We start from the raw sequence: 107,613 nt of genomic DNA, 5'->3' as shown, positions 1-107,613 counted from the left end.
GACGTCTGAAGGAATATTACTCTAATGGATAACAAGCAGATGCAGAGCATATGTATAATATAAACTCGACAGATGATAGACAGCCTAATGCTGGAGATATTTACACATAAATAACTAGATTTTAAATGATCAAAAGCATGAGGTTTCCTAGCTAACAAAATTGTCCCAAAAATGTTTGGCTGACATTTCCATTCAGTTCTAGAAACTGAATTTCTAAATCTTCCCCAAACGTTCAAGACGTCTTTATTTTTATTTATTTATTTCTGTTAAGGGAACATTCCATTTTATCATTCTGCAAGCATTATGGGAATATTACTTTTTAAAAAACATTCTCTGAACATTCTGTAACTGGTAACAAATATTTATATAAAAAAACATTTATTTATAAGTTTGAAAGAGTCTGAGAATGTTCCCTGTTAGCTGTGTTGTCACTTTAGCAAAATAAGCATGTAGCGTATCAAGATTACTAACAGTGATGTATGACTAATAATCTTCAATGATTCTTCATCTTCACATAATTAAAATAGAGATTTAAACAGACATGCACTGTGAAGACGGAAGACTTGTGTTCTGGCTGTGCTGTAGACAAACTTTTGCTTTGATGGATCACAATAAATTAAAAACGTGTAAGCCTGAGATGTCCTTGTGGATAAGCAGAGGATAAGACGTCTCATCCAAATGGAAGTGAGCTAGTTCTTCGCTTCTTCAGAGAAGGAAGTCTCCATAAAATCCCCTCACTTGAGACATAATAATCAGGGATTTAGAGGTGAACTTAAGCCAGAGTCATATTCACTGCATGATGAGTGTAGGATAATGAGTACTGGGCCGTTTCAATGGTGTCTGTGAACACACTAGAGATACTTCAGAAGGATTTTTATTCTGTCAGCACACATGCATTCTCACATCTCGGCTGTCCACAGGTCAAACTGGATCCGTTAAGACAGACTGCCACATTTCACAATCCATGAACCTTGTATAAACTTTGCATTTGTGTGTAATATCTATTTAGGCTAATTCAATCCTGCTTTCATCTACCAGTAAGAGTGAAGCATTCTAAAATATTTTTTTGCGGCATACCTGAAGTCGCATCATTCGGCAAGCCAAGGGATGATAGAAAAGTTGTCGTGAGATTTTGTTGGCACATTAAATCAGCCATCTTTTATCAGATCTGAAGACTTCTCATTTCATCCACGATCAGTGAACTGAAAGAAAGCAGGACCTGATTTGGAGCGATCTGCCAGACCGCCAGAAGAGCTCCATAATGAAAGCTCAATGGAAGTGCTACATGGAGTCCAAAATCTGGGAACACTAATGAAAATGCATCTGTTTTGCATTTTTATTTGAAATGTAATACAATTATGTTTTCATTACAAATTATATCTGAGAATGTTCCAAAGAGTATGTACAAAGAGCAACACGATTAATGTTACTAATTTACTTGCTATAAGTTTGGGGTTAGCAAGAGTTTTTGAAATTCCGAAATAATATTACTTAAAATAATTGTTTTCTTTTTAAATATATTTGAATGCAAAGTTGAATTTCCAGCATCATGACTCCACAGTGTCACATGATCCTTCAGAAGTCATTATAATATGCTGATTTGCTGCTGAAAAAACATTAATTATTATTATAAATGTTAAAAACGGTAGTGATGCTTAATATGTTTGTCGAAACTGTAATACATTTTTTCAAGATTCTCTGATTAACAAATGTTCAAAAGAACAGCATTTATTTGAAATATCAAAACTATTTTGTGACATTATAAACTTTCACTTTTGATCAATTTAATGAGTCCTTGCTGAATAAAATTATTCCCAAACTTTTGAATGGGATTGTATTTCTTCTTTATTTTACATTACATTTCTTTGCTTTAAACTTTCCAAGATCCTAAAACTAAATGTTGAATTGTCAAATGCAGACTTTTAAACTCAACTATATTATCTCAGGCGCTGTCAAAGTGAGAGGGGATATTCTTTTTATTATTCAGATTCATTAAAAGTGACAATGAATGGTGCAATAACTTGTGAAATGAAAAGATATTTTATTAATGAAAATCATACTTTTAACACCTTCATCAAAAAGTTAGATCTTTTTTTTTTTTGTTTCTTTCAGATTGTTTTTCCTCTTCTTTCCGCATTTCTATAGAAATAACTGATTACTGAAATGAAGTCAACAAAACCATGGCTGACTAAACAGCATAATTACCCAAGTCTAATTTACATCTCGTTTACCATAAAAGTTCCCTGCTTCTCCTCCTAGCAAGTGTTGAGAACTGCCTGTACACTGTGCTTATTCAGTATGTTTAATTAGGTATCAAATGGCAACTTTGCTAATGTTATTAATATTAATATAAAAATATTTCCTAGCATTGTTTAGCAGGTCATTGTGAAGAAACTATTAAAATACTTTTGCTTTTTAACAGCACAGTTAGAACATCCCAAAACATATAAAACACATGGTAAGCCACCATACCTTACTGCAGCTAAGCTGAAGAACGCTTTAACAAACCCCAGAGAACAGCCTCTCTGATCATTTAGTTATTTATTGCGTATTTATGTGAGAGGAATGCCAGTAATTGTTTCTGTTTGTTCACTCATTGAAACAGACATGATTGCATGGCTCCATTCTTCAAGAGATCACTCTTCAAATCCAATTTAATTCGTATGAACCCTGATATGGAGCATGTACATCCAATTTCTGACTGAAATTGGAATTGACATTTCATTTCTGAAAATCACGTGTGCATGGCGGCCTTTTTATGTTTTATGTTCGCATGTTCCCCTTGCTTGTCATGGGCTCATCAGAGATCATCCTAAAAATGAATGAATAAATAATTTTGCTAAATAAATACAGCAGCTGAGCTCTTGACATGGCCCTTCATGTGATTGAAATTTATGATGTTTGGGTCCTTTCTTCCTCGACCCAAACAAGATTCGGATGCATGTATAATAGGTATTGTTTTTATGAAACTCACCGTCTTTGATTAAAAAAGTCCACATTTCCAGGGTTTTTCTGTCACCTGATGGTTTCTTGCCACTGGTGCCTTTGCTTAGTTGGGGTTTAAAAGATATTAAATATTTAGTAATATTATCATTTTGAGAGCACTGATGCCATCAGACACAAACAATTTATGAACTGAATTGAGCTGATAATGACAAGTCTTCTGCTTTATAGCTGAATTGAATGAGTTTAGTTCATTATATTTAGCAGATTCAACTAAACTGAATCAACACTGAACTGATTCCAGTTAAATAATGATAGGTCATTATTTTTTAGAGCTGCTTAACAGCAGAATATGGATTTGTATAATTTTGGAATATCATTGATTCTGTTACTTTCATGTTTAATAATGTGAAGCTGCTTTGAAATAGTCTGTATTGTATAAAGCACCACAAAAAAACATAAATGACTTTACTTGACCTGATGGCTTGCAACCAAAGATCCTGCAGTAGAGAAAATATAAAGCAGATATGTATTTGAAAACATGACTGATTAAATGCATTTCATTACATTTCATGCAACAAGGTTTTACACATGGAACAAGTCCAAAAATAGATTCTTTTTGTGGTTATGACTGAATTTCAAGAGACAAATTAATGTATTCTAGTTTAATGACACTGGACGGTATGGGCTGTATTGATTATCAGTCACTCGCCGCTGAAAACAATTCCTCAGCATGCATCGCTTTTCTATTTGGTGCATGCCTTCAAGGCAATTCTACCATGTGAACGGGTTTACTGCAAAGCAGCCTCTCTGAAACTCAATTACCCTTCATGACTCCAGGGTCAAGCAGTTTCCAAGTCAAAACATTTACATATTCATGCAGCTTCAGGTTTTAATTCTAAGACTACAGAATTATCAAAAAACACTAGGTTGAAATGAATCATCAAGTGTCTCACATTTGGTGATGAAGATACCCATTTCTCTTCCTCATCCCTTCATTCTAGTGGATTACATTCTAGCGAGCAGCAGGTGACGTGTGAAATTGAATTTCCATTTCCCTGCTGTCAATTCTGATCGCTCACATTCGGCTGTACACTTGCAGCCACCAGGGAGGGACTGGACAGGTGCACAGAGTGGGACCAAAACAAAACAAATCAATGGATAAAACCTCGCTGCTGATCTGGTCAAGATCATTCACCCAATCAAAACACCATTTGACCATTTCAAAATATTCCTGAACGCTTCTGACAGCACAGCATGTTCCTGTTCTGCTGCCAACAACGGTCCCATCATATAACATTGGTTTTATTTCTACTGTTATTTTTTTGGGCCACTTTCTTAAAAATAAAACCATTTAGACTCTCAGAAATGGGAATACTATTTTAGTGAAATGCAGTTACAGAATGAATAAAATGTTATGTTTGAGACACAAAAAGGATAGTTTGGCAGTAGAGCATGGAATTATGGTGAATTGCTTTTATTCTGCACTCAGTAATATATATATATATATATGTATATATATATATATATATATATATATATATATATATATATATAAAATGTCCCCTTTGCTGTCAAGTTCTTCTTAACCTCAGGATAACCCTGTGTGCTTGACTGCATATTTCATTTGCAATGAACTGAAGCCTACATTTAAGTGATGGAATACAATAAAAAAGACAAAAGACATTCTGTGAGAGAATGCATCACCCTCTTGAAGAATTAAAGGACCTCTAAATTTGCATAGGTCTGTCAAAAGCTTATTTATTGGCATGTGCAGAGGTCACTTACTAATAGGCACCTTTACTAATTGAACTTCTGTCCTTGTGTCCATTCATGCTGATGAATTGAAACAAATTCATTTGCTCTTTTTAAAAAAACAACCATAATTTTTCATCAACATTTTTCTGATGATGATTTATGACCTTCCGCACAAAACAATTTCAGATGTTAAGATGTTTCTCAATAAAAAATAAAACAACCACAGCTCAAGTAAAGGTAGAGTCAGCAGCCGGTCAAGGATTGTGCATTGATCTAGTCCTCACATTTCCCACCTGTGGACGTCTTGATATATGCATGCACTGACCTTGCTGTTGGGCTAAAGATTAGTTGTTAATGGAATCTGAAAATGCTACATTCAGGGTGAAAACTAACATTTTTCTCAAATGGATGAAAATAAAAGTAATCAATTTAGCCATCAGCTGATATCATCCTGGTGCTTAAAAGACAGAAATAAGAGAAATGATGTAGGTTTTCTTTTAAAGAAATTCTATACCAGATTGCAGGTTTTAATCCTAACACTTTAACATTATTTAAAAGATAAACAGTATAAGAAGCTTTCATTATTCAAGTTTTTTTGTTATTACAGTGGTGGCTAATAACAAATTAACAGAGTTTTAGTGCAGCGATAACTCTAATTTGATCAAACTGGTTTACATGTTTTAGAGAGACAAACTAACACCGTAAAACATCACAGAATACATTGCTAATACTTGTGTAATACTGATGTACTACTGTTGTTTTCCCTCCAAAATAATCTCAATTCCTGGAGGATGATATTCTGAGGAACAGGTATTTTACAATAGACTATCCGGATGGAAAGTGACTTTTTTTTTTAGGTATACATATTTGTTGTTTTAAAAGTTTTCAAATGATTCAAACATAAAGTGCACACTCCAAACTTTTATCTGAGGGTATTCTTATCAAAATTGGAGGGTAGGTTAAGGAATTACAGCTTTTAATAGTTACCTCCCCAGAAATAATGGGACAATTGACTCAAATGCTGTTTCAAGGACAGGCATGGGCTATTCTTTCATTATTTCTACATCAATTAATCAGGTAAAAGGTCTGGAGTTTATCCTAAGTGTGAGATTTGCATCTGGAAGATGTCGCTGTGAACCCACATCATGTCCAAGTGAAGAGACGTGTCACTGTCAAATCTGCAATCAAGAGAATACTTCACGAGAGCAAATACAGAGGGTTCACCAGGTGCAAACAAGGTCAGAGATTTTCAAAAACATCTAAAAAATCCAGACCACTTCTGGAAAAGCATTCTTTGCACGGCTGAAATTAAGATCAACCTGTCCCAAAATGATGGGAAGAAAAAACTATGGAGAAGGCTTGGAGCAGCTCATGATCCAAAGAATACAACATCAAATGTGAAACATGGTGGAGGATGGATGGCATGAGCATGCATGGCTTTCAGTGGCACTGGGTTACTGTGATGACGTGACAGAAGACAGAAGCAGCTGGTTGAATTCTGAAGTTTATAATGATATACTATCGGCCCAGATTCAGCCAAATGGAGCAAAGTTGATTGGACTGTGCTTCATAATGGATGAATTCTCATAACATACAGCACAAGAAACAAGTCTTTTAAGGTAAAAAAAATTGGAATATTCTGCAATGGCCAAGTCAATCTCCTGATTTCAACCCGAATTGAGCATGCATTTCACTTGCTGAAGACAAAACTAAAGGCAGAAAGATCCACAAACAATCAACTCAAATCAGCTGCAGTAAAGGCCTGGCAAAGCATCACAACGGAGGAAACCCAGTCTCTGGTGATGTGCATGAGCCCCCATGTTTTTAAGTTTTCAAGTTACTCGAACTGAAGCCTGTAATTTTTATTCGGTGTTTTGTTCTCAAAACACGTTTGAAAGTCAAACAGTGCTAAGTGACAGTGAGGAGGATGCGCGTGTTCACTGGCGCGTGACTGGAAAGATGCAGCGCGCGGAGTCAAGCCTGGTTCGACACTGCGCGGACACGCGAGCCACAGGAGCGCGTCTGGTGAGGCGCATCGAGTACGCACTCGCGATTCAGCCTGCAGCGTGTCCTGAAGACCCTGGGACAAGAGCACTGACATTACATTTGCTCATTTGGACCTATTATTTTTTTTCCAACCCAATCTTACAACATCAAAACAAACTTTTTCGCTTCTCCGCTGAAATGCCTTTTCCTCTGATTATTTATTGATCATGGATCCTCTATACATCGCCTCACAGAACTCAAGCGGCAACGGGACCAGCGGTTCTTCGGTCAATGACACGGACGTGTTCTCGAACCAGTTTGTTCAGCCGGTGTGGCAGATAGTTCTGTGGGCTATCGCGTACTGCTGTATAGTTCTGGTGTCGGTTGTTGGAAATGTCACTGTCATCTGGATCATTTTAGCGCATAAGCGCATGAGAACTGTGACCAACTATTTTCTAGTCAATCTTGCGTTCGCAGAGGCTTCAATGTCGGCTTTCAATACCGTTATTAACTTTGTGTATGCAGTGCATAACGAGTGGTACTTCGGACTTGTTTACTGCAGATTTCACAACTTCTTTCCAATAGCAGCTGTGTTTGCTAGCATTTACTCCATGACAGCAATAGCCCTGGACAGGTGAGCTATTTATCTTTCTCGGTACATGTATTATGGTAGGCAATTATTCCTTTGAACGACCTTGGAGGTCATCTAAACAGCATCTAAAGGTCATATCGAACAGCACTGTATTACCATCACTTTACAAGCATGGTCCTACCACAGTAGGGTGTAATGTATTACCATATAATTATCTAAGTTTAGTTACTTCTGATGTAGCCAATTAGTGTAGACTATAGCAATTCTATATACTGTACAACAGTAGTGAATTTAACATTGAAATGTTACATGTAATATTAAAATGTATATTTAAATGTAACATGGACCCTTTAAATACTTTGGTCAGTTCAAGGATGATTTCTGGAATTTTATATTATTTATTTGAAAGAATTAAAGAGCAGTTTCATGTCTGTCATTGCACTGTTCAACTAGTCTAGGCAGATGTAGAATTTATAAAGTAATTAATAAGTAATGCTTGCAGTCATTTTTAGAGAGAGTAATTAGTACAGTAATCTAATTAGACTGCTGAAGATCTAATTAGTAGCTAATTAATTGCTTTCTTAGAGTAATTTACCCAACTCTGTAGGCTACCACAGTAATATTTTGTGATCCTAACTGGGTATAAAACATATGTTCCTTCATCTCTGTTCCGTGTGAATGCTACAGATGGATGCTGAAAAATCTCTATTGAGGCATTTCTGATTTATATTATGCTGGGTTGGTTTTGTACTGTGGTATTTTTATTTTAAGTAACAGGCAGTCTTAACTTCAGTTCTTTAGAGTACCAAGTAAATGCCATAGTACATGAATAATGCCACGATTCACTAGTGGCATCTGATACCATCACTGTACTATACCACCACTTTTTGGGGAGGATGGAATTGGTGCAATTCATACCCGTGTAGGAAAACTGTTAAAACTTAAAACAAAGCCACATCCTTTCTATTCCATCTGAGAGAACCCTTGGTTGAAGAAAAAAAAAGACAAACTCAACTAGTCATCTCATTCACTCCCCAAATCAAATCAGCAGGACTAGGCAAATAATTTAGGTGGATTTGCATAAATAGCAGTTCATTGCCTTTGTTAAACTCCCCCTGCAGGTACATGGCTATCATCCACCCACTCCAGCAGCGCCTGTCGTCCTCTGAGACCAAGCTGGTGGTGGGGGTGATCTGGGCCCTTGCGCTGCTCCTGGCTTTCCCCCAGTACTATTTTTCCAGCACTGCACAGCTGCCAGGACGTGTCGTGTGCTACATCAACTGGCCAGAGTACAGCGTGTGGGATTTTCAAAAGACGTGAGTCTGCTCTGTCAAATTCAGTGATGATGTTTCTGTAAAATGAAAAATCAAAAGTGTCACATGTGGCAAATAGTCTGAGATAAACTTTGTTTTGAACAATCTAAAATGCTTATTTGTTGGACAGCCTGCCTAAAGTATGACATTTGAAAATGTCGAAATACACTGGAAACTGGATATGAACTACAGTCAAACTCAAAGCTTGAGTGGCACTACAAAACTCTTGAAATGAATACTTATGCCATTTAAAAAAACTAATATAAAAAAGACAATGATAATTCAAATCCCTCATGGAGCTCTAAATTGCCTAAAAATGCATCCACCCCTCCTCCTCTTTTCCTTCCATTCTGGCACCTTTGAAGTTTGTGCAGTGTGGTATCTCCTACTGTAAGGCAGCATTGCCTATTTTAGCAAAACACCAACAACAAAACAATAAAAAAAATCTGACAATGCATTTGAAAACAACGTTAGGGACACCGTAGGGTGCACTCTCAAGAGTATTCAGTAGGTTCTGTACCAAGTGTGTGGCACGGTCTGATTTATGATATGAATATTTAAACTGTAAATAGCACTAAACATCACCTTTCATCTTACTTACATATTTATCAGCTACTGAATGAGTTTTGATAGATCTTCACACATGGCCAGAGCTCTAATTGCTACCTACTCCAATCCAATTCTCCAATATCCTGCCAGTCTCCTGCAATAGGTGACAGGTGCCAACGGCGTGTGGTTATTTCCATAAAAGCTTAGTCATTCACCCAGGCGTACAGTCAATCTTCCTGCAGGCTTCGCCCTGTCACTCCAATGCAGGGAGAATGTCTACCTCCATCAAGTGGCATAACCTGTCAGACCTCACCCATCTGACTTTGCAAGAATCATTTCTCGAGGTTTTTCTTTAGCTTTTGCCCGCCCAAACTTCCTTTAAAGGTACAGATGGTCAAAACAAAAAGACCAAATCTTGGTAACACTCACAGTCGAGTGTTATCAGTGAACACTGTTTAACCTGCTGGTAGGTCTTTGAGTGTGATGATGGATAGCCAGGGAGGGACAGAAAAGGGGAAACATAGAGAACGGGATAAGTTAATGTTTTCTTTCACACACATATTTTTGTATCTAGCAACTGAAATAAGCAGGATTTTGGCAACTGTACTGCAGGCTTTTGTTTTTGGGCAATCAGCCGCATAGTGCGAACTATGAGCGAACATAGAGCTCGGCTGCCCTTAATAAGACATGGGCTCCCCTGAAAATGAGAAACGTGAAATTTTAGGGGGTCTCAAAAAATATTGACAATGTGAATATTTTGAATTGCAATTTCGGTTGTGTAATGTGATCACGATGGATTATTAAGTGTAAAATAGCAAAAATATTATTGATTCATGCATGACGGTGATTAAAACCTAATTTATTTCAATAAAGATTACTATACATGCTATTCTTGTAATATTGAATATTCTTGTATTCATCAAGGTGTGGGGGCGCTGCGTTGCAAATTCCACATATGTTAGTACTTCATATATTCGTAGAAAAAAAATAAACGTTGGAGGCCATTTATTGCGTGCAAAGTCCTTAATTCATTCTGCAGTTACAGCATTAGCCATGGCAAAAAAGAAACAAGGCAGTTTAATTAAATTTGGTTTTATTAAGAAATTGTGTAGTGATGACGCACGACTGATTCACCTGCTGCAAGCACTGTTAGACCTCCCGCCGCGGCCACTGTGGCAATGCAAGAAGCTGAAGAAAAGTCATCTCTGGCTGAAGATGGTAAGTCATTGTAAGTCCTTATTTGAGGCACGCGCAAGCACAACACATCCCCCCCCCCCCCAAAAGTGGGCTCCCCCAAAGGACACGGTATAGTTCGAACACTGATCACCCGTCATGTTAGCATGGTTGTCTTATTTAATAATCACAAAAGGCAAGAAGCATTTTTTTAATTAATCAGCTGGACAATATTCAATTACCTCACAGCACCCGAATCCTGCGAGCATTCACAGTTCACAATTCAAAAGTTTTTCCAGCGTTATTTTTAAGTGGCAGCTAATGCGAGAAAACACTCGGGACTCTGAGGTGTTGGTGTGTGGTATCTTTTTGTGTAAAAATGTTCACTGAAAATGTGTCTTACCAACTTTGGGTCTAATTTCACCCTAGGTTTCTTGTCTTGTTCTTTGGCTGCCTCCCAATTCCATTTCTCCATCTGGCTGTTTTCTGTCTCTTCCTCTCTCACAGGTATTACGTCTGTGTGGTTGTACTTATCTACTTTCTGCCTTTGCTCATCATGGGTTGTGCTTACCTGGTGGTGGGATGTACTCTCTGGGCGAGTGAGATTCCTGGAGACTCTTCAGACCGCTATCGAGAGCAGCTAACCGCCAAACGGAAGGTCATCAACTGTAGAGCAACTCACATAAAAGCTTAAATGTCAGTTGCCTTGCTAAAAACCAGCTTGGATGGATAATAACCTAGCAACATTTACCAGTTGAAGTTTACCATGTTTGCTGGTCTTTTAAACAAGACCATGTAGGAACATGATTATTGTTTGCTTTAGGTCACTAGGTAAGCAACGAAATCCGTTATTTAACTTGCTTCAGCCCCTTCTACTTTAAAGGGTTAGTTCACCCCAAAATGAAAATCCTGTCATTAATTACTCACCCTCATGTCGTTCCAAACCTGTGAGATGGAACACAAATTAAGATATTGTGTTCTGAAAATAAACAAAGGTCTTACTGGTTTTGAACAACATTAGGGTGAGTAATTAATGAAAGAGTTTTCATTTTTGGATGAACTATCCCTTTAACTTCTGTAGGTGGTGAAGATGATGATTGTCGTTGTGTGCACCTTCGCCATCTGCTGGCTGCCCTACCATGTCTACTTCCTGCTGCATCAGTTCCTTCCCCACTTGTTTGAGGAATGGTACATCCAGCAGGTGTACTTAGGAATTATGTGGCTTGCCATGAGCTCCACCATGTACAATCCCATTATCTACTGTCTTCTCAATGACAGGTAAGAGTTGGTTTAGAGACAAACATTTCAGGTTTAGGGGCAAACTTCTCATGCAATACTCTGTGCAGGTTTCGAGCTGGATTCCAGCAGGCATTTTCCTGGTGTCCTTGTGTCCCTCAAGGCTCATATGAAGGTCTGGAGCTCAAGTCAACTCGCTATCTTCAGACGCAGGCCAGCATTTACCGTGCAAGCCGAATGGAGACCACAGTATCCACAGTGATGCCGGTTATCGAGGGGGACCTTCAGGAGAATACAAATCGATGTTCAATAGATCTCACGTCTAATGGTTCTTCACAAAGCGCCTCCAAGACCGTATCAGAGTCATCCAGCTTCTATTCTAGCAACAATTTAGCCTAGAAAGGAATTTAGGAATTACTTTCAGTGTTAAAATACCAATCTTTTGAGGATAAGGGCAAATGATACACGTTCCATGGAAGGTTGTAATTTGAGATACACAACAAACCAAAACAGGTTTTTAGGTTTTATTGGGGATGAAAGGCTAATGTGTGAAAACTTTATTGTATACTGGTCAACATGACATCTAAAAACTGTGGAGCATTAATACTGTCTTTGTGTTTAGCGAAATTTTACTATTTGACGGAGCCGGCTAGAAATCATTCCTGTAAGTGTTCACCCCAATCAACATTTGCTCCAGGACCTAGTTGGTTTGTTTAGGAAAGCTTGACCAGCTGATCCCCTTGGCAACGATATGTCTGTCGTTACTGCTGGTTATTGATGATACGATAGCCAGCATGACGACGTGGAAGGGTCTGCACCTGTCGTTGCATATTACTGGACTACGAAGGCGACATTGTAAAGGATTTGTCTGGAAGGCAGAGGGTCATGATAATTATAGCGCAGCGAGACAGAAAAATGGACTTTGTACTTACACAGCTACTTCCATTTATATCACCATAATTCTCTGTTAACTCCAGAGTTTATTATTAGCATGCAGTTGATTATTGGTTGCAGCTATACTGCCTTTACAAAGAAGACCATGTTAAATGCATTTTACTGAAGTTATATTTCTTTTTATCATTTTAAGTCTATAATATTTTTGTATCTTTCAATAACAGTGTTTTGTAAATAAAAACCAAGCTTTTGTTTTGTGGCAACTGATTGCATTATCTTGATAAAAAAGAAAGTGTATAAATAGCTAAAGATATTCATAGAGGTTGTGCACTGTGAATATAAGGGCATAATATCTGGTTTGACATGTCTAGCTTGTACAGAAATTCCTGTGACAACTTCAGATCTTTCTCAGCATTATAAAAGCTAGATACCAGTTAAGTTCTTGTTTTATGTGAGGTCCATTTTCTTGCACGGTGGTTGCTGTACATCGGTGTATAATATCATGATGTTGTTTGGTATGGCTTGTGCTCGCTTTACGTGCCTTTTCAGCCCAAATTGTAGAGGTTCTTGCTTTGTTGGGCAGGTGTGAGAGCTGCTTTGATGCTTGCAGAGGAACAAAAGAGCAGCGATGTTGCACCTTTTGAACTGCTGTGCAGCTGCATGCACTAGCATCTCCTCTTTCGTGAGATTTCAGCCCTCTTAATGGACACATGCTAAAACTGACAGAAACACAGTACTGGTTAGACTTGCTTTTACATAGTGTGACAAATCACCAGCTGCATGATCTTTTTTTTTTTTTTTTTAATCTTTATCTGTTTGGTTTGTGTTGTATTCATTGTCCCAACCAGATTTTTGAACGACATATATTTTACCATGAACACATTTTTTGGGACCATAATATAAAGGTTATGCATCATGTAAGGACATATATGAGATTGAATGGGTCCATGTCTGTTGGATTTGAGATCTAGAAGGTAGTATGCTCTAAAAGTTAAGTTGATTTCATTTTTAGCAGACACGCATTTATAATCTACAGTATTTCTTTTCTCTAGAATATGGACCAAAACTGTTAATTCAGGTTGTCAACAAGGACATAAACAATTTCTTTGTCCAACCAAATGCTCTCTCCAGTCTTTTGCAATTGTAAGCAAAAATCGTGGTTTTAAGAAAGACATAACCAAAAGGCCAAAAAGATGCTGTAATTCTCATCCCAACTTCCTGTTACAATATTACACTCTTAAAACTTTTACATCTTGTTTAGACACTGTTTGCCCCTTATCCTCCAGGCCAGCCCGTAACACCCCTTCTGCCCCTTGGTTATCTGATGTTTTACGCGAACACCGTTCTAAGCTTAGAGCTGCTGAAAGGGTGCGGCGCAAATCCAGAAATACTACTGACCTTAATATGTATCAGTCACTCCTATCTTCTTTCTCTGCTAATGTCTCCACTGCTAAAATGACATACTACCATAACAAAATTAACAATTCGTCTAACTCTTGCATGCTTTTTAAAACATTTTCCTCACTTCTTTGTCCTCCTCCTCCCCCTCCTGCTTCATCTCTAATAGCTGACGACTTTGCAACGTTTTTCATTAATAAAATTAAACACATAAGTGCACAATTTTCCACACCACAATCAGTCAAGCTCATATCACCAGCAAACTTACACTCATTTACATCCTTCTCTTCACTCTCTGAGGCAGAAGTCTCAAAACTCATCCTTTCTAATCACCCTACAACTTGCCCGCTTGATCCTATTCCATCTCATCTCCTTCAAGCCATTTCTCCTGCAGTTGTACCTGCACTCACTCACATCATCAACACATCCCTCCACACTGGTGTTTTTCCCTCATCATTTAGACAGGCACATATAACTCCACTACTTAAAAAAAACAACATCAATCCTTCTCTTTTAGAGAACTACAGACCAGTTTCCCTTCTTCCTTTCATTGCAAAAACACTTGAATGAGCTGTGTTCAACCAAGTCTCTACATTTCTCACACACAACAACCTCCTTGACAGCAACCAATCTGGCTTCAGAAGTGGACATTCAACTTAGACTGCCTTGCTCTCAGTTGTTGAAGCTCTAAGACTGGCAAGAGCGGAATCCGAATCTTCAGCACTTATCCTGCTTGATCTGTCCGCTGCTTTTGACACGGTTAACCACCAGATCCTCCTATCAACCCTACTGGCAAAAGGCATCTCAGGAACCACACTTCAATGGTTTGAGTCTTACCTATCAGATAGGTTCTTCAAAGTATCTTGGAGAGGTGAGGTGTCCAAGTCACAACATCTAACTACTGGGGTGCCTCAGGGGTCAGTTCTTGGACCACTTCTCTTCTCTGTCTACATGGCTACATTAGGTTCTGTCATTCAGAAACATGGCTTTTCATACCACTGCTATGCCGATGACACTCAACTCTACCTCTCATTCCATCCTGATGATCCGACGGTAGCTATTCGCATCTCAGCTTGTCTAACAGACATTTCTTCCTGAATGATGGACCATCACCTTCAACTTAACCTTGCCAAGACAGAACTGCTTATGATTCCAGCAAACCAATCGTTTCATCACAATTTCACCATCAAGTTAGGCACATCAACCATACTCCTTCAAAAACAGCTAGAAGCCTTGGAGTTATGATTGATGATCAGCTGACTTTCTCAGACCACATTGCTAAAACTGTCCGATCCTGCAGATTTGCTTTATTCAACATCAAGAAGACCAAGCCCTTTCTTTCGGAACATGCTGCACAACTCCTTGTTCAAGCTCTTGTTCTGTCCAGGCTGGACTATTGCAATGCCCTCTTGGCAGGTCTTCCAGCCAATTCTACCAAACCTTTACAATTAATTCAGAACGCGGCAGCAAGATTAATTTTTAATGAGCCAAAAAGAATACATGTCACACCTCTGTTTATCAATTTGCACTGGCTTCCAATAGCTGCTCGTATAAAATTCAAGGCATTGATGTTTGCCTACAAAACTACCACTGGGTCTGCACCCATTTACCTAAATGGGTTACTTCAGACTTATCTGCCCTCTAGAAGCTTGCGTTCTGCAAGTGAACGTCACTTGATTGTGCCATCCCAAAGAAGCACAAAGTCACTTTTACTGACTTTTAAATTAAATGTTCCTCCTGGTGGAATGACCTGCCCAACTCAATCCGAGCAGCTGAGTCCTTAGCCATCTGTTTTCTTTATATTATATTATTTAAAATCCCATGCTAGGTGTACTGTGTTAACCTAACTGAGACTTGTTATAGCACTTATATATCATTGCTCTTTTTGTTGTTCTTGATTGCTTCCACTGTCCTCATCTGTAAGTCGCTTCGGATAAAAGCATTTGCTAAATGAATAAATGTAAATGTAATGTAAATGTAAAAATAAAGAGGCTTTAAAAAGGTTCTTCAAAGCGATGCCATAGAAGAATCATTTTTGGTTCTACAAAGAACCGTTCAGTCAAAGGTTCTTTAAAGAAATGCCTCTTTTCCCCTTTATAATTTAAATAACCTTCTTTCACCACAAATAACCTTTTGTGAAACAGAAAGGTTCTTCAGATGTTAAAGGTTCTTTATGGAAACATTTGAACAAAGCGGTTGTTCTTTGACATCGTAAGGCACCTTTATTTTTAAGAGTATAAGTATATCATCAATGGACAGAAAATTGTATGTTAAAATCATTTCATGGAATTTATAAACCGACTACTTGTTCAGAAAAGCTGCCGACACCAGAAACATAAGTGAACACAAAATCAACTTTTGGCTGAGCCAGAAAGTGCTGTCCAAGCAGTCAAACAATAAAGTTTCTAAAGTTCCACATAGCTGCATATATTACACTCAGCATTCAAATTATTCTGATTTATTTACATATGATGTATGTAATTTTTTTATGTAAATCTATTGCTGTCTGTATAAAATACCTGAGAGAGTAAGAGCTTTAAATGTATAGCCCTACACTGTTAATATTAGACTGAAATGGAGGAAACATTACTGTGTATTTTGAAGCTTGGCATTGTTTGATTATGTTCTGCAAATGTTAAATTTAATATGGTTCTCGTTCGTCTCTCTGCGTCACTCAATAAAAATGATCAGATACAATTACCATATTCTGGTTGCATATTTTTTTAAAGGAAGAACTCATTGCAATCTTAACATATATATATATATATTTAAACTTCCAACTTAAATTAAAATCCAGTCATTACTCATGTTAGAGAAAGAAGCTGATAGCACAAAGCTGAGACAAATGGACTGATATTATGGTCATTCGTCTCACATTTGTCTCAGCCCCGAATGAACCAGTGTGAAAGGGTCTGAGGAAATGTAGAGAAGACAAATGAATTGTTCAAGGCTGTGTGGGAATATCTGAGGCAGTAACTGTTTTAGCACCAGAACTGTAATCTCCACATCCACACTCTTCTGAGAGTTGTGATGAAACCCTGTCATGCCCCTTAGAATGAGCTAAATTATCTGAGCATTGCAATGAGTAATAATTTAACTGTGTTAAAATCAAAGTTCCTTCCATTTTTCCTCTTTAAATGCTCCCTGTCCAGAGACAAACTGCAACTGTGCAGTACTTCAGACAGGCACTATTTCTAAAACCATTACTAATACATCAGGCTGTTCAGACAACAATAAGATCACTGTGCCAAGTTTTAGCAGTGCTCTCAGATGTTCTATTCACTGGGGAGAAAATGAAATCTGTTGGGTTTAATAGCATCGAGGTATATGCTGCATGCTCTGACAAGAAGTCTGGCATCGCCCTCCATCAACAGTCTCTAATTCTATATAAAGCAATGTTCTGGTAGTGGATTGCATCAAACTGTAATTTCATTTAATTAACTTTTTCATTAGCCTTAAAAGTCATGGGTTTATACTTCTATAGAGAAGCACTCAGAAACACTAGTTTTTGACAAAGATGGGCTATAGAAGGTAACAATAAACGCTCAAAGTTCAAGCCAGAGCTGCATTGTCGATACATCTTATGTATTTAACATTGGCTAGATTTGCTGAAAAAAACGAGAGACGTGAGATTGATAGTTTAGGAGGCAAAAAAAAAATACTTTATTTAAGTTACTGTATAATAATTATTATTTTTCAGCACAAATACAAATATATATTTTATTATTAATTGTAATATATACCTTAAATTATATCATGTTTTTTTTATATTTTTTAATACATTTTTAAATTATTATTTATTTTATTCTATTATTTAAAAAATATATAATTTTATAATTTTCCTCACAAAAATCATTTATTAATTTAATATTCACAGATAATTAATTATCTGCTTTTTAATTTGTATTAAAAGCTGGATATTACTATAAAAATAATAATTAAAAAACGTATTGCTGAGCCTTGCCGTGTAAACAATATACTGTCAGAAAAAACAGCCTGTACCCTTAAAAGAACAACTTTGTACCTCATTTAAGCCTAAAATATGTACCCTTTCTGCTATAAACCTTTAGGGGGAAATAAGATTAAAAAAAAAGGTCCCTATGAAAGAGTATTGTATAGATTTTGGCCCATTGTTCACCCAATGATGGCTCTGAATTCCACGTTCTCATTTTCAGACCTGCTCTCCAGCCCCCTATCAAAGGCCAGAATATGATTTACCTTGAAAGGATCTTTGAGCATCACTCACTCGACGCGAGCGGCTCCCCGGGACCTGGTGCACACAGAGTTGTGTTAATTTAAGTCTTGATATAATCAGATGCTACAGTGACATCTCCAGCTGAAGTGCGAGGCGGGGCTGTGCTTGTCTTTGATAACCTGTCATTCAATCTATTGAATGGCTAAATGGGTTTTAATGATATGCTTCATGGAGTCCAAGCAGACATATCAAAGAATGCCTCTTTAACAAATGATTAATCACAGCACCCCAAGCCATCTACATAGAATAATTATAACTATACACAGCCTTGATAATCCTTGATTGATTAGGCCTAGCAGTCTGTATTTACAATACTCAGTTATTAATAGTGAATCATGAAGCTTAGGAAGATAGATACAGGCACAACATGCAAGAGAAGTGCATTAAACTGCTTCCCTTTCATCATCCTCTCTCCACACTTGGAGCAAATCAAATGGCCTAAACACAGTAATGGACAAAAGAGCAGTTATGCTCAATGCACTAAATAATCTCATCGTCGTGTTATACTCAATTTTAGTGAGCTGTGAATGATATCTATGGCCTTGAGTATCTAAATTGCCTAGGAGACAATAAAGCAGTTAAAGTAAAAATCCCATTAATTTTCTCCATAGAGAAATTCCTTTTTACCAGTAAATTATGAACCTTTCAAGGTAGACTGAGGTTGTTAAAGAAATTAAATATGCTTCTGTCAATGGGATTTCAACTTTAATAGAAACTAAATACATTCATAAAAACAATACCCATTATTATGAAATGAAACCACTGAAAAGCCACTCAACCTCATATACCACCAGCTCATGTGAAGCATTACAAATGAGTCAGTCAAGTGATAATTACGTTTTGAATATAGATATTTTTCTTACAAAAACGCATCGATTCACCATCGAGTATTTTGGACTGATGCATGCAACACCCACTGAGTGGCATTAAACAGTTTGAAAGATCAAAGACAACTTTTTATATAACTCTGATTGGATTCGTCTGAAAGAAGAAAGTCATATACACCTATGGGGTGAGTAAAACACAGCCTCATTTTTGGGTGAACTAACCCTTTAAAGTTGCAAGGAAATGTTATATAGTCTAGTACCTTTCCACTTCAAATCAAAGTTTGCATGCAATTTTGTGACCTATCGCAGAGCTGAAAAAAACTATTAAATTATTAAAAATCAATCTGATCTCAAACCTTTGAAAAGTTTTTTAAGATAAGTTTTTTTTTTCATTTAGGATATGGCACGTGACCTGAATATGTTTTCCTGAGCTTTGCCCATTATAATATTGTGCATCAGCATTAATATTCTGTGTCTACTCCTTGCATTAATTTCACACCAGACTCCGGTCATGTCTGGGTTCCAGACATCAAAGATTTTGGAAGAGTGGCCACAATTACATCTAGGTTTGATGAAGGGATGACCTACACCCACCCTTTGGAGGTCAAAGTCACTCACTCCAGCGCAGGTGGTGAACAGGAGCCAAACTATCATCAGAAACAACAGGAATACAAACACCAAATTACTCAGGTGAACAATGATTATATTAACTCCAAGAGACATGAAAAGCATGAAAACAAATTAAACGAAGACAAACCAATTTTTTCAACAGGCAGTGCATGCATGTTAACCTCCCATTACGTTTGATGGAAACAAACAACTGGTGTCCACAAATAGAACAATCTATGGACTGGCAAGAACCCAACAGAGCTCATTAGATATTTGAAGCATGTATTTTTCTTTTCATTCAGCACTTGAAGAACTGCTGACGGGGTAAGCAAATCTAGTTCAGTGTTGTTCTGGCTGATTCCTAATTACCTCGTCAACACTGAGGTTAAATCCAAGGTTAAACCGCTATACCACCCATATATGGCAGATCACATAAATAGATTAGTGGGTTTGTTTAAAGGAACTTTAAAATAAAAAACTTGCTAAAAATGTACTCACTATCAGGACAGCCAAGATACAGAGGAGTTTGCTTATTCATCAAAACAGATTTGGAGAAATTTAGCATTACTTCACTTGCTCACCAATGGATCCTCTGCAGTGAATGGGTGCCGTCAGAATGAACAGCTGATAAAAACATCACAATAATCCACAAGTAATCCACACCACTCCAGTCCAGCAATTAATACCTGGATCTCTTGAACAAATGTTGAAAAAATTGAAAAGCGGTGAGGTTGTAAGAAACATATCCATCGTTAAGGCATTTTAACTTTAAATGGTCGCCTCCAGCCAAAATATGAGTCAATATCTATATTAACGTTTCATCCAGTGAAAAAGTCCATCCATTTTCCTCTTATATCAAAATCCAGGAAGATATTTTGCTAAAAATGTTTTGGCTGTTTTCATTTGTAGTGCTTGAATTGTGCATATTTCTCCCCTGATTCAGACAAGACAGCCTTTTCACTGAAGGAAGCAAGATTATGGATTATCCACTGAAGTGGATAATTTGTGGATTATTTTAATGTTTTTATCAGTTGTTTGAACATTCTGAGGAAACCCATCACTGCAGAGGATCCACTGGTGAGCATCTTGGATGGTCTGATTTACAGCAAATTTTCTTTTTTGGTTGAACCATTTAATTCTAAATTTGAAATATGGTTAATTTAAATGTCTCTAAAGTGCCATATTTTACATGCAAGACAGCTTTGTGGCCATAACAGGCTACCATAATCAGCAGCAACGGTAAAAGAAACAGAGACGCAAGTCCCCTCAGGATGTGATTGAAGCACAGTAAAGGTCATGTCTACACGTTTGCCAACTTCATCGATTGAATCACTGTCAAACAGACAGTTTCTCTTTCTGCATGTTTCGTTGAAGGAGTCCTGGTGATCTTCATTGATAAAGTGTTAACCCTCATGTTCTGTTTGGGATCTGGGAGACCACAAGGACCTTTACATACATCAAAATACATACTTAACATCGATGCTTTAGGTTGACACTTATCGACATTTGCTAATCTTATGAGAACTGATTCTAAACCAAATTTCAACTTGCTTTCAGTGTCATTAATAGTACAATTAGTACAAGAATTTCAGAAAGTGGCTCATATACTGAAACCAAAACTGAGCAATTTGGTGCAGTTGCTGTGATAGCATCCACAATAAAGACTCCAGTTTGACACGGCCCGGACCTCTGAACAAACACTGTAGCACACGAAAAGCTGGTCAGATTTACGAAAGCTGTAGGAACGGTCAATGTAAATCCTCAAAGGCCAAAAGGGGCACACTGAAGTCTGAGTGTTCACACCACAGTTTGTCGATGACTCAGAAGCCAGGTCAGACAGCGAAAAAGACTCTGCGGGGATAGATAGTGATTTAGGCATGTAACCCAGTCTTGAGTTACACTACAGTCACTGGGTCAGAAGCAAATACAATCACTGTTCACAGAAAATGCATATAAATCCATATACATTTGAGAAATAGCTCCTTCATAGCAATGGATGCTAAAGGCTTGAATGGTGGCTGTGAAAAAGCTGTTAACACCAACTTTAGGTTCCATTGCGGAACTAAGGGTGGATTGGGGGATGCAATCTCGTGGAGGGCACCCGTGCCTCTGACAGCATGTCGAGCACACAAGAATACAGGATGCTCAGCTCCTCTAAAATCCCTGAAGCAGCACACATGAAGGCTCTATAACTCTGGGTTGGGGTGCCACTCCGAGCCACTTGTTTGAGACAGCAGATCCTTCCTGATGGGGATCGGCCAGGGTGGTGCCACCAGCAGTTTTGTCAGGTCCGAGAACAAAGGCTGGTTCAGCCAGTTCAGGGCGATTAGTGTCACCGAAGCCTCCTCCTCCCCGATCTTGCATAACACCAGCTGCAATATCTTGATCAGAGGAACGCATACAGCCTGGCTGTTGGCCAGTGCGATGTCAGAGCGTCCCCTTCCAGCGGGGAGTGAGACAGGGCATTCTCAGGGCAACATAGTCTTTCCGACCTATCTTAACACCACTTCCTCTGTTCATAGCAGGTCAATGCACTGAAGCAGGGGTTGCATATCGCCTTGAATGAGTGAGAGAGTGGAGTCCTCTACACACGGCAGGCCGCTAATGTGGGGCTGGTATCATGTGAAAAAGAGAGCAGTGTCTTTCAAACACAGCAACCAATGATGAGGGGCTGGTACCGTGCGAATGAGCGAAGAGCCAAAGTGGCAGAACTCCACTCTAAGGCTGGGGCTGCACGCTTAGTGTGTGGTGCATCTGTGACGACATGAGAACCCTTAGTTTCAGTATCTGCACTCGGCTCTCCACCATGGAAGTGGGAAGTAAGAAGAAGGGCTGATGTCCTGCAGGTTCGATGGGTGAGAGAAATGGGGACATTTTGTCGGCATGAGCTCACCACCAGAGTCCTTAAGGTCCATCTGGCATTTGAAGAAAAATGTCATGCTCACCTGAACACTGCAGAGGAGCGGCAATCCAGGCACTGCCCTTGATGAGCAAAACTTCAACTGTGAACTGTTAGCTCAATTGGAAGGATCCTTGGAGGGCAGACTTCATTTCGCGTCCTTCCTTCAGCTGAATTTGAAGGATGCATGGTATGTATCCTCCATGACCTTCAATCACCCACAATCCTTTGTACCCATTCCATTTCATGAAAATAAATTGACATAAAAAGAGTCAGTAATGACTTCATTTATTAAGAAATGTAAGACAAAAATAATGGTATTGGACATAAAAGGATAGATGTTATCTTTTGTTTTGGTTTAAATTGCTTATCAAATGCTAAACTGCCAATAATTTAAAAAAAGCAAGCAAGCAAGCAACTTTATTTATATAGCACATTTTTTAAACAACAGACGCTGCTCCAAAGTGCTTTACAAAATTAATAACATTAAAATCATACAATAAAATAAACATATCTTATTCAAAAGCTAAAGAAAACAAATACGTTTTCAAATAGGACTTAAAAGTTGTTACTGATGGAGCTGACCTCACATGGAATGGGAGACTATTCCAGAGTTTGGGACCTACTACAGAAAGAGCACAATCTCCTTTTGATTTTATATTACAACGAGGGATGTTTAAAAGCCGTGTATCGGTAGACCTAAGGAATCTAGAAGGAGAGTAAAGAACAATAAGATCACTGATGTACTGGGGTGCAAGGCCTGACAGGGCCTTGTAGACAAACAAGAGAATTTTAAAATCAATCCTGAATTTGACCGGAAGCCAATGTAAGGATTGCAGTACAGGAGTAATATGGTCTCTCTTTCTCACCCCCGTTAACAGCCTTGCCGCTACATTCTGCACTAACTGTAAGCGGACAAGCAAAGTCTGGGGAAGACCAATATATAGAGAATTACAATAGTCAAGCTTAGATGTGATAAAGAAGTGAACCACAATTTCCAAATCCTTACTGGATATAAAATGCTTTACTTTAGCAATTGATCTCAGGTTAAAAAAAAGCTACCTTTAACGACGGCACCAATCTGTTTCTTAAAGTTAAGTGATGATTCCATAATAACCCCTAAACTCTTTACATGATTCTCAGTCTTTAGGGATAAGGATCCTAAATGATCAGGAAAGGTAAGTGAGACGGGAGAGCCAAGACGACTGTGATTCAACGTATTGCTTTAATAAAAAACTCAATAATATAAAGATTTATAATACATAGTATTTTTCCAAAACAAAGTTTTGTAAGTGTTTTTGTGCCGTGATGGTGAGGGCGGAAACATATTTGACATAGCCACTTACTAGGAAGTATGCAGCTTCAGTAGGATGCAGCTCTATTTGAGAAGCACCCTATCAGCTGTACACTTGAAATCTGAATGCATTGTGGGTAAAAAATATATAAAGTCTCTCAGAATTCGGACAACACTACAAAATTGCTGACACAAATGCCAAAATCAAATGCCCTTGCAGTCTACATAGACAAAATGTTTTAACTTTATCCCAATCATATCCGGAGGAAAAACAAAGGCTACTGCAATGCAATAAAGACTGAGAGATGAATAAATATAAACGCATTATTACTATTATTTTTAATGTAGAACTCGTTTCTGTCAACACAACCGCGGTGACCCATTTACCAGGATTTGTGTATTTTTTTTTATCACCGTTTCGTTCTGCAAGCATTACACAAACGGTGTTCAAAAGGGATCAACAAAGTAAATAAAGCCCAAAGAAAGATCGAGCTCGACATAAACCCTGCGTCTCCTCGCGTTGTACTGTTTGTTTCTCGCTGCCATCTTGCGGCGGTAAAAAGAACCGCGATCTTAAAAATGGCGGCAAAACAACCTCGTTCTCCTAACTATAATGTAATGATAACGGTTTTGTTTTGAAACAATGAATTATAAATAACAGCATTTGCTTTGCTTCCTTTATGTTAATTTTAATAAAACAAATGTGACTGCAGTTTCATTCGATATTGTACAGCTTATTTTCTAATGAGAATCATTCTTTCCAATAGGAATAATGCCTAGGCCTAAATCAGTCAGACACCACAGCAATAATTAAATTCAATTAGTAGAAGAATGTGCTTTTTTTAATCTTTAGCAGTATATACGCAAGGTATATCCTGTTTGATTTGACTTTGGTGTGATAACATTTTCATACAATGAGCAACACAACGCTATTTGAAAACTTTGTCGACAACTGTTATCTATTCTGCAAAGCTTTTTAGACGTTATCAGTATTATTAAAGGAGTAATTAAAATGTATCATGGATCATGACCATGTATTTTTTGGAGCCAGAGTTATAGACATTTGTCCAGGCCAAGTTTAACATTTGGCTGCCTGAGAATCATGCATTTTAAAACAAACCACCATGAAATTTAAAGCCATTGATAAAGGTTTAAAATAAACCCAATTTCATTTCATAAAAAAAAGAGAATACACAGTGACACATTTAGGAATGTTTTACCTCGACTACATACAAGTGCATTTAGAGACCAATTACAGGAAACATGTATTCAGCGTATGGAGAAACGTTTTCAGCTTTCAGAGGATATTTCATTCAATGGTACATTATTATCATAAAGTGTTCATAGCATGTCCTTACAGGATAAAGGTTACAACATAAAAAGGTTAAATATCTTCAAATAGTGTTTTATTTTTCCTTCTCTGAGAAATTAGGGTTTGGAGTGAAGTATTTCGTCAATTTCGTCAGTGGATTTTGTCAAGTATTTCAAGAGTCGAAAAAATAACTTTTACAAATTTTGTATTGACCCCATACAGTTCTTTAGACCCAACCAATGGGTAAAAGACACAAGTGAAAGCCCTCACTTCACATCAAATGCCTTCATCACAGAAAATGGTCTGTATTTAAACCAGTTCATTCATTCAATCCTAGCATTCAATAGAATTACTTCTGTTGTCCAGTGGATTGTGGGATTGAGAGTTCATTGTAAAAGCAAGCTGTGATGTGGCTAGTGACTTTAGCTTTCTGGGGTCCGTAGTAATGGGGTCTTTTCAGTGGCTGAGCTGGACGGGTCCACATCTGCGCTAGGGTGATCATCCAACCTACATTTTACCTGCCAATGAAAAGAACAAGTTAGTATAACAAAAGTCCCCACTAAAATTAAAAAGGTCTCCACTAAACCACTTAAAACCGTTTAAACAAATACAAAAGCTGTATCTGAATTATTTTTTTGTAAAAAAAAAAAAAACATTAAAAGAAAAACTAAAGAAAAATATTTAATATAAGCTCTTGATGCTTTTGTTTGGTGAATTTGAACATTTTATTTAACGAAGCATAAAATTCATGACCAATATACAAAAGTATAATACTAATATTATAAAAACTAACAACATTTACAGTAAGTACACACTCACACAATTTGTTTGGTGTTGGCAAAGCCATTTCATTGTATTCTGAGAAATGATTCAATGAGAAATAATTACAGAGCTATAATATAATACTATTTTTGAAAGTCTAATAAATAAAAAAAAGTATATATAAAAAAAAATCCTTACAAGACATTTTAAAATTTGCTTCATAAAAAAAATGTCTTGGTAAAGAATAGTACAGTTAACACTGAACTGAAGAAAAAAAGAATTCTCAGGTCACCTACAAGTGCTTCATTTTTAATGTAAAACAACTGAATTAACTGCTTGAAATATGATTTATCATTAAGTTACATCAAGGGCCAAATTGGTGTAACTACACATGTAACCACAAATGTGTGCGTGTATGCTGTAAAGGTCTGTGCCCGGTTTAAAGAGTTGTTTTTGCCCAAAATTTCCACCCAACAGAGAATACGTTTTTCTTTGCAAATTAGAGGAAACATTGCCCTGAAAAGTTCTGATGAGTTATGATGGACAGATCAGTGAAAGAGATTAAATGAATTTACAGTGACTATAAAGGTGAAACGAAGACATGCGTTCACTTCAATGTGCTTGTGTGACTCCAAAAACGTCCCACCTGCAGAAGAAGAGTTTGAGAAGAGGTGTGTCTGAGCCAAAAAAAAAAAAACCCACCTGTGTCGTTCATGCTATATTTTTCAGCCTGCGTCTCATTGGTCGGGTCGCGTTTTGTACCTTTTACGCTTTCCTAAAAGAATAACCAGACCTCATTGAACATCAGCGGGGCAGTGACACTGATTTGGAGCCAGCGGTCTTCAGGTTGATTATTGGACACAGTACTTAGATGATCACAGCGGACAGGAACTGAAGGGAAGTTGAGTGGCCTGTAGTGCTCGTGTGCAGCAATGCATGCATGATGTCAGTGATTGAAATGGCGCGGGAGCATGCAAGATGAACATGATCGTGCAGTGCAGTGGTTAAATCACATGCATATTTTAGAATAAAACTCATCGTTCAGGGAACATCTCTCTCTGGCTGTCCATTTTTTCCTAAGCAGCAACATTATAAGTATGAGCAGGCTTTCGCTTTTTTCAGTTCACCCAAAAATAAAAAGAAATATTTAAGAAAGTTTATTCACCCTCAGGCCATTATAGGTTTAGATGAGTCTGTTTGTTCATCAGAGCAGATTTGGAGAAATGTAGCATTACATGACTGGCTCACCAATGGATCCTCTGCAGTGAATGGGTGCCATCAGAATGAGATTCCAAATAGCTGAATAAAACATCCCAATAATCCACAAGAAATACACACCACTCCAGTCCAGCAATTAATGTCTTGTGAAGTGAAAATATGTATTTTTGTAAAACAAAATCCATCATTTATAGGTTTTAAACTTTTTCTAACAAGCAGTTGATTCCAGTCCTCTAACCATAATATGGTTTTCTCCAGTCAAAAGTTGTTTTGTCTGAATCAGGAGTGAAATACACACAGATCAAGCACTGTTTACAAGCAAAATCAGTCCAAATCAGTTCTCAACAAATATGTCGGTGGATTTTGATGTGAAAGGACAACAGGCTATGGACTTTTTCACCAGAGAAAGCATTATTATAGTTTATGGACTAAAATGCCTCAATGATGGATCTGTTCATTACAAAGGTGCAGCTTTTCTTTTCACAAGATGTTAATTGATGGACTGGAGTGGTGTGGATTATAGTGATATTTTTACCATCTGTTTGGACTCTCCTTCTGACGGCACCCATTCACTGCAGAGGATCCATTGAAGAGCAAGTGATGTAATGCTACATTTCTCCAAATCTGTTCAGATGAAGAAACAAACTCCTCTACATCTAGAATGGCTTGAGGGTGTGTAACGGTTCAACAAATTTAAATCTTTGGATGAATTTTTACTTTAAATGACACCGTTAACAATCAAGTGTTTAAGTCTAGAGATTTGAAAATGACATGCATATACACATTTTTGGTTGTAATTCTTACTGTAATCTCGGTTTTTGAATAAGCATATATAAATAGTTGGTTCTGACCCCTTGTGTGAGATAATGATGTCTTTTTCGTGGCTTTCTGTAAAACAAATCATGCAAATGTTGCACTTTAAACCATTTTAACCCATGCGGAGTCTTATTGTGGGGTGATAAAGGAATATTAAAAGTGCATGTGGGTTCTTCAGCTAAACCTTACCGTCGCAGACACAAAAAACAAACCACATTTGCTCAACATCATATAAACTCACTTCCTCTCATAGCTCACATATCACACGCACTCACGCACACACTGTCTGAAGCAAAAAATATCATGCACAAAACACTCAAACATGCAAAATAAGTGCAGTAGGCCACGTACCTTGTCATTGACGTATAACATCACGGCTCCCAAAATGCCTGCGAGTCCGAGAGCGATGAAGATGTACTGCATGTACTCCATGACCATGGGCAGCACCACCAGATTGGTGTGGAACGTGTTGAGGACGGGACCATCAATGTAGCCGCTCTGGGAATGATAGGAAAAAAAAAAACTAAATGGAGAGAAATTTCAATATTTTCTCTCTTTCGAACTGAATTAGTCACATTTAATCGTACAGTGTTTTTATACTATACACAATTCACAGTAATAAACAACAGTTTGTGTCACAAAGCTCTTTAGCTATGAAACAAATACAATTTCAGCTGTTAAGCAGCTCTTTAAAAAAAAAAGAAAAAAAAAAGGGTTTCATTAATCAGTCCTTTTAGTTCAGTGTAGTGTGAATGGTGCAGAATTCATTATAAAAATATCTATAAAGCAGCTCTATAAAACACGTCATTATCCAGCTCAGTTTAGTTTTGTACTCATTTAATAGTGTTAGCGTAGTAAAACTGACTTTATCACTAAACATTAAAAAGTCTTTTAAACCCCAAATTTAAGTGAACTTGAGATGTGAAACTAAAGTGTACCAAACTTACAAATGGAAAAAATGCTGTATTTTGGCACATTTCAGCCATTTTACCATTTGTTGGGGACTCATTTATACATCGTGAAATATTTTGCGCCGTTGTTTTCATTTTGTAATTCACCCCTACCTCTTCAAACCAGATCATGGGCATCACCACTTCAGCTATCTTTCCAGTTTCTCTGAAACGAGCAAACCAAAGCACACAGAAATGAGTCACTGTAAAGAACAGTGCTGTCGTCAAAAACAAACATTTCACAACAGACAGAGTTCTGTGGGACTGGACACCGATATCTGTGACCTTTGACCTACTGTATCTGTGCTGTACTCACGAGATGCCAGACACGCTCTTGATGAGCAGGTTGAGCTGCAGCCGAATGGAAACGTTCATTGGCACTCCGGTCTCCTGTAATAGAAAGTTTTCAATGAAAATTGACTGCTTGATACAGATCAGATTTGTTTCACTCAGGGAGAGAATTTAAGCCCTTTGCTTCAACACCATATCTTTAATCATGAAGTATTAGTTTAGTAGAGGTTTAATTAACATCCAATATAAAAACACTCAAGTGCATTCCCAAAGAAAAACTAATGAACAAATAAATAAGAGACACTATTTTAAATGAACATAACTGCTCAAAACACAAATATTAGTTGAGAAACCAAATGTGCAAAGGCATAATCTTTTGGATCGAAATGCACTCTGTTTAATGATGAGTGATGAAGGTTCAATGACCAACATGGTTTCTGTGACTTCATAGGTAAACACGTCTTTCTGCAATATGAAAATTAAACCTTTAGTGAACTACAGTTAAGATTTGGTACCACTGAGTTTGATTCCCCGGGAACACATATTACTACAGCAAGTTATGGCTTGAATACATATTAGATTAAAGCTGTGAATGGTAGCTGCCATTAAATAAGGTTGGTAGGCACGTCCTGCGGTGGCCCCTAATGTGTTTCAAGGGCTGTTTGTCTTCATGAATAAGAGATACCAGGGAATGTTTATGGAAACTCAAGGTTTATGGGATGCCGTTTTGGTAGAATGCTTCTTGTTGAATTTGTGCTGGTGAGACGAAATCTAAACATGGAAACATACGCAACTAAGATTATACAATACTAAACTATGCTACTTTTTATCATTATCACTTTGTTTCCCGTTTCTGCTCTTCACTGGCATTTCTCAGGTCAACTTCTTGGCTGACAGAAGACCGTTAAACACTTGTTAAACACTCGTTTTGGGTACTAGACAAGACTTGCTGTTAACAGGTTTTGGGGTATTAGGCAATTGTGCAAACTAGTTCTGTTAACAGACAAAACAGATATTTTCTGACAGGATCTGGCATCTGGGGCTGGTTCTTAATTATCTGGTGTGGAGTCATGATCTAACAAATGCCGCGTTTCCACCGAAATTACCCAGAACATTTCTACCAGGAACTTTTTTCCCCAGGAACTTTTTTCAAAAATTGGTTTTTTGAACTCAACCAATGCTGCGTGAACTCAACCAATCAGGATGTTTAGCACCCAAGTCCCGCCCCCGAAAGTTCCAGAACTTTGAAAAAGTACTACCTCACCAGCAGGGACTTTCTGAGGGGCATTTTTTTTACCCGGAAATTTATTTAGTTCCTGGATCCTGAGATGGAAACACACCAAGTACCAGCCCAAAGTCCCTTGTTCCTGGGTAAAGTTCCTGCGGTGGAAACGCTGCTAAATAGAACTAAACTGCATTGTTCTATTAGAACCATAATTTTGTGGGCATAGTTTCAATTAGAGAGCAGAAATGCATATGCTTCCGCAGAAAACACTGAATCCAAAGAGCTTTCGTGACAACTTTGTAATGAATCCAAGCATTTACAGACTCTGGAGCTAATCAGGTGTCATGCTGTCAATTCATCCAAGACGTTCAACCCAAGCTGAGGCTGTTCACATGTCCCACAGCACTTACAGAGTAATGCATTTTTCACGGATAATAAACGCAAACATGAAAACAGATGAAAGGAGAAGAGAACCATTTAATTTTGCAACTGGACAAATAGCCAGCCAAGAAGCGTGTCAAGATTGTGCAATTCTGTTCAATTTAGTGATGTAAAGCGGTGCCTGTATCTCCAGCTAATCAAAAGTCATAACGTGGAGTTTGAGAAGAGTTTGTCTTCTCAAACTACATGTGTAGCAAAAGGCCCAGGGATGCAGACATCAGGAGTTTCACATCTAACATCAGCAGCTCTGTACTAGAGTGCAAAATGGAGTAACGCGATCAAATTTACATTGTCCTTTGAGGAATTTAGTAACGCGGTTTTGTACTAATTGGAGACGAGCAATGGATGATTTAGAAATGCTGAAGTAAAAAGAGTTGCAGCAGTCCAAGCGAGATGTAATGAGCGCATGGATAGCTATCTCTAAAGTTTTCTCAGAGAGAAAAGATTTAATTTTGGAGAAAAAAAAAAATAGCTGAAAAAAAAAAAACAAGAACTAATAATAAACGGAGCAATTCCAATAGGGTCCTCGCACTGCAGTGCTCGGGCCCTAATAACCACATTTTTTTGTTTAGCAAAAAAAAAAAACGTTTTCACTTCATCATGGCACATAAAAAGAGAATCCAGAGCAGCATGTTTATTTTTTTTTAGAGGTAAATAAATGTGGCGTTCATCTGCATGGTAAAAAAATAAAAATAAATAAAAAGATAGACCATGCTTTCTAAAATTACAACCCAAAAAAAGTAAATACAAAAAAAGATTGGGTGCAAAAACAGAGCCCTGTGGCACTCCACAGGAAAGTTTAGCAGATGACGAAGAAAAATGACCCAATCTGACAAGAGAAAGTTCTATTTGTTCAATATGATTTGAGCCATCTTAGAACAAAATATTCCAGTCGAGACAGAATTATCAACGGTTTCAAAAGCCGAGATTAGGTCTAACAGTATTAAAATAACAGTCACCAGAGTCAGTCGCTAACAAAGTATCATTAAGGACCTGTATTAAAGCAGACTCTGTGCCATGCAGAGACTTAAAACCAGACTGGAAAGTTTCTGATAAGACTGTGGCTGACTAAACCGTTTTTTCCAGTGCTTTGGTAATGAAAGGAAGATTTGAGATGGGTTGAACATTATTAAAATCACTAGCATCACGTTAAGGTTTCTGAAGAAGAGGCGTGACGGTAGCTTCTTTGAGGCTATAAGGGACAGTCCCTGGAATTAAGCATTTATTCAGAAGACACACAAAACTAGGTCCAAACAAATAAAAAAATTATTATAATAATAAAGAGCAGAAAGAAGGTTTCAAATGGTCACAAATTTCTTTAAGATAATGGAGAGAAACTGAATCAAAAGCACTCCATATGGCTGAAGAGCAGCAAGATTCAACTGAAACATTAGTAAGTGGGTGCAGAGGAGATCTCAAGAGTAGTAATCTTATCACAGAAAAACCTTGAGAAACCTTCATAAAATGACAGAGGGATTTGAGATCACATTAACAGGAGAAGTAAAAACGGAATGTATAACAGAAAATCAGGTTTTAGAACTATGATGATTCTTTGCAATTAAATCAGAAAAATACTTGGACTTTGGGGATATGACTGCTTTCTGAAAAGTAACAAACTCTTTAAGCTTTTCATTAAAATGTGCAATTTGTCCTTTTTCCATTTTCTTTCAACTCTTCTACAAGCTTGCCTCAGAAAGCGGATGTTATCATTGAGCCATGGTTCAAATTTAGGTTTTAACTTGAGTTTAAGAGGAGCAGTGGTATTCAAAACCTCTGAGCAGGCAGTATTTAACTGACTAAGATGCTGATCAGCATCCAAGTCATGTAAAGATGACTCCATGGACCGAGACAAGCACATCTCATTAAAAGTGTCTGGGAAGTCATCACAAAAGTGTGAAGAAAAGGAACGAATCAGTTGTACAGTAGGAGTAATGCTTGAGTTCAGCTGAGGGCCGTAATAGTTATGAAAAGTGGTGAGAAAGAACCAGGTCCATATGTCCATGAGTAAGTGTGATCTTTCACCCACAGAGCCATGTTAAATGAATCAATGAGATTGAGAAACTCCATTTCAAAAGGTTTAGACTGACAGCACACATGTACATTAAAATCACCTCGCAGAAGAATATTGAAAGAATATATAAAAGGACCAATTTTACATTTATGGCCAATTTCAAAGACATAAGGTTTTTGAGTCATAACAACCGATAATCAATAACATTGAGAGATAAGTTAGGTTTTTGACTCATAACAACCCATAATCAATAACCTTGAGAGATAAGTTAGGTTTTTGACTCATAACAACCCATAATCAATAACCTTGAGTTTCAAACTTGCTCAGTAACCTAAAGAGAAAGAAACATTCCATCAGGTGTTAATGGCATTGCCTCATTATTTATTTAAATATTTAAGATTTTGTTAAAAATTATATTAGTTGAAAAAATGGATAGCTACACATTTTATAATTTATTATATACACATTATAAATGTATTATGATTTTTTTTTATTTTATAGAATTTTATTTCCAGATAAAGTCTAGAAATGCTAGAAGTGTCCACTTTATTATATTAAGGTGTTCCCAATAATAACGCTACATGTCACAGTTTTTGTTCTGTGTGCCTGGTTTTCTTACCGGGTGGATATCGATGAAAAGCCCATGTTCATCTTCATTTGGCCTCAATCCATTGACCGTGTCCAAAAGGACGGGATCACCCTCAAAAAAGTGCGGATGGGAGATGAACACAGGGGAATCTGAGATGGGAAAAAATGAAAAAGAATAAGGTTACATGACATTATTAAATAAATTAAATTTAATTAATTAAATTTAATTCAAGTTTATTTGTATGCACTTTTCGCAATACAAATTGTTGCAAAGCAGCTTTAAAGAAAATATAAGTTTCTACATTATGTGAAGTAGTAGCTGATCAGTGGTGACCATCTCAAATTGATGTCCATGTGGCAGAAATGTACAGTAAAATTCATGCAGTTTATGACAAGTAATCAAACAGATGGTGGACACTGTTAACTGCAATTATTATACTGTGTTGCAATTAAACATAGCACAATTTGGTAGTTTTGTAGGTTTCTAGAAAGAACAGAAAAGCAACAAGTTTTGAAAAATGTAAAAATAAAGGCTAAAAAAAAAAGAAATATAAATGAGAAAAAAAAAATTAAAAATAAAAACTGACAGCAACAGAAGCAAAAAAAAGTTAACAAAAAATAGGAATTATATATATATATATATATATATATATATATATATAGTCATCACAGAAGCAAAAATAAATAAATGAAAAAAAAATTTAAAAAAAGAAAAAAGTAATGAATAGAAAATATAGAAAAAAATAAAGAGATCAGGTTTAAGACGAGGAAAAAGGGATTGAAAAAATAGAAAAGGAAAAATGAAAGAAAAGATCAAAGAAAGATAAAAAGAAACCAAATAAAAAACAAAAGAAAAGATAAAACAGAAGAAAAAAACGGTGAAAAAATTAATACAGAAAAGCAAACGATTAAGAATAATAAAAGAGAAGGTTAAAGAAAAGAGATAAAAGGGCAGAAAAATAGAAATGAAAATTAGCAAAGAAAAAAGAAAAGGCTAAGAAAAGAAAACAAAAAGAATCAAAGCCATATAACACACTAGCTATAAAACCAGTATGAACAATATGTTTAGTGACAAGAACAGGAACAGATCCGGTCATAAAACCCTCCAGCGTGACAGACTGTACAGACAGCAGTTAGTCTTGATAACAGACACTCACTGTGTCTGCAGCTGCGGACGCTGAGAAGACCAGACTGTCGACAAGGACAGAAGCCCTCATTGGGAGGATAATCTGCACCGTTGGCAAAAAGAGTCTTCGGTGCCACGAAGCGGTACACAGGAATCCCACGCGACACGCCTGGCCTTCGGTACACCAGCTCCATGGACCTACGTTTGGACAATCACCACAAAACATGCTCTTAGAAACTGTACAGTTATTCAAATCTTATAATCTTAAAGAGGGCATAAATGAGGGTGTTACCTGCACGCATCAGGGCTGTAGAAGGGCATCGTCGACTCTTTGGTCACGAACGGAGGCCACATTTGACCCGCTGTACCATTGATCATGTTACACTGTTCAGACCTCCAGTAATCCACCTGCAACGACAAAACAAAGATCCTTGGCATACAGCATGATGTCACTTCCTTTTTACATCTGTCCTACACTGGCAGCATCAAATCCAAGACAACTTTCAGTAACATTATCATAATGAACAGCAACTCACAAATAACACTTGCCACTATGCTAACAGCGTGATAAAAAATAAATATATATATATTTATATATATTTTTTAAATATTAAAGTAACTAATAAAATGTGAAAATGTTAAAATCATGAGATACTGAAGACAGGAGTAATGACTTTGCCATAAGAGAAAAAGAAAAGGTAACAAAAAGGAAAAGAAAAGACAAGACAAGAAAAGAAAGAGGAGAAGCAAAAAACAAAACAATAGGAAAATAAAATGAAAAGAAAGGGTAACAACAGAAAAAAAAAGTCTTGAAATTTTGGCTTTGCCATTTCAGAAATAAATGACAATTTCCTATTAAATTAGCAAACTTACTACTACTAATATACAGTTAAAATAGAAATATTTATTTTGAACTGCATTAAAGTCCCACATAATATTACAGTTTTTAGTAAATAATGAAGAAAGAGTAAAAAGAAAAAGGAAAAAGAAAAACCAGTGAAAGACAAACAGAAACTTGTGAATAAATTAAAAAATAGAGAAAGGGTACAGAGAAAAAACATGGAGAAAAAAAAGTGAAAAGGAAAATAGGAAAAAAACATTTTGATTAAGAAAATGCAGCCTTTGTGAGCATTAAACTTTTTTCAGAAATATTTAATATTTTTTTCTCAAATATTTTAACATTTAAATATTACATATGCAAATACTAGCTAAAATAACATTTAAATATTTATTGCATATAGTATTTTATTCAATATATTCTTTGTGAAACAGCTGCACATTTTAATAATGCAAGGTGTGGAAGGAAGTTCATGCAGTTTTTTTTTTGTTTTATTATGGTCTCAAATGACATTTGGCTTACCCTTTTCAGGCCGTTCCAAGAGTCAACCATATGAACTTTCCGGATGTTGTCCTGACCAGTGAAGACAGTGAACTGTCCAGTGTTGGAGTTGTTAAACTATATATGGAGTGAAACAAAGAAAGGAAATCAATGAGGCTAAAACCAAGTATAAACTAATCATCACAGCTGACGAAGCTCCAGTGACAAGACTCCGAAAACACCCACCTCAGCAAATAAGCCAAACTTCCCGCTGGTTGGCAGCATTCCAGGGAAGTATTTGTTCAGGAAGTCCACCAACTGGCTGTCATAACCCCACATGAGCTCTCCAACTGGTTTTGTCAAGTAAGGTCCCTCGTTAAAGGACCTGAACGTGGAGCTGAGCAGCAAGCGTACAGGAAAGGGCATGTTCTCCATCATTACTGATGCTCCCTGTAGCATGAATGAAAAACCAAGGCGTTAAAGTTCTTGCAATTGCTTTTCATGGTGAGTTCAATACATGCTTGCAAATTCTCACCAGCACTAGCATGTTAGGGATGGTGACCACATCAGATTCATTTCCCACAGACATGCTCTCCTCAAAGAAATACTGACGAAATTCTTTATACGAGACCGTGTGGTTGTCATGGAATGTGATGTTGTCCTTCCAGCGTTTTTCACTGAAAAAGAATGAGTCGCAACAGAAAAATGACCTTCTCTGCAATAGAACCCTAACACAGCTATATTCCGCTTTTTGAGGAACCACTTCTTCTCGGTCAGCATATTAGAAAGTCACACAGAAAGACTCGTGGCCCCCCGCTAGGATTGCAAAATGAAAGCACATGATTTATTTAAAGGTGGGTCACTCTTACAAACATTTGATAAAACCACAAAAAGATCTGGCCTAAAACAACTACGCTCTGAATAACAGACATATACTACATACACGAAATACAACTTAGAAGCCTAGACATTAAAAGACATGACTGATATGGAAATTAAATACACGCTGCTCAAAAAAAAAAAAAAAATTTTAGTTTTAAATTTAGAATTCTTAAAAGATAAAAAGGCACTACTTATTTATAGAATAACATTTTATATAAAATGTATATATTAAATATGCCATGCAACAAAAAATATATTGGAGCTGTTAAATTTGCATTTACAAAATGATCTTATGAGGAAACCTTCCAATTTTAAAGTTAAAAGTCTAATGATATTTATAAAATATTATAAAAAATATTTTGGATTTATTAAAACAATCTGATGATGAACTTTCTTATATCAATTCTGAATTCCACGTAGTGAAAAGGCAGTACTGATATTGATCAAATAAAATTATAAAAAAAATCTAAATTAAATAAAATACATTGTGCTAATAAATTTGAGTTTTCAAAATGATCTTATGAGGATTTATTAATTAACTGAATTCTTAATTGTTAGAAGCTAAAAGGCACTACAGATATAAAATAAAAATACATTTAAAAAATAAAAATTATTTGCTGTGCTACTTAAAATAAAAAGCATCTTGTGCTAATAAATTTGGGTTTTCAAAATGATCTTGGGAGGAATCTGAATTATTTAAGCAAATAAGCACCACTGACATTAAATATATAAGGATAATACAATATGTTGTGAAAAAAATATTACAAATAATAAAATAAAAATGTTGTGCTGAATATTGGTGTTCTCAAAGAGATCTAGTGATAAATTGTATTTTATTTCTGGATAGTATGGAGCGTCCTCATTCTCATTCGGTTCCAGCACTGTCTGTTTTTACTCAGTCAAACGCTCTAGTATGCATTGCTCGGGGGTAGGATCACAGTTCAGCTCTACTAAAAACTGGACAGCTTCAGAAAATAAAAGAATAGAAGGGGAACAATAAGTGAATCCACAAAAATTCTTGGCTCATAGCTCATAGAAAATACTGCACAAACTTCAGCTTTAACTTACAAGTCTGAACATCCAAAAAGCATTATACTGTATGTCCAGTCACATCCGATCAAATGATTCATACTGAACATTTAAAAATACATTTCAACTGGTTTAAAGCAGTTTTACAGAAAACGGGAACAATTCCTACCGGTACACATACGGCCCCCTCTGTACCACCGTGGGCTTTTCTCCTTTTAGGATTTCATCAGGATTGACAATATGAAAGAAATATACAGACATAAAGAAGGGAACCGGGATGTCCTTCCACATGGTGTAGGAGAGTCCATTGTTTGGGTTAATCTCTACATTCTGTGAAGATATGATGTGAAGATGATTAGCGGCCAAATCTGGTATGATGCATTTAAAACGACTTAACTTAAAACCTCATCTTTAGATTTAATTATTCAATGCAGATTAATGGCTTTTTTTTTTTTACTACATCACAAAAAAAAAGTATCTTACAGATATTCAGATTTTAGAAATCTGGACTTTTGAATTTAGATCTCAGTTCAAGTTTTCTAAAATTTACACGAAGGCTGCAGTAATATTGCGTAAATATTATTAGAATGTAAAAGAAACGTTTTCTATGTTAATATATTTAAACAATATATTTTATTCCTGTGATGCAAAGCTGAATTTTCAGCATCATTACATACTATACATTATTCAAAACAACACATAAATTAAAAATAAAACAATTCACAGTCAAGGAATAAAACAATGTGGCAATGTGATTGACTATCACAACTATCTAAACTTGTAGTGTAGTATTAATATAATAAAGTAATACTATATGATTAAATCACTGCAAGGTCGTTCCTTTGTATGTCTTTTAAAGGCAACATGCAACTATAGAAAGTCACATCAAGCTCAATTCGAGGATTTTTTAACTTCATGTTATTTAAATATGCAAATATGTTTGTTACACCTATCAAATGTATGACTTACCTTCACTATTTGATCGTCTATAATAACAGGTCCGACAAACACCAACACAGTCCCGAATAAAACAGCCAAACCTCCCAAAACTATACAAACGATCACTAATGTAGACTTAGACACCGCCATCCTTATTTCCGCACAATTCACTTGACAAACACACGCGGAGCTTTGAGAACAATCAAGTGATTTCTCCTGGACTCAACTCAAAGCGTGACGGCTGAACAAACGACCAGCTATACAAGATAGAGTCATACAACTCTGGCTATTGAGTTATTAATGCTCTGTTGACTCTGTGATCATGTAGGATACATTACAGCTGGTAAGTGCAGTTAAAGTCAGGCTTTCTAATCCTGCAGGTTTTATAGCGCTCTTGCTGTTTGATTACCATGTTTACGGCGCTCAAAGCGCCACCTATGTCCCAGAGACTTCTGGGTAATGTAGTAACACAAGCCTTCCACCATGAAGCATAAGAGATTAGTCTATCCAATAATTCATTTTATTTATTTGGCAGCATTTAAAACTAATGTTTACAAGAAGCATTCAATATGTACATGCATAAAGTGACCCATTTGGACTCCAGATAGATAGATAGATAGAAATGCATGGCAGACAGCAGAAAACATATGCAACTATAGAACAGCACAACAAACTGATTTATCAGCTAAAAAGGAAATGAAAAGGCCTCACATTTATGGTTGTTGTTGTTGATATCAAATGCTGTGCATCGAAAAACTGTATTCAAATTCATCCGTGTTTAATTTTCTGTTGTTTATGCATTTAGAACATCATCCTATTCATGTTAATACATTCGCATAGTGTTAATACAGTAATTAGTCATTGGAGTAAGTAATTGGATTTTCTTTTATATGAATGAAAAGTTATAAAGTATTCTCGAAAGTTCATTTATTTTTATACTGTTAAACTGTCATTAAAAACATGGCATATATTGTTAAAGCAGCATGATCAAACACAGCTGCTAGAAGAACATGATAAGTGTTATTATCTCTTTATTGGATAAGTATTTGCTACTGATAACTCATATGTGTAACACAGTGGCTTATCTAGAGCCTGCGGTGACAGGACAGCTGTTTCTCTTTGACAAATGAAGAGTGAAATATAAGGTTTTGATGTAGTAGCTATGGTTTAGCACTTCAGATTTCAGAGTGAAAACATATCAGATTAAAATGCCACATAAAGCAATAGAAACAATTAAGACAGTGAATGCCTTTATAGCAACAATGTGATGTCCAAATCTGGTCGACCAACAAAACCAATAATCTCATAAATAAGTTTCATGCTTCAGTTGCTTATGCATAGGATTCTTTTGGAGCGCCTGAGCAATTCTTACATCAATGAATCCTTCTTCCACAGTGTGTACGAGAAGCCAAAACCTTCACCCTGTTTGACATTTTATATGAAAGGCCAATCAGGGTGAAGGCAAAGCGACAACAAAAGAGCTTTTTTTAAAAGGCTTTTCATGCGATCCTTGATTCCAAATCCATGACAAATCCAGACAGGAAATCTAGTGAAGGAAACAAGCAAATCTGCTCATACTTTTTAGGCTGTTAAGGGCATGACAAATATATAAGCCACAAATTTTAAATGATATTTGCTGGTGCATAGGAATGTATCTGCATGAAAGATGTTCTTCCATTCTGAAAACACATGACACTGTGACACATCAGAAAATGTTCAACTAATCTTTTATGCTTGCCGTGTTACATTTAGAAACAATTTAATTCCAGTCACACTATATACTCATTAGGCACGTCCATTTAAGTTTTAATAAAAAGCCCTATGTCAGCACAGCAGTTTAAAACCAGATGAATCTCAAATTTAAAACATCAAAGTATTCACAGCACCTCTAGCAACTCTTCATCAACTATGTTGAACTCATATTTCTCATTTACCTGGCCAACATCAACAGCTTTATGTTTTTTTTTTTTTAGCTCTTGACTTTTAATGCTTTTAGAAACCAGATAAGTATTTTTGTAAGACCCAGCTGGACTGATATCAGATGCTTCTCTGTGCTTTTTTTTAAACAGAAACATCAATGCAGTAGTGATGTTGTAATCGAGAGATGTTGTGATTGTCTGGAATTCAGCAGCAGAATTCAGTGACGGTTGACCAAACCCAAAGGTTGATTCGTATCTTTAAGCAACACACAACTTAAGGCTGCTCGAGACGCATCGTCTCTAGTCAGTACTGCTGGTCAATTTCAATGAGGAACGATGATGCCAGAAGAAACTGACTGAAAATTAGCAAAACAAACCAGATATTTGATATCTATTGCTCAACCCCATACCAATATATCACAAGCTAAAAACAAAAAAAACATGTCTCTAAAGGGTGATGTTTTACCCTCAGCTCAGATTAACAAAGTACTTCTGGAATAGAAAAGGATTTTAATATTTAAGGAACCTGCATGTACCATGACTCAAGACAAGACTTATACAAGAGCCACCCCAAAATGTAAAAAGCATGAGATTGGTGACATCTAGAGGCTTGTTTGATAACTGCAACCTGACAGAGGTTTTGTGAGAGCAATATTCTAGAAACCATATCAGCTGTAAAAAGGAGCATTCGTTTAAATTGTACTTTTAATTTCACATTTACTGCTTTTGCAATTATTTACAGAGTTTACAAGCACTTTATGACTAAATAATACCTCTACACTTTTAACATTGCTTCCAGACCATTTTTAAATTTTATTGAAATGTATATTTTTAGCTCAACCAAACTTAGAGAAACTAGTCAAATTAAAACATGAGAAAAGTAAACCTCAAATTAGACTTAAACCATTAAGTGACTTCTATACCTATAAACCAATATTTTAAAAGCCCCTCAATGTAAACATGTTAAAGTGACCATTTTAGGAATGATTTCAGAGACGAGGCAGGGAACGAGAGTCAGGAATGCCAGAACTTTATTCAATGATTAAGAGGAACAAAGGAAATTGGTCTGATAAATCAAGACTTCTAGATTAAACATAATGAGCAGATTAATTGCCCCCACGAAGACGCAGGACGAGATGGAGGGTGGACTCCTTCTGGATGTTGTAGTCAGAGAGGGTGCGTCCATCTTCCAGCTGTTTGCCAGCGAAGATCAGACGCTGCTGGTCAGGAGGAATACCTTCCTTATCCTGGATCTTGGCCTTGACGTTCTCAATGGTGTCACTTGGTTCCACCTCGAGAGTGATGGTTTTACCAGTCAAGGTCTTGACGAAGATCTGCATACCTCCTCTCAGACGGAGCACCAGGTGGAGGGTGGACTCCTTCTGGATGTTGTAGTCAGAGAGGGTGCGACCATCTTCCAGCTGCTTGCCAGCAAAGATCAAACGCTGCTGGTCAGGAGGAATGCCTTCCTTATCCTGGATCTTGGCCTTGACGTTCTCAATGGTGTCGCTGGGCTCAACCTCGAGAGTGATGGTCTTGCCAGTCAGTGTCTTGACAAAGATCTGCATACCACCTCTCAGACGGAGCACCAGGTGGAGGGTGGACTCCTTCTGGATGTTGTAGTCTGATAAGGTGCGACCATCTTCCAGCTGCTTGCCAGCAAAGATCAGACGCTGCTGGTCGGGAGGAATGCCTTCCTTATCCTGGATCTTGGCCTTGACGTTCTCAATGGTGTCACTTGGTTCCACCTCGAGAGTGATGGTTTTACCAGTCAAGGTCTTCACAAAGATCTGCATACCTCCTCTCAGACGGAGCACCAGATGGAGAGTGGACTCCTTCTGGATGTTGTAGTCGGACAAAGTGCGTCCATCTTCCAGCTGCTTGCCAGCAAAGATCAGACGCTGCTGGTCAGGAGGAATACCTTCCTTATCCTGGATCTTGGCCTTGACGTTCTCAATGGTGTCGCTGGGCTCAACCTCGAGGGTGATGGTCTTGCCAGTCAAGGTCTTGACGAAGATCTGCATACCTCCTCTCAGACGGAGCACCAGATGGAGGGTGGACTCCTTCTGGATGTTGTAGTCAGAGAGGGTGCGACCATCTTCCAACTGCTTACCAGCAAAGATCAGACGCTGCTGGTCAGGAGGAATGCCTTCCTTGTCTTGGATCTTAGCTTTTACATTCTCAATGGTGTCGCTGGGCTCAACCTCAAGGGTGATGGTCTTGCCAGTCAGCGTCTTCACAAAGATCTGCATCTTTACGCTAAAAACAAAGATATTCAAATTGGTTAACTTTAATGCATGCGTTGCATTAGTGAAAACCTTAAACAACGAGAACAGGTTATTTTAGGGTTGTTAGAAAAGCCTAAGAATTTTCTAGAAGTTTCCTCAAAAGAAAGCGAAACAAAACGAGGCAGAACAGCAAACGCCATGACTAATGTCGACACCGCCGTGAGGGAGGAACAAATGAGCGACTGAACACAAAATGGCGACGTTTCGCCTCAGAAAATGGCCAGAAACAATGACAACAGAACAAAACGTTGAAAGGAAAAAAGACGTGACAATAATTAGTTATATTTCGAGCAGGTGAACGTTTAACTAAGAGTCGACAGATGCGCAGATGAATTGACTCACCGACCTCATCGCACTAAAAAACAAAAAAACAAAAAGACCACACACAAAACAGACACGTGTATGTTATTTTAACACCAGTCCACATTAAGATACAAAAACGAACGAATTTAGCCAACAGAAATGACCAGGTCGGCTAGCATTAAAAGCTAACGAGTTAGCCCTTTCAAAGATACACGTTTACATAACTCAAGAAACGCCTCAAACCAAGTGAAACACTGTTGTTTTTAAGTAGCAATATAACTGGCGTCGTGTGTGTATATTTTACTTCATACTTACAAACAAATGTTCTTTTCTGGAAGAGAGCGGAATGAGTGAGTCTTCTTCGTCTGGTCAAGGGAGCGAATAACGGCTCAAAACAAAAGCTCCGGCTATTTATACAGAACACGTTGTACCCTTCCGCCGTTACGCCCAACGCACTATTTAAACAACTGCAGTCATTTAATTTCAAAACATAGATTTGTGGCAAGCACCAGCATGTGTTATGTTGAAGATATACAAAAGCGCATTTTATAAATTTGTTCTGTGGACGTAAAACAGATGTTTTTTGTTTATCTTGTGTGTTAGTGGGGGTTTGGGGACAGGCGGAGTGATATGATACACTGCACAGGGCTGGCGCTGATCAAATGTTTCGAGATAAAAACAAATACGCCACAATGATTAGAAATAACACATTGGTTGAATTTGAATATTTTTTATTGAAAGAATTCACTTTAAAAAAAAAAAAACGAGAGAAAACAGTGCGTTTTGGCACTAGGAAAAGAAGAATGGCTCAGTATAATATCTAGGTCAAGAAAATGCACCCAGGCACATAGCAACAGCATACAGTGCGACACTAAGCGCTACGTCACACTCTTCTCATTTCCCAAAACAAGACATACAAAACTACAGTGTTCAGGAAGTTCAGTGTAATTGGTATATGGTAAAATTTATTCGATAAACAAAGTAAACAATACTCGTCTGAGAGCATCAGGAAGTAAAACTGTCAATCTATGTCCTGTTCCATCTGAGGGTTGTTTCTTTGACATTCATTTGGTAGCCTAGGATTAAGTTGCCTAATTATTATAATAGACTATGGCAATGTCAAAATCAGACCACATGTAACCACTGCTATTGCATAAAAACAATGCTTCTTATTATTTCCTATTTAGGTTGCAGTATCTTGTGAAAGCTCTTCACGGTGTATGGCACAAAATGGTAGTGAATTATCCAAAGCTGAACACAAGCACATACTGCAATCAATGTAGGTTTCTCTTCAGTTTCTGCCTCCTTTAGAAACTGACTTTGGAGATACCTGTCAATTCAAAACAATGTTTAAGGAAGGACATATGCAGTCTAATAATATTAGCCTATATCTTACACAGTGCCCACATAAAGTATTGGGACATATAATGTAATTTAATTAAATAAAACTCCAAAACAAGTGGCATATGTAAATAAATATTTCTTAAACCAACTTCTACAACATTTTTACAATGATGTCTCATACTTTTTTTTATTCAGCGGCCTAAACTGAGCAAAAATATGCAGTTGGGGGAGGTTTAAAAGGCCTTTTATTTGCCAAACAAATCTAAACTTTTGATGACAGAAGGCATGTAGTAGATCGTGTACAACCGGTTTTGTATATGATACAACTTAAAAGCATGCACTTACTTGTGCCCATCTTTTCAGGCTCGTGGGAGTTTTAAAATCTCCTTGCAGTACCTAGGAAAGACAGACAAATAGAAATTATGACTGAATAACTAGCAACTCTGTTCCTTGAGCTGCCCTGAATGAATTGAAATGCATATTGTCGGCACTATGTCTTATTCTGTGTTCGAATATACCCTTTGAGTATTGTTGATCACTTCCGGATCTGGTTGACCATAATCTGGTGGATTGGCATTGGGGTTGTAGCCCAGCCTGCTCAGCATTGGTGCAATCCTGTCCATGTCCTGCTGGACATCTGCTGGGATGTGGCCTACCCAGCGTGTGAGTGCTTCCAGGTTAACTGGTTTGATCACTTGATCCGTGGAGCGTTCGGTTCTTAAAAACAAAGTGAAAAATGAGGATGGTCAGGAAACGATGGAAGGCCTGCGACCAAAAACATTAAAGGGACAGTTCACCCAAAAATGAAAATACTGTCATCATTTAATCTCCCTTAAATTGTCCCAAAACTGTATGAATTTCTTTTAGCTGTTGAAAACAAAAGAAGATATTCTAAAGAATCTTGGTACCCAAACAGTTAATGGCACCCATTGACTTCAATAGTACGGGGGAAAATACCATTGAAGTCAATGGGTACCATTAACTGTTTGGATACCAAGATTCTTCAAAATATAATCGTTTATGTTCTACAGAAGAAAGAAGAGGGTGTGTAAACAATGACAGAATTGAACTATCCCTTTAAATATATAAACCTGATTCAAAAAAAGTTGGGACACTGTACAAATTGTGAGTAAAAAAGGAATGGAATAATTTACAAATCTCAAAAACGTATATTTTATTCACAATAGAATATAGATAACATATCAAATGTTGAAAGTGAGACATTTCATGGGGTGGTGCTAGTGCAGTGGATAAGACACATGTCTTTGGTGTGAAAGACCCGGGTTCGAATCCACTGTGAGACACCAATGTGTCCTTGAGCAAGACACTTAACCCCTAGTTGCTCCAGAGGTGTGCGACCTCTGACATATATAGCAATTGTAAGTCGCTTTGGATAAAAGCGTCAGCTAAGTGAATAAATGTAAATGTAAATGTAAATTTCATGAGATTTCATGGATTTCATGAGAGCTACACATTCCAAAAAAGTTGGGACAGGTAGCAATAAGATGCAGGAAAAGTTAAATGTACATATAAGGAACAGCTAATAAGCAACTTATTAGGTGATTGGGTTTAAAAAGAGCCTCTCAGAGTGGCAGTGTCTCTCAGAAGTCAAGATGGGCAGAGGATCACCAATTCCACCAATGCTGCAGCGAAAAATAGTGGAGCAATATCAGAAAGGAGTTTCTCAGAGAAAAATTGCAAAGAGTTTGAAGTTATCGTCATCTACAGTGCATAAAATCATCCAAAAGTTTAGAGAATCTAGAACAATCTCTGTGCGTAAGGGTCAAGGCCGGAAAACCGTACTGGATCCCCTTAGACGGGGATCTTCAGGCCCTTAGACGGCACTGAATCACATACAGGAATGCTACTGTAATGGAAATCACAACATGGGCTCAGGAATACTTCCAGAAAACATTGTCGGTGAACACAATCCACCGTGCCATTCACTGTTGCCGGCTAAAACTCTATAGAAGAAGCCATATCTAAACATGATCCAGAAGCGAAGGCGTTTTCTCTGGGCCAAGGCTCATTAAAAAAGAACTGTGGCAAAGTGGAAAACTGTTCTGTGGTTCAAGTTCTTTTTGGAAAACTGGGACGCCATGTCATCCGGACTAAAGAGGACAAGGACAACCCAAGTTGTTATCAGCGCTCAGTTCAGAAGCCTGCATCTCTGATGGTATGGGGTTGCACAAGTGCGTGTGGCATGGGCGGCTTACACATCTGGAAAGGCACCATCAATGCTGAAAGGTATATCCAAGTTCTAGAACAACATATGCTCCCATCCAGACGTCGTCTCTTTCAGGGAAGACCTTGCATTTTCCAACGTGATAATGCCAGACCACATACTGCATCAATTACAACATCATGAGTAGAGTACAAGAAGGATCCGGGTACTGAAATGGCCAGCATGTAGTCCAGATCTTTCACACATAGAAAACATTTGGCACATCTTAAAGTGGAAGTTGCGACAAAGAAGACCTAAGACAGTTGAGCAACTAGAAGCCTGTATTAGACAAGAATGGGACAACATTCCTATTCCTAAACTTGAGCAACTTGTCTACTCAGTCCCCAGACATCTGCAGACTGTAATAAAAAGAAGAGGGGATGCCACACAGTGGTAAACATGACCTTGCCCCAACTTTTTTGAGATGTGTTGATGCCATGAAATTTCAAATCAACTTATTTTTTCCTTAAAATGACACATTTTCTCAGTTTAAACATTTGATATGTCATCTATGTTGTATTCTGAATAAAATATTGAAATTTGAAACTTCCACATCATTGCATTCTGTTTTTATTTACAATTTGTAATTTCGCCCTACCGAGACAGTGATACCCCTCCTGGCTGCCCGATGGCCTCTTCATGATGAAGCACTCCTTCATGCCAAGGTGAGCTCAGAAAGCGTAGCACACGCTGCATGGTGGCTCTTGGCTGCAGCACCAGATCCTCATAGCGGACAGTCATACAGCGACTCCGGCCGACCACCATACACTGGGAGAGCATGACTTCGATTGCATTGCTCCATTTAGTCAGACAGTTCCTGTAGCTGGACAGGTTGAAGCCAGAGATAGTCACTCGTCTGGAGATCATAGAGTGCACAGACGCCCGGCCGTCTCTGAGCATTAGCAGGAATTTAGAGCTGGAAGGACAGATGATGGCATGAGGAGCGAGACAGAATGACTCAAATGTCATGGAAGAAACTAAATCAAAAGGATTTGGATTTGGCATTGTTTTATGCAGAACAAAACAATGCCTTTGTTTTATACATTTTCCCAGTTGAAGAAAAAGGCACTGGTAAATCAATGAAAATCTTAAAATAGGAAATAATAAAACAACAACAACAAAGCTTTTAAAATAAAATAAAATAAAATGATTATTTTATTTATTAATTATTTTATAATAATTTTTGATTGTATCAGCAACAAGATTTTTACAGTTTCTTAAGAAAGGCCCCGATGAACACACATTAAAATAAGTTTAAATACAATTAGCAGAAGTACTACAAATTTTTGTAAATAAATGATTGGCTGAAAATAAAATAAAACTAAAATCCCAGAATGCACCTCTAAAAAATATCTTACTTGGGGAAAATGTGTGACAGATAAACAGCACTCTTCAGTGTAAAGGGGTCTTTATTGCACAGCAGTGGTGCAGGTTCTCCATGCCGTGCGATGACCTCCAGCAGGAACGCTGTAGTCGCAGCGTCCAGCATCTCTTGACTGACTCCCTCGTCCTCCAGAGCCCAGCGCTCCTCCTTCTGCCTCCCCCAGCCGTGTCGCAGAGACAGTATCCTGGGGATCACCCGCGTCTCCTCCCCGCAGCGGATGTCAGGGTGGGCATCTAGCATGGCACGCATCAAGGTGGTCCCTGATCGTGGAACGCCACCCACAAACACTATGGGCGTGTTATGGTTATACCGGTACTGTGTCTGGTTCAAGTTTCGAACCAGTATAGACACCATATGAGCTCTGGGAACCTTTCCAGGGCATGTTAGCACTTGATAGAGAGTAGAAAGCGTACAAGCTCCGAAGAGAATAAGCAGGAGCACAACTGACCTTTTGACTGACAGCCGCATCACACTAAGACGGAAAAAAAGATTAAACTTAAACACAGAAGTGACTGCACTTCCTCTGTTGGCTACTTACAAAGCTTATTTGATTCATCAGATCTGATCTTTGAATTACACAACATTCTTTAAAAATCACTTTTTTTGCACATTAAAAGAGTGAAAGTGCACAGCAAATACAGCCTGCAGGTAGAGCCGAGAAAGAGACATTGCACTGATAAAGTGATATGAAACGAGTTGCATTAAGCACAAATCATTAAGGAAAAGATTAACTGACCTTCACGCCACAAACAATGAACGTTGCACGATGCTCTGCGGTGGAGCCAAATGGTGAATATAGTTCAAAAACATTCAGACTATCAGTTCAGATCTTTAACTGGCAGCTACAAACTGTGTCTTCTTCTCTCTTCCTGTGTCTCTCAGCCTCAGATGTGCTCAGTTTGTGCTGACGATTCTTTGGTAACACATGTATAAAATGTGCAGATTTGAGAGTAATGCAGCCATTTGATGCAGTTTTGTTTTCAAAGGAAGTTAAATCAAACAAAGGAAATGGGTGGACTGAGAAATGAGATAGCATGTGAAACTTTCACTGTAGTAAATGCGACTCTTGCATGAAAGTATGAGGCCAGGTGTTTCCACTCCATAAGACTGTGTTGACATACCCATATAGGGAAATGTTTTTGCATACATTTGCATTTGTTTCTGAAACACATTAGACTATGGGCAGTCATCACCGGGTAAAAAAAAAAATGATTTTAGCTCTTTTTAAAATAAACCAGGGCACGTCCATGTTAGAAAAGATTTAAATGAATTTATTTATTTATTTCACATTTCTTTAGAGAAATCAGTTACATTTTTTTTTCTTTATCTCCAAAATGAAGTATTCATTAATCAGCAGAGAACATTTCACATATACTTCAAAATAAATACATCATCTGCTCTCTGCTGCAGTAGGACGTCACTTGCAGGGAAAAAAAAATACTACTTTAACCTGCACTACAAACTGCTCTAAGTACAAAGACTTAAAAATGACAGCAGGCAGGACGGGCCACAGACAGACACGGGACGGCGCCACCACCACCCCTTTATATCGGAGCGAAGGGCTTACTCCAGGGTTAAACTGTCCCGTAAATCACGGTATTGAGGTGAAAGAACACTGTGCAAACTCTTCACTTGTTATTTTCCACTCACTTGTAATGTCACACACACACACACAGGTGTTTGTGAATACGGATCATAAAACCACAGTAAAGTCTAGAAGGATCTCTGCACTGGTACTTCCTGTTTCACAGCCCTGTTCCCTTCATGCCCCTCTCTGTCCCTGGAGGTTGTGGAGGTGGGGAGAGTGGAGTTGAAAGGATCTATTTACATCACTTCCTGTAAGTGCTGGAGCAGTACGGGACATGTCTGTAGGCCTCTTCATATGGACACCTCATATTCTCTCGTATCCTGTACAATAAAAACACAGGAAAATGAGATGTATATCAGCATTATGGAGGATCTTCCAATGTGTGATCATGGAAATGCTGTTGTGGCATCACTAGATTATCCTGGGTGATTTCCAGGCCCTCGTTGGTTGCTAGGGTGTTCTGTGAGATTCTCACCCCTCCAGTCTCATAGAGAGGGTTGTCAAACTCGGTTTCCACGGTGATCTGGCTGTAGGGATGCGGATACATCAGAGGAAGTCTTAGGTTTGTATAATAGCGGCACCTGAGGAACAGAGAAGAGAGTTTGTCGGGCTCAAGCACAGCACATGTTCTGGTGTTCACGGTGTTTTCTCATTACGCTTCAAGCCATTACATGCTTTATGAAGAAACCAATCTCATTTCACAAGCGGTGACTCTAAGCACCGTTTCATTAGTACAAGTAGCTTTAAGCAATCTATTAAATCAGAAACAGAACATGTGTAAGTGCCCATGAACTTGGCAGCTCTTTACTACATAGAGTGAAGAGCTGTGCTCACATTAGACTGTCTGTATGGCTCACCTGGTGACATAGATGTAGACTCCTCCCAGTAAAACAGACACTAGCAGCACCAGGATAAATATCGCTAGAGCCATACTTCCCCCATCAAAAGAAGAGTCTGCCGCCGCCTCAGCCACTAGACAAGATAATAATTCATTTCCACCTCCATTACCCTCTACAACTATCAAACATTATACATATATAACCACTCTCATACAGTAACAATGTGCTCTTGCTGCTTGTGATATTAAAAGGTAGAAACTTTACAATATAAAAGATATGATATAAAAAAGAAGCTAAAATTAGTACATCAAAAATAAAACTTACCCTCTAGTGCATGACTGCTAGAACATTCATGATTGGCTGAAAATATATTAGGTAAAAATGAATATATTTAATACATACTACAGCATTTAATTTATAATATTATAAAGTAATCAAACAATATATATATATATATATATATATATATATATATATATATATAAACACACACGGTACATACACATACATATTAATGTTTAGTTTTTCTTGTTTTTGTTTTGAGTAATGGTAATCCAAACATTTGTATGCTGTTTTTTATTTATTCACTGTTTATTTATTTTTTTTATTTTACTTTTTATTACTACCTAATAAAGCTGCATAAGAGACATTTAATGAATATTCTAAGTATTCTTAGAATATATTTAATGTATAAATTAAAAAATTTTAAACACTAATTTGGAGGTAACAACCTTTGGAAACGAAATATCTGTTAATGAAGCTGAATAACAAAAATTTAGTGAATATTCGAAGACAGTATTTAAATTTGAAATCTATAAATACACTCTTTGTATAATCATTAGATACAATTGAAGATAAAAAAAAAGTATAACAGTAAAAAAAGTACAACAGTAATAATAATAATACAAATATTATTATTATAAATAATAATAATAGTAAAAATAAATAAATACATAAAAATCTTGGTATAAAGGGTTGACCCTGTACATTTTCATACAAACTTATGTTTAGTAAATACCATAAATGAATCTTACCTCTGCACAGAGGTAATGGACCACTCCAAAAAGACGGATTTCCCAGAATGCACTTGATGGCCATCTCACCAATGAGCTCATAGTCTTGGTAGCACATAAAAGTTAGAGACTCTCCCGGTAGGTAAAGCTTTTTAGACAAGATCTGGTAGCCATTGTCAGGAAGGCCAGGATTCTCACAGGACACGGACTCTTCAGCTAATAAACAGGCAATTAAATCAAGAATAATTGGGATTAAACAGGAGCTAAAACATAAAATACAGACATTTTGGACAAAACATTTGTGAGAACTCACACATGCAATGAGGCAAGCGAGACGTCCAAACAGGAGTGCCGGGTTCTCGACCATAGCAAGTGAGAGTGGCGCCGCCCTGCAGGATGTATCCGGGAATGCAGCTGTACTGGATAGTGGTGCCAACCAAGAGTTTGGGATCAGACAGTGTGCGTGTGGAGTGCTCCACGTGTCCAGGGTCTGTGCAGTACATAACTAATGAGGGGAAGCGAGAAAAGGAGACACAGCTGAGAAGGATGACATTTGAACCTGTTGAAAGTAAAAGCTCCTCAGACTCTAATTAGCGAAGACACCCAACTGTGCTGGACTCACTCTTCTCACAGAACGGAGGCTGTGTGTTCCAGCTCAGGTCCACCTGACAGGTCAGGGTTTCACTGCCCACCAGGTCGTACCCTGGGTCGCACTGATACGTGATACGAGCTCCACGCACCAGCGGCGCGTGAGAAGTGGTCTTCCAGCCATTCTGGATCTCAGGGAGGTCTGGACACGAGTCGTTACGTGACACCTCTGAAAAAAGGAACAAAATTATTTAACCTCTTCTATTAATTTGTTTATTTAATTTTTCTGATATTAACAGAAAAAAAGGAGAATAGCAAAACAAATTGTCACCACTTCACCTCCATATATATATATATATATATATATATACACATTTATTCTTTTAGCTGATGCTTTTATCCAAAGGGACTTACAAATTGCTATATATGTCAGAGGTCACACACCTCTGGAGCAACTGGGGGTTAAGTGTCTTACTCAGGGACACATTGGTGTCTCACAGTGGATTTGAACCCGGGTCTCTCACATCAAAGGTATGTGTCTTATCCACTGCGCCAACACCACCCCATAGACCAAGACTCTTATAAAAAAAATATCGCCGTTAATCTATTCTCAAAGTTGGGTTGAGAGCTGGGTCTATACTAGGCGAGCTATGATGACTTTCACCTTGATATTTCAGCGCAGATGTATACCTAGCCGAACTGCAATGTAGGGGCCGAGAACAAGTCTTCAAACCTGTGTGTATGCCTACTGTGAAATGACCACATCAAACGTGACGTGCTAACATGGATGCAGCTGAAGCCGCCGAGTTTGCTTCAGGAAACCTTCCCAATGGAAACCTTGACAAGACGCACGCCTGTTTCACACACACTCTGTCTGCAGTGCGTATGCAGTCCGTGTGCGTTACATATGTGGTGCAGAAGCAGCACAGACTCATACTCATTGTGCTTTCACACAGGACGCGTTTGCAGTCTGCTACTCAGTACGTGAACGATCGCTGCACTGCTGCAGACGCACCGCTCCTGAAACAAACTGACAGACTGCAACCGCGTGAACGCTGGAATCCGTTAACATGGGTGCGTAAAAAAAATACGAAACGCATATGCACTGCACACGGAGTATGTGTGAAACAGGAGTAAGGTTTTTTTGGAAACAGGAGATGAGCCCCTGGTCTAATGCACCACCTGTCTTGAGAAACCCGTTCTAAAAGACTTACTTTTAGTCATTATTTTATTTGGGTAGCACACATATTCTGAATGCCTTTGTCAGAATTCAAATGAGCCATTTTAATCTAGAATAATTTCCAAGATTACAGTGAGATTAATCTAGATTAAAAAAAATAATCTATGCCCACCACTAATATATATATATATATATATATATATATAAATCAGGGTTGGTAATAAATAGCAAATAATAAGGATAGCAAAAAATATTGTCCATTCCCATTGACTCATCCACTGCCCAAGATAAATGAATAAATATTTATAATAAAACTAATATAATAAAACTCCTCCACACTCATGGTTTAAAAGGTGTGTCATTATATCTTCTAAGTAACTGGACAATTTTTGCATAGCAGATAATAAAGATACCATTCACTTACATTAAAGGAGAGATGTGACTCATAGAGACCAGAATATCACATGCTTGAGCAAGCACCACTCACTCATTTTTAGGAAATGTAAAATCTAGTTTTATGCTATTTTTTGCCTTTTGGGAACCAAAAAGTCAAGTTGAACTTGCCTCACCCACACGGACGTGTGTAGGAGCATGTGTGCTAACCTGCTAGGTCACAGCTCTGACACTTTCAGTTCTTTTAAGATTTCAGTTCTTGTAGTCGGCAAAAAATCATAAATAAATGTAAAAGGCCTGAGTAAATGAATTTTTTATTTAAAAGGCATTCTGAAGAGTTTTCCAACAGATCAGTTATTCCTAGCATAGCTGGATGTTCCTGTGCGCTGTTAGCGCAGTGCTAATGGGGTTTCTTTAGATTCCACATGCACTAAGTTCATGAGCGGTTTGATCAAGACCAAATCGACCACCATTGTGAATTCACAGCGCGTTTGTGACCTTTATTCAGCTGGGGATCGTCTATCATTATACAAAAAAAAAAAAAAAAGAGTATCTCTGTCTTTTTAGTTCAAGCCATTACTGGAGATTGCAAGCTAACGTGCTCTCTCTCTCTCTGTGTGTGTGTGTGTGCATCCTATGGGAGAGTATAGAGACTAAACTAAATGTGAATGAATGAGGGCAGCCAGGAGAGGAGGAGGAGAAGAGGATGATGGGAGATTTCAGGAGCTGAAAATAGTTGGGTTTGTGCAAAAAAAAAAAAAAAAAGAAAAGAAAAAAAAAGCACTGATTGAAATGCAAGTCGACCATTTGAGAACATAATGGATTGGTTGAAGTAATTTTAAAAGAAAGAGTTGCATTGAGATTCTCTCTGTGTGTTCGTGACACTCATAAGAGACTGAAAGTTTGAATAAACTTGAATAAAAAAAATAAAAAATAAAAAACTTAAATAAAACATGTTTAAATTGAAATACTAAAATTACTAAAACTGATAGATACTCCAGTTTAAACTTATTTAAAAGTGTTTTAATTTTTTTTGTGAAGTTTTTCATCTACTATTATATTTTATTTAAATTCATTTTATTTCAGTTCTTTGCTATGGCAATATTTCAAATTTTCTTTTAAAGTAATAAAATTAACAGGTAATAAAATAAATGTTAGATGAAAACTTAAAAAAAGACACAAACTTAAACTTGAAATCATTAAACGCAAATGTAATTTTTTTTTGCTATGAAATAAAATAAATTAAAGTAATTAACGTTTTTCAAGTTTAAGTTTTATTTCAGTTATTTGCCATGCCAACATTTTCAGTTTCCTTAAATACTAAAATAAAAAAGAACATATTAATAAATATTAAAGCTATAGACAAATATAGTTAAAAAACTAATACAAATGACAAATGCACATATCAAAATTACTAAACCAAGCAAAAACTGAAAATAAAAGCTAATTCAAAATAATAAATACTATAATAGTGTATAAATACAAATAAAAGAACACTGCTTTGGTTCACAATACAGTTTGCTCTGGCCAAGAACTGCCCAAAAGACAAAGATCTATCAAGTGACCGACCACTGTTTGTTTTATAGACCTTGTACTTGAGTAAACGATGAGCACCATCATTACGAATTCTAACGTCCGATTGGATGCTCTTCTGTTCGGGTCTCCATAGGAACCTTTGTTCTTTTTTTATTTTATTTTATTTTTTTACATTTTAATAGGTTTAGCATTAGATTATCAGCTCGCAATATACACTGATTTGACTGGAAACACTGGAGACCGGAAATGCAAAGCATTATTCCAGTTAAGAGTCAGACATGACTTCCACGTTCAGGAAAAACGTCTATATGATGTTTATGGGCAGGTTAATATGAAGTATTTAAGTGTTCTCAAAGACATCTTGCTTATTATGCAAACAAAACTCTTCAGTTCCAGACAATCAGGTTTCGAGAACACTCTTGCCATTTCTGTGTGCAATATGCATGAGACTTTGTCTAATTTATGCGTTTTAACTGGGTTGCAATTAGCTTGAGTGTCCTTACCCATGTAGTTGATGATGAAACCCTCTCCTTTCCCAAACACCAGACCGGCTGGATCTGAGTGGAAGGTGATGGTGAGGTCAGGGGTCGAGGAGGACATCTTAAACGGGCTGGCTCCCCCAACAAACTGCCCTAATATACGTGTTGTGACCTCATCTCCATCCAAAATGGTTAGCATATCACTGTCGCTCAGATTCAAGCTAATGAGAAAGAGAGAAAGAGACAGTGGGCGAGAGGTGAGGGGTTTGTGTAGGAGGAAATGAGAAAATGAACGAGTCATTCAGGCGGTTCGGTGAGTCATCGCATCCAGCAGGTCTGTGGGCTTCGTTTGATTCCAGCAGCAGCAGTCTGACGTGTCAGCCAGCAAAGCAGCCAAACCAGAAGACTTTGCAGTTGTTTTCAGAACAGAATGTTCCAGAAGGACTTACAGCTGCACGTCCAGAAGGACGCGTTTGTCCTCGCCGACATGAATCCTCCAGCTGCAGTCCTCGCCCTCCCCGTACCATTCGGGCCAGTTTGGGGACAGGATAACGCCGCTGGGGCCGGACAGGTCACCACCACAGAGAGCTGCAGAGAGGCCACACAGACACGGGTCGCATTGATTTCATTCGTTTTCATACTGTTTTGTGGCCTGTGCACTTGGTTGTGAAACTCCAGACTCCAGTATGCTGCATTAATTGTGATATTAATTGCATGTGACACCCAAGCGTTAACAAGCATGTGTAACACAACATGTTGGGGTTGACCAGCGTTACGTTCAGCTATTATCTGTTACGACCTAATGCCGGTCACAGAAAATCTCATTTATCCCCATTAAAGATGAATTACAAGAAGGTTAAGTACAGGGCAACAACTAAAAGTGATGTGAATTTTCATCAGCTTAACAAGAAAGATGATTTTTTTAAAGGCTTAGATCAAAGGCTGCTTTTGATTATTAACATACCATTAACATTCAATGCAATTACCATAGCATAATGAGAGAAAACGTTTTAATTAGCTTCAAATCTGCCGGTCCCATGACATTTAGCAAAAGATAAATGTTGTTTGGCAGTGATGTGTGTTGTGAAGCATTTAGGCTACCTTTGCAGAGGGGCTCCGTGTCGTTCCAGTAGGGGTCTCGTGTGTTGATGCACTCGATGACGGGCGGCCCTTGCTCCAGCGAGTGCCCGGGGTCACAGGTGAACTGCACCACTGTCCCCACGCCGTAAGTCGGGTCAGTCGTGCTAAAGTTTCCATTTTGGATGTATGGCTCGTAGCAGTGGCCCTTCTCAAATGCTGAATGTGAACAAGTAGAACCAGCTCTGTTAGGCATGTAGATTTATTTATTTGGCAGATGCTTTTATCCGAAATGACTTACAGTTGAGGAATACAAGTGATTCATCATAAGACGGCAATAAACACAAGAAGTGCCAGTTCTACAAGTTTTCAGTGAATGTTCAAAATAGTAAAAGCTAGGACAGGAAGGGATTAAGGGATAATGAGAGCATAGAGAATTGATCTATTAATTTTTTTGGAGGATGCAGTTAGCTAAAGTAACGAACGAAAACCAGAGAAACATGTTAGCTGGATTAGCTGTACTTAAAAATGTACTAATGTTATCGCATGAGATGTAATACATAAAAGACACAATATCAAACAAATTGCATTTGTTTAAAGAAAGATAGCACACTTTTAAAGCAAAACGTAACATTTATTTTAGGTTTTATATGATTTCCATTTGTCAAATGTTAGTCGAACATGTATATACTTGATCTAATGCACTGAAATGTACACATTTTTAAGTGTTACGTATGATAATCCTCTAATGTATGATGTCTACTACAACTGGCAGGTCTTTCTCCAGCTTTTTCTAAACATTCAGGTCGTGATGTTACATGCTTACTTATCACTTCTTGATTGTATTTATTTATTTATGACAACAAAAACATCTAAATAGCTGATGAAAGTGGTGATGCATAAAGTACTGAAATATTTACTACTATTTACTTTTTGTCTCTCAAAATACGGGAGACAAATTGCCCAATTCTATATATGTAAAATTATGCATGTTTAAAAAATTTAGTTATTTTCCCTAAACCATTAAACATGTTTATGTTTTATATATTTATAAACCCAAATATTATTAATAACAGAAATGAACTTTAATTGTTTAAAATATTAAGCAATTTAAACACAGTTTTCCTTTCCTTCACCATCCTGATTTAATATTTTATGTATCAGAGGTCTTAATGTCCAAATACAGGCAGATATGCATTCAGTTTGATGTGGCCTACCTTCATAGCGTATATTGAATCCAGTGTTGTGACTGTTGGGTTGGTCTGTTATAAACTGGACCCGAACAGCCGAACCTTCACTGATCACTCCTTCAAACGGGATGGGACCGCCACGGCCTGAATCAAACAGGACCACTGAACCTGCATCGAGGCCACTCCATAAGACCAGCCTGTATCATGGGAAAAGCCCTGAGTCTTTTTTATTGTACATATAAAAAGCATGCATTGATTTAGATGACACATGCATTTACCTGTCTGTCGGGCCTAACACCATTCTCTCCAAATGCAGGTGCAGCCTCTGGCCGTTAGGAGCATCCAGGGACCAGGAGCAGCTGCGGTCCAGGGTGCTGTTAGGGCCCGAATGGGGTGAAGGGGACAGCACCCGGCCAACTGTGGCATTTTTTACGACCCCTCCACACAAAGCTTGGAGAAAACATAATGGAAAATGTGTCACTAACAATAAGATTTATGATTCACTTTTTAAAATAAATAATAATGAAAGAAAAAAATATTTAATAACATATAAAATGTAATTTTCAAAATAATAAAAAATTATTATTGATGTAATTATTATTTTACATTATATATATATATATATATATATATATATATATATATATATATATATATATATATATATATATATATATATATATATATGTGTGTGTGTGTGTGTCTTTGTTTATTATTTATATTTGTATTTATTAATAGATAAATAAACAGTTTATTATAAAGAATTATATATATGCCTACACTACCAGTCAAAAGTTTGGGATTGGTCAGATTTTTTAATGTCCCTTCTGCTCACCAAGGCTGCATTTATTTGAAAACAAATACAGTAAAAAAATTGTAAAATTTAAAATAACTGTTTTCTATGTTAACATATTGTAAACTGTAATTCATTTCGGTGATGTAAGCTGAATTATTAGCATCATTACTTCAGTCTTCAGTCACGTGATCCTTCAGAAATCATTCTAATATGCTGATTTGCTGCACAATTATTATCAGTGGTGAAAACAGTTGTGGTCCTACATATTTTTGTGGAAACCAAGATACATTAGATTTTTCAGGATTCTTTGATGAATAGAAAGATTTATTTGAAAAAAAATATTTTGTAACATTCTAAATATCTTTCCAGCCATATATATATACACACACACACACACACACACACACACACACACACACACACATATACAGAGCACTTGTTGCTTTACTGCGCTCATTATGTTACCTCTGCAGCTTGGCTCATGTTGGCTCCACACAGGCAGCGAGGCATTGAGGCACGTGAGCGTGGCGTCCCCCTGCAGGTGGTATCCCATGTGACACTGGAAATGGGCCGTGCCCCCAGGATGCAGATCTTTTACTGACACCTCCCCAAAATGAGGCCGTCGAGGTAGGGCACAACTCAGGCGAAAAACTGGACAAGAAAGAGTACGTGATTATCCTTCAAAAACTCTCCTTTTACGACATCTGAATAAATAATGATAGATCTTTTGGGGTGAACTACTCCTTTAATCATTTATGAATAAAATAAAATGCTAATGCCACTCGAGGACGCTGATTGAAACAAATTGCACACAAGACGGCACAAGAAAGCCTTGTGAAATGAGCCCTGGAGTGAAACTACAAGTACATTAGCCAGTTAATGGACACGGCAGAAGCTATCAAGTTAGATAAGCGAGCAAATTAACCAAATGGAGAATTTTTCAATTAAAAGTTTGGAGGCAAAGTCTGGCCGGTGTCTAAAAAGTTCAACAAGAGCCCCAGAAAGTGCTGAGACATCCTGATGAGGAGTGTTTTTAATATTTACACAAGCACCTGAGGGACTCATTTCTTTAATATTACATAAACATCAGAGTTTTATGTAAAATAGTAATTATCTCTATAAAACCACAGCAAGAGGCAAGTCCCAAAGATGCTGTGTTTAATGCATAAGTGGCTTGTTTTGAAAAAGACTCACTTTGATAATGCAGCTGAAACGTGCCGACTCCTCCCTCTGGAGACGAGCAGTAGAACACAGACAGTGTGTTGGTCGGACTGCGGATCACCTGACCTTCCACCAGAAGCGTCTGATTGGCCAGCACGAGCAGCGCCCCGCCTTCATCCAGCCCTCTGATTGACAACTGCTCGCCTTCTGACAGGTTGACACTTTTGACCTACGACGAAGGAATGTCAATCACGTTAGCAGGAAACACTAGTAAGAAACACATAGTACACCATGAACAGTAAAGCATTCACACTAACATTCTGATCATTTTCATTTGAGAACAGAGAGGAAAAGAAGAAAAAGAAAAAAAGGACCTGCTGCAGTGATGGTATCTGCTAATCATAGGCTTGTACCTTCATGGATGAGGTCTCAAAATATAGAGACCATGACATGTGCCTCATTACAACAACATTATAACAATTAAAGCTAACAATTTCTTAAATAATATGAAAAATACATATATATGTTTGTGTGTGCGTGTGTGTGTACCTTGCATTTTTTGTACTAATTATTATAAATGAACTTATTACATTTATTATAATTATATACCAAATATTTCATATAATACTGAATTGTTTATATACTGATATTAATACATTAATTATAAATAAAAACTTATTACTGTAAATATGTAATATGTATGTGCATAACTATAATACATTTAATTATATAATAATTATTATCATAAATTAATTTGATCATTATATTTATTATAATTATATATCTAATATTTTATTTAATAATGTTATATATACACTGATATAATTTGAAATACTGAAAACGTAATAAATAATAATGATAAAATACTGTAAATTCTTAATAAAAATATAAAAAAATCTATGATAATATATATACACCTTTTTTATATTTTTTTATGCATTTAGCAGACACTTTAATCCAAAGTGATTTACAGTGCTTTCATGCTACAAATTTTTTTTATCAGTATGTATTAAAAAGATATTTAATACGATGCTCATATATAGTGTCAAAATTGTCATTAGTATCAATGTTAGACACTTTTATTCTGAAAATATAAAAGGTTTCAAAGGCCAAAGGTTTTGAGTAGTTTTGTTTTCTTCACACCATGTTGAAAAAGCAATTCCTTCACATATATATTTTTCATATGGTTCATTTAAATGTGTCATTAGTGTTACATATTCATAAAAAAATAAATGTTGATGCATTACAAACCCCCCCCCCCCCCCCCTTAAATAATTGTGAACATCAGCCGGAAAATGCATTAAGTAAATAGAGTGCATTTTTATTTCATGCTGACTTTAAAGCATATCACAACCAGTATGGATTATCCGTATCACATCCGATCCCATGAGGATAGTGTGTGTGTGTGTCTGTGTGTATATATACGAAATTAACTGGAAGAGTTTTAATCCCTTGAGACTAAATATTAAACACACGCACACACACACACACACACACACACACACACACACACACACACACACACACACACACACTCACAGACACTAAGCAGGCCTTTGGCTGTGGATTAAAGAGGTAATTAGAGATTATGTCACAGGCGTGAATCATCCGCAGAGGGACAGCGGACGTGGACACGGGATTACAGCCGGCTGCATGCGGGCACTGCGGCAGTACAGCTCTGACAAACCCCCGTTTCTCTCATTAACATCTGCTCTCTGGGAACACACTGCTGCCGGCCCCAAACGCTCAACTCCAGTAATTAGATCCGTGCAATTACACCACGTGCCACTAGAGGGCACATTCAACCGGACACATGGGTTGTTAAGCGCAGTCACCTGTATCCGAGGGTGTCCAAAAAAAAATTGCTCGGTACAGGAGAAATAGGATTGCATTGCAGAAAAAAAAGCTTGTTAGGCAGCAGATTGCATTTCCAGATAACTCCCTCGGGGCCACATGCTGTAGTCGGTGTTCTACAGCTGCTTATTTGTTGGATTACACAGTCTATTAGCATGTCATTTAAAGAGATCCATGCATTAACAGGTGCCCATTCAGTCAAGAATATCCAGCACAGTTTGTCATATCATTTGGCGGTGAAGGGAAATATGATTAATGGAAGCAATTCTCAAAGCTCATATTAAAAGGTACCTGTAGCTCCACACCATAGCCTGTGTAGACGGTCACTGTGTAAGTGCACTGCAGGAACGCTCCTTCGGGGAGGGGCGGATCATCTGAAGAATCGATGTAGCCCTCTGGGTCGGTGAAATTGACCCTGCAGTTTGTTATAGCTGGAGGAAAATGCCAGACAGACGACATTAAAAACCCAAGCATTCGTCTGAGAATGTCTACAGAGGGGATTTGAGATGGAAAACAACAGTGAGGAAAAACATCTAGATCGTGTAGCTATAGCTGTGTATTTCCCTGCTGGAAATGCTTGCTTGGTAGCTGGGTCATTCCGTGCCAAATCAACCAAATTTCTGAAACTTCCCCAGCCCCATATTTTGAGTTTGTTAATATTTTTCTGTAGAAAGATAAACATGGATAGTGATAAAAGCCAAAATATTAAATGTCATGGATGTATATTTACGGAGTAATCCACTATTTGTAGATTTCAAAAGAAAAGTTTATTAAGAATGAGAATCTAGAAGGATATTAAGATATCTTGAAGACTTTTAGAGTTACAGGCATGACAACTTCAGAAAAATCATATTTATGGCACTCCGACAGGTATGTTGGGACACACATTTCTAGTTTTAACATTATTTATTCCTTAGACTTTCCTCTTTAAAACAAAAAAGTATCAGCTAAATGCAAAATGACCCACATTTGGTTTTTGACCTCTGAAAATGCGATCAATTTACCAATTTACTCATGGAGCTGCATCAAGATCTCCATTTCTCTGGGACTGAATCATTGAGGGCCTTTAAAATGAAGATTCCACAAGGAAAGTTTGTTAGAACCCAGAATCTAAAAGGATATTTACATAGATTTAATCCTTCTTGAGTTAAAGGCTTGCAAACTTGGGGCAAAAAACACAAGAAATGCCATATTTGAACTATCACCATTGGCATATAATGGAACAAAGAGTGCTATAGTCAACACATTTTACAAATGGAGCTATCAATCTCTGTGTGAAAATAAAATAATAATGCTGCCAGCTTTCTAAAATCATTTTTATCCCCCTTTAATTTGACTCAGAATCCATTTTGACACTCCTCTACAAAATAGTGGATTACTCAGTAAATACACATTGATGACATTTATTATTTTGGCTTCCATCTTTATACATGTTTATTTTTCCTCAGAATTTCAAAAAAAAAAATTTGATCAAAAATGTGAGCCGAGGACCTGTGGTTGAGTTGACATGGAATGACCCAGCTCTAATTTCCATTCTGGTTCAGGACAGTTTATGCGGGTTAGTTCCAGTTTGGCATGGATCTTACATAAGCAAGCAAAACTTGTGTGAACTGCTCAATAAGCATGGTTTCATAGTGAGGCTAGATGAGGACACCAAGATCAAAATCATCGCTTCTAGGGGAAATTGTTGAAAACTGCTCTTTTACATCTATTTATGCTAAGTGCATGCTAAATTAATAAAGCAAATGAAGCTAGATGCTGTTTTCAAAAAGTGTAAGTTGCAATAAATATTTTGTTTACACTAATGTAAACTGTGACAGAAGCTATGAATGCAAAGTGTCATAGTAATTAATAGATTATTAAGTAGACAACTAGACAAAATGCTCTAGTATTAGTATTATTAATATTTTAGTATTATTTGTACACTATTATAGTATTTATTAATATTTAAAATTAACTATTCAAAAATAACTTCATTTTTTATTTTTATTTTATAATAACCAATATTTAATATTTTCAGTATTCGTTTAAAATTTTGTTTGAATTTATTCATTTTTTAATGTTTTTTCATTTTTATTCGGTTTTGGGTTTTAATATTTCTATTTATCTTTATTTTTATTTCTGTTTCCATTTTAGTAATTTTAGAACTTCAGCTTATTTTATTTCAGTTTGTTGCCAAGGAAACATTTCTAATTTCCATTTAAGTCTTTCAACTAATATTTATATATTGTTTTATTTCCTAATTTTTTTCAATGAACAAAAAACATTTTAATAAGCAATAACGACACTAAAAAAGCCTTGAGTGACCATATAAGTGTTTTTAATGCTTATTTTGGATATTTTATTCACATCATTGGGTTTCCACAGAAAATTTGCGAAAAACTGTAACAAAGCACTCACTGTAACAAGTCATTCACTTTCAGGGAGAGCTAGTGAGGTCAACACTGTGTAAATGCACAGCAGCACGAGGATCATCTATTAGTTTTCTTACCTGAGGTGAAAGCCCCAGACACTGTTTCAGCGCTCACAGTGGAGCCCGGAGGTCTGGGATGTGGGGTCGGAGCATCGGTGTCCCAGCTCGGTGTTGCAACGGCCTCCGGGGGTTCGGTGGGGAGCTCATAGGCTAAAGGAGGTAAAGAGGGGCGGCCAGTGGCACTGTGTGCAGGGAGCATCTTTCTCAGGAGGGGCTGGTCGGGGGACAGGGCCTCTGCTCCGGCCCCCAGCCCCTTCCCCAACATGGGCACCAGATGAGAGGGTAAACCGCTGGGAAGAGTCACACCGTTCTGAGCCAGAAGATGATCCTTACGGGACAGGACTGACTCTATGAAGTCCTGCCCGATGGATGCAACTCCTCTGGGGGTTTCTTTAGGGGCGAGGCTGGGTGGAGGGGTCACACCAGACTCATCTGGAGGAACAAGAAAGAGTTTGAGAACAACTAAACAAGTTTCTTCCTGTAAAGTTACCAGAGTTACTTGTTTTTTTCATGGGCTGCAACGTAGAGCAAATGGACACTTGCATTTATGTTTCTCAAATTTTGAGAAAAAGACCCCAGTAACTAGCCAGAGATTTCAACAGTGACTCAATTTGTATTCAGTTATACCAAGATAGGTCTGTAAACAGAAGTTATGATCTGAAGTCAAACATTTCTCATCAAATTTCTGGTATGCACACTCATTTTTTTTATAGCTTTCTTACTATATTTCTCTTAAAGGTACTCTACATAATTTTGACCTCTCTATCTCCATCTGTTGTTGAAACATGACGTTTCTAGTTGAATCAATCTTGACAGCTCTGAATGAAAATCGATAAAGTCTGCACGGTGGAAAACAAAACATGGTTTTGAATGCCAATTTCTTCTATACTGGCTCAATAATTCATTAATAATTCAACAAATTTAATAATCAAAAAAATCATTTTTTAAAAACTGATAACTGAAGTTAAAAATATTTTTTAAATATAATATGGTAAATTGAAAGTTATTACTTAGTCACCATGGCAATATTTGTCATTTTTGTTTAGTTTAAGTTGAAGCACTTTCTATGTGGAAATAAATAAAAATTGAAAGCTAAAATAAAACTAAAATAAATATATATAAATAAATATAAATTATATATTTAGAAAATTATATTATATAATTATATTTAAAAAAAATAACAAACACACATTACAAACATTTAATGAAAATATAAAAGTATTAATAAAATATTAATAAAACCATTATAATATACAAATAATCCTAAAACAACACTGAGTCAGAGTACCTTGTCATTTTCATAATTTTCACTGCCTTCAAAACAAAAAATATTGACATTTTATTTGAAACTAAATATTTTTTGTGCATTTGTTTTTTAAATTGTTTCATTTCATTTCAATTACTATATTATCATGTAATAAATAAGTATTCGTAAAAATATATACTACAGTTAATTTGCTACAAATAATAATGAACATGATAAAACTACAATGTAACTTTGTAATCACATAGATAACCCTTAAGACTTTTTAGAAGAAGAAAAAAGACCAGTTGCTGACAGATTTTTTCCATTTCTGAAGGAGTGAGTGGAATATGAGATTAATTCTCATGAGCTGTGAAAATCAACCTCTCAGCTATACATTTCCATGTGCAAAGGCATGTTGCCAAACACGCATGATTTGTGATATGGTGGTTATGTTAAAGCGCAGGCTGCCAGTCCTACATTCATTCAGGGCAGATGTCAGCTGTCTCACTGATGAGGGGTCGATGTAAAAGAGGTGGGAGTTCCAGCTCGGGGGGAATCTAGGTTTCACAGCACTATTGTGGGTCTGTGCAGGTGAGTGGAACACTGCCAGAACTGCCGGTTATTATAACTCTCTCTCTCTCTCTGCACAGCTGATTCAGGTTTGCAGACAGTCAGTCCTTCACGGGGAGGATGGACTGGAACGCAAATGAAGCGTGTCGGAGAAACGAGTCGGTAAGAAATGCACAGACACGCCGTCTCCTACATGTGCTAATATGTGGAGCTACACCTCCTGCTCGCCAACCCAAACCTGAACTCATTCTCAAGCCCACTGAAACACCGCAACCTCTCGTTTTCTGCCAAAACAGTGTCAATGAGCCAGTTAGACAGTTAAAGTGACATCAAACTGTTATGCTTTGTGTGAATGGACCATTTTCTGCACTAAATACACCCCAATATACAGTAAGGGTCCAAAAGTGTGAGACTACATTGTAAAGATGATTTTTTAAAACTCAAAAATTTTCGAAACACTAAAAAGACATAAAATGAAGAAATATTTAAGATTCCACACTATTAGTATATAAATATATATAACTATTATGACAGTATAATAAAAAAGAATAAAAATAAGATTTTTTTATTTTTATATTTCTCTCTCTCTTTCTCTCTCTCTCTCTATATATATATATGTATATAAAACAGATAAATATTTTATTATTATTAATGTTATTTAAAATATAACAATTATTATTCATATTAAAATATTATTTTTTTATTATTTTATCACGACTTAATATTATTTTATATAATAATATAATATATATTAGTGCGATCAATAAAAAAACTAATCTCGATTTTTAACACCTAACATTCATTTATATTCATAAATAAATTTTTTACTCTGAATCTCTAAATTAATGTAGAAAGAACAAAGTATATTTAAAAGGTTTGTTTAATAGCATCTTTTTAGTACAATGAATGAAAGTACAATACTGATTCTTATGCCTATTAAATGGATACATTCCCAACATTTTATGATACAATTTGTAAATATAACAAGTAAACATTACAGTCAAATTAAAAGCCATTATTTTTACCATTTAATAAGCCCAAACTCTTATATATATATAAGATATATATATAATTTTAGGTGTACTTAAACTTGATACAATGAACTTGATATAGTGCAGTTTGTGTGTGTGTGTGTGTGTGTGTGTGTGTGTGTGTGTGTGTGTGTGTATATATACAGTACAGTCCAAAAGTTTGGACACACCTTCTCATTCAAAGAGTCTTCTTTATTTTCGTGACTATGGAAATTGTAGATTCACACTGAAGGCATCAAAACTATGAATTAACACATGTGGAATTATAAATGGAATTATATACATAACAAAAAAGTGTGAAACAACTGAAAATATGTCATATTGTAGGTTCTTCAAAGTAGCCACCTTTTGCTTTGATTACTGCTTTGCACACTCTTGGCATTCTCTTGATGAGCTTCAAGAGGTAGTCACCTGAAATGGTCTTCCAACAGTCTTGAAGGAGTTCCCCAAGAGATGCTTAGCACTTGTTGGCCCTTTTGCCTTCAGTCTGTGGTCCAGCTCACCCCTAAACCATCTCGATTGGGTTCAGGTCCGGTGACTGTGGAGGCAGGTCATCTGGCGCAGCACCCCATCACTCTCCTTCTTGGTCAAATAGCCCTTGATGCCTTCAGTGTGACTCTACAATTTTCATAGTCTTGAAAATAAAGAAAACTCTTTAAATGAGAAGGTGTGTCCAAACTTTTGGTCTGTACTGTATATATATATATATATATATATATATATAAATTGAGATACATTATTTGAAAGCTGAATAAATAAGCTTTCCACTAATGTATGGTTTATTAGGATCAGACAATATTTGGCCGAGATACAACTATTTGAATATCTGATATCTGAGTGTGCAAAAAAAATCTAAATACTGAGAAAATTGCCTTTAAAGTTGTCCAAGTGAATTCTTAGCAATGCATATTACTAATCAAAAATTACGTTTTTATATATTTACGGTAGGAAATTTACAAAATATCTTCACGGAACATGATCTTTACTTAATATCCTAATGATTTTTGTCATAAAAGAAAAATAGATAATTTGGACCCATACAATGTATTTTTGGCTGTTGCTATTGTACCTAAGACTGCTTTTGTGGTTCAGGGTCACATATTATATATGTTAGTGTGGAACTGCATTATACACTATTCTAAATTTATTTTCATAACAAACTAATTTAGATGCATACGTCTTCCAATCTCTGCTGGCTTTTTCACCACAGCAGCCTTCCTCAAGGTGAAAAAAAGAGGAAGTGGCTGATCAATTAAATTACACCGGCGGAAAAAGTTATTACCCTCTGCGAGTGATAAAGTGTTGTTCAGGGACGTAGTCTGAGCAATAAAACATGTAATGAATGTGAGTACAAGAGGAAAGCACCTGACGTGAAGCACACAGGGCCACTTCGTCCTCTAGTCAAAGTTAATTGTACAGCATACATGCACTTCTGCTCAATATAAGCAATCCTGAATGTATTAGTCACCATTAGAGATTCAAAAGAGAAGCTAGTTGACTACTGGATGTATAACACTTAGACTTAAAGCATAGCTTCAACAGAAAATGTCTGAAAAATATAGTTTGCAAATGTCATTGTTTAGGAATTGTCAAATCTAGGAGAACATTTCAGGACACACTCTTCAGGTGAAAACAGACAAAAATGAGAGTGCTACTGACATCCAGTAAGAAGGCAGATTTCTGAGAGCAGTTTGAGATCTCTTCTGAGACAAACAAGACTGCGAGGAACAGTCTCAAGTTCAGCAAAGCCTCCATTTAATCTTCTAATCTAATCGCCGTCTAGAAGAAACAATTGAAGTATCAAAGAGATGTGTATTCATATACGATCACTAAAACATCTGGCCGAGGCGAAATTGGATTTTACAATACATTCATTGCGATTCAGTATCAAAGCATCAACACTTCATACATTCCCGGTTAGATTTGCGGCTAGAGCCTATAATCCCTGTTTGTGAGCGCTGTGTTATCTCTGTCATTCATTTAATCTATTGAGGGACAAAGAGTTGCAATTTCGCACTATTGTTCACTGGATCTTTTTCACCATGTAGAATTGCTGTTTGACTTTTATTTATAGCAAGTGGGTCAGACAAAGCCAACACATCTGACTCTGAAACCCCAGCACCACTAAACACTACAGGGTTGGAGTTGGTTAACAGGAGCCATTATCAATAATGTCATAAGGAATGTCAAATGAACTATTTCACCAGTCAGTAATTGCAAGCAGACACAATAAAAGCCTTTCTGCTGTGTGCAACCTCCGGATATAACATAGCTGCAAACCTTGTAATTCTCACCTTGCATAAAAAAAAAAACCATGATCAACTAATCAATTAAAAGCAATAAAAATATGATATTTAATTTAGCAACTAATAATGTAGATTTTATGATGAAATCATAATGTATTCAATCATTTTTATTTATATTTTATGTGTAGATGTCACAAGGTGACGATCTTTAGGGGCGGAACCAAAATTCGGGAAGTTTGGTTCCGCCCGGAAGCGTTTCCGCCCGGACCGGAAAAACAGAACACCGGAATTTCCGGTAGCGCCGTAAGAAGGAAAATCAGGGAATTCGATGCACCTGTGCCTAGTTAGGGACAGCGGTTGGTGATTGGAGGATACGCTGGACAAGGCAGTACTTAAGGCCAAGTTATTTCCCAGTCTGGGAAGCTCTTTTTGGTGTGTGTGAAGCACTGGGTTGTGCCCGTCTTGGTACGCGGCTGGTAGCTGTCTAACTCTCTCTCTCCCTCAGGCTGGAATTGTATGATTGTGAAGACATCGCGAACCTTAAAGGTTGAGAAGTGAACAGATTATACGGCGAACTGAGACGACGTGAAAAAGGGGATTGGAAGTGGCATTGATGTGAGTACTAAGAGCCAGTCGAAAGTGCCCTGTATATTGACCTGGCGTTGTGTAGATCTCTCCAGGAGGAGGAGGGCGGCCCTACCCCTAATATAGTGTGGTGGGAGAGCCGAAGGAATACTTATTGAAGTAGTCACAACGACGACATCACTAGCTAGGCCGCATATTCCATCGCCAGATCCGAACCAAGCGAAGTGAAGGAAGACGGGTGTCCTTTCCGTACACTGAGTGTGGTGGGTGAGTCTTCGTGCTGTGAAAACCTATAATTTTGACGTGGTGTTGTATATTGCTGTGGGCTGCTGTGTATTGCCGTGTGTCCTGTCAGATAAACCCCCGCCTTCACGCACTTCGGCGTGGGAGGACAAGGAGATTGCTGGTCCTAGCCTAGTTCAGTACAGTATATGTTGTGAGCGTGCTTCAGATCTCCGGAGATAGCACGGTACGCTGTGTCCAGCCCAGAGGTGAAAGCCATCCAAAGCAGAGTAACTGTGTTTTGTGTCCAAGTTGATACCTGTGGAGAGGAAAGGAAAGAGAGTGAGTAACACAAGGAGAAACAGAGGAAACCTGTACTTACAGTGCGCTGTGTTCAGCCCAGAGGTGAGAGCCATTCAAAGCAAACTAACTGTGCTATTGTGCCCAAGTTGATACCTGTGGAGAGAAAAGGAGAGAGAGAGTGAATAACACGAGGAGGAATAGAGCGAACCCTGTACTTACAGTACGCTGTGTCCAGCCCAGAGGCGAAAGCCATCCAAAGCAGAGTAACTGTGTTTTGTGTCCAAGTTGATACCTGTGGAGAGGAAAGGAAAGAGAGTGAGTAACACAAGGAGAAACAGAGGAAACCTGTACTTACAGTGCGCTGTGTTCAGCCCAGAGGTGAGAGCCATTCAAAGCAAACTAACGGTGCTATTGTGCCCAAGTTGATATCTGTGGAGAGAAAAGGAGAGAGAGGGAATAACACGAGGAGGAATAGAGCGAACCCTGTACTTACAGTACGCTGTGTCCAGCCCAGAGGTGAGAGCCATTTAAAGCAAACTAACTGTGCTATTGTGCCCAAGTTGATACCTGTGGAGAGAAAAGGAGAGAGAGGTGAATAACACGAGGAGGAATAGAGCGAACCCTGTACTTACAGTACGCTGTGTCCAGCCCAGAGGTGAAAGCCATCCAAAGCAGAGTAACTGTGTTTTGTGTCCAAGTTGATACCTGTGGAGAGGAAAGGAAAGAGAGTGAGTAACACAAGGAGAAACAGAGGAAACCTGTACTTACAGTGCGCTGTGTTCAGCCCAGAGGTGAGAGCCATTCAAAGCAAACTAACGGTGCTATTGTGCCCAAGTTGATATCTGTGGAGAGAAAAGGAGAGAGAGGGAATAACACGAGGAGGAATAGAGCGAACCCTGTACTTACAGTACGCTGTGTCCAGCCCAGAGGTGAGAGCCATTTAAAGCAAACTAACTGTGCTATTGTGCCCAAGTTGATACCTGTGGAGAGAAAAGGAGAGAGAGGTGAATAACACGAGGAGGAATAGAGCGAACCCTGTACTTACAGTACGCTGTGTCCAGCCCAGAGGTGAGAGCCATTCAAAGCAAACTAACTGTGCTATTGTGCCCAAGTTGATACCTGTGGAGAGAAAAGGAGAGAGAGTGGGTAACACGAGGAGAGACTGAGGAAACCTGTACTTACGCCGCTGCCTGTGGAGAAAGAGAAAGCGAGTGAGCACCCAAGGAACGAACTGTGTGAACCAGTACTTACTGTGAGCTGTAATCAGCGAAGAGGTGAGAGCAGAACCAAGCTGAACTAACTGTGCCTGTGTGTCCCAGCCGTTGCCTGTGGAGAAAGAGAAAGCGAGTGAGCACCCAAGGAACGAACTGTGTGAACCAGTACTTACTGTGAGCTGTAATCAGCGAAGAGGTGAGAGCAGAACCAAGCTGAACTAACTGTGCCTGTGTGTCCCAGCCGTTGCCTGTGGAGAAAGAGAAAGCGAGTGAGCACCCAAGGAACGAACTGTGTGAACCAGTACTTACTGTGAGCTGTAATCAGCGAAGAGGTGAGAGCAAAACCAAGCTGAATTAACTGTGCCTGTGTGTCCCAGCCGTTGCCTGTGGAGAAAGAGAAAGAGCCCGTTGCCTGTGGAGGAAGAGAAAGAGAGTGAGCACCTCGAGAACGAACTGTGTGAACCAGTACTTACCGTGAGCTGTATTCAGCGAAGAGGAGGAAGAAGGAGGGCGCTACGGATACCTAAGACTCAGGCCGGGGCCCGAGTCCTACGCCCCGGATCCCCGTGGCCCCCTTGCTCCCTGACCTCTTCCCGGCCATAGCCCATCTGGAGGGCCGAGTCAGAGTTTAGTTTTAATTGCCCTTTCCCTATTCCCCAAGCTATTTTTAAATATTTAAATAAAGATTGTTTTATCACTTACTTGTTCTCGTGTTGTTTGGCCATTGGGTCGGGTTTGGGGACCTCCTCGAGGTGGAAGTTGAGAAGGGGTGTGGCTTAGTTAAAGCATAGCCAGCCCCTGGGTGTGACAGATTTGGCGTAGTCGACAGGATTTCCACCTCGAGTTGAGTAACCAAGGTCGTCCAATGACCGACAACGCGGGGCTTTCAGCCCAACCCCGTGCCATGCCCGTTTTTATGGGGAGCCCCTGGATTCAAAAATATGGGGGGACAGAATCCGAGGTACGATTGTCTGAATGGAAGGCTCAACTAGAGTACTTGGCCGACCTACAGGGCCTTAGTGCAGCCCAGCGGCTTCAATTTGTGTTAAACTCCCTGGATGGAGAAGCGCGGCGAGAGGTGCATGCCGCCCCCGAAGCCGTTAGAGCCAACGCCCAAACCGTGTTCCAGTTCCTCACTGAACAGTATGGTGACCACACCCCCGTAGCTGTCCTTCGCTCCCAGTTCTTCAATTGTAAGCAGGGCCCCCGCCAACCGATTAGAGCTTTCGCCCTGAGGTTGCGAGAGCAATTCGCCCGACTACAGACCCGTCGGGACCACGGGTTGGGAGATGGAGAGACTCTATTGCGGGACCAGTTTCTTCTGGGGTTGAAGGAGGGTCCGGTGAGACAGAGCCTACGTATCCAGTTTCGAAGGGACCCGGGTCTTACGTTCGAAGATCTGAAGAAAGAGGCACTGGCCCTGGAAGGTGATGAGACTGAGGTGAGTGGTTCCCCAGTGTGTGCGGTTGTCAGTGAAGTAGCACCAGCACAACCCGGAGGCCCTGACTGGAAGCAAGCACTGAAGGCTGAACTTTTGAAAGATGTCCGCGATCAGATGTCTGAACTGTCTAAAGCCCTCGTAGGAGAATTGCGCCAAGGACGGGCGCGGGAGGAACCACGGCCGGCGCCCCGAGACCGAGTGTACTCAGAGGGAGGCCGAGAGTCGTTCAGGCGCCCGAACCACTTTAACCGGCCCCGTTTCGAATGGGACGAGCAAGGGCGACCCATCTGTAACCGCTGTGGCAAACCAGGTCACTATAGCCGTCAGTGTGGGCCCCGCAGGGCGTCAGAAGGGGGTTTTTAGGTCGGCCGGCCACTGTGGGTCGTGTGGCCGGGACCCCTCGAGAAGACCCTGGAAGAGGATATGGCTCTAGGAGCCAGATGATTGGGCGTAGCCCCGTGGCGAAGGTGAGAGTGTGCGGCAAGGAGATTCAATGCCTGGTAGACACAGGCTCCCAAGTGACGTTGTTTGCTGAGAGTTTATCCGAAGAAGTGTTTGGGAAACAAGGGGCACCAGGGGCGGAGGCCCCCTGGCTTACTCTGAAGGGCGCAAACGGCCTCGACATCCCATATATTGGCTACCGATTGACGGACCTAGAGGTTCACGGAGTGATGGTCCCCCAGAAAGGTGTGATTATCGTGCAAGACCATTGTCTGGGTGCACATCGAGCCCTGTTGGGCATGAATGTCCTCGCTGATTGCTGGGAAGAGCTATTTCGGGCTAGGCCCGTATCGAAGATACCACCTGCAGAGAGGCCCAAGTGGGAGTGTGTGGGAGCTGACTGTCGAAGGGTGCAAATGAGCCAAGTCCGCAGGGAACAGGAAGAGGTAGGAAGAGTGATGTGTCGTTTTGCTTTGTCTGTCCCCGCAAAAAGTGAGGCTGTTGTGTGGGCGCGAGTACCGCCCCGAAGAGCGGGCCCAGAAGAGTGGGTGCTGGTGGAGCCCCATGTGGATTGTCCACAAGTGGAAGTGGCACGAGGATTATCGACGGTCCGGCGGGGGAGAGTCCCCGTGAGGATACGGAATGTACATCCATACGCGGTGCAACTACATCGGCACCAACGATTAGCCCGTCTGACAACGGTTACATCCCACCAAGTAAGGGAAGAGAGGGATATTAGTTTTCGTCAGGTGTGCCCCACTGTCATCGAGGTGGCCCTGACACAAGTAGACACCCCATGGGGTGGTATGGAGAGGAGTGTGCCGAGCCACCTGGCGGGTGAGTCGTTACAAGGGGAGGATTTAGAGCAAGCACAGACACAGAAGTTACAGGCCCTCCTTCGGAGATGGCAGCATGTGTTCGCCACCCACGACGAAGACTACGGATGCACCCAGGTGGTACAACATCATATACCTACCGGGGATGCAGGGCCCAGCCGGGAGAGGTATCGCCCAATTCCGCCCACTTTGTATACCGAGGTACGTACACTCCTGCAAGGCATGCTGAAGCAAGGAGTTGTTAGGGAAAGCAGCAGCCCGTGGGCGGCCCCCATAGTGCTGGTGCAAAAGAAGACGGGGGCTTGGAGATTCTGCGTGGACTACCGTAAGCTGAACCTCGTGACTAAGAAAGACGCTTTCCCTTTGCCACGGATCGAAGATTCGCTTGCCAGCCTCACGCAGTCGGCATGGTACTCTACCCTAGATTTGGCCAGTGGCTACTGGCAGGTGCAGGTGGCCGAAGCAGACCGGGAGAAGACTGCCTTTACAACCCCGTTTGGACTATTTGAATGGGACCGGATGCCTTTCGGGCTCTGTAACGCTCCGGCCACCTTCCAGCGGCTGATGCAGCGGTGCTTGGGAGGTCAGTTAATGGAGTCAGTATTAGTTTACCTGGATGATGTGATTGTCTACTCCCCAGATTTTGATTCACACCTGAGGCACCTCGAGGAAGTCTTTCGGGCCATGGAGAAGTACGGATTGAAACTACAGCCCAATAAGTGTCACTTACTACGGAGAGAAGTCAACTTTCTGGGCCACGTGGTCAGTGCGGCTGGAGTGTCCGTAGATCCTGGAAAGGTATCGGCCGTGAAGGACTGGAAGGCCCCGAGGACAGTGAGGCAAGTGCGATCCTTTTTAGGATTTGTGGGATACTATAGGCGTTTCATAAAGGACTTTTCAAAAATTGCTAAACCCCTTAATCAGTTGCTGGTTGGCACAGGTCGTAACCGGGGCCGGGGGTCGCCCAACGTAGACTGGGATGCAAATTGTGAGTCGGCGTTCCAGACATTGAAGCAGGAGCTGCTACAGGCCCCTATCTTGGCATACGCAGATTTCACAAAACCATTCCTTTTGTATACAGATGCCAGCAATCTCGGGCTGGGAGCGGTGTTGGCTCAACGGCAGGACGGAGTTGAGAGGGTCATCGCGTACGCCAGCCGGAGCCTCCACCCAGCCGAGAGGAACGATGCGAACTATAGTTCTTTCAAATTGGAGCTGCTGGCGTTGAAGTGGGCCCTAAGTGAGAAATTTAAAGACTACCTCTGGGGTGCCAAGGTGACGATCATTATAGACAATAACCCATTAGTACACTTACAGACGGCGAAGCTGGGAGCCGTGGAGCAGCGGTGGGTGGCCCAACTGGCCAACTTTGACTATCAACTACAGTACCGACCAGGGCGTGAACACACGAACGCGGACGTCCTCTCAAGGCTGCCCGAAGCGGAAAGCCCCGGAGGGGCCAGCCCGGAGGAGGGCTATATGGTAGGAGCAGTAGAGGCACCAGGCAGCAGACAAGAGGCCGTGCCTGAGAACTGGGGATGGGATCCCCGTCGGTGGAGGGAGAGACAGGCCAGGGATCAAGATGTGCGGCTGGTAAGAGAATGGCTGGAACAGGGCCGACGGCTGACGCCAGCGGAGAGGTTAGCCCAGACGGATACTGGGAGGAGGCTGCTGGGGCAATGGGACAGGCTGGAGCTGAGAGATGGCGTTTTGTGCAGAAGGGTCAGTGACCCGAAGTTGGGCGAAGAAGTACGCCAGATCGTGGTACCCGCAGATGAGGTAACGGCTTTAGTTTCGGCGTACCACAACCAGTTGGGGCATCAGGGACAGGAGAGGACCGTGTCCCTGCTTAGGAGATTCTTCTTTTGGCCCGGGCTAGAGGCATCGGTGCACGCCCTAATTCAAGCTTGCCCGAGATGCATATTGTTTAAGTCCAGACGGGAGGTCCGAGCGCCAATGGTACCCATCCATGCGAAGGCCCCCCTTCATATCATGGCTATGGACTTCTTGACACTGGGCCGACCACGAGATCGCTACCAGAACATCTTGGTAATAACGGATTTGTTCACAAAGTACGCTTGGGCTATCCCCACCCTCGACCAGACTGCAACCACCACCGCTACAGTTTTATGGCGGGCCGTCTTCCAGACGTTCGGATGCCCGGAGTTTCTGCACTCCGATCAAGGAGCCAACTTTGAGTCCAGGGTAATTAGAGAACTATGCCAGTTGTACGGTTGCACGAAAACTCACACCACTTCGTATCATCCTCAGGGGAACGGCGGCTGTGAGAGATTCAATCAGACCCTATTGGGGCTGCTGGGGACCTTGGACCAACAACGGCAGGACGATTGGGTGAGTGCCTTGCCAAACCTCCTACAGGCCTATAACAACAGTATACATAGTACTACGGGTTACGCTCCCACTTACCTGATGTTTGGCAGACACATACGAATGCCTACTGACCTGGTCCTAGGAGTGATAGCCGACCAAGAGGAAGCAAGTGTAACGGAGTGGGTGGGGCGCCATCACCAGCGCTTGCATTTCGCCTACGAGCAGGTGTCAAAAAGGATACAGACGGCAGGAGAGAAAAGTAAGCGGTTGTATGATCGGACTGCTAGAGAAGCCCCTCTACTGCCAGGAGAGAGGGTGTTGGTGAGAGATAATCGGCGGCAGGGGAAGGGGAAACTGAGTGACCGTTGGGAGGCCACCCCTTATGTAGTCTGCCGGCAGCAGAGGCCGGGGCAGCCGGTCTATACCATCCGGCCAGAAGGGAAGTCAGGCCCCGACCGTGTGGTGCACCGGAACATGATTCGCCCATGCCCTAACTACCCTGAAGCCGTGGAAGAAGTCCCCACGGAACCTGTACCAGCGGCCCCCTGGATTGAAGGTTGGGCTGTGGTACCAGGGAGACCCGTGGTGGCACCACCCCCGATCGCCCCGAGAGAACCAGAAGCAGCCCCTGAACAAGCTGAGCCCGATTCACCAGTGAGACGATCCCAGCGAGAGAACCGAGGCCGACCCCCTGCCCGCTATGGGGAGTGGACAGCCCGAGGACGTTCTAGGGACTAGAACGGATTGGCGGGGGAGGATGTCACAAGGTGACGATCTTTAGGGGCGGAACCAAAATTCGGGAAGTTTGGTTCCGCCCGGAAGCGTTTCCGCCCGGACCGGAAAAACAGAACACCGGAATTTCCGGTAGCGCCGTAAGAAGGAAAATCAGGGAATTCGATGCACCTGTGCCTAGTTAGGGACAGCGGTTGGTGATTGGAGGATACGCTGGACAAGGCAGTACTTAAGGCCAAGTTATTTCCCAGTCTGGGAAGCTCTTTTTGGTGTGTGTGAAGCACTGGGTTGTGCCCGTCTTGGTACGCGGCTGGTAGCTGTCTAACTCTCTCTCTCCCTCAGGCTGGAATTGTATGATTGTGAAGACATCGCGAACCTTAAAGGTTGAGAAGTGAACAGATTATACGGCGAACTGAGACGACGTGAAAAAGGGGATTGGAAGTGGCATTGATGTGAGTACTAAGAGCCAGTCGAAAGTGCCCTGTATATTGACCTGGCGTTGTGTAGATCTCTCCAGGAGGAGGAGGGCGGCCCTACCCCTAATATAGTGTGGTGGGAGAGCCGAAGGAATACTTATTGAAGTAGTCACAACGACGACATCACTAGCTAGGCCGCATATTCCATCGCCAGATCCGAACCAAGCGAAGTGAAGGAAGACGGGTGTCCTTTCCGTACACTGAGTGTGGTGGGTGAGTCTTCGTGCTGTGAAAACCTATAATTTTGACGTGGTGTTGTATATTGCTGTGGGCTGCTGTGTATTGCCGTGTGTCCTGTCAGATAAACCCCCGCCTTCACGCACTTCGGCGTGGGAGGACAAGGAGATTGCTGGTCCTAGCCTAGTTCAGTACAGTATATGTTGTGAGCGTGCTTCAGATCTCCGGAGATAGCACGGTACGCTGTGTCCAGCCCAGAGGTGAAAGCCATCCAAAGCAGAGTAACTGTGTTTTGTGTCCAAGTTGATACCTGTGGAGAGGAAAGGAAAGAGAGTGAGTAACACAAGGAGAAACAGAGGAAACCTGTACTTACAGTGCGCTGTGTTCAGCCCAGAGGTGAGAGCCATTCAAAGCAAACTAACTGTGCTATTGTGCCCAAGTTGATACCTGTGGAGAGAAAAGGAGAGAGAGAGTGAATAACACGAGGAGGAATAGAGCGAACCCTGTACTTACAGTACGCTGTGTCCAGCCCAGAGGCGAAAGCCATCCAAAGCAGAGTAACTGTGTTTTGTGTCCAAGTTGATACCTGTGGAGAGGAAAGGAAAGAGAGTGAGTAACACAAGGAGAAACAGAGGAAACCTGTACTTACAGTGCGCTGTGTTCAGCCCAGAGGTGAGAGCCATTCAAAGCAAACTAACGGTGCTATTGTGCCCAAGTTGATATCTGTGGAGAGAAAAGGAGAGAGAGGGAATAACACGAGGAGGAATAGAGCGAACCCTGTACTTACAGTACGCTGTGTCCAGCCCAGAGGTGAGAGCCATTTAAAGCAAACTAACTGTGCTATTGTGCCCAAGTTGATACCTGTGGAGAGAAAAGGAGAGAGAGGTGAATAACACGAGGAGGAATAGAGCGAACCCTGTACTTACAGTACGCTGTGTCCAGCCCAGAGGTGAAAGCCATCCAAAGCAGAGTAACTGTGTTTTGTGTCCAAGTTGATACCTGTGGAGAGGAAAGGAAAGAGAGTGAGTAACACAAGGAGAAACAGAGGAAACCTGTACTTACAGTGCGCTGTGTTCAGCCCAGAGGTGAGAGCCATTCAAAGCAAACTAACGGTGCTATTGTGCCCAAGTTGATATCTGTGGAGAGAAAAGGAGAGAGAGGGAATAACACGAGGAGGAATAGAGCGAACCCTGTACTTACAGTACGCTGTGTCCAGCCCAGAGGTGAGAGCCATTTAAAGCAAACTAACTGTGCTATTGTGCCCAAGTTGATACCTGTGGAGAGAAAAGGAGAGAGAGGTGAATAACACGAGGAGGAATAGAGCGAACCCTGTACTTACAGTACGCTGTGTCCAGCCCAGAGGTGAGAGCCATTCAAAGCAAACTAACTGTGCTATTGTGCCCAAGTTGATACCTGTGGAGAGAAAAGGAGAGAGAGTGGGTAACACGAGGAGAGACTGAGGAAACCTGTACTTACGCCGCTGCCTGTGGAGAAAGAGAAAGCGAGTGAGCACCCAAGGAACGAACTGTGTGAACCAGTACTTACTGTGAGCTGTAATCAGCGAAGAGGTGAGAGCAGAACCAAGCTGAACTAACTGTGCCTGTGTGTCCCAGCCGTTGCCTGTGGAGAAAGAGAAAGCGAGTGAGCACCCAAGGAACGAACTGTGTGAACCAGTACTTACTGTGAGCTGTAATCAGCGAAGAGGTGAGAGCAGAACCAAGCTGAACTAACTGTGCCTGTGTGTCCCAGCCGTTGCCTGTGGAGAAAGAGAAAGCGAGTGAGCACCCAAGGAACGAACTGTGTGAACCAGTACTTACTGTGAGCTGTAATCAGCGAAGAGGTGAGAGCAAAACCAAGCTGAATTAACTGTGCCTGTGTGTCCCAGCCGTTGCCTGTGGAGAAAGAGAAAGAGCCCGTTGCCTGTGGAGGAAGAGAAAGAGAGTGAGCACCTCGAGAACGAACTGTGTGAACCAGTACTTACCGTGAGCTGTATTCAGCGAAGAGGAGGAAGAAGGAGGGCGCTACGGATACCTAAGACTCAGGCCGGGGCCCGAGTCCTACGCCCCGGATCCCCGTGGCCCCCTTGCTCCCTGACCTCTTCCCGGCCATAGCCCATCTGGAGGGCCGAGTCAGAGTTTAGTTTTAATTGCCCTTTCCCTATTCCCCAAGCTATTTTTAAATATTTAAATAAAGATTGTTTTATCACTTACTTGTTCTCGTGTTGTTTGGCCATTGGGTCGGGTTTGGGGACCTCCTCGAGGTGGAAGTTGAGAAGGGGTGTGGCTTAGTTAAAGCATAGCCAGCCCCTGGGTGTGACATATACACGTTCAAAATTTTAATTAAATTTATATCAATTATTACAATTATCTATCTATCTATCTATCTATCTATCTATCTATCTATCTATCTATCTATCTATCTATCTATCTATCTATCGAATTTATCGAATTCTATCTAATTTCATCACATTTTCCATTATCAGTTGCTAAATCGAATATCACAATGGAGTGTAGCATTAAATTACATATACACAAATAATGATATATCAATTAATGATATAATAATTTTTTATATTTATAATTTATATCATTTTATATATTTTTTATAAAATAATTGTAAAAAATTAGGATTTTAAAAATAATAATCATCATAATTTAGCTTAATCATAATCAACATCTAAACCAACTAAACCAACTTTAATAACCAGAAATGACTGGTGTTGTTTTCCCCGCTGCTCTGAATGACAAATTTCTCATGTCAAGTAGACACATTAACGGCTGTCCAACCGGAGCGAGTGAGGCGTTCTGCAGCAGTGTCAGTTCGGTTGAGCTGGTCCCGTAAAACCCCATTCATTCACATGAGATAATGAGCCACAAACATCACAGCAATTACTAAGAGCACAGAGTCCAACACTGCTGCTGATGGAGAAATGAATCCTGCTCTTGCTGTCATCAACTTAAACCTCTCTGTCTCTCTCTCCTCCCTGTCTTTTCTTTATCTTGTTTCTTCGACTTGGCTTCTTTCCTTCGCTCCGCACTCTGCTTATTCTGTCGGATTATGACTCAGACAGCTTTCCTGACAGTGATGGCAGAAACAGAAGAAATGCAATTCAATAAATGGCCAACGCTGAGAAAAATGCAGGTGGGGTGAAAAAAAACGGTGGCAGCTCATCCATGCGAGAAATATTAATGTCTGAAACCAGTCTGAACTTCTAAAGGGGGTTTCTTATTTCTTATTTCAAAACTAACTGAAATGAAATAAGTTGAAGTAAAATTGCTTAAAAATGTAAAATAACTCAAACTAAGAATTTAAAAAATACATTTAAACTTAATAAAAACACTTAATAAAAATTAAAACAAAAACTGAAAATAGAGGTAATTGGGAAATATGAATAAATACTATATATAGTATACAAACAAAACTAAAATAACAGCATATATCAAAATACCACAGTATTTCACCATGATATATGTTCTTTTCACACAGTACCATACCATGGTATAATAAATATATAAACTTGTGCAACACATGTGCATCAATATAAATAATCTAAAAGGGTTTTGTGAAATATGACAGCAATGGTTAAAAACACCCAGTGTTCCTCACGCTGAAGCCCTATTCCAGGCCTTTCGTCTGTTGAAATCCAGGAATATAATTGCTCTCAGCAGCATCCTTTGACATTCAGACAGGGGCGAAAGAGGGCCAATCACGCGGCACAATGGTCTATTCACCAGCAGCGCTTGACAAGAGGAAGATCCCGACCAATCTGGATCAGCAAGAACCCCGAGATCCTGTCAGCTGTATACAAATGCTTGATGGTTCCTATCCCGCCTCTCTTTGTGTGTCTGGATCGAATCCAAAAGCTGTTCGGAGCGAATATGCCAAAATCAAAATAGAGGTATTCAGTTGTCATAATTGCAGCCTAGAGAGCAGTCGGGGGATTTTCAGTTAGACGCTGTTGCCTCAACAACCTGGAGAGATTTACCAAGCATTCAGAGTTTATTTACCTCCACCAGACAGTTACGTCTTTATCAGGATGCTGCTAAAAGCCAGCAGAGATAGAAAGCAACAGCAGAGCTCCAGAAGTCAAAATCCTATTCATTTTCTTTACAGAAAAACTTTTAGCAATAACATATAATCCGATAAAGACAGCCCTACTGTGAGCTCTGAGGTTAAGCTTCTGTAGAAGCCTAAATTCAAAAGAATTCAACTTTTTAAAATCATGTTTATTAGCAGAATTTACAATGGTCCACCAAAGAAGTCGCTGTTACCATGGAAACAAAACTGCAGGAATAGATATATTTCAAACCACTTATAAATTTGAGTATTTTGCAATAAAGCAAAAACATATTTAACATTTTATTTGATATCTTTGTACAGTATATAAACACTATTTAGGCTAGCTATTAAACTGTTGCTAATGTTCAAAAGTTTGGGACCCTTTTTTTAAAGAAATTAATATTTTTATTAAGCAAATACAGTGTTTATTAAGGCATTTACAGTGTTACAAAAGATTTATGTGCCAAATAAATGCTGTTCTTTCGAATGTTCCATTTATTTATATATATATATATATATATATATATATATATATATATATATATATATATATATATATATATATATATATATATACAGTTTTTTTTTTAACCATAAATTAGTAAATTGGGGTGAGCTTCATGGGATGAGTTGATTCCCATTTAATTAAATTAAATAAAAAAAAAAGCTAAACAGCTGCACAACTTTATAAAAGCTTTAACTAACCACCAGGAGTCCAATTTAAGTGTATTTAAATTTAATCTTTATTTTCAAAGCAATGCATATGAGGATATGCATATGGAATATAATGCCTGCCACAAGTAACATTGTTGATGTGTCAAGTCAAAGTTTGATACGTTGTGATTCAGCGGGGAGCAGGTTGGTTTGCTCTGAGGTTTTAGATTAGATTAGATTCAACTTTACTGTCATTGCACATGTGAGGTGCAAGGCAACAAAATGCAGTTAGCATCTAACCAGAAGTGCAATAAGCAACAAGTACAGGATATACAGTGTCTACAATATGTTACAAATGTACAATAGATATACAGATAAGGCTATGGACATAATTTACAGATTTTTAAATACTATCAGCATGATATACAGAAAGGTGTACTATGAACATACTATACAGATGGATTATGTATTAAGTATATGTAAACTGTAAGCAGAAACATCATTTACACTAGTGCAATGGACAGTAAAAAAGTGAAAATAGTGAGAAATATTCCAGTGTGCAAACTGATTATTCAGTATTCTGGATGAACATACAGTAGTGCAAGTAATAACAAGTGAACTGTTTTGTTTGTTTGTTTCTAAGTCTTTATTTGAAATCCCTAAGGTGAAAATTAATAGGAAAAAATACTTCCGGAACCCAAGAAAGTGGGCGGTCATAGTACAAGAAAAGGCATTGAAATAAGCTACGAATGTCTTGGTTTGACCGAACCGATAAACACGCTCTCACAGAGCTTCCCACACACTTCCACATCTCCCCCGTCTACACGGCATCCCATTATCACTGTTTAGTGCTGTGACTGCGTGCTGACACATTAAAGGTGTCAATGATCCCACCATAGAGAAAAAGAGTAACAGAGTGGTTGTGAAAGGAGGGATTGCATGAGATAAAGAGGATAGTGGGTGAGGATGGGCGAGAGAAAGAGAGAGAGAGAGACCGTGTGTTTCTGGGCAGAGCAGATAAAGGCCACCGCCATTGGCTGTATGGATGCGGGGAAGAATTGCATGCTTGTCAAGGATTGAACGCATGGCTGAATAGAGAAACATATAACTAACCTTGACTTTTCAATTTCTACATTTGTCTGCTTTTATGCCCTTCCTCTTTCCACCGCCGGTGACATTCCCGACACGCTTTACAGCTGACAAACAGACAATTACTGTAACCGTAAATTCCTGGCAGCGCATTCCCGTCCTATCATATCCAGTCGCTGTGGAATGTGTGGCGCTTATAATGACTACAAAACATCACACATATCGGGGGGAAATTAGCTCAATAGCTGTTTGTGAGAATTATAAACCTCAGGGCAAAGAAACACAAGTGTTTAACGTAAACAGAAGCAGAAGGTGATCACAATCATCAAGCTTACAGCTCAAACGCTTGCTCTCTGAGCCACGCAGAGCATTGTGGGAGGTCTGCAGTACAGTAAAGATCCCTGCCACTATCACCACTTACCATTAATATCTGATGCTGCAGGCCTATTTTAAAGACTGTCAGAGTCTGCTAAAGAAATCTTACTGCGGTTGCACAATATATTGATTTTTGAAATTATAATGGCACCCCAGACATAAATTGACTATGGAGATTTTGGCTCCTGAAATGAAACATTTGCAAGTCAAACGACTTGATTTAAATTACTGAATGGCTAAAAATAGTTGTTCAGAAGCAGTTGATTAAGTGCATAACTGCTTACTTTAGCGTTTAAAAGCAGCTAACAGCAACATTTTACATAGACTTCAACTATTTAAGTTAAATAATAGTGGTTTTATAGTTACAAAAATGTTATATTTATTTATAAATAATTCATAATATAAATAATACTTAAGAAATACTACACAAATGCTACAAATATTTCATTACAAATGATATTATTACTTAAAAAAAATGCCCTTGAGCAAGGCACCGAACCCCGGGTGCCGCAGCATAAATGGCTGCCCACTGCTCCAGGTGTGTGTGTGTGTGTGTTCACTGCTGTGTGCGTGCACTTTGGATGGGTTAAATGCAGAGCATGAATTCTGAGTATGGGTCACCATACTTGGCTGTATGTCACTTCACTTCAAATATGTATGAATATTTATGAAAAATCGTGAGCATTTCATGCGTGGCAAATTCGTAGGAATTCATACGAAGGACCACACCTAACCCCGCCCATCAAAGAAATCATATGAGAGAGGTCAAATCTGAACGAATTAGCCACCTCGTAAAATACAAGCAAATTGGCCGTAAAACAGCATTGGAATGGTAGAGTATATTTCAGGACAAACACAAGTCAGATCTAGAGATCTGAAATCCAAAATGTCCAAAATCGTATACTGTCTGAGTAGGTACTACATTTGAACTTGAACTTACTCTGCGACCATTAAAATAAATTTCTATATTATATGAATATAGAATTAAATTTAGATGTATTTTTGGCGTACTGTTTTCAATATACTATATAGTCAGGAAGTATTTAATTTCAGACACAGCGAGGGTCTTGGAAATGTGCTAGCAAATTACACCCAGAACACCAGAGCAACCACAGCATCTTGTTAGAACCAATCAGCACACCTTATAGCCGTGCCTTAGCAACCACTTCACTCACAATGTTTTTCCAAACAATACCTCAGAAGGGCCTCATATTAATTATATCTGAACTATTGACCCAAGCTCACATTCCAGCATTAATTAATCTAAATTCTCATTCTCCACATATACATGACGGCAGCCATTTTCTCAAGGGATCGCTGGCCCGGCTTACTAATTTGAACACCTGCCTCATTAGCGATGGTGCCCGGCCCTGAGCTCAATGCCGGCTATTACTGGAAGCTCACACTACAGGGATAGCGAAAAAGAAGAGCAGGAACTAGAAATAATGATTTTTTTTTCATTGGAAGCTAATGAGAGCAGCACAGACACTGGGTCGATGTCTCGGGACAGTTCCTACATGCCCCCATTGGGTCAGTCCAGCCCTCTAGATCCAATGCTGAACTGGAGCAGCCATTGATTGTGTTGGGACGAGCCACATGACACATCATCTCTGTCTATAGTGCTGCCCAATGCACCACGGATACAATATTAAACCAATGATCTACCATGCGAAAACCCTTATCTTTTGGGAGTCTGTAAACATGTACAAATTACATCAAGAGTCTTGGAAAAATGGCTGTTGACTGCACAGCTATAGATTGACACAGTCATCCGTCGATGTGGAAAATAAGAGCTGTCAATCCTGACAGTACAGATTCAGTTGGCATGGACAGCTTTTCAGCACAAATCAACTTGCGTGTGTAATAAGACTTGGCATCAAAGTGGTCAAATTTAGACATTTAATCAGCTCATTTGCATTAAAGTGTATTATTTTAATGTAAGCATTTTTCCTATTTAAATATAATATGCAAAGCAACTATAAATGAGCATTCTTGAGTTAGCAATGAACAACGGCAGGCAATTTTACTCTTGTGACATATGAAATGGCATATTTAACTAAAAAGTATTAAGTGAAAAATGTATGTTTCATATTATACTTTTTATTAAATTTCACAAAATATTATAAAGAAATTGCCAGAAACACATTGAATTAAACATAAAAAATTAAAACATACTCCAATAATCGTATTATATCTCGATAAATCGTATCTGTCTCGATGAAACTAGCTTTTCTAGTGAAAAATTACAGCTAAATGGTTTTTAAAAAATAATTTACTTTGAACGATACTTGCTTCAGTTACAATTATATTAGATAAACAATGAATTAGAATTGCAATTCTGCAACCTGTTTGGTAACTCAATTCAAAAAAAGTTTCATTTCAGGTATTAAATTGGAATTCAGTTCAATTCTGGACAACGCACAAACTGGTTTCATTCAACAGCACCAGAAGGCAAGTTTAAACTCTTTTAAGAAATGAAATAGTGTCAAATAAATGTAAATGTAAATCATTCTTTAATACAGTCTTTACATTGCTTTAGAAGTTGTTTGTGAACAATTTATGTGACGTAATTTCCCATAATATTGACTGGGTTATGGAAAAAATGTGTAAAAATACAGACCAATGTACCATGGTAAAATTAACAAATATTCTGATATATTGTCTTTTAAAGGCATTTACCCATATTTTAATTATGCCTTGCACTGAGTTCTGTTTAAGGGCTAAAGGAAACAGGTCAGGTCATTTTCTGCCAGGACATTTATAGTCAAACAGATTTTTTTTCATAGTGTAGTTATTGTTTCAGCATATTAAATAAGAACATGAGAAAGTCTTTTAAATATGAACACAATTCAAAAACATCAGAACAGTAAACCGTCTCATCGTCTCCATGGTGCATTTATAGGTATCTCATCCATTCTTGGATATTTTGGGGGCAGGAATCTATTGGATTCCCTCCAGGATGGCAAGGCAGATGGCATCTTCTGCCCGCTCGTCATTCCAGCGTCTCTGAGCAGCTGCACAGGTGTGCATCGTCTGTCCTGTTCCTCTCTCTCTCTCCTCGCACCCTCTGCCTTTAATCTCAGCGCTCCTCCCTCAACATTCTGACCTTTGCTTTGGTTTTATTTGTGTTATTTTGGGATGCTGTGTTCCTCAAAGCTGAGGTGAAACTAACAGTGTTTTCTACGATACGACAAGAGTGTGATTAACCACTTCTCTGGAGAACAAAGTGCGGATGTTCATCAGAGGGCTGTATCCTCTCCATTCTCCCTCTCCTGCCTTCATTTAAGTAACAGAGTGTACACAGGGATCAAAAAGATCAAGAAGAACGATAGAACAATCTCTCTCTCTGGGCATCGGCCCACAAAAACACACAGACTCCTCACAAACCTCTGTCAATTTTCAGAATAGCAGATTCTCAAAGATTTGGGCTCAGTAAGATTTTAAGAAATTAATAGGCCTACTTTTAATCAGTAAGGACTCATTAAATTTATTTAAAAATACATTTAAAATGTTACAAATATATCTATATCAGATTAATCCTGCTCTATTGAATAATCCTGAAATACGTAGCACAGTTTCCACAAAAAATATAAAGCAGCACTAGGGTTTTCAACAAACAGAAATGTTTCTTGAGCTCAAATCAGCATATCAGAATGATTTCTGCAGGATCATGTGACACTGAAGACTGGAGTAAAGATGCTTTAAAAATTCAGCTTTGCATCACAGGAATAAACTACATTTTTAAATATATTCAATTAGAAAACAGAAATTTGAAATTGTTAAATATTTCACAACATTTTTTTCCCCGTTTGTTTTAATTATTTAGAATCAATTCAATGCAGTCACATGACCTCATTATATTGCTCGTTTCACTCAGCATATGGCATCCAGTTATCATCTTGGAAATATTTACAATAATTTCTCCCCTTTAATTCAGTTTAAAGAGTTTACAATTTTATAAAAAAAATAAAATAAAAAAATAAAAAACTGCATTATTATAATATAAAATCTAAAAATTCAATTGGAAATTGAAGTTTTGTGCCTTGCATTATGGGACTAAGTATTTCAAGTTGTGTTCTTTAGCTGACTCAAATGTAGTATGTCATTCCAGATGTTCCATGCGTACAGAAATTCACATAACATAGAGTATAATAGTAAATAATAATAAATGTAATTACTAATTAGTATGCAACTTCAAAACCAGCCCACAGATAATGGCCTTTGAGATTCTTCCCCATCCAACCTGAATATGTTTGGCAGTTTTTCCATGGCAATGTCACATTCTGTGTATTCACTGCGTACTTTTCTTGGTAAAGCTACTTTGGACCAATTTGGACCAAAAGTGCTCTACTAATAAAACAGAATTGAACTGAACTGAATTCCACTCTCAAAGTTTTTCCCAAAGATTTCCTGTGTTTATATTCCTACCACCATGACAACCCATCTTAAAAGCCCTCTCCATTTACAATTAATGCGGTTGTCCTTTAAAACATTTATTTGTTGATTTATTTATGCTTTATGCTACCCCGAGGAAACCCGCTGAACGTCTAAAAATCAAAGCGCATGTCATCTACACACAGATCCTGTGACAGTGAGGAGGTTTCATAAGCATGACAAAGTTTGATGGATGCAAGATGGAAAAAAGGCTATGAAAATGAGTGTTTTTCTCTTTTTTTCCCCCTCTTCTCCGTGCCTTGACTCCTCCATCTTGTGCTCCATGCATGAACGGGATGCAGTCTGGAGTGTGAGTGGTGTTTCAATGACTGTTGCCCACAGAGAAGCACTAAAGTGTGCAGCCCTGCCAAGAACCCTCCAACCGATCGCTCATTCACACGCTCAGAAGTCCTGGATCCGACTGCAGCCGAGACAGCACAGGCAGAAAACACCCGGCCACCCATTTTATCACAGCCCACGGGACGCCTTACATATGACGCTAACAATAAAGCATCATAGTATCATGTATACCATGGAACATGGATGTAACAATCACTAAAAAACAGAAGCACTAAAGATTACTGAAATATTAAAAAAATTTCTGAACAAAGTACCTTGGTAAAAAGTGATAGAATCAGATGGTAAAGCCATGGTACTTTGATGTAAACCATGACACCACAGTATTTCCATGTTACTCCAAGGTATCAGACAATATGTTTTTCTGATAAAACCACATTATTCTAAGAAGCACTTTAAAATAGCCAGTAAATACTCTTATTGTGGTACATTCACATTTGTAAGGAAAAATACCATGTTTCTGATACCATACCACAGTTATAACCAGAAAAATCATGGTATTACCATGTTACCAAATTAAAAACATTGTATCACCATGGTAAATATTCATAAATCAATGGTATTAACCATGTTACCATATCAAAACTGGTATTAGCATGGTAAACATCCATGCTTTTAACATTTTCCTTAAAATGTGATGGTACCATGAATATAGTGATGGCATCAGGTAAAAATACCATGGTATTTACAGTAATAGTTTCAGATGGTAATACTATGGTAGTTTTGGTACAAATGTACATGGTAGTTACAATAATACCACGGCATATTAGTAAGTAGTAAGTTCTCTAGTATATATCAAAAGTACCATGATACCTCCACAAAAGGTGTAAAGGGCATTAAAGCTCTTCAGCCACATTTCAAGACATTAATTCCCATCTACAAAAGCAGCAGGCACGAGTCCTTATCACATTCAGGAATGATTCAGATCTAAACGTCTGAAATTACATTAATTCTGAGACTCTTTCTAAAGCTGTCTTCATGCCCCGAAAAAGTCATTTCCATAATAGCATAAAATGAAGTTTCAGCACTGAATCTACTCTCTCCACCTGCTGGGACTGTCCGTCTGCATTAGCGGCTGACAGCGCTCGCAAGCACCGGATGAACAAACCAGACAGCTGAAGGTGTGTAAAACATTGAGCTAAAACGTTAAGGCAAACACTCGCTCTAAAATGTCACCGTGGAGACAGGGGAGCTGACGGCAATGCTTTGACTGCATTTCTCACCTCGTCTCGATGTGCTAAATGCACCCAGGCTCAGGTGAAGGCAGTCGCTTGCATGCAGAACTCAAATCAGAGAAACAGGTTGGGACATTTCAAAACATGCGACCTGTCAGCGACCGCTTTGAAGAAAAGGGAAGCTGAAATATTAAGCATGTAAAATGCTCCGCGGAAATTGAGTTGTCATGTGCCTGACAGATGGTGCATGTTTTTCAACAACCGTTCCATCTGGCTCAAGTGACAACGTCATATTCAGAGGCTCAGATTCATCATGGAGCATCTTCAAAGTTCAGCGCTGACGTTCTGAATCGCTCATTCACATGCATCATTATAGCTATAGCCACGTTAGGAGCGATTATGAGGGGCTGTGTCCTATTCCTCAACAATATCCTGCTTTTTAATCTCTTTAAAAGGCGACTGTTGGCAACAGTAAACATTTAGACGCTTGAGGAGCCTTATTCTCCAGTCTTGAAGGTCTTGCATAATTCCATTACAGTTTATTGCTTTTCTTTTAACAGCAGAGTGCATTAAAAGGAGGGAACAATCAAGATACAACAAAAACCAGGCTTAAACTCACATTTCCCATTTGAGCACCTTGGCTCAATCTGAGGGAGCAAATGTCCTTAAAGGAACCGTTATCCCCAAAATTTGCTGAGAATGTACTCACACTCAAGCCATACAAGATGTAAAGGAGTTAGTTTATTCATGGAGATGTGGAGAAATGTATCATTTAATCACTTGCTCACCAATGGGTGAATGGGTGCCGTCAGAATGAGAGTCCAAACAGCTGATAAATACATCACAATAATCCACAAGTGATCCACACCACTCAAGCCAATCAATTAATGTCTTGCAAGAGAAAAATCTGTATGTTTTAAAGAATAAATACATAATTAAGAAAGTTTTTAACTTCAAACAGATCCAAATCAGTTGTAAACAAATATGTTGGTGGATTTTGCTGTGAGAGGACAACAGGGGATGGACTTTTTCAATGGACAAAGCATTATTATGGATTTTGTCAAAACAACAATGATTCAAAGTTAAAACAACTTCATGGTGAATTTGCTTCTTACAAACATAGCTTTTTCTCAGCTTCACAAGATATTACCTGATGGACTGGAGTGGTGTTAATTACTTGTGGATTATCGGCTGTTTGGACTCTCTTTCCGATGGCACCCATTCACTGCAGAGGATCCATCGGTGAGCAAGTGATGAAATGCTACATTTCTCCAAATTTCTTCCAATGGAGAAACAAACCAATCTACATCTTGGATGGCCTGAGGGTAAGTACATTTTCAGCAAATCTTTATTTATGAGAGAACTACTACTTAAAACTCAACAAACATGAAATGGTGGAACGCTGCAACCAAATGTGATTAATGTTCTAAGTCAAACAATTTTGGCATGACATACACTGAATCCTTTAAAATAAGACTAGGATCATTTATTATGAAAGTCAAGCTGATTTTGATATCATGTTAACTTTAATCAGTCATGCACACACACTCTTCTGCATGTCCGAGTAAACATTTTAGAGCATTTAATGACCCCTGAAATGAATCCAGTCAGTGCAACTAAACACAAACACACACTAATATTTCCTCTTTTCAGGCCACTGGTAAAAATGAGCCGATCCTTTGGGTCTTTCATTAGTTTTGTCAGATTCACTCCACCAATGCAATCAGTCAGGGCTGATTAACACTGCCTGATCATTTCATTAACACTCCGAGGCAACAGATGCTCGGCTGTGAAACTCTTGTGTCAGGATGTTTACGCTAAACTGTTTCCTCACGTTTTCATCAAGAAACGTTAAAGAGGGCCTTAATTTGTCTTTTCGTTTGACAGATTCTTGCTGCCTACCTGATAAGCTAGTTGGCAAAATCTCAGAGCTGGTAACCAATAGTTTGATGGGTTGATCCCAGCAGGAAGAAAAACATCCATATTTTGCCATTTAGCAAAACACAGAGTCCTAAAGGGGGACTGAACCTGAAACTAGACCAAGAGCAGTGTTTGCCAGTGCAAAATTCTAAATTTTTATCGTCTGTAGGTTGCTGGTTAAACACTAACATAAATAACAAATGTAACACTGTTATGGCAGTTACCACATAATATCTCAGCTGAGGTTTAAGGGAGGAATTGTAACTAGTTATGAATTATGACTTGTATGGCTGAATTAAAAAAACTATTTAATATTCAGACATTAAAGGAATGTAGAGACTAATTCATATTTTAATTAAAAGGATTTTAGTAAAAAATAATTTCTTAAAAATTATAATAGCTCACATTATTTTAAGAATATATATATATATATATATATATATATATATATATATATATATATATAATTTTTAAGTGTATATATGATTTGAAATAGTAAACTTTTGAAATAATATAAAACGTCTTTACTGTCACTTAATTAGCCGGTAATGCATAAAGCATGTCCTAAAACCACCACTTACAATCTTTAAAATCTCATCTTGATTTTTTTTGTGCTGTAGGACACGAGTGTTCAAAGGACACCCGAGAAAGTCTCACCAATTCCCAGTGACTAGAGAATCTGTGTGAAGGATGAGGAGGTGCTGAGCTGCTGAGTCGGGCTCCAGGCGCTGAAGAGAAGCTGTCAGTCGCCCTCCCGTCAGCAAACCTCCAGGGCATCAGATGCAAACCTCTCATTCGGAGGAAACTACAGCGTAAAGCACTTTCCAAGATCCACTGTATACATGCACAGGCTGCCAGCCCACGGTATAGGATAGCAGATATTATGCAAGCTGCCCTACTGTCAGAGCTTATAAAATGCCAGTGATCTTGCATACAACCGTATTCTGATGTAGACAGAAATCTTAAGAGCTTATAGCTATTTTTAACACACCACATGCTTAACTGAAATAATACCATAATGCAAGCCAACAAATTACTCTAGAGATATTAACTAACGCTTATATTTACAGAACATGCCAGTGTTCAATGGATCTACATTAGTGTTTGTTTTCATATCCGATTAGGGAAATATGATATTAGCAAAACAAACACCTGGTGATGTATTCAGAACCAGACAGAAGCCCATCATATCCTAAATCAACAAACCCACACAGGTACAATCAAATGAGTCATTCTATGAAACTATGCCTTTTTCATTGTTTTTTTTTTCTTTTTTTTTTGAAATACCTTAATATATACTTAAAAATTACAATGATTTCAATATATATATATAAAAAAATAAAGTATAATTTTATAAATGTATAATGTAATCTATTACTTTATTGTAAATGTATTGTAGTTATATTAAACATTGATTAAATTAATTACAATTATTTTATAATAAATAAACAAAGGTATGAGCTACCATACAATATTTGGGGCTGGCTAGATATGAAATATGTATAAAAAACTAAATAAATAAACTTCAATAATCATTAAAGTATGTAGTTTTACTTTTTTAACCAATATAAATATTAGAGAAAGTGATTAAAAACATTCCTTAAAACCATTTTAAATTCATAATTTTACTTGTATTTATAGAAATATATTTTTTTATAGAATTATATTACACAAATAAATTAAATTATTTTAGAATATAAAATAATTTGCAAGTAACATTTTAAACACTGTCTCAGACAAATAAAGTATTAATAAATTGTACTGTGCCATCTTGAGTCACATTAAAATATTAATTTTAAATAATTATTTAATTTTTCCCATCTGCACTGCTGGTAGTTCTGCCTCTGGCTGATACTTATACAAATATTCACTTTTCTTTAATTACTTGTGTACTATAAAAAAAAATCATGGTAATGAGGCCAGCTAAACAAAAACATAACACAAGGCAATAACAGAAAATGTCTATAACTATCCATACACTCATAAATATAAAGATTCTTTATTGTTTTTTATTTATTTATTATTATTACATTCTATGTGGTTCCATCTAGTTGTAAAAGTTTTTTTTATAATATTTTAAAAAAAAATTCACTGAAAGGTTCTTTGGGGAACCTAAAGGGTATTTATGGCATTGCTGTGAAATCCCCTTTTTGGAACCTATTTTCATGTTAATGAGTCAAAAGACACTTTTTACATTTTTGTAGAATGACCCAATGTTCCAGTCTCCATAAATCCACAGCAAAGGACACATATTTTTTCCATAAATCCACAGCAAAGGACACATATTTAAGCCTGTAGTCCTCTGAGAGCACATCTCACACACTTGTTTTAGTTCCTATCAGACATTTCCTGCGGGACATTCTTGCCCTTTCTATTCTGATTTGGCTTTGTGTATCAGAAACTAGGCAGAGCTGCGGAGAAAGACAATAAATGATGTGATGGGAAGAGAAGGACAAATTCCAGATGAGTGAGTTTCAGAAGGTGCAGAACAGACAGTCTGTCACCTAGAGAGCTCTGGCCCTGTGAAAATAACACTGACAGCACCGCCAGAATAGTCGATCTGATTTTTGGGAGAGCTACTGTGAATTTGCTTAAAACTTTGCAGGCGATAGAAATCGCACTCACTCATTCCTAACCCATATGACTTTCTTTCCTCTGTGGAAGCAGAGCGTGAGTCCTATGAATACTTTTATGGCACTTTTGAAGCATGAAAGCCCTAGTTCCCATTCACTGTAATTGCATGGAAGAGAGCGACCAGCACAATTCTTCTACAAATGAACACCAAACACAATGATGGAGAGCAAATAGTCACATGAGATAATTATTTCTTTAAAATATAACAATTTAGATTCAACTGAGTCGCCAGTAAAACCACTCTCATGTGTTTTGTAGCATGGAAGAGCGCTATCATATCACCGGCAGTAAATAAAGACAGCTATGTAACTAAGATCTCATTCCTTTTAACGAATCAGAGTGTGCCGAAACAAAGAGAACTCAATTATTATGGGACGTGATCCAAAGTGAACACAAGGGACATGATAACTTTTTAAATCTTACACTACTAGTTATGGAAAGTGCTGGGTTCAGTACCAATTCAGTTCTATATTAAGTTAAGTAATCACTATTATAGATGTTGTCGATTTCCAGACAATTTCAACTCATTATTTGTAAACGCAAACAATGCACTGTAAATGTGTTTAAAGTAATGCTCTTATGCTGTTTAATTCAATTCACATTTTCCACTATGTCAATTAAACAAAAGCCAACTTGGAAGCTAATGTGGCAATCTAGATTTTGAATAACAGTTGAAAAACAAATGGTTTTTGGCATTAAATTGCCATTTTGTTTCTTTACACATCATATTCTGTGCAGACTACAGAATATTGCATGGTTAAAGCTGTCAACCTAAACTAAATGGAACACAACATTAAAATGGAAGTCTATGGAGCGAGGAAAAACATTAAAAATACCCACAAGAATTATAGCCTATGTATTTGAATCCACAAGACTTAATATTATATGTATTAACATGAGACTAGTCTACAAATCTTGCCTGCAGTTTATCCAACATTCAACTCTCTTAATGGCCATGTGGGTACTCTTTAATGCTGTATGTCCACAATCTAAGTCTAGATATAATTGATTCTTCCTTCTGTTTCTCCTTGTAAATGTGATTAAAACTTCATTTCAGTCTTACTATAATTTACTTTCAGGTCTATTTCAGATTTTCCTGTGGCTTCCTTAGCACACTCATCTGCCAATTTATTTCCTTTTATTCCTGAGCTGAACGGTACCTTTAAACCCATCATCTGAATCCTGTACAATGTCTGAAGGATCTCAATCAGTACATCGGATCTACTCTCAATATGACCACTTTCTAGTGTCATTAATGTCAGAACAAAGAAGAGCCCTCAATGGTCTATTTTCCTCAACCCACTGCAGTGCCAATAAAACTGCGATCATTTCTGTAGTGTGTACTGATAAATTATCTGAAATCCTTTTGTTAACTTCTAAAATCTATTACTGTGTATGCCACTACTCTTATCTATCTTTTGATGTATCTGAATAAATCAAGACATAATTAAAATAATTGGTTTGAATCCAGATATACACCATTTGAGCGTTATATCTGTCCCCCTGAGCCTCCTGATTTCAGACTTTTCTTTTTTCCAACAGGGTTTTAACCCTTCTTTTGCTGGATGATCTATGTTATGTCCTTGTATACTAGCCCAGTAATTCAAAGAAAGTTGCATTCTCCTCAGTTCTAAGGGTATTTTCCCTGTTTCAATCTGTAATGCTGCCATAGGGGTATATCCCCTTTTATTAACCTTAACGCCTTATACTGAATTTTGTCCAATTCCTTTAACATGCTGGTAGCAGCAGATTGAAATACTATAGCCTACATCCATAATCAAGTACTGATCGTATTAGTCCGGTATATATTCTTTTCAATGACACCCTCTCAGCCCCCCAGTCCTTACCAAACATCTAATTAATTTATGTACTTTCTTGCATTTATCAATAATTTTCTCAATATGTATTTTAAACGTGAGTTTCTCATCAAACCATACCCCTAAAAACTTAAAACATGAAACACTTTCTATATTTTAGCCATATAAATTTAATTTTATCGCCTTGTCAACCTTACGTTTTGAGAAAATTATTGTCTTTGTTTTTTCGACTGAAAATCTAAACCCCCACTGATATGACCATGTTTCCACTTCTGTTATAACTGCTTGCATTTTCCTAACAGTAAAATCCACATCCGCGTCGACAATCTCATCATTAAACATGGCGGTAAAACGCGAAACGTACCTGCGCGTGTGGGTATGTCTGCTTCGCTGTGATTGGCTGATCATGCTGTCAACGGAATAAAGCCCGCCTACAACGTTCACAACAGGTGCTCGAAAAACACGAATACGTCAAACCAATGAATATAGAGACGAATAATTACGAAACAGACACAGATATCAAAATTAATTTAAAATCACTCGAATCAATAAATAATATAATAAATAAAATAATAAAGCTTTATCTGCATCTCCGTGTCTGTGACCATAACGCACGTTTAACCAAGGATGATACAATAACTGCGACTAATATAGCGTAATATAAACATACAAACAGCAGTTTGTACTATTAACGACATTAAAAAGTAGTGTAGTGTTTGTAGTGATTATGTTTGAAGCAATTTTAACTTGCATAGCCTACGTGAGTTTTTAATATAGCCTTGTTCTATAGAAACAAAAACATATAGGCTATATTGTTTCTACTTGCTTATAGTGTAGCAAACGTTGTTCCTTTAACATGGAAACAAATGGAGATGGAATATGAATTTGCATTGAATAGAAATAATCCAAATGCAGACAGGTGTCTTTTCCTTCCCATTTCATAAGATCGGCGCACACCACTGACGCAAAATAAACCATATTTTTTTACTAGAGGACAGAATCGTGTTAAGGAGACACATGCACTCGCGCATGTCCCGATTAAAGATGAGTTGCCCACGCGCGTGGAACTGAGCTAAATTTACCCAGCAAGTGATTAAAGAGCTGCTCGGGGAAGAAAAACACGGGTGGATGAACCAACACAGTCATTTGACTTCTTGTTCACGCATCTGCATGAATAATGCAACAGCATTGCATTTATTACACCAGGTCAGGGAGGGTGAGTGCTCCTGTTTTGGGGAGGTGACACTCACTGAAATCAAACTGCTCCCGTTTCTGATGCGAGCGCCCGATTTACTAAAGAAAGCCTTTATTTTTTATCGCAATCTTGCGCAAAGAAACTCATAATAGCGTAAAGGAAGCACGCTTATGAATGAACAAGCACACATACACGCGTATTAGCTGACAACAAACCAGTGCATTTTCATTTCATTCCATGTACTTTCATTACAGTTAAAGCACAAGTCCAAAGGGATTTTTTTTTACTATGATTTAAGCACGATGTCTATACATTACATCTATACATGTGATATATAAAAACACATTCAGTTGGAATCCCGCAGCGTTTCTCTTTGTCCAAGCGCGTTATTATGCAGCAGATCCACACATAAGCATGTTTCTTCATTATTTCTGCCCCACTTTTGTCTTGAAAACAATTCTGGCAGCGCATGCACGAGCCAAACTGATCAAAACAGGCATGCTTGTCTCATATGCTCTTGTCCGCAAACCTCACAGGTCGCATCGGTTAGACTAAACTCAAATACTTGTTTTGCAACGAGTCTTTATCAAATAGGCTGTGCGTAATCATGATAAAAGTGAGGTGCGTGTTATTAAAGTTTCCAGGGCTCTTTCTGTTAAACAGCAGTGTCAGTGCATCAAAGACACAAGGGCATCTGAATGAATCAGTGCAGTAATCAACATTACCTTGGGTTGTGATCTCTCCCCATAGGATTCCAATCCAAACCACCAAGCCGACCAGCACAGCTTCACTTTGAACTCCCAGCATGTTAAGACACAGTCCAAAGGGGGTCCAGCCCAGAACAATCACAGATGCAGCGTTGAAGTCCACAGCAGAGCTGCTTGGTGTCAGAGATGTGGAGTTGAACTCAGAGGCGGAGTGTGTGCATGAGCTTCAATGTGTTCACAGCTCTGTGATGTCGGTTTGGTCTCCAGCTCTCTTCATCTCTTCTCTGCTGAACTCCGCAGTGTGTCTTCTCCTTCACTCACCCCTCCTCTCTCTCTCTCTCTCTCTCTCTTTCTCTCTCTGGTTTGTGTGTGTAAAAGTTGCTGATGCTGTGGGGAGACTATGCTGCTACAGTTTAGAATCTGAATCCAGGAAAATAGTGAATTCTTATATGTTAATAATAGATAGATAGATAGATAGATATTGCATATTTTGATCTGAAATAAACATAAGCCATGAACATAAACCTTTTAACCAATCAGAAATCTCTGAAACTCATTTCTGAGAATTGTGACAACTCTGCATTTTACCATTATGGCAATTTGAAACTCCCAGTGGAGAGGCTGGTCTCTACTCACATTACCAAATGTTTTTCCCAAATCAATCCACAGTGAAGCCCCATATGATATCATGCATGACTTCACCGGTCAAGGGAATTTATGGTCTAGTAACAGCGTTAGTCTCAGGCTAAAGGGCTCCTGGTCTGCACTAACAAATGAGATAGACCTTGAGTTTGAGGTGCCATGACCAGAGCAGACTCTGTTTCAATAAGATATGCCTGGCTATGTGAGAAGAGCTGGACAGAAACTGCATAAAGGCTTTAAGCCTGCTTTGAGATATGTGACGCTTTGATGCACTTTTATTTCTTATCAATCCAGTGGCCCGAGAAGAAAATCATTTCTCAGAGAGCGTCATTTTCCATGCTTGTTAGCTGGATCAAGCTGCTTTGCGATAATCTTTGTTAATTACTTCTGAGTGAGTGTTCCAGAAGAGAAAGAGAAAACATTCATCGGGAGAAATTCGCTTAAAGGGATAGTTCACCCAGAAATTAACATTTACTGACAATGTATTCACCATCAGGCCACACAAGATGTAGAGGAGCTTGTTTCATCATCAGAATAGATTTGGAGAAATGTAGCATTACATCACCCTCTCACCAATGGATCCTCTGCAGTGAATGGGTGCCATCAGAATGAGAGTCCAAACAACTGATAAAAACATCACAATAATCCACAAGTAATCCACACCACTCCAGTCCATCAGTTAATGTTTTATGAAGTGACAATCTAACTATGCAAGTTAAACGTTTGCTTAAATCGTTTCTTCTGTGCAAAAAATAAATGATCTTCAATTAGATAGATCCGGTGTTGTTTGGTTGTCTAAACCTTTAAATCTACAATTGAATGCCTGTTTCTAAGGCTGTAAGATCACAGCTCAATGTTGGCATTGCCACTCAGCGACTAATGAGGCATGACACATGATACACATGATATGGCTCATTGCCCAGCACTGAAACCACTGTGTTTGCCATAGTTAAAACTCATCTGCTGAATATAAAGTGATGTACATTGCATTCAATGTACTGTTTTTACTTCATGCATTTCCTGGCAACCAAACCTTGGTGTTGCTAGTGCCACACTCTTCTCTTTAAGCTAAATAAATAAATAAAGTACATGAAAAGAATTGACTGACACTCTATTGGCACTTTATAGAGGGATCCCATCCTTTCCTTGAGAAAATCTTAATTAGATCTGAGGAGGTCTAAGGATTATCTGTGATTTTTCCTGCCATCTATCAGCCGGGTTGCTGTAATTCCACACTGAAATGCCACCAAACGAGCAAATCCACAATATGCTTAGTTTACTTAGAAAGTGCTGAAACAGGTATTCTGCAGCTAATGCAGTGTGGAAAGGTCCTTGGGGAAGGGGAAACTCTTTTTTTCTTTTTTAACACCTTTGGAGCATTTCCCAGGAACAATTAAAGTCAACATGAAATGACGCTTGCAACCCATTTTTGCTGCTGTAAGATTACACATATTTAAGTGAAACACAATAATCAACAAAACAGAAAAAAATATAGGGCAGGACCAGGAACCAGGATGATTTAAAAAAAAAAATAGATGATATGTACTGGCACTGTTTAGTTCTATCTACTGTTATTTGCTATTATTGCAGCAACATTAAAGAGCTGCATTAATCATTGGCAAGATTTTAGAAAGGTTGGATTACCTACAATCACTGACTAAAACATTGACAATGTAAACAGCTTTTTGGCTATTGGTTGAAATTATTTACTATGCTTTCTTTAATAAAAAATAAAAAACAGCCTCTAACTCTAACAGCATTCTCTATTATTTTTCTATTCTTTTGACTTGTTTTATTTTTATTAAAAAAGGACCCTTTAACAAAAGCGTTCCCTATTCTTTTTCTATTCTTTCAACTTGCTCGCTTTTTTTATTTATAATAAAAAAACCTTTCTATGGTATGTGCATTAGGTTAACTGAGACTTGTCACAGCACTTACATTTTATTGCTCTTTTGTTGGATTTGATTGCTTCTATTGTCCTCGTTTGTAAGTCACTTTGAATAAAAGTGTCTGCTAAATGACTAAATATAAATGTAAAATGTAAAATAAATACAAATATACATATACATGATGTGTTCTGAGAAAGCAAATTTCTATTTGTGACCTTTGACCACAAAACCAGTCATAGGTGTAAAATTTAATCTAAGAGCCAAATAAATAAGCTTTCCATTGATGTATGGTTTGTTAGGAAAGGACAATATTTGGCCGAGATGCAACTATTTGAAAATCTGGAATCTAAGGGTTCACAAAAATCGAAATATTGAGAAAATCGCCTTTAAAGTTGCCCAAATGAAGTTCTTAGCAATGCATATTACTAATCAAAAATTAACTTTTGATATATTAATGGTAGGAAATTTACAAAATATCTTCATGGAACACGATCTTTACTTAATATCCTAATGATTTTTGGCATAAAAGAAAGATGAATACATTTTGACCCATACAATGTATTTTTGGCTATTGCTACAAATATACCCCAGTGACTTAAGAATGGTTTTGTGCTCCATGGTCACATGTTATTATTTACTTTTACTTCTATTCCAAATTTAAACATGGCATCAATTTTAATGTCATGTTGACTTTAAAGCACACTTGTCACATTACCGGACAGGCATTTGGCACCATGCACCACATGTGTGCGTGTGTGTGTCATTCATTGAATTAGACAGCACACAAATTCTCTTAGTCACACTTTAATAATAAAGCTAACAAATGCTCATTGAGTTCATCTGTGCTTTTTAGCGTGTGTGTGTGTTTCATGGAGGAGAACAAGGCCCACACACAGCGAGGATTCACTTGAGCCCTCCCACGCGCTCTCTAAACCATCCTATACGCCGTCAGGAGCCGAGATTGTGTGAGTGGAGCTCCCATGTGGCTTCACATTTCATTTACAAGCCATTCGTCTCTATTTTTTGCATGCCATTTGGTCTCTTATGGCGAGCACAGGTGTGCAGACACAGAAAATGATGAAGTTATATTAAAAACACAGCTCATAATTCTGCCTAACGTCAATATATAATATTTGTATATATAATATTGATTTACCCATCACCCCCACACCTCGTAATATCACAGTCTCTTTGTCCTCATGGCGTCTTCAGCCCCCTCCTCTACTTTCTTTCATCTGGCAGCTCGTGGTCTTTGAAGGCGGCGAGGGGCTGGCGGAGGAACCCAGGGGAGCGGCGGTCAAACTCTCAGCCCATGTTCTCTCTCCGCTCCATAATTCACAGGCTGAGCGATCCAGTGCATGGAGATCTGTTAATAAAAGATCACACGACAGAATGAGAGTGTGCAGCACATATGGAACTGAGGGGGATCTGAGATACATAAACAACCATGGCAAATAGAAGTACACATTCGGCTCACATTTTGCTGTGAGTCACACACACAAAAAAATAGTCAAGTCACTTTTATCATACAGTGCTTTTTATAAGAGATAATTTCAAAGCAGCTTAACAGTAATAATCAGGAAAATAAGAATCAATGATGCAAGCTTCTTCAAATGTGAGAGAAATTCAGCTGCATAGCAGCTATAAAACAGACATTGTTTAATTAATTATTTAGTGTAAAATTCATGAATTATGAAAGGAGTTCATAGGCACAGCTTTATCTCATGAGAATAATTGATTTGTGGGATCCTTTTTGGAAGACTGGGGTAAGTTGTCACACTTTTTTACTACAGTGAATATTTCTATGTATAATAAATAAAAATGTATAAACATAAAAAGTCTTGAATACAAAAATAAATAAATAAAATCCACATTTATACAAATGCAGATTTGTGACAATATAGGCCTAGTGGCTGTCACAGTGGAAATCTGCTATTTATTTTACACTGATTTGAAAATCATTGCACACCATATCTGTTTATAAAATGTAATCAAAGTACACACACACACAACTGTTTCCTCAATGTATGAAAGTTGCACTTATTGACTAAATAACTATTTAAAAAACTAATATACCTCTATTATATATAACGTTAGTCAACTTTCTTTAATGCATGTTTTTTCACTTCCTAACCTGACAACACGACAAAACTTGATGATGTTCTAATTTTGTTTTAAACTTTACTTCATAAACATGATCATAATCATACACCAGGTTCTTAAAGTAAATGAAACCACTGCTATTGAAAATAAGCACTTGCAGAAAAAGACCTTGTGAAAACGTACCCATGTGACAACTAGCCCCGGTTATAAGAGAGGTTAATATAACATAAAAGGCAACATATTTAGTGTGCATAATTATGAGTCAGCCGAATTCTATTCGATTAAAAGAGGATTATAAAGAAGGGATTTTTCATCAGGTCGGATCCATAATTAACCTGCAGTGATCCTGACTTAATTACTGTCACCTGGTAAGCAATTAACTTCCTCTTTAAACGTTCACAGGGCGCAAACACGCTCTTTCTTTTCTTTCGCTGTCCTAGAAGCAGCCCTGAGATTTATTTCTGGTGAGTATATGTAAATATCTTCTGAATAATTCACATTACATACTGCGCATAGTAAACATTTAACGTTACTGTATGTGCCTTTCAGTTTTCTGTTTTTGTTTCAAAATGAGCAAAACAGAGAAACCTTTATCCACTCTTTGGGGTAAGATGTTACACTTGTTTTCGTTTCTTCAAGTAAAATATAATTCTAAACATACCAATAACGTTACTCTATATTAAATAGTTTTTATATTAAATCTTTTTTAAATTAAATCGTTGTTTCAGGTTGTGAACTCAATGAATCTAATAAAGAAGAGTCCTTCAAGACGGATGATACGAACCATCAACACCAGCTGGCACTGAGAACGGTTGGTTCCGTGATTTGTCGTGGTAAGATCAAAATAAAGGTGTTTTTTACATTTAACCCGTTAATATTTGACTTGAAGATGTGTCTGGGTCACACCGCTAAAGATGAATTCAATATTGTGGAGTTGGTCACCGGCGAGGGCAACAGCAGCGCGAAAGCGGTTCCCATAGCAACACTACACGCTAAATCTATGCCTACGGTAAGAAATATTGCATCACATGATGTTTCTGTGCAAACGGTCGCTCGGCAAAATACCCACAATGCCTCTCCAAGTAGCATTTTTGCTAATAGTGGATAATTTTTGTTGTCAACCTAATTACAGGTTTTAAGTTAATCCTCTTGTGGCTTTATTTGATTTTAGGTGAAATAGTAGTGTTTGTGTGGTCAAAAATGACCGCTTTGGAAATAAATGGGAAGCAAAACCATACTGAAACTCACTTTTGTGATATCAACCTCAAATTTGGAACACAGTTGATTAGATTTGTGGCTCTGACTTATGCAGTTTTAGGCTAAAACATGTCTTAAAATATAGTTTCCATAATAAAACCGTATTTTTGTCCACTCACTTTTTGTTGCGGTTAAATATTCAGTTCAGCAATAATGGTCCAGTCAGACCAAATGTCTCCAAAGCATTCTAAATTTTCATCCCTTTGGAAACCTAACTTTCAGATCTATGCTCAAAGCGGTTAAAGGGTTAGTTCACCCAAAAATGAAAATTGTCTAATGACTCCCTCATGTTGTTTCAAATCTTTAAGGCCTCCGTTCATCTTAGGAACGGTTTAAGATATTTTAGATTTAGTCTGAGAGCTCTCTGGTCCCCCATTGAAACGGTGTGTACGGTATACTGTCCAAGGTAAGAAAAACATCAAAGTAGTTCATGTGACAGAGGGTCAGTTAGAATTTGTAGAAACCTCAAATACATTTTTGGTCCAAAAATAAGTTACGACTTCAGCATAATTTTTTCTTCCGGGTCTGTCGTGAGTGCAGTGACGCTGCTGATGTGTTATCTTTGTTATTGGGCGCACCAGATAACATGTCAGCAGCATTGTGAACGCATGCACAACAGACCTGGAAGAGAAAGACAATGCTGAATAAAGTCGTAAATTAAATTTTTGGGACAATGTATTTTCGAAGCTTAAAATTCTAACTGACCCTCTGATGTCACATGGACTACTTTGTTTTTCTTACCTTTCTGGACATGGACCGTATACTGTACGAACATTTTCAATGGAGGACCAAAGAGCTCACAGACTAAATCTAAAATATCTTAAACCGTGTGTTCCAAAGATGAATGGAGGTCTAATGGGTTTGGCATGACATGAGGGCGAGTCATTTAATGACATAACTTACATTTTTGTGTCAACGAACCCTTTAAGAGGTAGTAATAAATGGATACCATGCATTTCGTGTAGCACAAAATCCCCTGCAGTATGAAACCTTATTGAACTAAAATGGTATATTAATTTAATTGAAATAAAAGTACATCTAATGAGCACAAGCAGCGCTAGAGGGTTGAAAAATGCAGTACACATGCTACAGTAGTCACATTTAAGGGGAAGTCGTGGCCTAGTGGTTAGAGTTTGACTCCTAACCCTAGGGTTGTGGGTTCGAATCTCAGGCCGGCAATACCACGACTTGGGTGCCCTTGAGCAAGGCACCGAACCCCCAGCTGCTCCCTGGGCGCCGCAGCATAAATGGCTGCCCACTGCTCTGGGTGTGTGTTCATGGTGTGTGCACTTTGGATGGGTTAAATGCAGAGCATGTCTTCGGAGTATGGGTCACCATACTTGGCTGAATGTCACGCCCCTTTCTTTTTTTTCTTTTTTTTTATTACAAGTCTGTGTATATACCTCATGAGATTTCATTCTCCGTCAGGTCAACCTGTCTGGATTGGATCTTCATCCACCCGTGACCTTTCGCCTGAAGCACGGCTCTGGGCCAGTGTATGTCGGAGCGGAACATGTGGCCTGTGAGTGGTCATTTCAGCTCTATTTTTAGCTACTATCTGTGGTTCGTATTTAAGTCAATGGGACTTGTGCCAAAATCTCTCCCAGTGGAGGAGTACTCCGATGATGAAGAGCTGGATGAAGAGATGGATGAGGAGGTAGAAGAAGAAGAGGAAGATATTGAAGTATCACCAGTTAAGAAGGTCACAAAAAATGGTGCTGGCAAAGTAAGGCCTCGTCTCGTAGGTCACAAGTTGTTTCAATTAAATTTGTTCTAATTCTTACTGCTCCCTTTCTTCTTTAAAGAGAAAGAAGCCAGAAAAGGGAGAGGATGAGTAAGCTAAATCTAACACTTAATTGAGTTTTTTATTTCTTTCATTAGTTTCTCAAAGCAAACTTATAAAGAGTTTTTTGTAAATACAGGGAAGCCTCAGATGGTGAAAATCCACCTAAAAAGGTACTTTTTTTTTTTTTTTTATAAATCCTTCAAAGGTTTTTTTTCTAAAGCTATGCACAAATTAATGCATTGTTTCTTTCAGGGTAAAGGAAGGGGACGGAAGGCGAAGGTGTGACCAGGCAAGGACCTGTAGATGACCTACTAAACTAATCATGTAGAGACTGGAGCATTGATCATGTTCTCTTATTGCAGATGTGGATGGGAAGCAGCACATTTCCAGAAGGCTGCTGTTGGATATTTGAGTTGGGAGCTCAAATTTCTCACTATGGTCCCACTGTAGTTATGCTCTGTCAATAAAACTGTTGGAGGGGAAAGCAAACTAGTCTCATTTTCTCTAAGCATTTTGTCTGTGGATGAATGTGTGACTGCGTTGGCATAAATGTCTGCAGCTGTCATCTTAATGTGACAGAAGCACAAATTTAAATCTGAGGCACTGTATTGGTGATTTACCAGAGGTTGTTCAGAATCCTACTGCGGTAAAGTCACTGTAATGTAGAGCTTTCATGTATGGAGCCTTAACTAAAAGTTAAGCTCAATTTACGGCACTTGTGGCAGAATGGTAAAAACCACATTGAACGACTGGAGTTAAAAGTAGGGCTGTAACTAATCGATTATTGACAATGAAAATCATCGCCAACAATTCGATTAATCAGGTCACCCACAGTGCACTTATAACTGCAGCCAGTCGCATCAAAGTACAGCACTGAATAACGCATTCCTATTGACAAAATTCATTACAAATAATGGAGGAAACCGAATGAGGTCCTGCAGGAAAAGTACGTGATTCCAAGCTGCCCAAAATATGATAAATCTTTACTTTAAGCTTCAAGCTGAGGCATTAGTGTAATGGCTTGCCTGGAGGACTCCTTTACAGATACTCTACGTGTGTGCGACTCTGTGCAATTAACTTTCAGTAAACCGTCATATCCTTATCTGTAAATGTAACATTCACGCAAGACTTTACATTTTTGCATGAAGGCCTGCCCGTGCCCTGACAGTCTGCGTTAAGTTGAAGTCTCTACTGAAAGAGTGGTGGGAGCGTGCGCATTAAAGGGAGGCCAGGGAGACAATATTCAGGGCAAAAACATTAATTGTGCTGAAATATCTGGTGTTTAACATTTTATATTTAGGTTTAAAAATCCAATTGCAATGCGAGTAATTTATGAGAGTAGGAACTGTGAAGGGAAGGCAGCATGTAATTGTCTGAATATAAATATCAGACGCTTTTACAAGATA

General features: G+C 38.6%; 6 protein-coding genes across 8 annotated transcripts; 2 read left to right on the top strand and 4 right to left on the bottom strand.

Annotated features, from left to right (window-relative positions):
- Positions 1-6,166: 6,166 nt before the first annotated feature.
- Positions 6,167-13,681, top strand: tacr1b (tachykinin receptor 1b). Its single transcript, XM_059538504.1, has 5 exons — positions 6,167-7,321; positions 8,401-8,595; positions 10,822-10,972; positions 11,396-11,592; positions 11,661-13,681. Exons 1-5 carry the CDS (start codon positions 6,915-6,917, stop codon positions 11,947-11,949), a joined length of 1,239 nt encoding a protein of 412 aa, XP_059394487.1. The 5' UTR covers positions 6,167-6,914; the 3' UTR covers positions 11,950-13,681.
- An 11,245-nt stretch (positions 13,682-24,926) lies between these two features.
- Positions 24,927-39,052, bottom strand: scarb1 (scavenger receptor class B, member 1). Of its 2 annotated transcripts, XM_059538734.1 has the most exons (13): positions 38,665-39,052; positions 37,865-38,025; positions 36,320-36,461; positions 36,031-36,234; positions 35,827-35,922; positions 34,759-34,874; positions 34,498-34,664; positions 33,372-33,490; positions 29,101-29,174; positions 28,899-28,950; positions 28,186-28,332; positions 26,503-26,575; positions 24,927-25,556 (listed from the first exon to the last, which is right to left on the bottom strand). In XM_059538734.1, exons 1-13 carry the CDS (start codon positions 38,782-38,784, stop codon positions 25,546-25,548), a joined length of 1,482 nt encoding a protein of 493 aa, XP_059394717.1. In that variant the 5' UTR covers positions 38,785-39,052; the 3' UTR covers positions 24,927-25,545. The 2 variants fall into 2 exon arrangements, with proteins under 2 accessions (XP_059394717.1, XP_059394716.1); XM_059538733.1 differs by lacking the exon at positions 26,503-26,575 and having other exon boundaries at positions 38,665-39,051.
- Positions 39,053-41,567: 2,515 nt separating this feature from the next.
- On the bottom strand, positions 41,568-43,613 carry ubc (ubiquitin C). The gene is made up of 2 exons (XM_059539064.1): positions 43,460-43,613; positions 41,568-42,812 (listed from the first exon to the last, which is right to left on the bottom strand). The coding sequence occupies exon 2, from the start codon at positions 42,803-42,805 to the stop codon at positions 41,660-41,662; it is 1,146 nt and encodes a 381-aa protein (XP_059395047.1). The 5' UTR covers positions 42,806-42,812; positions 43,460-43,613; the 3' UTR covers positions 41,568-41,659.
- Positions 43,614-44,227: 614 nt separating this feature from the next.
- On the bottom strand, positions 44,228-48,970 carry tpst2 (tyrosylprotein sulfotransferase 2). The gene is made up of 6 exons (XM_059539063.1): positions 48,833-48,970; positions 48,071-48,568; positions 47,311-47,628; positions 45,007-45,205; positions 44,834-44,884; positions 44,228-44,474 (listed from the first exon to the last, which is right to left on the bottom strand). The coding sequence occupies exons 2-6, from the start codon at positions 48,562-48,564 to the stop codon at positions 44,436-44,438; spliced, it is 1,101 nt and encodes a 366-aa protein (XP_059395046.1). The 5' UTR covers positions 48,565-48,568; positions 48,833-48,970; the 3' UTR covers positions 44,228-44,435.
- A 400-nt stretch (positions 48,971-49,370) lies between these two features.
- On the bottom strand, positions 49,371-102,470 carry LOC132127267 (seizure 6-like protein). The gene is made up of 18 exons (XM_059539062.1): positions 102,233-102,470; positions 98,549-98,928; positions 64,282-64,695; positions 62,082-62,221; positions 59,970-60,165; positions 59,241-59,426; positions 58,258-58,429; positions 58,007-58,176; positions 56,814-57,008; positions 56,162-56,300; positions 55,737-55,933; positions 52,159-52,353; positions 51,850-52,041; positions 51,558-51,752; positions 50,848-50,883; positions 50,542-50,656; positions 50,160-50,265; positions 49,371-50,004 (listed from the first exon to the last, which is right to left on the bottom strand). The coding sequence occupies exons 2-18, from the start codon at positions 98,628-98,630 to the stop codon at positions 49,975-49,977; spliced, it is 2,760 nt and encodes a 919-aa protein (XP_059395045.1). The 5' UTR covers positions 98,631-98,928; positions 102,233-102,470; the 3' UTR covers positions 49,371-49,974.
- Positions 102,471-103,611: 1,141 nt separating this feature from the next.
- Positions 103,612-106,696, top strand: npm2b (nucleophosmin/nucleoplasmin, 2b). Of its 2 annotated transcripts, XM_059539114.1 has the most exons (8): positions 103,612-103,770; positions 103,893-103,975; positions 104,054-104,173; positions 105,850-105,943; positions 106,029-106,147; positions 106,227-106,255; positions 106,344-106,377; positions 106,460-106,548. In XM_059539114.1, exons 1-8 carry the CDS (start codon positions 103,701-103,703, stop codon positions 106,490-106,492), a joined length of 582 nt encoding a protein of 193 aa, XP_059395097.1. In that variant the 5' UTR covers positions 103,612-103,700; the 3' UTR covers positions 106,493-106,548. The 2 variants fall into 2 exon arrangements, with proteins under 2 accessions (XP_059395097.1, XP_059395095.1); XM_059539112.1 differs by lacking the exons at positions 106,227-106,255; positions 106,344-106,377; positions 106,460-106,548 and adding an exon at positions 106,570-106,696.
- The last annotated feature ends 917 nt before the right edge of the window (positions 106,697-107,613 follow it).

The sequence above is a fragment of the Carassius carassius genome, chromosome 45 (assembly GCF_963082965.1).
Source record: "Carassius carassius chromosome 45, fCarCar2.1, whole genome shotgun sequence".
Classification (NCBI taxonomy): domain Eukaryota; kingdom Metazoa; phylum Chordata; class Actinopteri; order Cypriniformes; family Cyprinidae; genus Carassius; species Carassius carassius.
This window is presented reverse-complemented; position numbering and strand designations above follow the sequence as displayed.

What these genes read in the sequence shown, in the direction of transcription:
- scarb1 (XM_059538733.1), bottom strand. Translation starts at nt 38,784, where the DNA reads ATGGCGGTGTCTAAGTCTACATTAGTGATCGTTTGTATAGTTTTGGGA. An exon ending in CGTCCGCAGCTGCAGACACA is followed by an intron (nt 33,491 to 34,497) that starts GTGAGTGTCTGT and finishes TTCCCATCTCAG; the next exon opens with ATTCCCCTGTGTTCATCTCC. An exon ending in TGTTATACGTCAATGACAAG is followed by an intron (nt 25,557 to 28,185) that starts GTACGTGGCCTA and finishes TTTCATTGGCAG; the next exon opens with GTAAAATGTAGGTTGGATGA.
- npm2b (XM_059539112.1), top strand. Translation starts at nt 103,701, where the DNA reads ATGTGCCTTTCAGTTTTCTGTTTTTGTTTCAAAATGAGCAAAACAGAG. An exon ending in ACCTTTATCCACTCTTTGGG is followed by an intron (nt 103,771 to 103,892) that starts GTAAGATGTTAC and finishes TCGTTGTTTCAG; the next exon opens with GTTGTGAACTCAATGAATCT. An exon ending in CGGAGCGGAACATGTGGCCT is followed by an intron (nt 105,944 to 106,028) that starts GTGAGTGGTCAT and finishes AATCTCTCCCAG; the next exon opens with TGGAGGAGTACTCCGATGAT.
- tacr1b (XM_059538504.1), top strand. Translation starts at nt 6,915, where the DNA reads ATGGATCCTCTATACATCGCCTCACAGAACTCAAGCGGCAACGGGACC. An exon ending in GTGTGGGATTTTCAAAAGAC is followed by an intron (nt 8,596 to 10,821) that starts GTGAGTCTGCTC and finishes CCTCTCTCACAG; the next exon opens with GTATTACGTCTGTGTGGTTG. An exon ending in AGCTAACCGCCAAACGGAAG is followed by an intron (nt 10,973 to 11,395) that starts GTCATCAACTGT and finishes TAACTTCTGTAG; the next exon opens with GTGGTGAAGATGATGATTGT.
- ubc (XM_059539064.1), bottom strand. Translation starts at nt 42,805, where the DNA reads ATGCAGATCTTTGTGAAGACGCTGACTGGCAAGACCATCACCCTTGAG.
- tpst2 (XM_059539063.1), bottom strand. Translation starts at nt 48,564, where the DNA reads ATGCGGCTGTCAGTCAAAAGGTCAGTTGTGCTCCTGCTTATTCTCTTC. An exon ending in TGATCAACAATACTCAAAGG is followed by an intron (nt 44,885 to 45,006) that starts GTATATTCGAAC and finishes TGTCTTTCCTAG; the next exon opens with GTACTGCAAGGAGATTTTAA. An exon ending in GCCTGAAAAGATGGGCACAA is followed by an intron (nt 44,475 to 44,833) that starts GTAAGTGCATGC and finishes TTGAATTGACAG; the next exon opens with GTATCTCCAAAGTCAGTTTC.
- LOC132127267 (XM_059539062.1), bottom strand. Translation starts at nt 98,630, where the DNA reads ATGCTGGGAGTTCAAAGTGAAGCTGTGCTGGTCGGCTTGGTGGTTTGG. An exon ending in CACGGAGCCCCTCTGCAAAG is followed by an intron (nt 56,301 to 56,813) that starts GTAGCCTAAATG and finishes GCCTCTCTGCAG; the next exon opens with CTCTCTGTGGTGGTGACCTG. An exon ending in CTCTCTATGAGACTGGAGGG is followed by an intron (nt 50,005 to 50,159) that starts GTGAGAATCTCA and finishes TTTATTGTACAG; the next exon opens with GATACGAGAGAATATGAGGT.